General features: G+C 43.9%; 1 protein-coding gene across 4 annotated transcripts; it reads right to left on the reverse strand.

Moving 5' to 3' along the window:
* Window positions 1-10,820: 10,820 nt before the first annotated feature.
* Window positions 10,821-117,755, reverse strand: ZNF532 (zinc finger protein 532). 4 transcript variants are annotated; one of them, XM_047767038.1, is made up of 11 exons: window positions 117,590-117,749; window positions 115,897-115,978; window positions 115,703-115,812; window positions 70,113-72,475; window positions 58,017-58,198; window positions 53,786-53,962; window positions 47,726-47,888; window positions 43,072-43,353; window positions 17,839-17,951; window positions 14,789-14,936; window positions 10,821-12,875 (listed from the first exon to the last, which is right to left on the reverse strand). In XM_047767038.1, exons 4-11 carry the CDS (start codon window positions 72,456-72,458, stop codon window positions 12,381-12,383), a joined length of 3,906 nt encoding a protein of 1,301 aa, XP_047622994.1. In that variant the 5' UTR covers window positions 72,459-72,475; window positions 115,703-115,812; window positions 115,897-115,978; window positions 117,590-117,749; the 3' UTR covers window positions 10,821-12,380. The 4 variants fall into 4 exon arrangements, with proteins under 4 accessions (XP_047622994.1, XP_047622995.1, XP_047622993.1 ...); XM_047767039.1 differs by having other exon boundaries at window positions 17,857-17,951; window positions 117,526-117,749; XM_047767037.1 differs by having other exon boundaries at window positions 117,526-117,749.
* Between the last annotated feature and the right edge of the window lie 26,424 nt (window positions 117,756-144,179).

A 144,179-nucleotide genomic window follows, 5' to 3' on the forward strand; every position in this document is an offset into this window, starting at 1 on the left:
TCAGCTGGTTCAACTTCCCCAACTGCAAATTCTTTAAAGCATGTAAACAGCCTGCCTCACACAGTTGTTTCCTTGTATTACATCAGAGCCCTTAAATAATAAACAAATGATAGTTCGAATTAGAGGTCTCAATTCCACACATATCTCCTTTTCTCAACTCTCTCAATGTTAAAAAAAAAAAAAAAAAAGGAAGAAGGGGGGTTGAAAATACTTGAGGTTTGGGTAATTTAAATATTTAAGAATGATTAAACAGAAAAATCTCTGAAACCTGAATTTTCATATTTCCAAGTCAACTGTTCATATTGTGTAGTCATTGAAAATATGGATTGGGAGGACTTTGTGTTTGGCTCCACAGCCCCAAAGATTAGGGCCTTTTGTCCACCCTCTCCTTCAAATTTGATGAGGGCCTGTGAGCAGGATGGGAGAAATTATACCAATGAGGAGGAAAGAGTGTCTTCAGCAGGTAGCAGTGACCAGGGACAAGGATGCTATAAGGGCTGACAATCTGCAGCAAGGAATGGGGGTATAACCTTACACCTGTTTACCCAAGGAAAATAAATCCTATGATTACATCTCTAAATTTATTGTCAAGAGAGGATTAAGATGGCAGAATAGAAGGACTGGAGCTCAACTTCTCTTGTACAAACAACAAAATTCACAACTAAAGACTGATCATTCTTCACCCAAATGGACCGGAAACCTTAAAAAAGATATTCTACCCCAGAAGAAAAAGAGGAGGACACATCAAGAGGTAGGAGGGGCGATTTCATGATATAAACAACCCCATACCTCCTAGGTGGGAAGCCCCACAGACTGGAAACTAACTGGTTCACAGAGACTCACCTACAGGAGTGAGAGTTCTGAGGCCCACATCAAACTCTCATGTGTGGGGATCTGGCACAGGGAGAAAGAGCCCCTGGGGCATCTGGCATTGAAGGCAAGTGGGGCTTGTGCACAGGAGCTCCACAGGACTGAGGGAAACAGAGACCCCATTCTTAAAAGGCGCACACAGACTTTCACGTGCACTGGGTCCCAGGGCAAAGCAAAGTCTCCATAGGAATCTGAGTCAAACCTGACTGCAGTTCCTGGAGGATATCCTGGGAAAACAGGGGTGAACGTGGCTTGTCATGAGGGAAGGACATTGTAAGAAAAGCTCTCAGGAATATTCAGCAGAGTGCCTCTCTCTGGAGGTGGCCATTTTGGGAAAATCTGGCCCCACCTATCAGTCAGCTGCTGAGAAGCCCCAGGACAAACAACAACCCAGGTGGGATCACAGCCCCACCCATCAGTAAACAGGCTGCCTAAAGACCCCTCAGGCACACAGCTGCCTCTAATCCCATCCAGAGACTAAGCCCCACCCACCAGAGGGATTAGAATCTGCTTCACCTACCAGGGGGCAGGCATCAGCCCCTCCCATCAGGAAGCCTACAGCAAGCCCCATACCAACTTCAGCCACAGGGGGGAAGCCATCAGAAGTAAGAGAGGCTACAACTCTATTATCTGTAAAAAGGTCACCACACCAAAAACCTATAAAAATGAAAAGACAGAGAACTATAACTCAGATGAGGGAGAAAGGAAAAACCTCAGAAAAACAGCTAAGTGATGAGGAGATTCTCAGCCTCCAGGAAAAAGACTTTAGACTGTTGATGTGGAAGATGATGCAAGACATTGGAAATAAACTAGAGGCAAAGATGGACAACTTACAGGAAACACTGAGCAAAGAGATACAAGATACAAAACTTAAACAAGAAGAGATGCAAAATACAATAACTGAAATAAAAAATTCGCTAGAAGCAGCTAACAGCAGAATACAGGAGGCAGAAGAACGAATAAGCGAGATGGAGGACAGATTAGTGGAAATTACAGATGCAGAACCAGAAAAGAGAAAAAAAAAACTGAAAATAAATGAAGAGAGTCCCAGAGAACACTGGGACAATACACCAACATCCATATTAGAGGGGTGCCAGAAGGAGAAGAGAGAGAGAAGGAGACAGAAAAAATATTCCAAGAGATAATAGCTGAAAACTTCCCTAACATGGGGAAGGAATCACTCACTCAAATCCAGGAAGAACAACAAGTACCATATAAAATAAACCCAATGAAGAATACAATGAGACACATATTAATCAAATTGACCAAAATTAAAGACAAAGAGGAAATCTTGAAAGCAGCTAGGGAGAAGAAATAACATACAAGGGAACTCCAATAAGGTTATCGGCAGATTTCTCAGCATAAACTCTGCAGGCCAGAAGGGAGTGAAAGTGGCATGGTATACTTAACGTGATGAAAGAAAAAAACCTCCAACCAAGATTACTCTACTCAGCAAGGCTCTCATTCAGATTTGAAGGAGAAATCAAAACCTTCACAGATAAGCAAAAACTGAGAGAATTCAGAAACACTAAACCAAGCTTACAACAAATACTAAAGGAACTTCTATAGGCAGAAAAGAACAAGAGAAGAAGGAAAGAAAAAAGAGCAGCAAAAACAAATCCAAAGCAATTAATAAAATGGCAATAAGAACATACATATCAATAATTACCTTAAATGTTAATGGACTAAATGCCCCAACCAAAAGATATAGACTGGCTGAATGGATACAAAAACAAGACCCATATATATGCTGTCTTCAAGAGACCCACTTCACTTCTAGGGACACATACAAATTGAAAGGGAGAGGATGGAAGAAAATATTTCACACAAACAGGGATCAAAAGAAAGCTGGAGTAGCAATACCCATATCAGACAAAGTAGACTTTAAAATGAAGAATATTTTAAGAGACAAGGAAGGAAATTACATAATGATCAAAGGATCAATTCAAGAAGAAGATATAACAATTTTAAATATCTACGCACCCAACATAGGTTCACCACAATATATAAGGCAACTGCTAACGACCTTAAAAGGAGAAATCGATAATAACACAATAATGGTGAGGGACTTTAACACCCCATTTACAGCAATGGACAGATCAACCAGACAGAAAATCAATAAGGAAACACAGGCCCTGAATGATGCATTAAACCAGATGGACTTAATAGATATTTATAGGACATTCCATCCAAAAGCAACAGAATACACATTCTTCTCAAGCACATGGAACATTCTCCAAGACTGATCACATCCTGGGCTACAAATCCAACCTCAGTAACTTTAAGAAAATTGAAATTATATCAAGCATCTTTTCTGACCACAACACTATACGACTGGAAATCAACAAGAAAAAAACTGCAAAAACCACAAACACATGGAGACTAAACATGGTAATAAACAACCAATGGATCACTGAAGAAATCAAAGAGGAAATTAAAAAATACCTAGCAGCAAATGACAACGAAGAGACAACACTCCAAAACCTATGGGATGCAGCAAAAGCCATTCTAAGAGGAAAGTTTATAGCAATACAAGCCCACCTCAGGAAACAAGAAAAAGCTCAAATCAACAAGCTAACTTTATATCTAAAGCAGCTTGAGAGAGAACGGACAAGACCGAAAGTTAGTAAAAGGAAAGAAATCATAAAGATCAGAGCAGAAATCAATGAAATAGAAACAAAGAAAACCATAGAAAAGATCAATGAAACCAAAAGCTAGTTCTTTGAAAAGATCAACAAAATTGATAAACCCCAGCCAGACTTATCAAGCAAAAAGAAAGAGGACTCAAATCAATAAAATTAGAAATGAAAAAGGAGAAGTAACAACAGACATCACAGAAAATATGAAATTGCTTTCAGAATCCTTTTGTCAATAAGGGGGAAAATATAATGAGCAGAACTCACAACCACATTTTTATCATTAGTAATAAAAACCACCAAAGTGATTTTTTAGATTCCACCTAAATAAAAAGAAAAAAAAAGAATCCTACCTTTTAAGATCCTTGTAATGTTTCTCCCAACTCTTTTTTTGTGGGGGAGGGGGTTGCTTTTTAGGGCCACACCCACAGCATATGGAAGTTCCCAGGCTAGGGTTTGAATCAGAGTGGCAGCTGCCAGCCACAGCCACAGCAACAGCAACACAGGATCCAAGACACATCTTCGACCTAAACTGTTACTCACGGCAATGCCCGATACTTAACCCACCAATCGAGGCCAGGGTTTAAACCCAAGTCATCTTGGGTACTAGTCAGATTCATTACCATTGAGCCACAATAGGAACTCCCTGTTTATCCCAACTCTTAAAGAATAAAATTATGACTAATCTTAGTTCATGGAGACTCAGCTGTTTTATAAAGACATTTTAAGTACCTGGGTTTTTGTTTGTTTGTTTTGTTTTGGTCTTTTTGGCATTCCTTGGGCCGCTCCCGTGGCATATGGAGCTTCCCAGGCTAGGGGTTGAATTGGAGATACAGCTGCCGGCCTACACCACAGCCACAGCAACGTGGGATCCGAGACGCGTCTGCAACCTACACCACAGCTCACGGCAACGCCAGATCCTTAGCCCACTGAGCAAGGCCAAGGATTGAACCCACAACCTCATGGTTCCTAGTTGGATTCATTAACCACTGAGCCATGACGGGAACTCCTTAAGCACCTGTTTTATGCATGACACTGTGGTGCATAAAAAGAGGATATGAAAATAAATAATGCCTTCCTTTCCTGAAGGCAAGCCTTTATCATTTCCTGGGGCAGCAGCCATCACTAGCTAATGCTATTATTAATGCCACAGTCATTTTATTCAAGTAACTAGTTCTGCATAAAAGGAAAGAGCATTCGGCCTCTCATCATTTGACAATGGACTTGAGAAAACAAAGGTTTGTCTTTGTTGACAAGAATAAGGATTAACCTGACCAGAGAATGTAACTGATATCTTCTGCTCTTCGGCTGCAAAATGAAAAACCCCTCTATCGATGAGCGAAAATGATGAAAGCAGATCAGAAAGCAGGCTGAGGAGTTCCCGTCGTGGTTCACTGGTTAACGAATCCAACTAGGATCCATGAGGATGTGGGTTTGATCCCTGGCCTTGCTCAGTGGGTTAAGGATCCAGCATTGCCGTGAGCTGTGGTGTAGGTTGCAGATGTGGCTTGGATCCCGAGTTGCTGTGACTGTGATGTAGGCCGGCAGCTGTATCTTCAATTCAACCCCTAGCCCGGGAACCTCCATATGCCGCAGGTAAGGTCTTAAAAAAAAAGCAAAAAAAGAAAAAGAAAAAGAAAGCGGGCAGAGTTCATGGAACAGCTTGGAATGTTTTATCCAGAAGGTGGCAGAGAGTTAACAAATAAGCATAGAGTGTCAGGAGGGATAAGTGCTGGGAAGGAAAATCCTGCAGGGTGAAGAAATGGAGAGTGGTGAAGCAGGTGTGTGCTGAAAGTGGGCTCGGGCACATCGACGTAACCTGGAAATCCCTCCAAGCAGGTGGCTATGCCCTATGCCCGAGGTTAGGCTGCTGAGGGTCAGAGAGAGCAAACTTCGGGTTTCCAAATAGGAGGCAAGGTCTCTCTCTCTGAGATTCATACAATGGCAGATGCCTCAGATCGAAAAGAGGGTCAGATGCTGAACTGACAAAAATCAGCATAAACATCTGTCACCCTTAAAAATAAGTCTTCTACGCTTTCCAAGATAGAGTCGTTCCCTTTGACACATGCAACTCTGCTTTCTCCTGATTCCTGTCAACCTCTTACCGTCCTCTCCAATCAGCAGATTTATGGCTTCCCTGATCTTTTCCAAAAAAGAGATGTTTATTCTCCAGAAATAACCAATCCAATTAAACTTGACCGGCAATTACTCTTGGGCTAAACCACTGGAACTGAGTTGGAGGTGTGATAGGGTGGACTGTAATTACAGAGCTCCCCTAGATAAAAATATCATCTTGCAAAGGGCTGTGCTTAGAAAGAGACTTGTGGTGGTAGTGTAGTTTACAATTAAAAGAAAGGCTCAAGGAGAGCAGCTTACAATAAAACAGCAAAGCAAATGAAATAATCAGTGCCTTTAAATACTGAGCAACATTATAAATAGGGTTGCTTTATGAGTCAAAACTATCCTCATAAGTTTAATTTGGAAACTAGTAAAGAATGTCTTCTGGGAAATGCTATTCTGTTTCCTTAAGTAAAAATAACCACTAGGGCAAGGGTGTAATTCCAGCATAAACCCGGTGAGGAAATTAGAACGAAAAAGTAAATGTGGCTGTCAGAGTAACCTGTTTCAGTGGACAATTTACCTATAGGGGATAAAATGCGCATGGACAATAAAACAGGTGTGGAGCCTGGGCTTCTGAAAGCACATGCTGGGTGTCTGTGATGGTGATAATGTCTCCCATCCCCCAGCCCTGATCTGTCAAGGGCCCTGTCCTGCTCTGTGCCCGCACACAGACATTATAGACTAGGACTGGGTTTCCTTGTTGTCTAGCTCTTATTTGCTTTTGGCCAGTGGGAGGTGCAGGCAGGAAATCATTGCGTGTTAAGCAGCAGCTTCCCTGTAATTTCCCTCCCACCCTCTTTGTTTCTATGTGGCTCTGGCTCCCAGCTCTCCCCAGAGGTCCCTGCTTCCCAACTCCAGCCCCACATCTCCAGCCCACCTCTGCTGGGCTCCCTGCCCTTGTTAAGTCCCTGTGACCCTCAACATCTTTTGTTCCAGCCCACAGCTGGGTTCATAGCCTCTTCCTTAATGTTTTGTTTTGTTTTGTTTTGTTTTAGGGCCACATCCATGGCATATGGAGGTTCCCAGGCTAGGGGTCCAATCCGAGCTACAGCTTGCAGCAACACTGTATTCTTTAACCCACTGAGTGAGGCTAGGGATGGAACCAGCAGCCTCATGGTTACTAGTCAGGATTCATTTCCGCTGCACCACGATGAACTCCAAGATTGCACTGTTTTATAGGGAAGACCAGTAGGAGCCATGTATCAAATTCAGCCTTACACCCAAACCATGAACACAGAGACTGGGCTGTTGAGAATCAGTGGTTTGGGAGCAATGGTGAAAACAGAACTACAACTGTTTAGTCCAGAAGTTTCTAGCAGCAGGGAAGAGAGGCTCTTTGCAGAGACATAAGTTCACATTGTCATATCCCAAAGGTTTATGATGAACTCTGTAGGGATGTGAGGTTCCTCACTGCAAAAAGAAACTCAAACAGGAAGATTCACTGCAAAAAGAAACTCAAACAGGAAGATTCAAGGACCCATTTAAGCAAAGACTAAATTGTGCACAAGTAGAAGCCAGGTTTTGTAGGTAACTAACTCTAGGTTTCTTACCTAGAAGATGTATGCTTGAAAGTAGGAGCTACCATCTGGGATCCTCACAGCATCTGATTTGCAGTGTGTGTGTGTGTGTGTGTGTGTGTGTGTGTGTGTGTGTGTGTGTGTGAGAGAGAGGAGATTAAATGGCATGAATAGCCTCCTGCATACCTCTTTTAATTTTCAGACCATTCTTTGGTTTAGATGAATGGTTTCTTTAAGTCATATTTTATTTTACGAAATTCTTTAAATATATATTTCTTTCTCCCCTTCCAGATAGGCATTAAAAACATTAAATAGATCTCATACTGAGTGAAATGAACCAGAAAGACAAAAACAAATACCATATGATATCACTCATAACTGGAATCTAATATCCAGCACAAATGAACATCTCCTCAGAAAAGAAAATCATGGACTTGGAGAAGAGACTTGTGGCTGCCTGATGGGAGGGGGAGGGAGTGGGAGGGATCGGGAGCTTGGGCTTATCAGACACAACTTAGAATAGATTTACAAGGAGATCCTGCTGAATAGCATTGAGAACTTTGTCTAGATACTCATGTTGCAACAGAAGAAAGGGTGGGGGAAAAATGTAATTGTAATGTATACATGTAAGGATAACCTGACCCCCTTGCTGTACAGTGGGAAAAAAACAAAAAACAAAAAAAACCATTAAATAGCAGTGCTCACAGCATGATGAATATATTGTGAAATAATATATTAACCTTGGCAAAAGTTTTCACCAGGAAATTTCCAATGGTCAAAGATTCTGGGTTGGGAGTTCTCTTCATGGCTCAGCAGTTAACGAATCTGACTAGGATCCATGAGGATGTGGGTTTGATCCCTGGCCTTGCTCAGTGGGTTAAGGATCTGGCACTGCTATGAGCTGTGGTGTAGGTTGCAGACATGGCTTGTTGGATCCTGCATTGCTGTGGCTGCGGCTGCAGATGGCAGCTGTAGCTTCAATTTGACGCCTAGCCTGGGAACTTCCATATGCTGTGGATAGGGCCCTAAAAAGCAAAAAAAAAAAAAGGATTCTGGGTTGGAACTCATTCGCTCACTGACCCTGAAGAGAAGCATCCATAGGAGCTTTGGGGTGGAACAGTTGTTCTTTGGAATATATACTGGATTAGGAGTCAGGAATTTGCAGAAAATGTGTTTGGGTGGGAGCAGTGGTCTATGCTATAGATTCTAAGCTTACATTTCCCTTTTCCTCATTTTACATTCTACCCCCTAGTTGGGATTCTTCTTTATGCATTACTGTTACTCAGTTATTGGTAAAACTAAATCACCCAACTATGCACATTCTAAAACTAATCTTGAAGTTATAGCTAAAGTTCAAGTTCCTCTTTCCCATTAACAGCTCTTATTTTGACTCTCATATTTCTATTTAAGAAAACTAAACTTTAAAAAAAAAAAATCTGTTCAAGAGATTGTCTAGGATTGAACTTTCAGACCAGACTTCTCTGTATCCCACAGCACACAATATCCCTTGATACTCCTTTTGAAGCACCACCTACAACTGCAGCCTCTAAGTCTTCTTCCTCTACTCTAAGCAGAGTCCTCATGCCATAGGTGCAGGCACCATAGCTACATAGATTTAAACTTTATTCCTGTGATGGCCATTTATGTTGTTAAAATATACTCAGCCTTCTGCCTTATGGGCACATGGTAGGATCACGTTTCCCAGGCTCTTTGTGATTAGGTGGGTCCACGTGACTGGTTTTGGCCTGTGAGTTGTGAAAAGTGACATCTGTCACTTCTGGGCCAAAGCATTTAATTGCACTTTCTCTCTGCCACAATAACCGGCAACTTTTGTTGAGACTGGTGTAAGGGGACAAGAAGATTTGGAGCAATGTTCCCAGTTCAAACAAGAAAGAAGTCTATTCTTATAGGCCATTAACATGTAGGGTTATGTTACTATACAGCTGAAACTAACACAACATTGTAAGTCACCTATATTCCAGGAAAATTTATTTAAAAAAAAAAATTTAGGGTTGTAACCATCGCATAACCTTATGCTGATTGATATTCTCTTCCACCATCCACCCTAAGCACAGTCACCTATTAATCTAGTTGTTACTGCCCTGTCCAAATAACTCATCTCTATCAGAGTACAAATCCCTTAGATGTCTTTCAAAGCTTTTGTAAAAAGTTGTAAACTCGGGGCATTCCTGCTGTGGTGCAGCGAGTTAAGATCTGGCATTGCCATGGCTGTGGCTCGCATTGACTCCCTGACCCATGAAGCACCATATACCTCAGGAGTGGCAGAAAAAAAAAAAATGTGCGAACTTGGACCCAGCCTACTCTGGCAGCTTTAGCATATCCTTCCCCACCAATAGAAAAAATGGGATTCCTAGGAACCCATGGAACGTGCTCCAGTTTTCTGCCTTTGTTTGATGTCTCACATGCCCACATTGACAACCACACCGAGCATCTACAACCAATGAAAAGTGGGTAGAATTCATGAGTCCTAATGTGGATTTTTGCTCAGCATTCATGTTAACTCAAGTGTTCATGTCTTCTGCTAATAGCTGAGAATTTTCCACACTGGCTCTTCTCAATTTTCTCTTTTCCCTCTGTGGAACTCCTATTAAACTTGTTAGAGCTGTTTATTTTGTCCTTCTGGCCTCCTAACCTTGTTCATGTATTATTTCATCTCCTTATCTCAGTGCTGCATTCTAGGGAATTTCTTCACAATCCATCTTCCAGTTGATCAATTCTCTCTTCAGCTGAACCATTCATGTTTCCTCCCAGGAAGACAGCATCAGGTGCTGTTTCACTACACTGGGTTTCAGTTTCTTCCTCATTTTGGACCTCTGGGCATTTTAAAAAACTTTCCTGGATACTCAACTAGGCATTTAAAAGATGTTAATTTCAGGGGTTCTCCTGTCAGACAGTGGGTTAAGGATCTGGTATTGTCACTGTAGTGGCTTGGGTTACTGCCATGGCTCAGATTTGATCCTTGGCTTGGGAACAACTTGCATATGCTGAGGGCGTGTCCTCCCCCCTCCCACCACACAAGAAATGAAAGATGCCAATTTCATATTACCAAGCATGTCTAGGTATTTATGAATAGAGAGACTCCTAGGTTATCTTATAAAAGCCATAGTGCCACAAACAAAAATTCTAGTATTGTGTTTTGCACATACTTTTTATTTGTTGAATGAGTATTTGTCAATATGTACATAAACACAGAGAGCGAGCACTAGATTGAGAGCAAGAATATCTGGATTCTAATACGCGAAGCCACTTACCAGCTATGAGGGCTTAGGCCAAGAACTTAATCTGAGTTCAGCTTCCTCAACTGTAAAACTAGGCTATTAGGACCTGTGTAGCCCACCACACAGGTTTATTGCAAGGTTCAAATGCAAAAACACAAAAAGTGCTATGAATACAACTTAAGAGCAATACAAGTATAAATATAACAAGTAACAGCAATTGAATTTCAAGTTGAGGAGTATTTAATCACGCCCTTGGGTTATACCAATGGAGTCAACACAAAAGTGACAAAGTAGCTGATTTGCTAACAAGAGTGAATATATGGCTCTTCTGAGTGAGAAGAAATCTGCAATATCCCATAGCCCATCCCTGCAATGAATCACTCCCTAAACTTCACGAAGATGTCAGAGACCCACCATCAATAACTCTCTCACAGAAGCACAAGGGCCAAATGTCCCACTTTTATTTACATATGAAATGTGTTTAATACAGTTATGATGGATGTGGTTAGTGCATGACACCTGACAGCAGCAAGACCTTTGGAGGAACCGAACATCGACTACAGTATATCATGCAAGTATATCTATATATACACAAAAAGATTTCTTTTCTTTAAAAAAAAAAAAAGTACAAAACATGTTTAGGGATAAATACAAGATATAAAATGCAAAAGAAAACACGAAACAAAAACCAAAAAATAGAACTCTCCCGGACAACTATAAACGTTTGGAAGGGACAGAAGAAGTACCTTGGCTGCACTAAGAAAGCAGAACTACCGGTATTACAGATACTTATTGAAATGACTGAACTAAACCCAGGTGGCTCAGTGTGGAATCGAACAGCCAATTGCGCCACACCAGCTGCTGCATTGGTAAGTGGGTGGCAGAAGTTGTGCATCCCAACTCTAAGTACCAGGACGTTTGGCAGTAGCACCCAGAACAGGAAACGCCAACTCTTTATAGACAGCAAAGGGTTAAGTCAACTGTGATTTTTTTCTTTTTTTTTTTCCTGTCAAGAGCCAGAGAAATACTTCATACTTTTAGTTGTGTCTTTGTAATAGTTAATAAATTACATGACAAAAACGTGACTATATAAATCTATTGGTCTAACTACGTATTTGTAACTTTTACAGTAGTCCAGCCCTTTCTTCACTTTATCTCCTTGTGCTCTTTTAGAAGCCAGCCTTGCAAATCTGCCCAGAAAACCACTGGCCCCTGCTTTTTTCCCTTTAAGATACCCTTCTTCCCCGGTCTGAGATGGAATGAAGGAAATCCGTGTGCCTTACTGGATTTCTGACCCAAGTTTTCATCCCCCACTGGGAAAGAAGCGATCTGCAAGGCTGCTGTCAACACCGTTTGGCATGGCCTGGAGAAAACGCCACACGCCGGGAATGCGTTCCTGGCGGGGCCGGGCATCCCTGGCGGAGCAGGCACGTTGAGGATAGTGCTAAGACACTTAAAAGTCCCTAGTGTTTTTGAGACCTACAGTCACCTACAGTTTATGTAGTGAACTCTAAAAATTAAAAACACTAAAAAAGGCATTATTGTAGCCTGTAATTAGTTAACCCATTCAAATCTGTGACATACAAAATGGTTTATTTGATTCAGTAACTGCCCCTGTTACTAAGAACTCTGATTTAAAGAAACAGTACAAAAAGAAAAAAACCTAACCCAAATTAAAAAAAAAAAAAAACCTAAAAAGAAAAAAAAAACAGAAACACTTCAAAACATTTTCCACTAAATACTGATACAAACATGTAACAAAGAGTATAAAAAGTTATTCATTTAAATATATACAAACTCTTTTAAACTCAAATACTGTTTTAATACTTATCGAGGAGGAGGATATACAGGAGGAGGTGGAGAAGGGACTTGGAGAGAGGATATATTGCAACAGCCTAGACAGTACTGTTAACTCTATGATACTGCAAACTTTCTGTAACAAAAATGTCTTTTTTCTTCCAATGTGGAGAGGGATTCTCCTTGTGGAGGGTGCCTGGCTATTTCTCAGCCGAGCTCACTCTTTTGGATTTGATGAAGGCCATGCCGTGGGTCCGCATGTGAGCGTTTAAGGCAGCGTCCGTCTCGAACGTCTTTGCACACACTTTGCATGTTCGGTCTGACGCAGGGCCGTCGGCTGGCTCATCCTCAGGGCCCGGTTTGTTCTCCTGCTGGTTCTCCTCGCCGGCCCCGTTCTGCTTGGCCGCCGGCTGCGGCTCCTTCAGTTTGTGGACGATGAAGAGATGCCGGGACAGGGAGACGTGCGACGTGTAGCAGAGGCCACACTCGCGGCACTGGTGGGACGAGCCGTCCGACTTGTGCTGCGGGATGTGCTCGTGGAACTGCAGCAGGTTCTCGGTGGTGAAGCCGCACACGGCGCATTTGTGCACCTTGAAGACATTGATCTTGAGCTTCTTCAGGGGCTGAGTGATGGCTCCTCGGGGAGGCCTGAACTCTAAAACAGGCTCTTCCAACTTCCGCTTGGGGCTGGGAACCTTGGAGAGGAAAACAGAACAAATGATGCACTGAAAACCACTCTCTGCGGGTGACAAACGGTCAGTTCTCTCAGACTCCAGGGCTACGGGGAGTGTGGCCCAGGGGGCTGCAGGACCTGGGTTTTCTTACAGCTGCGTGATTCCGTCCTCCTTAGGGGGTCACTCCTTCCACATGGACTCAGCTGGGCAGCCCTTGTCAGTGGGCTCGGCGGCGGGGCGGGGGGGCAAACAGCAATGAAGGAACCAACATGCAGTGTCACAGGAACGGCCTGGGCCTCAAGGCCGCACAGGGAAACAGCCCAGCTGGGAGCTAGCTTGGGTGCTTAGGGGACAGGATGAAGGCCAGGGGGACTACAGCAGCATAACCTGGTGAGTGTAAAGCTGGGACCAGGGAGAAGCGGGGGGCGGGCAGACTGCAAAGTACCCCGTGGGAGAGACAATGCCGGCACCAGTGCTCTTCCTGAGATGACAGCCACTGAACACTAGTGAGTGCCCTTTCCTGCCCTCACTGCCCCCCGCCATTCTCCTTTCCCCGCTGGCTATGTCAAATCCCCTCCCTTCCAGCTCTCCAAAAGTCTAAGCCAAAGAGGCACCCTTTCCTCCCAGCTCCATGGCCATCCAGCTTCTCTGTCCTTAACCTGAGGCTGCCCCATGTACACACATTCTTTTTGTTTTTTGCTTCTTTAGGGCTGCACCTGAGGGATATGGAGGTTCCCAGGCTAGGGGTCTAATTGAAGCTGTAGCTGCCGGCCTATGTCACAGCCGCAGCAACGCCAGAACTGAGCCGCGTCTTCGACCTACACCACAGCTCAGGGCAACCCCAGATCCTTAACCCACTGAGCGAGGCCAGGGATCGAACCCGCAACCTCATGGTTCCTAAGCGGATTTGTTTTCACTGTGCCACGATGGGAACTCCCCACATACATCCTTTAATTCCACCCCCACCTCCCCATCACTTGAGGGAAAGAATTACAATTTAATGCGACACTAGTCTGACTTATCTTCTGATTTCAATGATTAACTCCTTGAAAGTACAAACAGGCTTTCACCCAAGAACATTCCAGACACAGCACGGTGCCAAAGACGGCTGGGTCTCTGAAATGTCTGCTGAACTATTGCTTCACTCCAATGGCACTTGGTACCCACACACCTTGTACACAGGTTAATATATGTGTATGTGCGTCCAATTCAAGTTCACTATGCACTGATAAGGTATGATTTTTTATCTTAATCTTTTAACATTACAAAGAGAAACTAAATAGAATTAATTTTATTGAGTACCTCTCACAACCAACATACTGTCAATGAAAAAGAGTCTAGGAGTTCCTGTCGTGGCTCAGTGGCTAGCGAATCCGACTAGAAACCATGAGGTTGCGGGTTCGATCCCTGGCCTCACTCAGTGGGTTAAGGATCCAGTGTTGCCCTGGTGGTGGTGTAGGCTGCAGACACGGCTTGGATCTGGCATTGCTGTGGCTCTGGTGTAGGCCGGCGGCTACAGCTCCGATTCAACCCCTAGCCTGGGAGCCTTCATATGCCGCAAGTGTGGCCACCAGTGCAGCCAGCCCTGGAAAAGACACACACACACAAAAAAAAGAAAAGGAGTCTACCTTTATACAAATTTCTGGCTAAGAGACAACTTCTTTGAGTAGACATAAAATTTTAAAAATTTTATATGTAAGCATATCACTCCCTAAAGCTGTGTCCGGAAGTATATAACTTCATAAAGGACTTAATAAAGGTTACCTTTTAGGAGCAAGATGAAAGGTCAGAATGAGTACAGTGGGAGAGTCCCTATTATTTTATAGCTTTATGCATAGTCTGAATTTTAAAAACTGTGTTACCACAGAAAAACTTAAGTGCAAAAAGCAAGTCAACACCACTTTACTGTAAAGAGAACACATGTAATGTCTGACCTTGGTGTCTTCTTTTATTTCTGCTTCCTCCTCATTGGTGGCTTCTGTCATTTCTTTCAAGTCAGGATCCTTAATTCCGTGCATGAGCTGGATATGTTTCTCCAGCATCAACCGTTTTGTGAAGGTGCGCCTGGAGTCTGGGCAGTGCCTGTGGGGCGAAAGACAAGGAAATAACCTACTTGCTTTAAAGTAGCTCACTGAAGAACACACTGCTGAAAGCCCTCAACTGGCTAACAGCTCACCCAGAGGGGCCGGGGGGTCTGTGTGAACATCAACGGTCCAAAGCAAAAGAGCAATGTTGCTATGAATCGTATTTCCCAATTTGTGAAAAAAACTGTTGCAGCCTTTTTTTTTTTTTTTTTAAGATTTACAATGTTGTACCAATTTCTGCTGTACAGGAAAGTGACCAAGTCATACATATACTACATTCTTTTTCTCATACTATCTTCCATTATGTTCTATCCCAAGAGATTGGATATAGTTCCCAGTGCTGTACAGCAGCTTTTGTTAAAAGTTTTCTATCAGTTTTTGTGTCCTTATAGGACAGGCCTAATTTGGTTCACTGGAGTATTTATTTTCTGACTTTGGTTAAAGTATTACTTAATTTCTAATTCTGGACGGCCATAATTTTAACACAGAGGACATTACATTTCGAGAGTTTTCTTTCCAGTGACTCAGAGTGTTCCCTCAAAATTTACATCATGAGACACCTTAATAGAAAGAAAAGTCTCTGCCTGAATCCTTCACATTGGTGTTAAGGATTCCTGTCCACTCTGCCATAACAGTGACAAGACCCAGTGTCTACCCTGTCAAATTCCTCATCGGGGCACCAATGCAACATCATCACGGAACCCAATACATGTGTTTCGTCAGCTGATTAAAATGTAGAAAACTGTGAACAGACGTCCAAAACACGTCAATTATTTAAGTTTCTGTTTCAGCTTGTGCAACACCCCCACCACTCCCAGAAATTATGATTACAGTTTTTCTTTAGAATATATGAATGAATCATTTTCTTAATCAAACAAGCCAAAAACAGGTAAGTAGAAGTTAATGATCCTGATTATGGATGCTCTAAGCCAGATGTCAAGAATACCCCTGCAGGAGTCCCCATGGTGGCACAGTGGAAACGAATCCGCCTAGTATCCGTGAGGATGAAGATTTGATCCCTGGCCTTGCTCAGTGGGTTGGGCATCCAGCGTTGCTGTGGCTGTGGTGTATACTGGCAGCAGTAGCTCCGATTCAACCCCTAGCCTGGGAACTTCCATACGCCGTGTGTGCGGTCCTAAAAATCAAAACAAAACAAAACAAAACAAAAAACCCTGCAGCCAATGCAGATGGAAAGTTCCTCATGGTTTATACAGCACCAAATTTGTTGTCTTCTGCGAGGCCCCAAACTCTGATGATTTGAGGTCAGAGACCCTCTACAGGTTAGGGTGGAAGCCCACACCAGAAGCCAGCACCCACAGAGAGGAACAAATCAACTGGACGATCCAGGCATTTTACTGCCTTACAGAGACTTCATGGGGAAATGAACAAACCTGTCAGAGGAAAGACTGCGCCATCCCTGCCAGCCCTCCACTTTCTCAGCCCCAGGGCTTCCTCCTAAGTCCACTGATTCTTCCAAAGCAGTCTCAACATACAGACTTATTTACAAAATGTTCTCATCTCACCAAAATCCCTCCCAGCTTCATTCCCCAGAAGGAGGGTCTAGGTCCCTGTTTCCCTACCCAAGAAACTTTCCCTAACTAACCAAGACATGGCAAAGCCCCCTGGATTGGGTAGCCAACCCTGCCAAGTCCCCCAGCTACACAGTACACTGAGCCCTGCTGTCATCATAGCCATGCGCCACACACTGGCTGCGTGGCTTCTCTTTTATGAGAAGTGCCTTGAAGGAACCGGGGAGTTCCCAATGTGGCTCAGGGGTAAGAACCAACTAGAATCCATGAGGACTCAGGTTTGATCCCTGGTCTCTCTCAGGGGGTTAAGGGCCCAGTGTTACCGTGAGCCATGGTGTAGGTCATTAATGCAGCTCAGATCTGGAGTGGCTATGGCATCATAGGTCTGTAGCTGCAGCTCCTAATTCAACCCCTAGCCTAGGAACTTACATAGGCTGTGGGTGTGGCACCAAGAAGACAAAAATAAATAAGTAAAAATAAAGTAAATAAACTTGTTATATCACCTCACTCAGGCATGTTCTGGTTGAGTGGGTGATCAAGCATTCTCACTAATAACAATCTAACAGTTTCCAACTTCATATACTAAGAAGTGGCTCGTGACCATCCCCTCAGTTCCTTGAATTTGGTGTCTTACCAACAGTGTGGGCTGAGAAACTGCCCTGAGGACAGCGTGCACTGCAGCTGAGGGGCACACGGTCCAGCCTAGGACTGACTCTGGGCCCGCTCTGCACCATGGAGTACATCAACCAGCACAACCCACTTGCCAATACTGGCAACTTACTGCAGGAAGGAGGCCGAAAAGCTTTTCCTTCAACCATGTGCCCACTTCTCCTCAGTAATAAAATACACATCTCTGCACAACAGCTAAGGACACAGGTAATGGATAAGAATATACAAAGGGTGAGCAAGGACTGGTTCTTTTTTTCTTTTTTCTTTTTTCCTTTTTAGGGCCTCACCTGTGGCATGTGGAGGTTCCCAGGCTAAGGGTCTAACACGGAGCTACAGCTGCTGGCCTGTACCACAGCCACAGCAACGCCAGATCCGAGCTATGTCTGTGACCTACACTACAGCTCACGGCAATGCCTGATCCTTAACCCACTGAGCGAGGCCAGGGATCAAACCTGCAACCTCATGGTTCTTAGATTTGCTTCCACTGCGCCATGACGGGAACTCCTATTTTAAGATATTTTACGTGTTACAAACCAAGCAAGAATGGTCTGTAAAAACAAAATATAATTAAGAAATGAAATCCATACACTGTAGAGCAGATGGTTGGGGAAATGGGAAGTTAACGGTGAAAAACGAAAAACCTTTGAGCGGCTCCAGCCTAATCCTTTCACTGTGCTTCCTACGTTAGAAATTACGACTTACGAGCAGGTATAAACTTTCCTGATGCCTTTGTGCTTGATCCGGTTGTGACGGCACAGGCTGTGGGATGAGCTGAAAGATTTGTCACACTGGCGGCAGGGGTGTTTTTTCATTTGCTTCATCAGGAGAAAAGAGAAAGACAGTCACTCAAGAGAACAAAAACAGAAACACTTTACACATTAAGAACTCTTTTGTACTAATCTAAAAAATCGCTATTGTTTAGCAATACGGTAACAAAACTAGAAGCTTCTTTCAAAGATGTAACAAAGAGGAGCAGCAGGGCTGCAGTAATCATGAAGAGGCTCATTTCTAGAGAATGTGATACTCTTTTGCCTAAGAGTAAAAAGTTGTATATTTTTCTCAAAACATTTGTTTTTGATTCAACACAAACACCCAGATATCTGAAAAGAAAACATTACATAATTTTTTGTGTAAGAGATGTTATTTTTTAAAACCAGCTAACCTAAAAAAACATAATTCTTCAGTAAATACCAAATAAAGCCATTAGTCATTTTGTAATATCCAGAAAGAACATGTTTCTTTCGCCAATGTGCCATTTTACCTCTCTGGCTAATTTTAAGCATTTTAGCTTTTTCCCCCAATAACTAACGATTCCTTACATTAAGGAGCTTTCCAAGAAGTCCTTTTGTTTTAAATGATACTATTTAGTCATCTGAAGAACAGAAGTTTGAGAAAACCTACTGTACAGCACAGGAAAATCTACTCAATAGTTTGTAATAACCTACATGGGAAAAAAGAATGGATATATTTATACGTATGGCTGAGTCACTTTGCTGTACACCTGAAACTAATACAACATTATAAAAAAGAGAGAGAACACCAAGTTTGAAACCACTCTGCAGAGGTTGCCTGTTGGTATATGCAGAATGGGTGTGTGTGTGTGTGTGTGTGTGTGTGTGTGTGTGTGTGCGCTGAGGGGGGACAGATAAGAGAGCAAAAGAGCTATCAAGAGATATATAAAAATCAAAGTGAAAAGTTTCCCACTCTGGCTAAGACATAATTATGTTAATTCAGATTCCCATGTGGAAGCTTTGAAGTAAAATTAGTGGCTTAACTTGCTTGATATGCACCCATTACAGTCTAGAATTAATGTCATATCGCAAGGAAATGAAATCAAGAAAGAAGGGTCAGCCTCATGAATGAAACAAAATTTGGCTCAGCACTCATTAAAAATAAGGATGAAGTAGGATAAATACCCACGTGGAATGATGTTACTATCTTTGGCAATAAGAAGAGAGAAGCAAACAACTGCAAGCTAAATGGTAAAGAAGTGGTAAGTTCTCTTCTTAAAATTATTTTTACATTAATCACTTGACAAATATGGAAAGCTAATCCATTTAGGCAGCTGAGAGGCTGGCTCTGGAGTCCCAGAGATGGACTGGTACCTTTTCTCTAGCACACACCGCGAGGGATGTGATGAGGGAAAGTGTCCCAACCTCCATGGACTCCCCTTCCCCAGGGTCAGGAGGGAGTCACAGCAGTGCCGTCCTCAGAGAGGGTGTGGGAGGAAGGGTTAACACAGGGCTTGGGACATGGAAAACTCAATACGTGGTCTTTTATTAGTATAGTTGAGGGATATATTTAAGTGTCATTTTAAAAAGAGTAGAAAATACTATATTTCTTTATTATTAATTTTTTTGTCTTTTTGCCTTTTCTAGGGCCGCTCCCGCAGCATATGGAGGTTCCCAGGCTAGGGGTCCAATCTGTAGCTGCCAGCCTGCACCACAGCCACAGCAACTCAGGATCCGAGCTGCGTCTGCGACCTACACCACAGCTCACGGCAACGCCAGATCCTTAACCCACTGAGCAAAGCCAGGGATCGAACCCGCAACCTCATGGTTCCTAGTTGGATTAGTTAACCACTGCACCATGACAGGAACTCCTAGAAAGTACTATCTTTTAAATAAAGCAAATCAGTCCGGCAGATGGTGGGAAAAAAAAGAGAACAAAGTAACCAACCAGTGCGGGAGACATCCTGTCCCTTCTCCCCACCGTGCCCCTTCAGAAAAATTTCTGATCACATTTCAGAGATCATACCTAGACCATATGCAGCCAGAGAATGGATAAGAGGTTTCTTTTAGAATAAAACTTTAAGTCAAGAACAGTCAGTCATGAACGGTTCTATGATGTTTTAATACAGGTTTTGAACATCTACTAATATCTAACTCCTGCTGAATCTTGTACATATAAGATGGACAACATTGAGATCACTTGGGAGAGTCAAAACACAAGACATCTTTCCTTCTTTTCTTAGAGCTGCATCCACGGCATATGGATGTTCCCAGGCTAGGTGTCCAATTGGAGCTATAGCCGCTGGCCACAGCCACAGCAACGCCAGATCCTTAACCCACTCAGCGAGGCCAGGGATCAAACCTGCGTCCTCATGATGCTAGTCAGAATCATTTCTGCTAAGCCCAACGGGAACTCCAAGACAGCTTTCTAAAGGCAAGAAAATTATAGCAAATAATCATAAAGGAGGGAGGCATCTCAAGTATATTGTTCCAAACATGCAACAGGGTAGAGGCCTCGGAGAAATGCAAACTGGATATTCTATTATGGTGAAGATTTTAATATTCTACTTCTTGTTATGCTGGAGTTATAGTAACATATCAAATCAAAATTGTAGTAGAGAAAAATATTGATAAAGAGATCCTCAGACGATAATAAATGAAGAGCAGCTCAGCTGAATCAATAACTACTATTTTCAAAAAGAGTTGACAGTGTGTGAGATATTCTTCTTTTTCAACACCTTTATGAAAAGAAATACAGAAATGAACAGAGCAATCCCAAAACAAATAGGGTAAGGCTTCAAGAATCACTGGTAACAAAAAATAAATAAATTTTAAAAAAAAATCACTGGTGACAAGAAAAATTACAGGTTTGAACTCCAGTTTTCAGCTCAAACCTGCCATGTGCACATTACCAAACAATACAAATGACTTTCTTCTTTGTTAATTTTAAATCCTAACTTATTTAAAGGTGCTTTGCCAAAGTTATTTTCGTAACTTGTATCGTCAATATTGTAATTGTTTATACTGCTACTTTATGACACAGAAAGTAATTTTTAAATCAAGGTGGGAAAAAAACACACACTCCAATAAAGTGTAAGAGTCTATCATCATTCGGGTTTAAAACTTTTTTTTTCTTTTTATGGCCACACCTGTGGCATATGGAAGATCCCGGACTAGGGGTTCAATCAGGGCTACATCTGAAGCCTATAGCCCTGGCAACGCTGAATCCGGATTCAGACACTATGTCGTGTTCTTTACCTGCTGATTCACAATAGGAACTCCTGTTTTCAAGACTTTTAAGGTCATTTACTTTTTCCTGCCTCCAGTTTGAATAAGCGGATACTGACAGAACCAGGGCCTGAAATAGGCTTTTTATAGTTAACTAAAATCAGAAAAGAAATTACGAATTATAAAGTATTTTGTTTTCGAATAGAGCTCTTCAAAAAAAAATAGTGAACTAATAAGCTGTCAGGGTCTGAAAATTTTGGTAAAACTTTATAGAGTAAAACATCAAATAAAACAAATACTTGGGTACACTTCTTAAACTTTCTCGCTTATCTCCAATTTCTGACTCTTTTGTCCTCATGTCCTTTAGGAAAGAAAGCGTTATCATTCTCCCCTCTTACTACATCCCTGTGCTCTGAAAGCCCTGGCCTTGGGCTCAAGGTCTAAGCTCTAGAATTTCAGGTGCCCTCTGAAAGCCACTCGTTTCGATTGAGGGTACTCTCGCAATCAGACATTTCCCATCCTGAATAACCAGCCCCTTCTCTCTCTTGGCTTAAAGGCCTCTTTCTCTTTCAGATGACTTTGAAGAAGTCAGGGGGAGAAAAGAAACAACTTCGCACATCCATCTGGCCAGACATCAACTTTTCTCTGCCTCTTCCTGAGATTCCTACCTCCATGAGAAATCTGCCTCACACCAACATGCAAAGAGACCATCACACAGGCACAAACAGCCATAAAATTTTGGTTAAAGGGGAGCAGAATTATTCCCAAAGCATGCTGGTGACATACACCTTTCAGCTCTATCCTCTTTGTTTTTTTTGTTTTTGGCTGCACTGTGGCATATGGGGTTCGCAGGCCAAGGGTCCGATCTGAGCCACAGTTGCAACTTACACTCACAGTTGTGACATTGCGGGATCCTTAACACACTGTGCCGGGCCAGGGACTGAACCTGCATTCCAGCACTCCAGAGATGCAGCCAATCTTGTTGCACCAGGAAAAGGAAAAACCAAACCAACTGTATAACGTAAGCATATCACAGCAGCAATCCCTCAGAATTTTTAACTCCTAAAACTCTGGATCCTTCTGCTTGGGAATCTATTCTATAAATATATCTGCACACAGGACAGTCAGTCCTATTATTAACACAACATACACATAACACATGTTTTAAATCACTGAACCATGCAAATTAAAAAAAAATAGGACTCCCAGCAACAATGAAATTAGGGGCATAACACTCAAAAACTGCCAGTGACTCATTTAATAAAAACAGTAGCATGGTTTCACACGTTAAATGGTTAAGAAATCTAAGGATACCGCAAAAAAAAAAAAAAATATATGGCAGTTTACTTAGAAAAAGACAGGCAGTTTGCTTGTGGAAAGGAGCATCAGCGGGCTTGTTAGTTTTTGCGAAGTAAGGGAAGGAGGGTTATCTGAAATCGGAGGGAAGCTGGAACACCAGGTGTGGACCTTTGCGATTCAACCGTCGGGGAGACAAGGTTGCTGGTGGAGGTCTGACTGTGCTCGAGCGTGTCGGGTGCGTTCCTACACAACTCCATCCCAGTTTTCTATGCTCACCTAATGCTTCTCAGGGATGGAATCACACATGAGCAAACTCGGAATTCACCTTATGCTTCAATTGTTCCCTGACATCTCAGCTTCACTAGAACAAATGTTTTCAGCACAAGCATTATAGCAGAACTGATTGTATGTGCAAGGTTATTCCCTGCAGCACTGTGTATAACTGGGAAAGATGGGGGAAAAAGCTGGGTCTATCAAAGCAGGACTGGCTAAATGATATGCACCCATATGACAACATTCTTGTCGTGCAGCTATAGAAATGAACGGAAGATCTCCACACATGGTTACGAAAAGAACTGTAACATAAGTTATGCAAAGATGGAACTGATGCAGAAAATCCTATTAATAAGCTGTTTTCTGTGTTAGAAAGAGGTAAAAATGAGAACACAGATGCATATAGGATGATATTCGCATAGAGAAACTTCAAGATACGTAAGAAACATTATAGGAAGCAAGGGAAGAATGAGGCTTTTAACTGTATTCCTTCATATTTTTGGATTTTTGGACCATGTAAATTATAGCTCATGTACAAAAAAATTTTTTTCCTGTTGCCTTAAAAAAAATTTTTAGGGAGTTCCCGTCATGGCACAGTGGTTAACGAATCCGACTAGGAACCATGAGGTTGCGGGTTCGGTCCCTGCCCTTGCTCAGTGGGTTAATGATCCGGCGTTGCCCTGAGCTGTGGTGTAGGTTGCAGACGCGGCTTGGATCCGCGTTGCTGTGGCTCTGGCGTAGGCCAGTGGCTGCGGCTCCGATTGGACCCCTAGCCTGGGAACCTCCATGTGCCGTAGGAGCGGCCCAGAGAAATAGCAAAAAGACCAAAAAAAAAAAAAATTTAGGTCAGGTTCATTGAGGTATTAATTTACAAAATGTAAAACTCTTTTAAATGAGTTTTTAAAAATGGATTCAGTTAGGGAGTTCCCTGGTGGTCTAGTGGTTAAGATTTGGCCCTCTCACTGCTATAGCCCAGCTTCAATCCTGGTCTGGGAATTGAGATCCCACATCAAGCCGCTCACACCACAACCAGAGGGGTGGGGGAGGGAGGGAGGAAGGATTCAGCTGAGTAACTACCACTACAATCAAAATATAGAAGTACTCCATCACCCTCCAAATTCCTCTATGTCTCTTTAGAGTCGACCCCTTCTTCCTACATCCAGATGTTAAAAACCACTGATCTGTTTTCCATCCTATACTTTTGCTTTCTCTGTTTGTCACGGAAATGAAACCACATGGTATAACGTGTGGTTTTGCGAAGCTGGCATCATACACCAGCAGTTCTAATAGTGTGCCTGCAGTACTGTGGAGTATCCCACGGTACAGATATACCCGTTTGTTTATCCATTTACCAGGCGAAAGACTTCTAGGTTATTTCCAGTTTGGGGAAATTATATTTTTGGCGGGGCTTTTTTTAGGGCCGCACCTGTGGCACACGGAAGTTCCCAGGCCAGGGGTCGAATCGGAGGTACAGCTGCCAGCCTACACCACAGTCACAGCAACACCAGATCCTTAACCCACTGAGTGAGGCCAAGGATCAAATCTGCATCCTCATGGAACCTAGTCAGGTTTGTTAGCCACCGAACCGTGAAGGGAACTCCCAAGTTCGGGGAAATACTTACTAATTAAGATATAAAGTATAAATCAAACAATGAACATTCATGGACAGGTTTTGTTGTAATCATATGATCTTATTTCTCTTAGGTAGATATCAGGAAGAGGATTATTGGGTCATATGGTAAATTACATTGAGAAACTATCAAGCTGTTTTCCAGATGGCTGTGCTTTCCCACAAGCAATGGATGAGAGGACTCCAGTGGGTCTGCAGCCTTTCCAGCATTTGATGTTGCCATTTTATTTCACTGCAGCCATTATAAAGAGTGGCTAGTAGTATTTCCTTGTGTTGTTTTTTTGGGGGTTTGTCTTTTGGCCTTTCAGGGCCACACCTACGGCATATGGAGGTTCGCTAGGGGTCTAATTGGAGCTGTTGCTGCCGGCCTAACACCAGAGCCATAGCAACGTGGGATCCGAGCCACGTCTGCGACCTACACCACAGTTCACGGAAATGCCAGATCCTTTAACCCACTAAGCGAGGCCGGGGATCGAACCCACAACCTCATGGTTCCTAGTCGGATTCGTTTCCGCTGCGCCACTACGGGAATTCCTCCTTGTGGTTTTAATTTGCAGTTCTCTCAGTAATGACTGAGAGTATTAAGATAAAAATTTTCAATTAACAAATAAAACCATCTACTTATATGGTGTATCTCTTCCTCCCAAGAAAAGCCCCAAACTCTATAAGTTCTTGGCTTTTTCTTTTTATTTCAGGAGGAGTTTCACTCTTCCGTAAGCTCCTTGAAAACAGAAGCTATGGATCATTCATCTCTATAACTCTGGCATTCAGCATATAGAAAATACTCAGTAAATATTCACTGTGTGAATGAATAAAGGGAAAAATAACTGAATATACAATTATCTCCTAGAAAAATGTGAGCATGTTCTACAAAGTAATCCCAGAGTAACAAATTTAGGATCAAGTACTGGACAGAGAGCAAGCATTGCTTGTTTCTAGAAGAGGACTGAGACACGGGGATGCTTAAATCCTGATGAAAGCCTCTAAAAATAGAGACACTGAGGACCGAGGTGATGGTGGGGAAATTCACAGGAAAGGAAGAACACATCTTCCTGTGTGACTGCTGATAAGGCTCCATCTGTGAACAGCTGCAATGCAGTCACAGTGAGTGGTGGGAGAGTGAGGCAGGGACTGGGGAATCAAGGGAACTCCAGCTTGGCGGCTTCCATATCACAGTGAAGTACATACACCTAGATGCTGCAGATTTCATGTTCTTTCTCTTATTGTTTCTGATTATAAAAATAACAAATGCTTGGAGCTCCCGTCGTGGCACAGTGGTTAATGAATCCGACTAGGAACCATGAGCTATGGGTTCAATCCCTGGCCTTGCTCAGTGGGTTAAGGATCCGGCATTGCCGTGAGCTGTGGTGTAGGTTGCAGATGCGGCTCAGATCCCGTGTTGCTGTGGCTCTGGCGTAGGCCGGTGGCTACAGCTCCCTGATTGGACCCCTAGCCTGGGAACCTCCATGTGCCGCAGGAAGCAGCCCTAGAATAGGAAAAAAAACAAACAAACAAACAAACAAAACAAATGCTTATTGCAAAATCAAAGAGAAATTGCTTTTAATCTCACCAATCAAGGTAACCATGATCAATTTCTAGCCGTATGTCCTTCCCATTTCTTTTCTGGATGCACTTGTTCATGTGTATTTATAAGAATGTGTCTGTGTTATAATACTGATTTGTAACCCTTTTTTTTTTTTTTTTTGTCTTTTTGCTATTTCTTTGGGCCGCTCCCGTGGCATATGGAGGTTCCCAGGCTAGGGGTCGAATTGGAGCTGTAGCCATTGGCCAGAGCCACAGCAACACGGGATCCAAGCCGCGTCTGCAACCTACACCACAGCTCACGGCAACGCTGGATTGTTAACCCACTGAGCAGGGGCAGGGACTGAACCCTCAACCTCATGGTTCCTAGTCGGATTCGTTAACCACTGCACCATGACGGGAACTCCTGTAACCCATTTTTTTTCACTTGTAAAGCATATACAACTACACACATTTTGATGATTTTACTTTTTTTTTTTCTTCTTTTCTAGGGCCGCTTCCGCAGCATACGGAGGTTCCCAGGCTAGAGGTACAATTGGAGCTGTAGCCGCTGGCCTACACCAGAGCCACAGCAACGCAGGATCTGAGCCGCATGTGCAAACTACACCACAGCTCACGGCAACGCCGGATCCTTAACCCACTGAGCAAGGGCAGGGACTGAACCCGAAACCTCATGGTTCCTAGTCGGATTCGCCTACCACTGTGCCACGACGGGAACTCCAATGATTTTACGTTCTTAATCCAGCATAGTATTCTATTGTATAAATGGACTGTAATTCATTTATCCATCTTCTATTAATGATTTAGGTTGTCTCAACTTTTCAGTAATTACAGATAAAAATTTCTATAGTCAATCAATTACTTCCTTTAGATAATTTTTTTTCTTACTCATTTTAAGGCCACACCTACAGCATAAGGCCACACCTGCCGTGTACGGAAATTACAGAGTAGGGGTCAAATCAGCACTACAGCTGCTGGCCTACACCACAGCCACAGCAACACTGGATCCCAGCTGCATCTGCAACCTACACTGCAGCTTGTGGAAACACTGGATCTCCAACCCACTGACTGAGGCCAGGGACCGAATTTGTGTCCTTATGGGTGCTAGTCAGGTTCGTTAACTGCTGAGCCACAACAGGAACCCCTCAAATCCACATCTTCATGGATACTAGCTGGGTTTTTAGCCTGCTGAGCCACAATGGGAACTCTCCTTTAGATAAATTTCTGAAAACAGACTTCCAAGTTTAGAAGATGTAAAAAATGTTATGGCTCTTCTTGCTGAACTGTCCTTGAAAAGGACCCCATCAATGTTAATCAGTGACCATTCATCAAGAGTCTTTAACACCAGGTCACATTCTTCAGCTCTGCCAAAGCAATGGGGAGAAATCTCACTGCACTTTACTTTGTTTCTCCTCAATGCCTGGTGCTGTTGGGTATCTAGGCACACACTCCTGGGCCATTTGAACATTCCTTGGGGAGCTAAGAGCACAGACTGCAGGGCCTTGTGTGCCACGGCGAGGACTCTGGATTGTCCACTAGTGTGATGAGAGGACATGGAAGGGTCTGAGCAGACGACTAACACGATCGACACAGTTTAGATGCGTCACTACAGCTGCCATGTGTGGAAGCAGGGAGCTAGAGCAGAGGCTTCAGGGAGAGCTTACCTGGGCTTGGAAAGACAGGTGATGATAAGCAGTTGGATTTGGTATATTCCTCAAGGGTGGATTTGATTTGTGGATGGGCTGAATGTGGGTGACAAAGGAGAGAAAAAGAGGGGTGAAGTATCGCTCCAAATTCTTCGACCAGAGCACAGTAGAACAGAGTTACCAGTTTCTAGTTGGGAAAAGAGGGGTTTAGGGAAGGAGAGAAATTAAGAGTTATGTTTTGGATCCATTAAGTGTGAGAGGCCCACTGGAGAGCTAAGCAGAGATATTAAATGGTGGTTAGAGTCAAGTCTGGAACTCGAGGGAGAGGTCCGGCCAGAGACACAGACCTATGAGTCATGAGGACATAGATGCCATTCAAGATCATGGGCCTGGATGAGAACTGTTTGAGAGTCAAAGGACACATCAACATTCACAGATGAAAGAGACTGAGAAGAGCTATAAAAAGGCAGGTTGAGAACCTAGAGAAGACAGTGTTCTAGAGGCCTGACAAAGAAAGCATCTCAAGGAGGACGGAGCAGATAAGTACCTCAGGCAGGTCAACAGAGATGCCGATAGAGAAAGCCAAGCCCCTGTGCTTGGTGACAAAGAAGCCCTGTAGAGCTCAACAAGAGTGGGTTGGGCGGCGCAGTGGGACAAAAATCTAAATGGAGAAGTGGTGAGCAGAAGGGCAGAAAACAATTTCAGGGAGACCAGCTGTAAAGAAAAGCAGAGAAGAAATGGCAGACAGTAGGGTAGAGGGGTGGGGAAGGCTACTGTGTTGGATTAGGGCTACCAGAGCAGGTTTGATGATGCTCAGAAAGATGCAGGAGAGTGTGGCTGAGATACCCTGGAGTGGTCAACAGGGGTCTGGGCAGATGGATCACCCTTTGTGATGGGAGAGGAGAGAGTATTCATGATCAGATGCAGGAGGGCTTTCGCTATACCACCTTCTCCTTGTGTGTAAGGCCAAATCCAAACTTCTTGGCTTTTGACACGGTCCACAACCTAATCCTCAACCCATCACATCTCCCAGGGCTTGATAAACCTTTCAAAGCCTCTGAGGTTCACATCTTCTGAAGACTGTGACGCATTCCGCCCTTGCCCTTCTGTGACAGCCATCCCGCTCCTAATGCCCATTCAAACCCCTCTGCCTCCAGCCAACTCAGCTCTCAGCTCCGTGGTGGGCCTTCCAATCTCTCCAGCCTCCTGCTTCCCCTTCTCTCGCCCACATGCCACACAGCTACGAGCGAACCATTGGAAACACACCACAATATGTCCCTTCTCCCCCTGAAACCCATCTGGTGTTCTCTCCGGGAGTGAGGCGGAGGGACTTGCCTACCTCACCCATCCCAGCCTCCTGTCACCCCTTCCTAGAACATCATGCTCCAAAACTACTTGCTGGCAGTCCCTTAGCATGCCACACTGGTTTATACCACATCCACCCCCTTCCTACTCCTCTGTACACAGGGAAGATTCCTCTTGGGCATCCTTCAAACCCCTCTTTGAATAGTATTTCTTCTGTGAAGCCTCCCCTGGCATTTCCAACCCCTGCTGATTCCCCAGGAAACAGCGATGCTTTTCCTGTACAAATCTGCTTCCTTGTACCTTAGATTTAAGTCCAATTCTTCCCCTCCATGTATCACACCCCATTTTAATTTTTAGGTTCGCTCTATTCTCCTCTGAATATACTTTATTGCTCACTCTATTCACAGAGCCTCAATAGGTACTGAGTTGAAATCTGAACTGAAAGAAACTTGCACTTAGCACTTACTTATGTACCACCTTGTGAGGCTTCTAAGACTCTTGTTTTAGACTCAACTCATACTAGCGTTAGCTTTAAAAATATTTATGCTTTTATTTTCTACCCAAATGTAAGCATCTCCAGGGCAAGAATTATATTTCACACTTTGTGCTCCCTCGTAATAAAAGATACCTATGGAAGTACAAACATAGTTCAAAGCTAAACATTCCCAAAATATCAATGAATGGCCTGTTCTAAATAGTTCCAGAATTGTACATTATTCCTATAATATGCAAGTACTCAGATGAACTACAGACTTAAAAAAAGGAACAGGAGTTCCCGTCGTGGCTCAGTGGTTAATGAATCCGACTAGGAACCATGAGGTTGCAGGTTCAATCCCTGGCCTTGCTCAGTGGGTTAAGGATCTGGCGTTGCCGTGAGCTGTGGTGTGAGTCACAAACGCGGCTCCTAACTGGCGTTGCTGTGGCTGTGGTATAGGCTGACAGCTACAGCTCCGATTTGACCCCTGGCCTGGGAACCTCCATATGCCGCGGGTGCAGCCCTAGAAAAACAAAATAAAACACAAAGGAACAGAATAGACTGATATCCTGAACAAGCTAAAAATCTATAAATGCCTCCTTTAAAATAAATTAGCTTTTCTACAGAGTAGAAATGTATTAAGATTATACATAAATAACTCAACAAAGTAGATTATTAAAAAAAAATTTACTAAAGAAATACCTAGGAGTTCCCTTCATGGCTCAGCAGTTAACGGAACACAACTAGGATCCACGAGGATTTGGGTTTGATTCCTGGCCTCAGTGGGTTAAGGATCCAGAGTTGCCGTGAGCTGTGGTGTAGGTCTCAGATGTTGCTGTGGCTGTGGTGTAGGCTGGGAGCCATAGCTCCAATTCCACCCCTAGTCTGGGAACCTCCATGTGATGCGGATACAGCCCTAAAACAGCTTAAAAAAAAAAAGAAAGAAAGAAAGAAAGAAAAGAAAAAAAGAAAGAAATACATAACATTATTGGCATATGTATTAAATAAATAAGAGGTCTAATTTTCACTGTGAGAATTCTTGAAACTTTTCACCAGGATAAAATAAAAATTAATGGTTCGTAGGTATTTAATCCATTGATTCATATTAGATCCATATATAGTCACTATGTGCCCCTAAAACAGAAAGCTTTCATTCCCTTTATATAAACATTACCTACAGTTATGGACGGTAAAACATGAGGAATAATCCTGCTTCCCCAAATCGCCCTGCTCTCTTAGAAAACATCCTTGCACACAGGCAAGGAGCCTTCCCCTGAAATCTGGAATACTGTGGATCATAAATTCTAAAGTCCTTACTGAGAGAATTTAGTATCTAGGATACTAGTGAGATATCCAAGAATAGACAAATAAATAGGTATTTAGATGAACACAGGACAGGAAACCCACATGTGGGAAAGCATTAAGGAAAGTAATTTTTGAGTATTAAACCATCCAAGTTTCTGCAAATTCTAACTGAGTGACCTAGGGGAAATATTTACATAGAGAGAATAAATTTAGACCAGAAGTTAGCAGACATTTTCTGTAAAGGGCCAGAGGATAAATATTTTAGGCTTTGCAGGCCATAAAGTCTCTGTTGCAACTACTCAACTCTGCCTTGTCGTTCAAAAGCAGCCACAAACAATGACAAATAAATGACTGGGTGTGGCTGTGTTTCAATAAATTATCTACAAAAACAGATGGCTGGGCTGTGAACTAGAGTTCGCTAATCCCTACTCGTATTCCATAGAAAACAGAGACAAGTCTCAATTGTTCAGAACCAAATCTATTTAACAAAGTAAGTAGTCAGTCTAGGTTAAAAGAGAAAAAAAGTCACAACCATAAAGTGAGGAGAATGGTTTCCTCCTCACAGGACATGCTTGGGACATGTCCTGAGTACCACCAGGATCTAGATAATTGAGGTGGCAACTCTGAAATGAACAGTGTTCATGCTTGCTGTTCCACTTGTTTAAAACAACACACAGGGAGTACCCTTGTGGCTCAGAGGTTAATGAACCCAACTAGGATCCATGAGGATGTGGGTTCAATCCTTGTCCTCACTCAGTGGTTAAGGATCTGGTGTTGCCACGAGTCGAGGTGTAGGTTGCAGATGGGGCTCAGATCCCAAGTTGCTGTGGCTGTAGTGTAGGCCAGGGGCTACAGCTCTGATTCAACCCCTAGCCTGGGAACTTCCACATGCCACAGGTGTGGCCCTAAAAATAAATAAATAAAAACAAAACAACACACAAAATGAGTCTCCTATCTGGTTATAAGACTCTCTGGTTTGCTGATGACACTGAGTAACTGAAAAAGTCAGACAGAGAACTGGACTAGATGCGGAATAACGCAAGGCCAAGCCCAAAGCAAATGGTAAAGTAACATGTTCCACCACTGTTTCTGTGCTCAGAACATTAGACACACAGGCGATAGAAAAACAAAAGTGCTAAACGAAAGACAGATGTTCCAACAAAGGTGCCAGAATTATGGCAAGGAAACTCAGAAATGCCTGCCAGGGCATCACAGGGCTCACCCTGTACACAGGTCTTCCTGTGGCCACATGTACCCTGCTGACCAGCAGGGACACACATCACAGCTTCAGGGGTTATAGACCCTAACAGGCCTGGGCCACCATTCTTCTGACCCAGCTTCATCAGGGGCCCTTAACCAGTAAACCTCACTCATCATCATTCTCTCTTCCTTACATTTCACAATGAGAATTAAAGGAACTGACAGGTGCCCTGGGCTGTGGGCTGCTGTTTCACTGACTCTAAGACATTCAGGAATAGAAGACCATAAAAGTACAAAAAAAAAAAAAAAGAAGAAGAAGAAATCTGTGCTGCCCACTTCTTCCAGCTCTGGATCAGCTTCACTCCCCTTCTACTTATAAGGGCCTGCCCTATCTTCTGAGCTGCTTTGGTTCCTAAAATGCAGGCCTCTTGATGGGAGACACGTTCTCCCTGGATTACCTCTGTTCTTCAAGAATCTGGTCCTCAAGGGGGGACCACTGGAAGGAACCTACACAGAATGTTCTCCTTCTAATGCAATTTCAATTCAATCTTTTTGCTCTTTTTAATTAAAAAGCAGACTGAACAGAAGAGTTCCCTGGTGGCCTAGCAGCTAAGGATTCAGCATTGTCACTGCTGTGGCATGGGTTCGATCCCTGGCCCAGGAACTTTCACATGCCTCAAGCATGGCCAAAACAAAACAAAATAACCCCCCTCAATAGAAAAAGCAATCTAAATAGAAAAAAGGTCATTGTGATTTTTTTCCCCCTACAATCACTGTTTATAAAAGAAACAAATATTACTATAGAATAAAAAACTAAAATGGTCTCTGAAGGCCCAAGTACAATCTAAAATTATTTCTACAAATCAAAAGACAAAAAAAACCTAGTCATTGGTTGTTTCTTTTAAAGATAATCACTGTTTTTATCAGATGATCTGTAAGAAATGTATAACTTTAAAAAGTAAACAAGGGAGTTCCTTGGTGGCACAGCTTGCTGGGGATCTAGCATTGTCACTGCAGTGGCTCAGATTCAATCTCTGGCCTAAGAATCTTTACATGTTCTGGCGCACTCAAAAAAAAAGTAAATAAGCCCAAATATCAAAACCACTGACATTCAAACTGGCTAATGATGGTGGCTTTCTTCTCATTCCCAGTCCTTCATCATGAATTAATTTTTCCAGCCATCTTACCAGCCATATTAAGGAAGTACACTGACAGATGCACTCAGCTCTCAAATCTGAAAGCGTGAGAGCGCCCATGACCCCTTGGAGAGGCCCCAGGAAGATGCATCGTGTGTGACATTGCATGGTGTGGGGACAAACTATCAGCTGTCACAAGCCCTCTTGTGTTTGTCTTGTTGGTGTTGGTTCCAGTTTTCCAATTACTCAAGTTTACGCGGATATGAAACCATGACTCCTTCCTTCCTCCAACGTCCCTTCCAATTCTACCTACAGCTCGTGGGGAGCTCACACTGGGCCACCCCGGGCCCCAGGTTCCCTCCCTGCCCCAGGAGTGCGTTCTCACTCACAACTTGGGGTGATACTTCAAACCCACACCCTGACCTTGAAGCAAAGGGGAGGACTCCTAGGTTCTGAAGCAGCCCTTGGCACAAAGGTTAAATTCTGAAAAATGTCCTGCATCCTTCTGGGCCTGAAGTTTTCCCATCTTTAAACTAAACGGAGTGGGAATCCGTGACCTCTGAGTCCCCTTCTAGAGCCGTCTATTTTACATTCTTACCAAGTCAACTATGGCCTGGATGGCCTCGTATTTGCTTTGATGCCCCTACCTTGCGGTGTAAAATTATTTTCTGGTTGTTTTGCATTTCAAGGTAGTATCCGCTTACAGAATCAGGTGCTAAATTTTTAAAATGTAAAAATCTGGTCTGCCAGTTGGACTTAAGAGCATATTTTCCTAAAGAAATTACAAACGGATGGGGCATTCCTGGGTAAGCACATAAAAGCCTTGTCACACCACACCACAGTGATGAACCAATACTCTAAGGCCTCACTACCATTTTCAGCTCTGGTTCAGTGAAGACAGCTGATCCCAGAGCACACCGGGGCACTTGAGGTCATAAAGGAAACCAGTCTCCTCCCTCTCCACCCAGGCCCCCTGGATCCACAGCTACATCTGCCTGCCAGGAATGCCAGAGGCAGGGAGGGAACCTGGGCGCAGCGAGGGGCAGAGGTTTGACAGAGAATGGGGAGGGGCTTTGGGGACATCAGTCTGGGGCTTGGCCATGAGGAAGAAGGCTGCTCAGGTGGCAGCGAGGAAAGTCAGTCCCTGGCTACAGGTGCTTTTTCTTTTTAGGGCTACACATGTGGCATATGGAAGTTCCCAGGATAGGGGTCGAATCAGAGCTATAGTCGCTGGCCTATGCCACAGCCACAGCAACGCCAGATCCGAGACTTGTCTGGAACCTACACCACAGCTCACAGCGACGCTAGGTCCTTAACCCACTGAGGAAGGCCGAGGACCAAACCCGAGTCCTCATGGTACTAGTCAGATTTGTTTCTGCTGAGCCATGACAGAAACTCCCCAAGCAATGTTTTTAATACGAAATGTTCCTAAGCCAGCAAGTCTCAATACATTCCCCAGAGAGAGACAAAATTGTCCCAGGTCTCAGATCTCTCCTGTCTGGTAATAGCACCAGTCCAGTGTCCAGGGAGCCTCCACCTCCTGAACCTCAAGAGATAAACAGGAAACTGGAATCTAATATCCAGCACAAATGAACATCTCCTCAGAAAAGAAAATCATGGACTTGGAGAAGAGACTTGTGGCTGCCTGATGGGAGGGGGAGGGAGTGGGAGGGATCGGAGGCTTGGGCTTATCAGACACAACTTAGAATAGATGTACAAGGAGATCCTGCTGAATAGCATTGAGAACTTTGTCTAGATACTCATGTTGCAACAGAAGAAAGGGTGGGGGAAAAATGTAATTGTAATGTATACATGTAAGGATAACCTGACCCCCTTGCTGTACAGTGGGAAAATTAAAAAAAATTATTAAAAAAAAAAAGAGAGATAAACAGGAATGGCTCTGGAAGGAAGAGTCTTCCTCAGCCTCTAAAATCCCAGCAGCCAGGGCGGGCTGTCTACGAATGGGTACCTCAGCCCCTCACGGTGGGAGGCAGCCTGCTTTTGCCAGGTGCCTTGGGCATTTTTGTGGGAAGAGAACCACACTCCCTGTACCTTCAGCTGCAAAGATACAGCTTGGTGTCCGCAGTACGAATGCTTTAAGTGACTTCTAACACCTGTTCATGGAGCCCACAAGGACCCACCCCCTTTTGGCCAGTAATTCTGGCCAAAGGCTTGCATCTGCCAGGTACCATCTATGCTTACAAAAAGGAGTGAAAGTAACCAGCCACAGCCTGAGCCCGGCCACACTGAAGGCCCTGCAGCCTGGCTTCCCAGCACAGCATGGGGACTCAGGGCATGCTGATTTATCCCACAATGTTAACTGAGTCCCACTTTCAATCAGAGAGATCTGTCTGTTCTCCGTGCCCTATAGTGGGACGATGGCAGTTTGCTGAAGAAGATGGGAAAAATAGAGAGGATGCCTGCACGATGGGTGTTATGACTGTGGTGATCACGGGCACATGAAAGAACACAGGAGGTCCAGCAGTGAGAGGGCACTGCTCTGGCCACGACCAGCTGAATCTACATGGGAGTGAACCAGGCAATGAGGCAAAGGAAGGGGTTTCCAGGCAAAGGGAACTCATGTGGCAAAGACAAGGAATAACACGGTGTACGTGAAGGGATGATAGGTAAATCTTTTTGCTGGAATCACAGGAAAAGGCCTGGAGGAGTGGGTGTAGGAAGACCCGGACAAGCCAGCTGAGGGCTCTGGGACTCCACTGTAAACACACCCATGAGGGTCGAGACAGACAGACAGCTTTCCCAAGAGATGCTCTGGCAGCTGCGGGGGGCTCTCCCACAAAGCCGTGTTATCTGCTGCTGGGTCTGATCTTCTGAGTTCTGATCACAGGGCTACTGGCTCTGTCAGGGACCCTCTACGGGGACCACCAGCAGCTCTCACTCTGGCCCCACCAGCCCCTAAATCCTACAAGACTTTCCGAGGCAGTCTACCCACCTACGGACTGGGCTGTAACACGTTTGCCTACTACTCTGTGTTATTACACACATTGTGCATCCTTCAATTTGGGGCTTTATACTTACTATCCAGTGGAATGTGCAGGAACACACCCTGTCCTACAGTGAATCAGAAAACGTGCACTAAAGGAGCTCAGAGAGAAAGTCGTGTCTTTTCCTTTAGACCATATATCTGGGGATATACAAACATATATTTAAAGTTCTTCAACTTTGTTTGCAGAGACCTGTGGTGAGCTTACAGAAAAATGTCTTCTAGAATAGCTGCAACGGACATCTGAGCAGATATAAATATTTTATATCTAAGAACAAATCTTCCAAAGAATCTTTAAAAAAAATCTCTTCTGGCTATAAACAAAATTTGGAATAATATTTTATAGTCTTATTTGAGTCACGTTTTCAAAAGAATCTTATTAATCTTTCTTGAAGGTTTTAGTTTTCTTCATTTTCTGTCCCTCATGAGACAGTCGGTAAATTTCAAGAGTGAAAATAGGTCACTCAACTTGCCCTTTGGTCTTCTTTGAATTCAGTGCCAAATCTCACAGCTCCTTCTCTGCATTTGTAACTGTATTTGGGTTCAGTGAAACAAGGTAGAATTGGCTTATACTGGGAAGGCCAGGGCTTGCCAAGTTCTTGGGTAGGGTTCAAAGAAAAACAGGTCTGCTAAAATAGTTTAACTGAAATAAATTATAAACCAACATCAAAGAAGTAATTATTAAACTTTTTAAATGCAAGGTGATGCCCAAGATAAAAGACCTGCTTTCTACTATTTACAAAAACATATTAACTCCTAAACTGAAGTTATTCTCCAGGCTCATCTTTCTGTTAGGCAGCTCTCACAAACTCTCAGCAGTAAGAGCTAAACACCCTAAACAACTCATCTCGCAGCAGTCAACTAATTTAATTCCTTTAGAGCAGAACTTCAAGGGAAAAATCAAGGGGAGGAGCGTGAGCAAGTGCAATGGTGTCAATTATGCCATTTCCCCTTGTCAGTGGTACAGTGTGGCAGGTTTAAGCACAGCCTCCATCCCAGCTAGGTCCTACCCACCCCCCCACAACAATGCTTGTTTGTTTGTTTTGCTTTTTAGGGTCACACTCATGGCATATGGAAGTTCCCAGGCTAGGGGTTGAATCGGAGCTATAGAAACACAGGATCCGAGCCTCATCTTCGACCTACACCACAGCTCATAGCAACGCCAGATCCCTGACTCACTGAGCGAGGTTAGGGAATTGAACCCCACTCCTCAGTACTAGTTGGATTCGTTCCTGCTGCGCCGCAATAAGAACTCCCAATCATGCTCATTTAATGATGGCAAAACCAACTTTAACCAAGATTAAACACCTCAATAAAAAGTAATGATGGATGGAAAGTCACATATTTGCTGACTTTTCCATACTGATACTTAAGGATACAATGAAACTAAAATTAAGCACTTCTTGAAATATCAAGCTTTTCTGCTCTGCACAGAGTAGCTGCTTGGTATTGCACTGAGGAGTCCAGACTGGAATCCTGCCTCTGCTGCTTCAAAGAAGCTATGATCTTAAAAAAAATACCTAAAGCCTGTCCATCACAAAAAAGTAATACAACTTTAGAAAGTGATCAATTTTTACTGGTTTCTCTGTATGAAATTTCTGCAACAATTGCTAGTTTATAAGTATGGCTACTTTAACTACTTTTCTTTTTTAAATGGCTAAAGTTATGATTCCACAAATTGTTTTTAAATGATTATAACTTTAATCAATTTTTCTTGACTCTCTGCCCATAATTTTTTTAACTATTTGACTTAGTATCAGATTACAATAAATTACTGAAAAGAATTACAACCACTGAAAGTGAATACTGGAATCGTATTAGTGAAAAAAAATATGGGTTAGACAGATATTTACTGAGTAACTTGCATTGCTGGAACAGTTTTTGAATCTTGAAGAATACCTACTGAATATCTCCAACATGGAACTCTACACAAAATATTTCTTTTAGTAAAGACTTTTTTTGGATGGGAACTAAGGCAGAATAAGTTCAGAAACAATTATTAAAAGCAAAAAAGGCCACCTAAGAGAAGTAGCAGGAATTATCTTGACATGATGGGGTTTTTTTGGCCACACTCACAGCATGTAGAAGTTCCTGGGCCAGGGATCCAACTTCAACTATGACAGCAACTCAAGCCGCTGCAGTGACAATGCCAGATCCTTAACCCACTGCACCACAAAAGAACTCCTATCTTGAAATAATTTTTTTTTTTTTTTGGTCTTTTTGCCTTTTCTAGGGCCACTCCTACAGCATATGGAGGTTCCCAGGCTAGGGGTCTAATCAGAGCTGTAGCCACCGGGCCTACACCAGAGCCACAGCAATGCAGGATCTGAGATGCGACTGTGACCTACATCACAGCTCACAGCATCGCCAGATCCTTAACCCACTGAGCAAGGACAGGGATCAAACCTGCAACCTCATGGTTCCTAGTCAGATTCGTTAACCACTGAGCCATGACGGGAACTCCAGACATAAATTTTTAATTTATGCCAATTGGGTTTACTCCTACCTTAAAATCTTCTCTCCAAAATAATAATCATACTAACAGCAATAACACTAAAGTAATTGCTATAATGTGGTTGGCAGTTCTGCATTTAAATTATTCTAAAATTATTCTATACACGTTTTTATTTTTAAAGGCATGATTATGGCACTGAAATTAAGTATACCTTCACAGTTCAGTGCTTCAGAATATTTACATACATCATAATGCACAGTGATATCTCACTGGGTAATCTAGTAAAATCAGATCTTTCCAGTAACTTCTAGCCTGGTGGCAATTAAAAAAAAAATTATGCTCTCCTGAAACATTTGGCCAAATAAACTCTTCAAATCCCTTTTATGTATTTAATAAGCACCTTTCGTGTTTATATCTCATCATAAACCCAAAAGGACTGAAGGCTGATCACCATTTCACATACAGGTCACTCCAGGTATTTACAACACAGGACACTAAATCTATATTATTCCTGTTTAAAGACAGCTGTATATTTATTGAAATTTTTGGTGCACATTTGTATTGCCCCCCCCCTTTTTTTTTGTCTTTTTTGCTATTTCTTGGGCCGCTCCCTCGGCATATGGAGGTTCCCAGGCTAGGGGTCGAATCGGAGCTATAGTCGCTGGCTTATACCAGAGCCACAGCAACGCGGGATCCGAGCCGCGTCTGCAAACTACACCACAGCTCACGGCAACGCCGGATCGTTAATCCACTGAGCAAGAGCAGGGATCGAACCCTCAACCTCATGGTTCCTAGTTGGATTCGTTAACCACTGAGCCACGACGGGAACTCCTGCCCCCATTTTTAAAGAAGAGGAAGTTAAGTCTAAGAGGGGTTAGACATCTTCCAAACCAGCACTCATTCTTGATCCATTAATTCAAGCAATATTTATGGATTTACTATGAGCTAGAGAGAGAAGCCCCCAAAGACTCTATGGATAAGAATTAAAGACAGGAAGAAGGCATAAGGTGTCCAACGGGAGGAAAAAACGTAAAAGGTAGCCTTTATGTGGTGTTGAGTTAGGATGAAGGAAAGTACATGCTGTCACGGAAACATGCAGGAAGAGCACCAGAAGGGCTTTCTGGAGGAGGTGATGTCTAAGCTGAGATGTAAAACACTAGGTTACAGTGGACACCAGAAGGTGTCGCCTCTCAGGTTAATGGAACATCACCTGAAGAGCCGCAGGTGTGATGAGCACTTTGGGTGGCAGAGTTTGTCTGGAGCGCACCAGAGGTGAGCTGGCTAGAGAAAGGGGTAGCTCAGAGGAGATTCATAAGTTGCTGGACCACTGAGGCCAACGGAGCTATAACACTGGGCACAATCATAGCTGCATTTCAGGAATCTCCCTCTGGCTTCACTGAGAAGAACAATTCAGGCAAGAACTGAGAGTTGCCTGAAGGAAGATAAAGGGTAAATAAAAGCTATTAAGTGGATGCCTGAGGGAAGGGCTGGGCAGAAGGATGGAATCACCAAGTCAAGGTGGACAAGGCTTTTGCATGCAGAGGCTGGGGAGGGGATAGTTTAGGTTGAACAGGCTTACAGCTTCAGGAAATTCTCCCAGAAACTGAAACACTCGCTAAGTGGCTGGGTTTTGGGGATTGGGATGCAGGTAAGAAACCGCTCAACTGTAGACAGAGAGTTGGAAGTTATCTGAACGTATATATACAGGAGAAGTGATGCTGAGAGAGTAACTGAAATTTCCCAGAGAGAGAGTTCAGTGTTTCCAGGACAGAAACCTGATGGGTGCTCCAGCAACCTTGAGAAAATACAGGAGGGAGTGTATTGCCTCACACTTAAGAATAGAAAATGCTCTTACGAAGAACTGCTAATCAGGTGAAAGACTGCAGTGGGGTCAGGGAGGTAAAGATGGAAGGTATGACCATCTGCCTCAACAAGGAGTAAGGCGGGTCGGCTGTGAAGCAGAGCGGGTGGAAAACTGTGTGGTGGGGGAGCCTGCTGGGCTGTCTGAAGTGGGGAGAGAGGAGAGTCAAGGTTCAACGACAGGAGCGAAGAAGGAAAGAGCGGGAACATATACAAAGACTCTGTAGGTTGGATGTAGTCCAGTTTGACTCAGCACGAAGGACTCACGCTTTGGTTTCTGACTCAAGTTTTTCCTTTCAGCAGCTTATAAAGACATGTCTCTCCTTCCCTCCCCCATCTCCCTTGAGTTCTTTCAGGAGGCCCGAGTGAACAGAATTGAAACTGTAATCTAATCTGATGTGCCTCATTCCAAAAGGCAGAGTCTCAACTTCTTCAAAGCTAATCCTAAAATCCTGCTAAGCCAAACATCTCCTCTGTGATGAATGGCGGAACCTGAGAGCACATGCTGGGTGCAGCACGCATGTGCCAAGGCCTCACGGACAGAGGGGCTCTGTGGTCCCAAAGCAAATGGTTTAAGTTACATCCCACCAACTCTTCCTCGGAGCCAGCTCTTCATCTTATGTTCTAGATCCAATAATTGTCAGATGTGCACAATAAAAACAATTTTTAAAAATAAGAGTAATTCTGAAATGTTCCCAGTTGGTCTGAGAAATCTCAAATGTCCAAGAAACGAAGTGTTTGGACTACCAGATAATTACTGAGGTCTGCTCTTGTTTTAACATTTGTGAAATCCAGTTTGGGTCCCAGGAAAAGATGACTTTTCCTAGAAACATTACATCGGGCTCTGATGTAGGATAGTGCAGTGTAGCAGTTATATCAAGTATTGCTCCTTAAGAAACCACCCAGTGTTTACCACAGACGTTCTAAAATTCTGTGGCCCATTAGGGAAGCCTAAGGTTGAGACAATTAAATAGATAATGTGCCACTAAAGCCATTTATATTCTATAAGTTTTATATGAGGAGATACTGATTGTGTAGTTAGGCCAAATATAATAAGAACATCTTTTTGCCATTGGTGATCACTGTGATCAATACTCAAAGGCAAGTTTACACTGTTGGATGGCAGTAAGGTCAAACAGGCTAGCTTCATGAGTACCTCAAATAAAGAGCATAAATGAGGAGTTCCCGTTGTAGCGCAGTGGTTAACGAATCCGACTAGGAACCATGAGGTTGAGGGTTCGATCCCTGCCCTTGCTCAGTGGGTTAAGGATTCGGTGTTGCCATGGGCTGTGGTATAGGTGGCAGACGTAGCTCAGATCCGCATTGCTATGGCTCTGGTGTAGGCCTGGTAGCTACAGCTCCGATTAGACCCTTAGCCTGGGAATGTCCATATGCCTCGGGAGCAGCCCTAGGGAAGACAAAGAAAGAAAGAAAGAAAGAACATAAATGAGACTACAAGGTAATGCTTTGAATTAATTTGTAAATGCTATAGAAACAAACTTTTCAAGGATCTAGTATACTAATTACAAACCACTTCTTAGGCACTTCTTACACAGGTTCCCAAAGAATAACTATTTGGTTTTATTGGCTTAAATTAAAGCAGTAAGATGTTTCTTTAAAAGCATAGTGTTTGAACTAAAAGTGGGACAAGCTGGTATTAGGTGGCTTGGGATATGAAACAAAAATACAGCACCTGTGACGTAGTTTCATCTAAAAATTCAACCTGAATCCAATCCAATTTCTAGGAATTATGGGATAAGGGAAACAAATTAAACAATGTCAAAAGGAAGCAATTACCCAAATCCAGAAATGCAGGGGACAATCTACAGGATACACAACCCAATTTTTCCAACAAATCAATAGCATATTAAAAAATTAAATAAAATGGAAGGAGGGCTGCTGGAAAATAAGAGATTTAAGTTTTATGACAACCAAATGCAAAGCAGACTTTTTTTTTTAGGGTCACACCTGTGGTGTATGGAAGTCCCCAAGGTAGGGGTCAAATGGGAACTGCAGCTGCCAGCCTATGCCACAGCCACAGCCCGATCTGAGCCACGACTCATCTGTGACCTATACCTCAGCTCACAGTAACCCATTGAGTGGGGTCCTTAACCCACTGAATAGGGTCAGGGATTGAATCCACATCCTCATAGATATTAGTTGGGTTCTTAAAGCCTCTGAGCCACAATGAAAACTCCCAAAGCAGACTCTTTGGATCCCAAATGGAACAAGTCTACTTTGAGACAACCAGAATGATGTTTAAAAACATTTTTGCTAGTTTTATTAAGTCTAATAATGGGCATTTAAAAATTCCTTATCAGTTAGATATGTACTTATTATTTTAAAAAGATATGCACACTCAGGTTTTTTAGAGATTTTGAGCTACAGAACTTCTCCCGCAGAGTTTGAGGATGAGGTCCCTCTCCCACCAAACTCAGGAAAGAATCACCAAAGTCATGCAATTGTTCCTAATGGTTTTCAAAACACCCACTTCTTTCTCTCCTCCTTTCTCCTTTATTTGTCATAAAGCTAACTGGTAGATTCGAAGGTTCTTAACTTTGGTCCACCATGGTCCTCTGTTTCTGCAGCTATAAACATGGAGTGGTGGGTAACTCACTGCTGGTCTTGGGGGGCAGAGGTGAAGGTGGTTATGAGCAAAATCAGAGCAAGACTGAAAAGACTTGGAAAGTCCATTTCACAGATCAAGAAACTGAGGCTCAGAGACAACAAGTGATTTTTCTAGGTCACCCTACTCATTACCAGCAGAGCCAAGAACCCACATCTTGGAGGCCTGTCAGTCCAGGGTCCTCCTGGCACTGACAGGCAGTCTTTCCCTTGTCACTTACCTTCCCGTGCTCCTTCCTCACGTGGGAAATGTAAACATCTCTCTGCGTGAACAGGCGGTCACACTCCCAACACGTCCATCCAGGACTGGCCACTTTCTTGGGTTCCACTGACTTTTTCACAGGTGATGGGGATTTCTTTTCCAATTTCTCTTTCCCGTTCATGGATCTGGTGTCCTCTTTGTTTTGATTTGCTGCATTTTGAGTTGTAGGCTTAATGCTCAGAGGCAAGTTTATACCCAAGTTTGGAGGCCCTTCAATACTTTTCAATGTTCCATGCATAGACTATGTTATAAAAAGAAAAGAAAAATCTTTCACAAGTCACACCACTAAAAGAATGCACACGTGGACTAGTTTCCTACATTATGTACATTCCAATACAATTTTATATTCATCCAGAAATATTTCTTAATATACCAAGAAGAAAACCTAAGTAAAATACACTTAAAAAGAAACGCAGGGATATTAACTTTTACGGTTGCTATAAGTTATGTGTTTCTAGTTTCAAATAATTTTAAAAGTTTCTTTGGGCCATTTTAAAATTCTGTAAGAAAGACTTCTGTATGGAGTCCAAATCATTCCTGCCATTTTACCCTCCCCCCGTGTACCACTAAGTTCTCTGCACAACAGGCCATTTCTGGGGAAGAACATCTTCCTTTCACATTTACCCAGAAATGTTTAAACAGGCTAGAATACAATAAGGGTAGGTGTTCAAGACCCTTAGTTAAGCCACTTTCACAAATACCTGAAACCCATCTGACAATAGCAAACCTTTCCCCCTCCCCAAATGCCTTCCACATTCTTGGAATATTTCTAACAGTTTGCAGTTTTGCTGAGGGGAATTTTGGTACTTTAAATCTCTCCACACCCTATCCCAATCCATCCCTTCTTACGATAGCACCCAGATGGGTGGACTATACATAGTAGCTGCTCAAAAAGCCTTCTTAGATTGCCTGTGTATGATCATAGCAGGAGTTCCGTCGTGGCGCAGTGGTTAACGAATCCAACTAGGAACCATGAGGTTGCGGGTTCGGTCCCTGCCCCTGCTCAGTGGGTTAACGATCCGGCGTTGCCGTGAGCTGTGGTGTAGGTTGCAGACACGGCTCGGATCCTGCATTGCTGTGGTTCTGGCGTAGGCCGGTGGCTACAGCTCCGATTCGACCCCTAGCCTGGGAACCTCCATATGCCGCGGGATCGGCCCAAAGAAATAGCAAAAAGACAAAAAAAAAAAAAAGATCATAGCAGCCTCAGAGTTCCCCATGGGGCTCATCAGTTGACAAACGAAACTAGCATCCATGAGGACGAGGGTTCAATCCCTGGCCTCGCTCAGTGGGTTAAGGATACGGCGTTGCTGTGAGCTGTGGTGTAGGCCGGTGGCTACAGCTCCAATTGGGCCCCTACCCTGGGACCTCCATATGCCATGGGTTCGGCCCTAAAAAGACAAAAAAACAAAAAAAAATAGTAGCCTCAAGAGTCTCAACTTAAACTCACAGGAGTTCAAATTCTACTGGAGTAAAACCAGTGTAATTTGATTCTGAAAACCAGCTAACTTTGGTTTTTATTTTCTTTGCATTCTAGAAGCCCAGAGTCCAAAAAAAGAAAAGGAGCAAAAAAAAAAAAATGTCTGTGCCTCAATGTACAGTTTATCTTTAGGTAGGGCCTTCTCTTATCAGTAGCCTCTGAGCTCCTCAATTTCCTAACTTGTGTTAGTTCAGCTAGTCCCCTGGGTCACAAAGCCTCAGCTCCCTACTCTTCTGAGTGTTCAGGTAAGAAGCCTTCCTTCAGCAAACTCACCAGCAACCTTCTCCCAAGGCAGGCTCTCCTCTAAACAGTACCAAGAATTAGTCAACCTTCTTCAATGCTGTCTTACCCCAGAGGGCATAAAGGGGGTTCTATAATTTCCTCCTGAGCAGAGGTTACAGTTCTCCTCAGATAATCATTTAACTGGCCTATAAAAAGGGTTTGAGTGGAATGTCTAATGTGCCTTTGCAAAGAGAAAATCTGGCCTAAGATGTGACCTCTCGATGGCCAAAAACTGTCCATGTGCTTCTTTTCCACCATGCAGGGTAAAGGCCTCTCTGTTTACATGGCCTTTTTCCAAACAGAAGCCAAGTTTCTACATTCTTAACCATTTAAAGCCCAAAGAAAATAAACTCTCCAAAGTTCCTAGGCAAATGCATTTTTTCTAACTAAAAAGTTGAAAACAGAGTAAAGTATCAAAGTATCCTAAGATGACCTTACTGTGCTACAGAAACTCCAAAAAACCAGCAAAAAGTTCTGCTGTGACAACAGAGCGATGGAACATGTGTGCAAAAACGACAATTTCTAATTTACTCATTGTGTTTTTACACTGTAAGTAAAAATAAGATCATTTATCACAGATGAATGTCTTTTTTTAATAAGAGAAATACAGCTTAATTCTTCTGGAATAGGTGTTTCCTTAGCTTCTGTAATACTAAATAATCTGAATGACTGCAACCTGAAAGTTTACTTTAAATACAGATGACAACATGGAGCCCAGGGGTCCTTTTGGTGGAACAATGATACAGATTGTATTAAACTATCTACCTCTAAATAAAATAAAAATAAAAATCTACCTCTAAATAAATACACATGTGGAGACACACTGTTTATGGACTCCCTTCTCTTAATTTTTTCCTCATGAAAAGGTGACTAGCACAGGTATTAGTCAATGTAAGTAAATTCACAAGTTGGATACATAACTTAAAAAGTAAAAACAAAACCACAGTGCCCCTAAAACTGTCATTATTCTTACCTATTCCCAAACACAAAAAGGCAGGATAATATTTTAGAACATATAGAACATACTTGAAATAAGAACACAAGTGAGCATTGCCACTGTTTTCGTATCGTGTAGTCTCTTAAAGGTTCAGATGAATAAAAACAATTCTTTCCTCGTGACCACAGGATTTTATCATTCCTCTTCAGTCTCTATTTCTTGGAACCTTGTATTCCTCCAAATTCACTATTAACACAAGAAGACCCTAACCACAAAGTCGGATGACCCCACTTCCGGAGGTAAAGATGAGTTCCAGACAGCAAATACCTTAAAAGCCTCTGAAGAAGCAACTTTTCTTTCTTTTCCTTGTGCCCCACCAGCCGCACATAGAGTACACTTACAATATTTGGGTCTGATACCAATGTCTTTATGGTTTTATTAGCAATTTTCAGTTTTTCCAGGTCATTTATTAAGTATTTGTCAAGACAGTTTTATAATTTTAGTAAAAACCTTTAAAACATCTTAAGAGGATTTTACTGTACTTGAAGTGAGAAGGATGAAGCATTTCTCCCATGCATTTTATTCAACCCAGTAATGCTGCACTGTCACTGCCTTCACCTGGCTTCTGATGTGCAGCCTCTCCCAGAGGTTTCAAGTCCTTTCCAGTTATGCTTCATGTTCGACAGAGGGAATTTCAAGGAATTTCAAGGATTAACAGTCCATTCATTTAACTAACATGAGATCAGAATAATCTAGAGACTTGATCTGCTCTTTAAACTGACCTTTTCTGTAGAGTATATTTAAAAAAAGAAAAACTAAGAGAAAGAAAGGCTGAGATGGTGGTAATAATGGATCTGCTGTTTCTCTTTTTTAAAAAGCAAGTCACTTTAATCTCTGAGAGCTGATGCATATTATCTAATGACACAGCAATGAAATTGCTTAACCTCTCACAGTGAACAGTTAAGAGGCTAGGACTAAGCCCTGCCCTTACTGAGCTCAAAAGGCTGTAAAGAGATTTGGGGTGGGGGTTGGAGAGTGGGTCCTTCAAATTGGATATTTACTCATTTCATTAACTGAACACCCAACAGGTGCCAGATACAGTGCTAGACATTCTGGATATATAATTGACTGTTGATTTACATGCAACATTGACAGCAAAGAAAAAAAAAAGGGTAAAAGATCCAGGGGCACCAATTTTGGGGTTTTTTTTTTTCGTCCTTTTAGGGCCGCACCCGAGGCATATGGAGGTTCCCAGGCTAGAGGTCTAATCGGAACTGTGGCTGCCAGCCGGCGCCAGAGCCATAGCAACACCAGATCCCATCCTCGTCTTCAACCTACACCACAGCTCACGGCAACGCCGGATCCTTAACCCATTGAGCGAGCCAGGGATCAAACCTGCAACTTCATGGTTTCTAGTCGGATTCGTTTCTGTTGTACCACAACGGGAACTCCAGGGGCATCAATTAACTGCTTAAGCAATTTCAAAGGAACACCTTCATTTGTCTAAACATTTAATTCATATTTATATGAATTAACATAACTCATGAGAGTACCTGTCTATTTCTAAATCCTAGAAACATAACACCAAGTTCTTAAAAAAGTAAACTTCACAGTCATCATTTCACTTATGGGGGGACCCCTAAAACTTTATTATCCTTTTATAGTCAGGGCATGCATTTTTTAGTTTGCACTGATTCTTCACATGGTATGCAGATCAGACTCAGGAATAAAAAGCATCCCTCAGTCAAGTGAACTTATGATGACAGCACATTATAAACCGCTCGTTACCAACAACCAGCATCCATCCCTTCCCTCAACAGCGCAAATGCTTTATCACCATCTGCAGCTCAGCCTTGATTTAATGAACAATGAATGGATCTGCAATCAATTTAAAGGACATGAGAGATGCGCACACACCTTGATATGGTCCATCATGAGTTGCTTCTGTGCATATAAAAGAGAGCAGTCTGGACACTTGAAAACAGACACCTTCTGGTTTTCGATGTGTTGATCAAAGTGGCGATACAGCAGAGTTTGTAGGGTAAATACAGTGTCGCACATGGAACACTTATATATAATTCTAAAACAGAAGAGGTGTAGGGAAATGTCAATCAGGCCTCATCTCTCAAGCCCATGGAACGACTACTTCACATCCAAGGATTCAGAAGGCAGAAGCACAGCAAGAACACACAAAGGCAATAAAAAGAACAAAACGGTTTAGCTTTGAAACAAACTTTCTTTTTTTTTTAAGGACCGCACTCGTGGCATATGGAAGTTCCCAGGCTAAGGGCTGAAGTGGAGCTGTAGCTGCTGGCCTACACCACAGCCACAGCCACGCAAGATCCAGGCCGCATCTTCGACTACACCGCGGCAAAGCTGGATCCTTAGCCCACTGAGCTAGGCCAGGGATAAAACCTGTGTCCTCATGGATATTAGCCAGGTTTGTTAGCACTGAGCCAGGAAGGGAACTCCCTGAAACAAACTTTCAAAGGTAGTTGGCATCAAGTAGCTCAATCTTAACATTTTGGGCCAAGGTGCACTCAACCACATTTGTTTAGAAGTCATCTTACTACTGGTACAGCTGTAACATCTTTACAAGGTCTTTGCTTTTGGGTTACTTTAACACAGAGCAAAAGCATCCTTGATTTTGGGGGGAGGGGGCAGCATAGTCTTAAAGATCAGACAAGGAACACAGCCCGATGGTGGCACCCTGACTTGAAAGAGAATTTGATTGATGAACCAAGCAGGCCCACACGACTCTACTGCCTGAGCACGCTATTACCTGTTGCTGAGTTTTCTTTCAGAGGCAGTAGCAGTTTTACACTTGAATGTCAACATCTCTGTACCTGTTCTTAACACTGAAAGCCCTGTGCCAGGAAGCGATTATACATGAAAATAAAGAAGCATAAAAGAAATTCCACAAATCAAATGTTGCTTCAACACTTGAATGTCTATTGTGCTCTAAATGGTTTCAATGCTGTCCGCTGCAAACCATTTCCGTACCTAATATGTTATTACCAAGCAGCCTCCTTCAGTGCATTCGGCAGCTCTGAACCTTCTGGGCATAGTTCCTTTACCATCAACACTTCCCGCTGGCCGCCAGGTGGGAGCTGCCTGGGAGAGTGAAAGGACCTGGCCTCCCGGCTCCCGACCTCTGCCTCTGGGAATTCGATGGGTCACTGCCCCAGGGACCCCTGTGTCTCCTCTGAAGAACCAGGCGCACAGGCACAAAGAATCCTAAAGAGCAATTTAGGAAAATGGCACAGAAACACAGACGGAAGGTATGAGCCAGATGAGAAAGGAAAAGCTGAGTTTCCGTTTGATGTTTTGGCAGCAAAGCTAAATAGGAAAGTGGCCTTTCCTCTTGAAGCCGCTTATCCTTCCTCACATGGTCTTAAAAGCACATACCACCTTCAGACCTCACTATGAACTTCTCTGTCAGAAAGTTACACATTTAACTCTGCTCTCTTTTTCCACATGAGATTTATAAATTTAATGGGCATGAGTGACACATGTTTTTAGAAGGTCTTGACATGCCAGTTACCCTGACACAGGGGACAAGCAGACTTGATTGTGGAATAGGGTATTTTTTAAGATCAGACAAGGCTTTGCCTGACTTCCTCATTCAGCCTAAAAGTGGTGCTTTAACAACCTGTCCTTGGTAACGATACCAGGTGTGACAAAGGCATGCATTTCCTCACTGCCTGAAATAGCTTAGGGCTGGAGACAGCCCAGACGTCCAGGAATAGACGTAGTTAAATAAGAGCAATACTGTATGAATTTTTTAAAGTTATGGTGCAGACATACACTAATGACATGAAATGATCTTCATGCAAATTAAAAAAACAGGTAATAAGTACGTAGGATAGGATCACATTTTTTACAAGCACAGAAAAGAAACAGTAGACATAAATCTCTGCTGAATGGCAATACCCTTATTCTTTTTTATTGTTTTTGCTCGCTTATATTTCCTGATTTTTCTGTAATTAGCACATAGCAATAAGAGAAAAAAAATAACAGCCTCAAGAAAAGAACTAAGATTTGCTAGCTGGGCTAAGAATTTTCTCAGGACTCTATGCTTACATTTTCATAAATAACTATTTCAAGACAAACGGCTTGTTTCACTCATGCTACATTCCTTCCAGGCTTTGTTTTGCTCTGTTGCCTTCTACCAAACAGCAAAGAAAATCTAAAACAGGGTAATCCATGTACTCCAGCATTTTCCTGGGAAAACCTGAGGAACAGGTTGTTGGTATAATGCTGAAATATGCCCCACAAACCACTAACAAACACCCAGGGGTAAATGCTGACCTCACAGTGCAGAAATCTGGCAGATACCACTTGACTAGATGATGGGGGGGATAACCTCCCTGGAAGGACAAGTAGGCACTAGTTGTTTCCCCTGGGATCTGAGGAGAAGATTCATGCCCTAAGTTGAGCTATGAGAAATCAGGGACCAGGAAGGAGGCCTATTCTCAGAATGCAGGGCCAATATCCTCTGGTGGATGAGGGGTGGGGTAAGGGTGGTGTGGGGGTACTGAGGGGCTCTTCCAGATGGAAGCACACTGATGAAGCAGGACAATTAAATGCAAAATGTGCCCCTGGACTGGATTTTGTACCAGAAAAGAAAAAAAGGAAGGAAGGAAGGAAGGAAGGAAGGAAGGAAGGAAGGAAGGAAGGAAGGAAGAAAGAAAAGACAACGCCTCAACAATTTGTGAAACATTAACAGGATCTACAAATTGGAGTAATATTAATAATCCACACTGGCTCCTAGCTGGGAGGCTAGATGGAGATAATAACATACATGTGTCCTTTTGGGGAGGAGAGGAGAACACACTCAAATATTTGTTATGATGCCCCATTATCCCTAAATAGGAGAACGAGAGAGCAATACATGGAGAAAAAATAAAAGGATGAAGCAATTCTCAGAAATGCTAACAATTGGGGGATTCAGGTGAAGGGGATGCAAAGGTACCATGAACCTCAGAGACAGTGAGAGACCATGAACACAGAGCAGACTCTCCAACTTCACTGCAGCAAAGAACCACAGGAGACTGGCAGGTGGAGAGGAGGGAAGGCATTCAACACAGTGAGAACAGTTCATACAAAGGCAGAGTTCACGTGGGCATAGCACGACGGGGACATGAGAGGTTCAGTGTGACCAGATGCCTGGGGGATGGGACTGGCCCGGGAGTTACTGTGAAAACTGAACCTAAGAATATGACTTGATCCCAACATGAGACTGAGCGGCGACTGGCCGGTTAATGGGGCTATAACAAAGGAGGGGGCAATGCCTAGAAAGGAAAGGGGTGGGGAGATGGAGGGAGGGGAGGGAAAATGGAAGGTGGGTGGGAAAAAAGAATTTAAAAGCTAAACCCAAATACTCAGTCGGTTGGGACAGGGTGCTACACTTGAAATGAATATAAAAACCAATGAATAAAGGATTCTAAGCTTGAAACCGCTGCCAACCACCCCCATCACCACTGAGTCCAGCCAGGTACAAAGCACCATCAGGGCACACTCCCACACCTCATGAGGTGGGTCTGCACCATGGACCCTTGCAGATGGGACACAGACTCAGAGATCAGAGAATCTGCTTGATGCCCTGTGTATCCCAGGGCCGTGCTTCAAGCTCAGCTTCATCTGAATCAGAGTCCTCTGCCATGCTGCTCTTACAGCTCTGCACTCTTTTATTTCTTAGGGACTTGTTCCAAATCTCCATCTCTGACACCACTCTTTACTTCGAAATCCTCATTTCTCTACTTATATACATTCAGAAGAGGCAAAGAGAAGGAAGGACAAAGCAGCCAAAGAAATTGCAGGTTCATCAGAAATCAAGGAAGGTACAGGAAACACTACATACATAAACGTTTGGGAAATGAAAATCTTAGGTTGCGCTTTACAGGTTGAGGTACTGAGACTGCAGGTCTTCAGGGGTAGATTTTCAGACTTGCATATATTCTCTAAGAAGATGGGGGTGAGGGTATTTTTATACTGATCTTTAAAAATTCATATAAATCATTTGAACAATTTTAAGTCATTTGCATAACCCCCCCCCCCCCTGTTAACCAAATGCTGCCAGGAGATTTTGAGCCTGAGGTTCTACTAGAATGGGGACTACTTTATTTTGGGGGCTATCTTCAATAGAATGGAGATTTGATGTCAAAAGAAGCTTCTGGGTTGAATGCAGGCCAACTGGCCTCTGGCACCACACAAGGCTTTACAGGAATCTGCATAAGGAAAGGCAGCAGGGGAAGCATGACCCCAAGGCAGCTGCAGAACTGGGTGACAGACCACCAGGCCCAAGGAGCGGCACCTGCTGCTGCTGCTGCTGCTGCAGTGCAGACTTGACTCATCTAAGCACTGGCCCTCACCCTGAATTAGTGCTATTAACTCAGTTCACTGGTCTGGTAGTTTTGCTGTATTTCACAGGTAAATCGGTTTTGGTTTCATAGTTTAAAACACAGTTGTTAATGCCTGTCTTTGGGCTTGCACTTGTTAAAGAACCATCATAGTAGAAAAAAAATTTTAAGAAAATACTGGGATAATTTTTTCCTGTCCATTACTCAAATTTGAGGAATATTGTTTTAGTTTACTTTAATCACTTGCTGCACTGTATTCCCAAATAACAGCTACTGTTCCGGATTTCATACACAATCCAGGGAATAAAGTTTTATTTATTTGAATAAAAAAACAAGTCAAAAACTATAATCACAGGGTGGGGAGTGGAGACTATGCTAGTGTCCAGAAGCCTCACAACCAGGAACACTGAAGGCTGTTTAACTAAAATTCACTGATGTCTGCCTTCAGCATCAAGACACCAGGGTGCATGTGGACCCCTAATTTAATGTGTTTCATTCTGAAGATCTACAAAGATGAGAGTTAAGGGCCTATTAGAGTAACATTTCACTGAGATTTTTTAGTAAACGGTCACTTCTACCATGTTTAACCAATAGCATTTCCCTCAAACTAAATGTTACATTAAAGCCAGACATACCTAACATGGCATACCTGCCTGTTTTCCCCCTCATACTCCCCTATTTATACAGTTAGACAAAAACACACCAAGAGGTTTCAGGCAGCAAGTCGAGCCTCACATAATCATCAAATTCCACATTGCCGTAAATAACACAGAAGAAAATGGACATCAGCCTGGGCATCTAATCCGGGGCTCGGTGCACAAGGAGCCAAGGAAGCAGGGAGAAGGCCAAGGCCACGGGCCCTCCAGATGTCACAGGTCCTCCAGGGGGTCAGGTGCTGTGCATTTTAATGTAATCCCACTCTGTCCCCACACAAACCCTGGGACGTAAGCAAGATCCTCATTTTACAGGGGCTGGTGCAGCCTAAGGTCACGCAGCTGGGCGGGTGGGAGGGGTGGCAGGATTCTGCTTTCAGTGCCCTCTCCCCTCCCCTTGGCTAGGCTCTTCCACTCAAGGTGGGGAACCCACAACTGTCTGTTGAAACACCACATTAGGACTGAAGACTCAACAAGGCAAACACTGACAAAATTAAGAGCGAGATTAAGACAAACATGAAATTTATGTTTACTAATCAAGGACTCAGATTGGCTATGAATTTAAATTCAGAAATCGTGTCGTAAGTTGACTTCTTATAAACGTTACTATGAAAAACGTATCCTTATAGAAAGAAACTATGGAAAAACTGAAAGGTGACAGTTTTTTAGTCTTCCAAGAACCTATTAAAATCATCTTAGAACAAAATTGATAAAGATTCACTTGTTTAGCAAAAAGTGACAATAAATGCATAAAAAGTAAGTGACATTTTTGGACAAAGACTTCACCTAGATGGAACTGAAAAGTGTAGGGAGTTAGGAGATATGAGCTGTACTTCACAAAGCATCAGAATCTGCACAGTGGCATCATTCCTCATATTTGAAACTTTATCCCGCAGAACTATCACTTCCTCTACATCACTAATAAAGGAGCAGAGTAAAAGTTGAAAGGCGGCATGACTTACTTTGGTTCTCCTATCTTGATGCCAGGATGCTGTGTGTAGGCATGAGAATGTGTACTTGGGGCAGATTTAAATGCCATTGGACAAATAGGACACTTGTAGAAGACTTCACAGTGAGAACCTTGAATGTGAGACTTCAGTGCGGCCACATCAGAGTACACAACATTGCAATGTACACATCTGTTAGAAAATAAACACACGGTCGTTAGCACGAGACCATTAGACATGTGCAACTTAACTGTGTACAACTGGGTAAAATGAACATGTTTTAAATAGCCTTTCTAGATTTTTTTTATGGTTTTTTGAAAGTGTTTGGCTTTTTTCTATTTATAACAGATCAAATTATTTTTATACATTTGAGAAGGAATATCATGAAGAAGAAAAATGAAACTCCAATGGACTATTTTTGAGCATCTTTCTAATTTCGAGGAATGAATGTCCAGACCCCAGACTGTGGTGAGACCAGTGGACGGTGAGGCCTTGGCGAGGCTGGAGCACAGAAGACCCTGTGACTCCTGGCTCTGAGAAGACTCCCACATGAGGCTCCTTCCTCTTCCCTGCACCCAATGGCATTCCAGCAGAAGAAATCTATGCTGTCTAATCCTATAGGCCATTGACCAAGGGGCACAAAGCAACCTATGAGTACTGGCTCCAAAGCCATGGCCACTGTGCCTGTACACACTGAGGCTATGAAGGTACCTGGAGGCTTCAGAGGTCAAGCACCTAGTGGGTGTGTTGCCTGGAAATTCAATTCAAGTACACTTGTATTTAAGAAATGACATGAATGATAAACTTCTGAAAAACCAAGCTTTCTGGCGAACCTCTCCTCGAATTTCTAATAATACAATGATGAACTCACCCCTCACTCAACTAGTCTTCCAGAAGCAAACCTGAAAACTTAAGAGACATTTCTCCCCAACCTCATCGTTTTCACACAGGGACTCCCACCACCTTTACATTCCATCCATTTAGTCGCCTTGTCGTCCTTCTGTGCTCACACCTGAAAATTATTTGAGAGTGGTCTCTCTTGACCTTTGCACACACCTGGCAGACAACACATGTTCCTGCATGTGACTGTGAGAACTGACCTGGAGAAGAAGAACGCAGACAGGGCTGCCTTCCAGGGCAGCGCTCAAGGTCGTCTAGTCAACCTAGGCTACCTCTGTTCTTAGAATCTCCCCCAGAATGCATGGAGCTGTTTCCAAAGTTGCACAAGAGTAGCACGCTCTGAATTGCACGTGTTCTATAAAGCATGTTGTGTTAAGCTTTGAGAGCATTTTATAAAAATCATGATTAACACCTTAGCATTTTAAATGACTTACGGCATAATGTTCGATAGCATATACATTAAAAGAACTAAATCACAATAGAGAATAAATAAGGAAAGCTCCTCTGTCCTATCTACTTGACCTACTATTTTAGGCAATAAAACCACCCAAGCACACAAACTATTTTGAGTTAACTTGAACTTGGGTTGTCTTGAATAGGGTACTGATCCTCTCTGGGCCAGTTTCTCATTGGTAAAATGAGAAAAGTTGGACTACGTGACGTGTTAGCCCTTCCCAACCCCGGAAGCCAATGATTACTATGAAGGAGGAAGCTACATAAAACAAAACTAGATGGGTTAATAACTATTAGTCAAAGGAAAGGATCTGCTACATCATGAATCATAAACAAAATATTTTTCCAATCAAAAGTAGAAAGGTGCTAAAAAAAAAAAAAGTAGAAAGGTGGAACTCAAAAGGGCAAAACATCAAAGAAGGGCTAATTCTCTGAAGTTGCCTGGAATGAGAAGATTTAATCCTTAAGAAAATAAACATGAGGCTAGAGAATCAACAGCTGATTAAGGAGGTGGCTAAGGCTTGGTCCAAAGAGCAGCATGGAGGCCAAAGGAAAGCCCTCTTTAATGTGAGGGAGGAAGGTACAAAATTTCAAAAGACCTTAACGAGAAAGACTGCCTACAAGTAGAAGAAAAGCCTCATGGGTAACCAACACCAATACAGAATATAAGTAAGAAAGACAAATAGATGCAGAATTTGAAGGGTTCATACAGCATCCTAATGCTATTAAAAAATCCAGTCTATGAATAAATATTTAATATAGCTGAAGTCCTTGGTGTTCTGGGAACCAATTAGGTTTCTCTTCATTTTTTTTTTTTATTAAAAAAAAAAACAAAAAAACTTCATAGGTGTTCTCACTGTGGCGCAATGTTATCTGCAGCAGTTCGGATCCAATCCCTAGCCCAGGAGCTCCACATGCCATGGGGGAGCCAAAAATGGAAGAAAAAAATATTTACAGTATACAATTATAATTCCCCCTTCCAGATACAGATCCAGTGGGTCAAGAAGCAGGAAAATTCAGAGAAAAACTTGACTTTCACCAAATCGACCAACCAGAAGCTAAAAGTGATCGATCCCCTCAATCCTTGGGAGATGCAATATGATCAAGAAGACAGTGAACAAGGCAAAGGCACACTGAACTAGGAGATGACCATGTCAGCATGGGAGCTGGGTCAGAGACACTCCTATGGTTTAAAAAAAAAAAAAAAATGGGGGGAAAACTAAAAAGCCAAAAAGGAGGATCTAGGGGCTGCTAAACCCCAGCTGCTGGAGATGGAGGCAAACATCACACCAGTTTTATCGGCAGGGCACCATGCCACAGACAACACATGAGTTACCACACAATGAGTGGTAGAACTGGTACAAAAAACCCTGGTTCCAGGAGTTCCCGTCGTGGCACAGCGGAAATGAATCCAACTAGGAACCATGAAGTTGCAGGTTCGATCCCTGGCCTTGCTCAGTGGGTTAAGGATCTGGCGTTACTGTGAACTGTGGTGTCAGTTGCAGACATGGCTCCAATCTGGCATTGCTGTGGCTGTGGCGCAGGCTGGCAGCAACAGCTCCAATTAGACCCCTAGCCTGGGAACCTCCATATGCCTTGGGTGTGGCCCTAAAAGAACAAAAGACCAAAAAAAAAAAAAGCCCTGGTTCCTAAATCTCCTAACCAAAAGTTTTCTACTAGGGTAGATCCCAATCCATTAAACACCTGTTAAATCATACCATATGGACTTCACTTTTGTAAAATATTTTAACTGTATTAGAACAAAAAAATACACTGTATATTAACAGTCTCACATTAATAATACCGGGCAACCAAACACTGAAGTTTAACATAAACACACAATACAGTAATACCTCTATTAACAAAGACAATGTGTATCAATGATGTGTTTTCTTGGTAGGACCTGCATCAGGTCAAAAATATAAAAGGTACAGGAGAGCATTTCAGAAGGTCACCAAGTGGAGGTTCAAGTTCAAATACAAATCACTCAATACTAGCTAAACTAACATTAGGTTTGTAGAGGTTGTAAAAGACACATCTGAGGGGGTTCCCGCTGTGACTCAGCAGTTAAGGAACCCAATTAGTATCCATGAGGATGCAGGTTCGATCCCTGGCCTCACTCAGTGCGTTAAGAATCTGGTGTTACTGTGAGCTGTGGTGTAGGTCACGGTAATCAGATCCAGTATTGCTGTGGTTGTGGTGTAGGCCAGCAGCTCTAGCTCCGATTCAACCCCTAGCCTGGGAACCTCCATATGCCATAGGTGTGGCCCTTAAAAAAAAAAAAAAAAGACATCTGAGAATCTTAAGAGAGGCAGTGAAAGGGGTCACAGATGTGCATAGATGAGGGGAGAAGCTTGGACTCAGGAAACACAGAAGAAGAAGTAAAGGAAGGTGATCTGGAGTAGCAGGCTCTTCCACAACGAGCGAGGGTAGGAAAGGACATACACCTGATCCTTCAACATCCTAAAATAAAAGTAAGAGACCATCAGTCCCTTTCCATTTTGATGAGAAGAGAGGAAGTATTCAGAGGTATAGAAATACGTGGTATTCTTGCAGGGGTTAATGCGTAGAGAGCATGATAACGAAGTATGCTAGAAAGGGTGCAGAAAGTAAAGGCTCTGACAGGCAATCAGAGCCAAGCCTTGCCACATGCACACTTCTGCCTGGAAGGACGGGCCCCATTTACCCTCAGCTTTGTGTGGACCAGAGGGTCAATACCACCTTAAAGGATTCAAACGGATCGACTCTACTACGGGTGAGCTAGGCTCCCAAAGGATCTGTTAATCGAGGTATCACTGTATGACCCTGAAAACGATGTGCAAAGACCACTCATAATGCTGTGACCTTAGACTCAAATGAGCTTTACTTGCACGGAAGTGAATGATATACTGACCGAAAACCAACTCTCCGCGTGTAGTGCAGACAGTTCTTGGTGACGTGGGTCTGGAAATGCACCGACCTGCAGATGGCCCCACACTCGGGGCAGGTGTAGGGAGATTTGTGCTGATGGATTCTCTGGTGAGATGCGTAACTGCACTGGTTAGGAAGCAGCATCTGGCAGACAGTGCAAGTCTTCTAAATAAACCAGAGGGGGAAACAGGGTTGGTCCTAAGAAGTATTTTCTAATATGCAAAGAAGCTTGGTTAAACCTCAAAATAAGTATACATCCATCATCTCGAATACTATGATAACTGACTCTAAACCCAAGGAAAAAGCAAACCTGAAAGTTAAATGATCACTGTAAAATGCTTTACCCTGCAAAATAAAAATAATATGTACTTTGTAGTCAGGCTCATCCTAAAGTATGATGTAAAGAGAATGTTAGCTTTAGGTAGAGCTCCAATTTCGTTACTTTTACATTTTTTTAGTGGGAGGGAGAGGTATTCTTAAATTATGTTAGCAAATCTACTTTAAAATATATTTATCCTTAACGTACAAGTTTATGGGCATCTATCTTGACAATAGTCAGAGTTCCAACAACTCAAAAATATTTCTTCAAAATAAGAAAAATTAATTAGCAGCTAATCCTGTTTCTTTCTTTCCTTCTTTTTTTCTTTTTTGTCACTTCAGTTATTTGAGATGTGAAGTACAGGAATGCAAAAAAAATGGCCACAGCAATTAATTGTTCTTTTTGGCACATGACTTGATCTTTAAATGGATGAACTGGCCATTATATGATTAATGATTAAAACCAAAGAACCAAGTTCAGATACATAAATTTAAATATTAAATTGAAGATTCATAGAGCTTAAAATCTAATAGCATATAAAATAAAACGGAGACTGAAATCCTCTTTGGCAAAGGCTCTACATCATTAACCAACCAGGAAAATCTGAAATACATATTTTTTATCCCCTGAGATGTAAGCACTAAACAGGGCATATTTTTAAAACACAAAAAACTCAAAGTAAATAAAAATGGAGGACTTAATTACTTCCCTTCCAAAAATAAACTTAACATAGCACAAGGTAAAATGTGTCTGAATACTATTTGGACATTCATGCAACAAGCATTTACTATCTTCTAAAATGAGTAACTTTTACTAAAGTCAGTAAAAGCCTCGAAATACAGACTCCAGCTAAAACTGAAATATTCTTTTACACTGACAACAGAGTTATGACATTTCAAAAAGACCTTTTCTTCTTCTACCTTTTGAATCAAGCAAGTAGGTTTAAATTTCTCAGGCACTTAAAACTAAGAAAATCAGAAACTCACTTGAAAATTCTTTCTTGGTTCTCTCCTGAAAGGACTAAAATACAAATTTTATCCCATAAAATGTTTATTGCAGTCACAAAACAGAACATTACAGGCACCTTTGATGGTGTTAAGCATCATTGAAAAATGGCATTCCTTTTCTGATAATACATTTTCCAGAGGTTAAAACAAGCCACAGCAAGGAAAACCAATCAGAGGATGCATTAATTATAAGATCCTGGTGACATCTACATTATCAGAGATAATCATCTGTTTCTTTGAACTAAGGTCTTCTACTCACTTTTACTACACAGTCATTAATCCCAGGCAGTGAATTATAATGTCTGAATTTCCACAGGCATCTTAGAATATCTTGCACTTATTAAGGAATAAAACCAATGTTTTCTACACTAAAGTCAAAACATTTTATTTATTTGTATCAAATGCATTGAGCCCATTCCACTATGAACCAAGTGGGGAACTAGGTCCTTTAAATAGATAAATTTAGATACATCATCTCATAGAATTCTCATAATAATCTATAAAGTAGATAATATTATCTCCATTTTACAGATGAGCAAATGAGATTTTGAGATTTGAACAGGGCTCTGAATAATTCCAAGGCTTGTGATGGAGAGGGCGAGGGAGGGGTGGGATAGAGGTTACAGGAATAAACAAAAACACGGGCCGGGGAGTATTGGCAAATGCACCTGAATGCCACAGGTGACCACTGTTAGGATTACAGGTGATTCCCTCTACCTCTTTCATGGAGAGGAATGTGGTTATACCACTTCTATCATAGGGAAACACAGTAACAAAAAGAAAAAAGGAAACCTAAAAACAAAGTATGTGTTCCCTAAAAATTTTCACAATATCCCTCATCAAGATACGTTAACAAAACCCTTCACAATACATACAAAATTCTCAACGAATTTCTTAAACACACTTCCCTATTGGATGCTCGGATGCTTATAGTACACATAACTACATAAACAGTTGATGGGTGAAAGGGCTTTCTTATTAGCAATCTTGTTTTTGTTTTTTTTTTTCTTTTTTTTGACTGCACCTGCCAACACATGGAAGTTCTTGGGCCAGAGATTGAATCCAAGCAGCAGCTGTGACCTACATCACAGCTGTGGCAATGCAGGATCCCTAATGCATAGTGGGAAACTCCAGGCTTTCTTACTAACTGGTTAACTAAAATAAGTATTAAAATTATTCAATTAGGAGTTCCCATTGTGGCGCAGTGGAAAGGATCTGGCATTGTCTCTGTGGCAGGGCCTGTTGGATCCCTGGCCCCACGCAGCAGGTTAAGGAACCAGCACTGCTGCAGTTGCAACATAGGTTGCAGCTGCAGCTTGGATTCAATCCCAGGCCTGGGAACTTCCATATGCGGCAGGTGTGGCCAAAAAAGAAAAAAAAATTATTCAATTAATTTAAGAAGAGGTTTTATTAATTAAAGCATTCTTTACAATAGACATCGCTGACTGCAAAGACTATGAAAAACACAGGAGAGTCACAGGGTCACATAAGTACCAACATTTCAACATCAACAGCGGTTCTTGGAGAAGGCACACGTTCCCCTCACACTGCACTGCAGTAGGGTGGTTCTCTGTGGCCCCAGGGCTCTGTGAGAGCATCTAGCAGTCCTTCCCCTCCTCTCCCATTTCAACAACCACTGACTGGCTATAGGAATTTGCACTCGTCCATTTCCATTGGCTGAGGCTCCTTACCCACCTTAGGTCCAGAAGTACAAACACAAATTGGGAGCCGGTAGGGATATAGCCCCAAATCAAAATGCTTTCATATTGTGCAATTACTAAAATGGGATAATTCAATCACTGGGAAATCATATTAGATAAAGTTCTTATCTTTAGTTTGTACAGAGATGCATATATATTTGTGCATATAGTCTATGCAGACACTCTCATTTTTTGTTTACCTGCACCCTCTCCACTACACTTTGAGAACAAGCATTCTCTTCCATGATACTTGTGTGACAGCAACAGTTTAAACTCATGTGACACCCTTTACCTAACTGTACTTCCTCCAGTTTAATCCACTGCACCTGTTTCAGACACTGTGTTCTTTCTGTTTCCCGAGACGGTGGTGATGAATTTTCAGAAAGGAGCAGATCACATTAGCTTCTCTGGGATGCTGTGAATTTACAGCAATGACACAAGTTCTCTGGATTTGGGGGATGTGTTTGAACACAGGGATAGGCTGGGATTCTTTGTGGTCTGAAAGAACCTGTCTTTCTTTTTTTGTTTTAAATCAAAGAAACAAAAATGTATTTTTTTCTTTTTTGGCCACACCCACGACATGCAGAAATTCCCAGGCCAGAAGTTCCTGTTGTGGCTCAGCGGTAATGAACCCAACTAGTACGTGGATTCAATCCCTGACCTCATTCAGTGGGTCACAGATCTAGTGTTGCCATGAGCTGTGGTGTAGGTCACAGACCCAGCTCAGATCCCAAGTTGTTGTCGCTGTGGTGTAGGCCGGCAGCTACAGCTACGACTGGACCCCTAGCCTGGAAACTTCCATGTGCTGTGGGTGCGGTCCTAAAAAGACAAAAAAAAAAAAAAAAACAAGTTCTCAGGCCAGGGAACCAACCCATCCCATAGCACAAGGAGCCAGTGCAGTGACAATGCCAGATCCTTAACTGGTTGGGCCACTAGGAACTCCAAAGAAACAAAAATCTATCTTAAAATTCTATTACACAAGTTGAGGCTACTTACTAGAAGATAAAGCAGTGTGATGGGGTAGCACCTGCCTTTTGAATAGAAAAAAGTATAATACACTTTTGACAGTTTACTTCTGTGGAAAATGTGTTCAGTGCTTAGGTAACAAGCAGCTAATTTCTAGTCTGGAACAGACTCATCCGCTCAGAGAACTGCTACTTTTTAAAGGAAAATACTACTTTGCAATAGTCAGGTAACAATAGAAAGCTGAAAACAAACCTGAAAAGATAATCACATTCATACTGGACAACTACCTATACTGTGTCTTTTCCCCCAACCCTAGCACTGAAATTGATGGCTGGGCTTTGAGGAGAGTAAGGGGACACACATGGACCCAGGAAAGGATTCAGAAAGCCTTAGGACCCGGCATCCTCTCTGTGTGCATGAGGAATTATCTGAGTAACAAGGAAAGCAATTCTTTGTGTTACAACTCATATTTTACGGAGAAAAATAGCCTGGGGAGTTCCCGTCGTGACGCAGTGGTTAACGAATCCGACTAGGAACCATGAGGTTGCGGGTTCGGTCCCTGCCCTTGCTCAGTGGGTTAACGATCCGGCGTTGCCGTGAGCTGTGGTGTAGGTCGCAGACGAGGCTCGGATCCCACGTTGCTGTGGCTCTGGCGTAAACCAGTGGCTACAGCTCCGATTGGACCCCTAGTCTGGGAACCTCCATATGCCACAGGAGCGGCCCAAGAAATAGCAAAAAGACAAAAAAAAAAAGAAAAATAGCCTGGGAAATGTACAAGGGAAATGTGAGTAAATACAGCGTCTACTTATGCTTAAATTTCAAACAGACCAAAAGCCTGCAACAACATCAAACACACTCATCCAGAGGTCAAAACACTTGTCAACTTAACAGTCAGCTCAGATGTTAAGTAAATTGTTTCTGCCTCATTAACAGCAGTTTCATAATCTTCTGTCTACAGTATAATCTCCAAAAAAAAAAAAAGATAATAATAATAAAGTATACCAGTTTGTTTTCTGGCTCTCACTCTCACCCAATTTCACAATGAGAACACAGACAAAGCATTTCATTTCAGCCCTTGCCTAAATGGAAGTAACACAAAGCAAGCATTATGGCAGAAATGACTGCATACACCATTGTTTCCAGCGCTAGCTGGCTTTGATGGTTTTGTCCTCAAATCATTCTGCCACACTAAAAATCCCTAATAAGAGTTGACAGGTAAATGAGCAAATCTGCTGAAAGCAGTATGGTCAACACTTATCATCTACTCAGATAATAATCGCTCAGTGGTAACAAATCTGACTAGTATCCATTAGGAGGCAGGTTCAAACACTGGCCTCGCTCAGTGGGTTAAGGATCCGGTGTTGCTGTGAGCTGTGGTGTAGGTCACAGACCCGGCTCGGATCCAGCAGTGATGTGGCTGTGGTGTAGGCGGCTACAGCTCTGATTCAACCCCTAGCTTGGGAACGTCCATATGCCGCAGGTGTGGCTCTAAAAAGATTTAAACACACACACACACACACACACACACACACACACACACAATTAAACAAGAACAGGACCAAAAACCAAGTTAATGATGGTATTTTGGTGGTAGAGGGAATGGAGATGGGCTCCATGGTTTCCAGAAGCAGCAGCTTGAGCAGAGTATGTCTAGAAATGAAACCTGGCTGAGGCTGCTTAAGATAATTTAATATACTTGGAATGCTGTGTTAACAATGCCCATTAAATCCCTAAAACTAAACTGAATCAGTAACCCCTAGAAATAAGGACCTCAACAGGTAAGTCACCTTTATCTGCACCCCTGAAGCTAATATGGTTCATTCTCATGACTCTGTGGTCTCTACCACTGTCAAGTACTATGCTTCTGTATCAGCATGAAAAACTGGAAAGAATAATAAGCAATAAAGAAATCTTGTCTTGAGTTCTGAGTCGGCCACTAATTAATTGGGCATTTGTTTCTTCAACTGCAAAATAAAAGGGTTGAGCAGAGGACTGTAACATTCTGATTCAATAGCTGATGTAGTCCCTGCAGGAAAAAAACAGATTCTACCAATTCAGAGATTACAGCAGGCACTGCCAGTCTGTACTTGGCCAGAAGTAGTTGTGGTTTTCCTGAGAGGTGAAGCAGTGACATTCCTGTACATTTAATTATCAATTATTAAAATCACAGTTGTCAGCTCTTAACCACTTCATGCAGAGGAGGGAAGCTTCTCTAGCCCCTCCACCCACTCCTTTTCTCAGTGCCCCCAACGCAGGGATCACCAATTAGAGGGGGGGCAGTACAAGCCACAAACCAGGGCAGGTGCACCGGTGTTTGAAGCCAATGCCGTGAGCTACATTTTAACTACACCTCGGGGTTCCATGAGGCTGGAAAGGGAAGGATCTACCCAGGATGCTCCATTGACGCTCCATCTCAATCCCTCTCCTCGGCAGCTTGCCCCTGCACAGAGTAAGCAGACTAACCTGGACCTGAGCGTGCCCGGGGTCCTGTTCCATCTCATGGACTGGACTGTGACAGAATTCCAAGGCTCAGATTCAGGCTCAGGGGATGCAGGGCAAAGCCTTGAGCTAAACCACAGATGCCAGCAGCTCTTATCAGAGCCTTGCAAAGGTTTTTGCTGAGTACTTGCCGGTGAACAACAAGGGGCCCTCTGAGTCTCTAAGGCAGTCATTATTTTGTATAAACTGTTCATAGAACGTTCACAAGAGAGGGAGTTCACAAAAGCAGGGCAGAATTCAGCAAATGCCACAAAACCGTACTTTATCTCCTTACATGCTGGCAAAGTCTTCAAAGCCGGAACATGTATGTACAGGGAGATGCAGAGAGATGTCACATGACAGCCACGGCCAGTGCCACAGAAAAGAGATCCTTTCCTGGGTTCAACAAGCACCCTTGGAACAACCAGGAAAAGGATCCATTCAAACCATAAACAGAGCTCAGAACATAAGAGGGGAGAAGGTAAGAGAGAAAAAGAAAAGGGCAATGGTAACTGCACTGAAAACGAGAAAGGCTGAGGTCTTACAGATCCAGACTCAATACCCATGAAAGGGAGAAGAGCTGCTGGCCCCTGACGGCTGCAACAGACGGGCCCGGAGAGAGATGCCTGCTCTGTGCCAGGGACATCCCAGAAATCCGAGAGAAGAGGAATCCAGGATCTAGTGGAATTCTGTCCTCCCAGGAAGCCTGACTCCAGAAAGCAGAGGAGAACCACAGGCTGGACGCCTAAGGCAGAGCCCAATCACATAACTAAAGAATCCCTCCTGAAGACAGAACAGACGTTTAAACAAATGGAGGAAAGCGGAATGGAAGCACTTCTCTCTCTATTCCTTCCCCTAAGTACAACTACCCCTCCTGGGCAATACATATACAACAAATGTAAAGAAACTCTGGAAGGCACAGAGAAGGCAGGCTGGCCAGGGACCTTGGGACCCAAGCAATGACAGTGATGAGTTCTCCGAGGTTCTTTTTGCCTCACAGATCCCAGGTTGTTGTTGTGGTTGTTGTTTTTCCTTTTCTTTTCTTATTTCTAGGGCTGCACCTGTGGCACATGGAAGTTCCTGGGCTAGGGGTCAAATTGGAGCTGCAGCTGCCAGCTTGTACCACAGCCACAGCAACATGGGATCTGAGCCACATCTGTGACCTACATAGCAGCTTGCAGCAACACCAGAACCTTAACCCACAAAACAAAGCCAGGGATCTAATCTGCATCCTCACGGACACATTGTCAGGTTCTTAAAATGTGAAGCCACAACGGGAATTCCTGATTCCAGGTTTAGAGCTGAAAAAACTGGAAACCCAGAAACACCAATGGGTACTGACAAAACATCTCTAGTGAAAGCCTGCCATCTCCAGCCAAAGGACTAGGAAAAGGGCAGCCTAACAAAGGAGAAAATGTAGACAATTACTTCTCTACTCCAGCCAAACAACACAGGAAACACTGTGGCCCCACCTGCAACACGTCAAGTCCGGGTGGAGCCCAGAATTCTGCTCTTGAGACTGTAGGAAGGTGCCCTAATACCCTAGCCCAGAAGGCATCAAAGAGGGCCAGCAGGGAGGTGGGATTTGCATCCCTCCACCAGCCCAGTGGGTGTTTAAAAAGATCCCAAAAAAGAAATCTCCAGGCTCAGGTGGTTTCACTGGGGAATTCTATCAAATATTTAAAATCTAACACCAATTATACAGTTCCTTCCTATACGAATATAGACGCAAAATATTAACAATACTGGCAAATATAATTCACAATATATTAAAAAATACCATGCACACTGATCAAGTGAGATTCATTCCAGAGATGCAAGGCTGGTTCAACATCTGAAAAAAACCAATGTAACTACCCCCCACCACATAAATACCCTAAATCTAATAAATTAGTTTAACATCTAAAGGGATATATGATAAAAATGAATTGTATTTCCATATATTAGCAATAAACATATGAATACTGAAAAATACAATACCATTTACAACTGAGAGGGGAAGAAAAAAAGCTAACAAAACATGCAAAGAAAGAAGGAAAGGAAGTTCCCATCGTGGCTCAGCAGTTAGTGAACCTGACTAGCATCCATGAGGATGCAGGTTCGATTACTGGCCTCGCTCAGTGAGTTAGGGATATGGCATCATCATGAGCTATGGTGTAGGTCGCAGACGCAGCTCAGACCCCAAGTTGCTGTGGCTTTGGCGTAGGCCGACGGCTGTAGCTCCGACTAGACAGACCCCTAGCCTGGGAACCTCCATATGCCACGGGTGCGGCCCTAAAAGACAAAAAGTGGGAGAAAAAGAAGAAAAAGGAAAGGAGTTCCTGTAGTGGCTCAGCAGGTTAAGAACCCAACTAGTAACCTTGAGAATGAGGGTTTGATCCCTGGCCTCACTCAGTGGGTTAAGGATCCGGCATTTCCGTGAGCTGTGGTGCAGGTCGAAGATGTGGCTCAGAATCCCACATTGTTGTGGCTGTGGCATAGGCTGGCAGCTACAGCTCTGATTAGACTCCCAGCCTGGGAACCTCCATATGCTTGGGTGCGGCCCTAAAAAGACAAAAAAGAAGAAGAATGAAGTGGAAGAATTAGAATCCCAGAAATGGCCCCACGCATATGCTCAGCTGACATCTGACTGCAAAGGCAATTCAATGGAGGAAAGACAGTCTTTGGACAAATGGTATTGGAGGAAAAGGACATGTATGGGGGAAAAAAATCTCAAGCATTATACAAAATGTCTCACCAACGTAAACATAAATCATAAAACCAAAAACTTTTAGAAGAAACCATAAGAGAAGATTCTCAGGATATAGCAAGAGTTCTTAGATCTGACACCAAAAGCAAGAGAAAACTGATAAACGGGACTTCATCAAAATTAAAAACACTTACTCTGCCAAAGACCTAATAAGAAGATGAAAAGACAAGCCACAGACTGGGAGAAACGACTTGGAACCACATACCAACAAAGGACTAGTATCTAAAAACATATCAAGAACGCTTAACAGTAAAAAAATAAACAAAAAAAAAATTAGAAAATGGATGAAAGAAGAGATACTTCACCAAAAGTGGTATGAAGATGGCAAATAACACTTAAAAAGACGTACAACATCATTAGCTATTGAGGAAACAAACTGAAACCACAAGATATCACTACACACCTAGCAGGATGGTTAAAATGAAAAAGGATACCACCACCAAATGCTGGTGAGGATGTGGAGAAAATAGATCATCCATACACTGTTCTTGAAATTTTAAATTGCACAGCCACTGTGGAAAGGAATTTAAGTATATAAATATGCAACTACCATATGACTCAGCACACAAAGGGATTTATTCCTAAGAAATGAAAATGTAACATTCACACAAAAACCTATAAACAAATGAATAAACAGCTTTATTCATAATAGCCCCAAACTGGGAATAATGCAGAAATCCTTCAGTGACTGGATGGGATTAAGCACCCTGTGGTATCAGCACATGATAGGGTAACTCTCAGCAACAAAAAGGAATAAGATATTGATATATCTGACAAACTGAAGGACACAACTGAACAAATCTCCAGGGAATTATCCTTAGTGAAAAAAGCCAACCTCAAAGGTCACATACGGTATGACTCCTAGCACACCGGTAACATTCCTAAAATGATAAATTACAGAACTGAGAAACAGCTTTTTCTTTTCTTCTTTTTACTGCATCCTTTTAAGATGGAAAGAAAGACTACCTGCCCCTGTGATGAAGTGATGATAAGCAGAACCCAGACAGAACCCAAGCCCTGTCACCAAGAGAGGCTGCAAGGGCCGCATCAGGCTGCCTTCTCAAACCAGTTCAGCCACCTGAGTGTTTTACTGTCAGAGCCAGTGAAATATATAACATCCAATGCTTTGAGAATGTTCTTGAAACTCGTTATCATTTCTATTCTCACTCAACTGAATGTCCAGAGGAACAAAAAAAAAACATTGAGGTATTCTTGATCTTTTTTTCCCTCAAACTCAAAATCCTACAAAGAACTTAATTCAGCAGCCGCCCTTGGGGTCCTGACCAAGGTGATGGTGGAGGTGACAGTATCAGATGCATAAACCTCAGCATAAACCTCTTAGACAACAAGATATTGGAGGCAAATAAAGGAGAGGCCCGTTTACCACTGGGTCATGATAAGAGAAATTTGAGGAGCGTATACCAGCTCACAGTAGCACCCCTCCCAATTTCATGAGCTTCCTGGTTTGGGCAATAAATCACATGGTCTCTATAGCTCAAATTAGTTTCATTCAACATGACCAGTGATTTTCAAATGAGAGGGATCATATATTGTAAAACACATTTATTTACTGCCCAGAAGTTGCCTCATGGAGAGAAGCAAATGCGAGGGAGAAAACTGCTGACGCCCACTGTGAAATGCATCTCACCCACACCAACCTACACTTCACCACAAAAAAAAATGTTACCAACAAATGCAAAAGTATTCTATTTAAACGAAGATGGGTTTTCCATTTGCAGCTTAAATTCACTGCACTAAAGACTGCTACTGAATATACTTCTAGACCAACATCTTAAGCAGGCACGCCTCACAAGTGGATACTGATTGGGTGTGCTCAACTATAAAAGATGGTAATTACAATAAACAACAACAGGAATTTTTTTTTTTTTTTTGTCTTTTGCCATTTCTAGGACCACTCCCTCGGCATATGGAGGTTCCCAGGATAGGGGTTGAATCAGAGCTGTAACCACTGGCCTACGCCACAGCCACAGCAATGCAGGATGTCAGCTACCATCTGCGACCTACACCACAGCTCACAGCAATGCCAGATCCTTAACCCACTGAGCAAGGCCAGGGATCGAACCCGCAGCCTCAGGGTTCCCAGTCAGATTCATTAACCACTGAGCCACAACAGGAACTCCCAACAACAGGAATTTTTAAAATTCCAAAATAGTCGCTAATAAATGACTCAAGAACACTGGTAATGTAGCCTGACTTCAACACTCAATGCAATGGGGTGATACTATCAACTGCTAAATCTCAGACTCAGACATTAAATTTCAATGATCCAACAATCCCAAGCTCTTTTACTTACCCTAAATCTAAGGTGCCATAACCCACCTGGTACAGAGCTCCTATTTGTCTAAAAGTATCATCTTCCCCAAAAAACTGGGTTTTTTTTTCTTTTTATGGCCACACCTGTGGCACATAGAAGTTTCTGGGCTAAGGGTCAAATCAGAGCTGCAGCTGCCAGTCTACACTACAGCCACAGTAACACCAGAGCAGAGCTTCACCTGTGACGTACACTGAAGCCTGCAGGAACACCAGATCCTTAACCCACCGAGCAAGGCCAAGGATCTAACCTGCATCCTCACAGAGACTACGTCGGGTCCTTAACCCTCTGAGCCACAATGGAAACTCCCAAAATTGATTTTTAAATAAGATTCACATCTCAACATTGTTCTAAGTCTATGAAAACGATCCTCTCTCATATGCTTGAGTACGGATTCATACACAGACACACGCACACACACGTCCCCCTCTTTAACTGAGCTCCCACCCCTAAAATCAATGGCATCGTATAAAGCACTTGTGTCTACAGATTCAGCACTGAAACACCAAAATGTAAATGATACTCTACTTGTCCACTGGTATCTGCGGCCTGCTGGAAATGGGTAGCCAGTGACGTCTCATCCTGGAAAACTTCATTACACTCCAAACATTTCAGACTATGCCTACAGAGCTTGGATGGATCTTCATCCAGAGGCATAGCTGGAATGATGGGTGTGCTTGAAGGGGCTGATATGACTGTCCCAGTTATGCCAGACTGAATTTTTGTTACAGTGTGCGTGCCGGCCCCCCCGGAGCTCGGCAGAGTGGAAGATGAAGCAGGAGTATTGCTTGACGGAGAAACGATCATCTGGTCTGCCGGGACTGGCTTCAAAATCAAGTGGGAGCACTGCATCACCACCCCCTTCTCCTTGTGCCCACGGGCATGGGACAGGAGACTGCACTTGTTGTAAAACACCAGGTTCTTGGTACAGTGGTTGCAGGTCACTTCGATGCGCACGCTGCGTCTGTCGTAGTGCTGGGTCAGGCTCTTTTCAAGGGCAAAGGAGTCCCCACACTCCAAGCACTTGTAGCCGCGGGTTGGGAGCGTGATGCCCGCGTTGGCAGGGGGACTGAGGTTGGGGATGTAAACTGGGACTGGGTTGACGCTGCTCAGCACCTTGTTGAAAGCTTCCACCACAGAACTCTGCAGGGAGGACACCACCTGGACCCGCGACACCTTTTTGGGTGGCTGCGAGGCCGCGGCATTGATTATTGCCTGCTTTATTTGCTGCTGAGGTTTGGTGAGCACTTGGCGGAGCTCGGAAGTGGCCTGGGCGCCCTGAGGCAGAAGGTTGAGGTTGGCGAGGTGCACAGTCTTTGGCACGAGTTTGGCGTTGGCCAGGCTGGAGGCCGGCACCACGACAGTCTGCTGCTGGATGGCGTTGGCAGCTTTAATGATGGCACTGCTGGCACTCTGAACCGAGGCAGCAGATATGACCGTGGCTTTGACCGTCGTGTTGTTGGCGAGCTTCAAATTGATGACTTGAGATCCGGCTGTCTTCACAGCTGACACTGGGAGGAAGGCGGTTGCCACAGGCTTGATGGTAACCTGTTTGGGGGTCAGCTCAGCAGGGGCCACTGCGTTGGTGACGACCGCTGACTGCAGAGGTGCCCTGGGTGGGGAGGAAAGAACGGCGGCCGAGGTCGGAGATGACAGAAGTGATGTCACGGATGCCACCATGGACCCCGTCTGCTCAGAAGGCTTTTTACCAGCATCGAGATCGACTTCAGGCAACACCCTCGTCACGGTTCTCTTAATTTCCCCAGAAGACGTTTTGATGGTTTTGATGCGGACTTTGGGAATTGCTGGTGTTGACCCTGCAGGAGAGGAGGGCGATCCCTTGCTACTGTTTTCACTGGAAATGCTCCTGGGACTATCCGGCTGCTTGAGGGACACTTTTTTTGTCCCATCAATGAGACTCTGGGATTCAGGAGACTTTTCGATGGCTCTTGGGCTGTCATTTACTTCTTTTGGTAATGGTGAGGACTCCCGGGAATTGGTCACTGGTTCTTTAGAGGAGTCGGAAGCAGCCTTTTTAGCGCTAAGCGCTGCAATTGCAGCAATGCAGGAAGAAAGCTTGGAGGATGGCTTGGTCCTTGACGGCGCCACACCGCCTAAGGAGGCATCATTCTTCTCAGAGCTCAGCTTCCCCTCATGGACCCTGTTTTCAAGCACCTTTTCCGAGTTTTCCTTCAACTTATCCTCCACTTTTCTGACTTTAAAAGATTCATAAACACTCAGATTTATAGAATTTGTTTCCGTTTCTCTCTTAACAACTTTGTTTTTATCTAGATTGCCTGACGTAGAGATTCCAGTTTTGCTTAGGCCTTCTCCCCCGAGTGCCTTTAGTTTATCATAGTCCTGCTGGGGAACCGATCCAGCCAACACATTTGATCGAAAGCCTGAACGCATGTCCTCTTTGTCAGGGGGGTCATCCACCTCTATCTTCTCATCGTCGTCAAACTCTTCAGCACTTGAGATGGGACTAAACTGGCTAAAAGTGGAGTCTTTCAAAGTCACCTCTGAGGTAGGCACGTCTCCTTTCAAGGACTTCGACCCATCTTTACTGTAAGTGTCAAGAGAGGACGCCGTGAGAAACCCGTTGTGCAAGCCGTTGCCGGTGGCACTGTGGCCATCCTTCTCGGCACCCTCTGAGGAGTCAATGTTCCGAACGTTCTTAACAATAACGCTGACACCGACGTCGGAGGAGGACGGCGTGTGGGAGTCATCATCCACGTGGGCGTTCTGCTTGATGTGGCTTTCCTGGTCGTCGTGTCCAGACTCTATAGCTGCTTTGGGATCGACCATATCTGGGATGTCAAATGCTGCCAAGAGGTCATCAAAGTCTGGGGTCTTCATATCCCCCATGGTCATGAATTTGATCAGATGTTCTGTTAAGCAAACAAAAAATAACTCCATCAGCAACTGACACTCTGATAAACATCCCTACAGGATTTACCCAGACATAGTGATGGTTACCATGAAAGAGCAAGTCGATAACCAAACTAATTATGATGTTGGGACTCTTGAGTTGAAGTGAACAAACATCCAGAGAACAGGTACAAAGCCTTGACGATTACGGCTTTGAAGTGCTTCCTCCGAAACACTGTGAGCACAACCAGCATGGAGCCTCCCCAATAAGCTGATCAAAACTGTGACAGCAATAAGAGCGGGTTCTGGTGTAATGTCTAGAAGACGAAGTTTATCACTGCATTCATCTCACTGTTTTCACAAAAAGCTATTTCCAGACATATTTTGATCTTGACAGCATTTAATTCAACTGGTAAAATGATTATTAATACAGTCACTCTCAGATTTGCAATATCACATTAAAAGAAATATATTGCAGTCAAAAAACCAATTGGAGATTTCAATTCATCCACAAAGAAGTGAGCATCCCAACCCATTACAGACTGTCTACTACTAATAAAGTTTCACCTGAGATTTTTAAAAATCCCCAAGGAGCTCATCCCATCAGGTTTTATTTAATCCTAATTTGCTCCATTATGTTAGGGGAAAAAAATACTCTCTTGGCAGAAAAGCACAGCATGCCTTCCTCTCCCTCCCAAGCTCAATGGCTTCACTGGTTAAGGTTAAGCTGTTTCCTAACTACCACTCGGCCAACAAAGCTGTGCAAGTGGTCGTGGCAGCTGAGAAAAGTCCTTCCTTGAAGTTACACTGAGCATGTGACAACGTGGACCCAAGGATGCACAGAGCCCAGGCAGAAGGAAGGCCCTCTGCTCTGTACCCAGGATAGATCAGTGTGGACAACTATCTATGAAGAAGCCCCTCCATTCAGGTCCACAAAGCGTTGGACAGCAGGAGGAGGGAAAGTGTTAGGACATGGACCAACGTATCACTAAAGATAAATGGTATATAAATACATGAAATACTTGAGGTCTTTACAAAGGGCCCTTCACCCCACCTGAAGAGGACAGGTGACTAGGGATCATATAAACCCTCCGCTGGAGGGGAGCTCTACCCCCGAGCCCCCGGAGCTCTTCATCTTACGATTCCAGTATTGCCTGGCTGTGCTAGTATGTACTTGTCTCTTCTTGCCTACTGGCTGAAGACGAGCAACATCTCACTTGCCTTTGCACCATAAATGCCAAATAACTAACATGACACAAGTCAGGGATTTAGAGCAAAACACAGGATTTCTAACAAAAACAGGCCTAGTCCCGGCTCTCCTGATAACTCACTCACTCTCAGACCCTCAGGAAGTCAGTGCATCTCTCTGGGCCTGTTCCTTCCTCCTGAGGTGGAGGCCAGCAGCCAGGCGGAGAAGGCAAGAAGGAAAGGGAAGAGGAGGAATGAAAAATAGGAAAGTGAAGGAGAGGGCGAGAAAGAAAGAAAAAAAAAAAAAGGAATATGAGAGAAGAATCGAGCAACAATGTCTGAAGAAAAGGGGGTCACAGCTGATCGTAGGCAACTTTCAGGGGGAAAAATCAGCCTAAATATAGATACCTAGACTCTTTCCTTGTTAATATTTACTATGTTATTCCTCCTCTAAATCTGCTTTAAAACACTTAGAAGTTGGGAGTTCCCGTCGTGGCACAGTGGTTAACGAATCCGACTAGGAACCATGAGGTTGCGGGTTCGGTCCCTGCCCTTGCTCAGTGGGTTAACAATCCGGCGTTGCCATGAGCTGTGGTGTAGGTTGCAGACGCGGCTCGGATCTGGCGTTGCTGTGGCTCTGGCGTAGGCCAGTGGCTACAGCTCTGATTCGACCCCTAGCCTGGGAATCTCCATATGCCACGAGAGCAGCCCAAGAAATGGCAAAAAGACAAAAAATAAATCAATAAATAAAAAGACAAAAAATAAATCAATAAATAAAAAGACAAAAAATAAAAATAAAAATAAATTTAAAAATAAATAAAAAATAAATAAAACACTTAGAAGTTGCCTTTCAGGAGTTCCCATTGTGGCACAGCGGAAATGAATCTGACTAATATCCCATGAGGATGCGGGTTTGATCCCTGGCCTCGCTCAGTGGGTCAGGGATCTTGCGTTGCTGTGGCTGTGGCGTAGGCTGGTGGCTACAGCTCTGATTCGACCCCTGGGAACCTCCATATGCCGTGGGAACAGCCCTATATTTAAAAAAAAAAAAAAAAGCTGCCTTTCATATTTTACTGAAGTATTTTAATGATCTTTTTTTCTTGTACGATCTGTAAAAAAAATCACACATTGCTAATAAAAACAACTATCAAGGTCACAGCAGAATTTCTACCCAGGTGACAACAAACATACCCATGAAAGCTCACATTAACCACAAATACATCATCAGCTGCTAAGACACCCTCAGCATATTCACTCACTCTGGGACACATCCCAACACTGAAGAATTTTGTTAGGAAAAACGACTATTGAAGATGAAACAAACACTAATGGTTCAATATGAGCTAAGAAGTCACACGTTCTTTGCTCTAGACTGTTTGCTTAGCCCAGGGAGAATATGCTGGGCTACATTTCCTGCACTCACAGTATCAAAGTATAGATGTGACAAAGGTACCAGGAAACAAAACATCAACACTTCTAGGCTGATAATGACATGAAAACATCTATAAGAAGTCCTATCTAGCAAGAAAGTTTGATATGAATTTTCCTCTTTCTTTTTTTTTTTTTGTCTTTTTGTCATTTCTTGGGCTGCTCCCATGGCATATGGAGATTCCCAGGCTAGGAATCTAATCAGAGCTGTAGCAGCCGGCCTACACCAGAGCCACAGCAATGTGGAATACGAGCCTCATTTGCAACCTATACCACAGCTCATGACAGTGCCGGATCCTTAACCCACTGAGCAAAGGCAGGGACCGAACCCACAACCTCATGGTTCCTAGTCAGATTCATTAACCACTGATCCATGATGGGAACTCCATGATTTTCCTTTTTAAATGAACTTGAACTATAAAACAGGGAATGAAAAATCCAACTGTCAGAACTCTCCATTTGAGAGTCCACCCACTTAGGAATAATCCCTGAATGTCACCAACATTTATTTTTAAGCATCATGTTGCTTTTATACATTGAATACTCACAACAAAACCACCATTAGCAAAACATCACTGAGATCCGTCTTTACCAGCCATGTTGATCTAAGTTTGCAGATCACTGTTTTTAGAAAACTCAAGACACAGACTCATCAACGATCCTCCGACTCTCCACTGGAACCGAATGGGCCTGAGAGGTGGGGTTTTTTTGTTCTGTCTTTTTTTTAGGGCCCCATCTGTGACATACAGAAGTTCCCAGGCTATAGCTGCCAGCCTATACCACAGCCACAGCAATACAGGATCTCTGACCCACTAAGCAAGGTCAGGGATCAAACCCCATCCTCATGGATACTAGTCAGGTTCATTACCGCTGAGCCACAAGGGGAACTCCAAGGTGGCATTAAGCCACCACTTATCCAAAGCTGGGACCCAGGCTCTGGATGCCCCCAGTGGTAGCTGGGCTCCTCCCAAGTCCCTCCATTCTTTCTTTACAGCTACATGAGATTTATAACATTTGCCTTCTCACCATTTTGGTGAGCAAAAGACATCATCCAGTTTCACATCGTTCATCCCAGAAGGCCGTCAGTTCAGGAACAAAAAGAACATAAGCGAAAATTCAAATACTCAGTGGGTGGTAGGTCCAGAACACATAACCACAGGAAATGATAAAAAGGTCACCACATGAAACAAAACTTGCTGAGTGATTGGCAGTTCACATCAGCAGTGGCTTGAAGGCAGAATACCTGAAAGAGTAATACATGATTCACACTATCTCCCTCTTGTTTACACACAGCAGAGACCTGCCAGGTTTATTAACACACAGATGCTCACAACGTGACAGGAGAGGCAGGCATTAAATCTTACAGTCAGTGGTAGGATGTCACTCACCTCACAGCCCGTATCTTTTCCTATCTGCCCAACTAAAGCAAAGTTAAGGCTTAGAAAACCCCCGAAAGGAGCCACCAGGTCTGCAAATCCCCTCAGGGTCCAGAGACATTCCTGACGCAGGAGCAACTTTCTCCATAGGGATCAAGCCACACCTGCCCTCCATTCCTCTAAACGCCTAAAACACGTACACTTCCTTTCTTACAGAAGAAGATGAATGCAGGGGAGAAGCTATGACACACTGCAGAGAAGAGGGAATTGGTGTCGGTTTAAAAAAACATGAGTCAGCTCTCCTTGTTCACTGAAAGAATCCCGACTGTCAGGTGAAAATGCACAGCAGGCACACCCGCTGCTGAAAGCACGTGGCCTTGCCTGAAACCTGATCCCAGTGGCGGCGAGCTCACCTCTGGGTTTGTATAATCAGGGTAACAAACACCACTCTCTGTAACTTCACACTTCTTTTTTGGTTTATAGAAATGTTTCTCATGGCCACAATCACACCATCCTATTACCGTCACCCCTGCCATATTCTAGAAGGCAATAGCGAATTTCCCACTTTGGGGAAAGCAATACTTAACTCCCGCTTCATTCTTCAGTTCTATCGAATACAAAAAGAAATATTTATATTTGAAAAATGTTCTTCATCTTTCACCCCAATTCTTAAGTGCTGTTTTTAAAATAGACCCATTTGCTTAAAAACATTTCCAAAACCAATTTGTCGTGTTTGAAAAGATTAAAATTTTTAAAAAAAAACAAAAAAAGATCTCATTTTAGCTTCCCTTTCCCTCAATAGCTTGATTTTCAAATAGAATTCATTTTAGTTACTATAATAATGTCTGTCATTTCATTTATGCCCTGTAAAATATAGCTTCCTTCAAAGGCACGAACAGGCTTTTAATTTAAAACTAAACCCCATATAAATAAAGTATAATTCACTAACAGCATTTATGCTTAATGTAAAATGTTGTTTCACCTTGAAAATGTCTGAGAGAGGAGTTCCCGTGGTGGCTCAGCAGGTTAGGAACCCAACATAATGTCCATGAGGATGTGTGTTCAATCCCTGGCCTCACTCAGTGGGTTAAAGATCCAGCACTGTCATGAGCTATGGTGTAGTTAACAGATGTGGCTCGTATCCCGCGTTGCTGTGACTGTGGCGTAGACCACCAGCTGCAGCTTCAATTGGACCCCTAGCCTGGAAACTTCCATATGCTTCAGGTATGGCCGTAAAAAGAAGAAGAAAAAAAAAAGTCTGAGGGAAAAATGCTAAGCCTGTTTATAAAAAAGGAAACTGAAAGAGCTCCAGTCTGTCATGTGGTCACTCTATTCCTTCCTATGACACAGACAAAACACTTCCTTTCTTACCGAAGTCTCTTAAAATTATAGCAAGCTATTTCATCTTTGTTGGCGAAAGTCAAAAGTTATCAAATCAAAGGAAAATTTTAAGGAAAATCAATTCACCCTTTAATCCTACTTCTTATACTTTGCAATAAGAACCTTTCTTCATGGAACTATCTGCCAATCTCCAACTAGAGGAATACGGCAGAGAAGGCTCAGGAGAAGGCTCAGGCACAGCGTAGCTACTGAACCGAACCTCAAATCATCACCAGAGAGAAAGCCGCTTGCTAAGATCAATCTGACCAGTGACAACACATTCTGTTTCCCACATAAATGGAGAAACTAACACTTTCTTGAATGAAAATCAATAAATGCTAACTCATAATAATCCTAAAGAAAAACAAATCAAAGTCTATGGACCGCCTCGACAGTATTACATAAACTTTCCAAAGAACAACTATAATAATACAAGGTTTGTTATCCTCTTGTGGGGATTATGTTTGTCACTATTTTCTAGCACTTATCTGGCCATTAATGCCCTTTTAAAGAAATAATTCAACACACTAATGGATCTAACTCACATTTCTAACCTTCTGTGTGCGTATAGCTTTGAGGGCGGGAAAAGCAATAATAAATGGCGCTATGGAATCTCTTAAGAAAAACATACCATTGGAAGGCCCCACACAAGTGCCAAAATGTCAAAGAAAAGTGTTCATTTACCTTCATCCTCCACAATAATCAGGCCCTGGGCAGATCTGGACAATAAGGGTACCGTGTAGGTGTAAGCTCCTCTCCAGCCACTGGGAAGCAGTATGACACAGGACCACTGAGTGCCCGGCCCTCTCACCTTCCAGAGCTGGCACCCACCCCCCACCCTCTACCCAGCAAGCCTGCTGAGGCCAGAAGAACTTCATTTTCTAAACAGCCTCCTCCAGGGTAACTTCCCATGTGCAAAAAACCCAGTTCATACATAAGGTGAAAAAACAAAATACAAGGAGTTCTCTGTGGTGCAGTGAGTTAAGGATCTAGTGCTGTCACTACAGCAGCTCAGGTTGCTGCCATGGCACGGGTCTGATCCCTGGCCTGGAAACTTCCACAGGCCGTGAGCTTGCCAAAAAAAAAAAAAAAAAAGAAGAAAGAAAGAAAGAAGGAAGGAAAGAATATGTTTTAATTCTGTATGACTTAATAAGACATTAGTTAATACAGTCACGATTATCCAAAAATACATATCCTCTTGTTGCACTGAATCCTGAAAGTATCAACATAGATATAGACACTCTGGCCAAGACAGGGTTTTCTTCTTCAGTTAAAACCTAATGGTCCTAGGAGTTCCCGTCGAGGCACAGTGGTTAACGAATCCGACTAGGAACCATGAAGTTGCGGGTTCGGTCCCTGCCCTTGCTCAGTGGGTTAACGATCCGGCGTTGCCGTGAGCTGTGGTGTAGGTTGCAGACGCGGCTCGGATCCCGAGTTGCTGAGGCTCTGATGTAGGCTGGTGGCTACAGCTCTGATTCGACCCCTAGCCAGGGAACCTCCATATGCCGAGGGAGCGGCCCAAGAAATAGCAAAAAGACAAAAAAAAAAAACAAACCTAATGGTCCTAATTTGAAATACAAGTGATGTGCAAGTTCAAACTGCTTCTGAAAGTATAAACACAAAGTCAATCAGGGCACTGCCTTGGGAAAGAGGAGAATAAACCCTGCCCCGCCCTTCCCCGCAGTTATCCTTTACTGTCCCCTGCAGGCTATACCAACAAGCGCCTCCCCTGCCCTCCACCCACCCTTCCTCCCCCAGCCCCTCAGGAGAAGCCAAGGAAAAGAAGCAAATGATCCCTACGAATCTCTGCCTTTTCCAGAAGCTCAGCTCACAATTCATGGCCTACTTCTTGAGTCAGCCCAACTCCAAGCACTCACAGGTCCCACGAAAGGTCTGCAGTAAAGAGCTCCTTTGTGTTTTGCACTCAGGTTCAGCAGCTGACGGCACCTCCAGAGATGGTGGCAAACCCCCAAACCCCAGCTCCTCACCCCCCAGCAGCTCGTCGGGGTCACTCTGCTCCACAACCCTCTCTTCTCCTTAGTAACTGCCCCCCCTCCAGAGGACAGGGGCTGATCCTAACCTTCCCGTGGTACTGACTCCATGCGTCCCTTTCCCACAATCAGCTTTAAAGACCACAGGCAGGATCCCTCCCTCGGCCTGCCTGCCCCTCCACAGCTGGCCTTTCTAAGCTGGTCCTTACCAAGAGCGTGCTCCCTGCTCCTGGGCTTTGCCACATCCCTATTCCCTCTACCTAATGGCTAAAGGGACCTCCTCCACTCGCACCCTGGTGCCCCATTCTTGGGCTCACACCTTCACGGTCAGATTCTCCATCATCCCCGGGCAGATCCTGTACCCGCCCCACTCCTTCTGGCCCCTTTGCCACCAATGCCTGAAACCACTGTTAAAACCCAGGCTGTGGGAGGAAATCTGAGTTTGACGGAACTGTTTTGTATCACAACTCTGGGGGTGGATATATACATCTATGCATTTGTCAATACCCAGAGGATTTGACTGCATGTAAATAAAAAATAAAAGCAACCAGGAATGAGGAAAGGCCCAAAATAAGAGACTAAGTATCACGAAGAACCTAACTACATTACAAGCCATAATACCCATGCTGAAGAGGGCAGGGAGGCAAAGAACCCACCCCGGTACCTGGAAAACAAAACCGTGATTGTAAGCTTAAGACCACAGAGAAAGGGAACCATACACAAATACTGTTTGAAAAACTGCTGAAATCTGCATCAAGTCTGTAGTCTAGTTAGCACTATACCAATGATAATTGTTTAGTTTTGATTAGTGTGTTATAATTACACAAGGTGGCTAAAGAAAACTAGGTAGAGGGTACTGGAAACGCTTGTTATTATTGCAATTTTTCTAGAAACTAAAATCATTCCAAAATAAAAAGTTAAATGAAGATGAATGCTTTCATTTAATAGTGTATAGCTACTCAATGAAATAAAGTGAGTGCCTCACAGTTAGAAAATGCTCCCCAAATAGTCCAGTCCCATTCTTTGTTCCCTTGTGCTTTGTGCTCACTGCCTGTGTCCTTTCTGACTGCCACTGCCTTTCAGCAGAATTTCACTTTCAGCTGTCCTTTCCTCTCGTGGACCCTACAGTAAGCACTTCCTGGGGGCAGGGGCTGACTTTCCCTAACTCCCTGGCTCTTCCCCTCCTTCAGTCTCTGTCATCTCTCTTTGTTCAAAGATAACCTCAGCCACCCTGTGATCACTGCAAACCCACATATTCACAGAACTCACACATTTCTACCTGCAAAGCCACCTTTCCAATGGTCAGTTTTATATACCACTTGACTTGCCCTGAAGCAGGTCAAACTTAGACTAAAGCCCTCATGTTCCCTTCCTCTAAGTCCTATCTGTGTTGTCCAGGACTCTCCCCTCCTCCAGAATGCCCTTCACACACTGCAATTCACAGGCTATGACACACAGACACCAGTTTGGAAGGATATAAGGCTCTTCACAAACACAACACTGAAATACATATGGTAAATGGCTGGATTTTTCTACATTGAACAGATTTCTTTCAGCAGGACAGCCTCTGCTACATTTAATAAACATTATAAATCTCCAAAAAGAGGGATGCGGTAGTTCCCACATTTTGATCTAACCACAGGTTATTCTTTCTGATTCGTGAACACAAATGCCAAAGTGATTTCCCAAGTGGCTGCACCAATTTTGTTGCTGCCATTATGCATTAGAGTTACTTTAAGTGCACCCTGCCCCCCCACTTTATAAATATTTATTACCTAATGTCTAAGGTGACAAAAAGATGACTTCTTACACAATTTCTAGAAAGTTTAAACTTTTCCTCATATGGTTTGCTCACTCGGTTATAAAAGAATATTTGTTCCGTGAGTGATGACTGAAAGCGTGGAGGGGGATGATGAATTTCCTATTTACTTCTCTCTGCAGCTCCATGAAACCACATATTGACCTACATTCTGGTCATTTAACTTAATAAGCAAGAGCCTACAAAACCCACCCATAGAGTTCCCCCAAATAAATTAGCTTCTATGGACTAACCTTGCTGAAGAGAATGAGCTTTTAACGTCCCAGCCACACAACACGAAGGCATGGCTACGCGGTGCAGGGCCCCTCCCCACGCCAGCATTCCCTCTGCCCTCAGACAGCCACCCCCAGAGCTGGTCAGATGTCACGAGGGAGCCTTGTCATGATCAAACACACTGAACAGAAAGCAGAAAACTTGAACAAGGAGGGCAGGTAGACAGAGATTTTCAAGGAATGTTCTTACACTTTCCATCCCACAACCACAGCCAGAAGGCCCGTGTGGCTAAGCAGTTTGTGATTATAACCTTCCTCATCACAGACTGTCTGGATCTGAGCAAAAAAAGGAAGCTGTGTGGGCAGCACTCTTGGGCAGGGGGACTGGTACCGAGAGTCAGGGACTCACCTTGTCCAGCACAGAACCCATGGGCTGAAGCAAAGACGACTCAGCAGGTCAGAAGCAGGGAGGTTGAGGAGGAGATGCTCAGAGCAGAGGCGCAAGGCATTGTCCGCACCTGAGCTCCGGCCCCCAAACCACAGCAGACTTATGGACCAACACCTCAGGGCTGGCCAAGCTTCTCGAAAGCACAGCAGCAAGCTGGGCACTCACATATGAAGGATCCTGCTCTCTCCTCTGCAGTGGGGCAGAAGGTCAGGGTTGACACCCGCCTTCGGCAAAGTCCCAGGACCCTCTCAAGTAAGTTTTCCTCAGGGGAGATGCAAGAATGTTATCACACTCTTAAGTTTTGACTCTAGGTTAATAAAATAAAAGATCAATTAACTATGTGGAGTTCCCATCATGGTGGGGCAGAAACGAATCCAACTAGGAACCATGAGGTTGCAGGTTTGATCCCTGGTCTCACTCAGTGGGTTAAGGATCTGGAGTTGCCATGAACTGTGGTGTAGGTCACAGATGTGGCTTGGATCTGGCATTGCTGTGGCTGTGGAGTAGGCCGGCACCTACAGCTCAGACCGGACCCCAAGCCTGGGAACCTCCATATGCTATGGGTGTGGCCTTAAAAAGACAAAAAAAAAAAAAAAGTGATGGTAGGAACAGAAAAAAAATAATGTATATTCCTGTTTTGAAACAATGAGTAAAAAGAAGTATTCATTTCAATATAGTTCACTCACACTTATTAGGAAGACGTGTTCAGCTAGGTTCTCAGGGTTTCCCCATAAAAGACAAATTTAGAGAAGAAATTACTTCCTGAAGATGTGAATTTTATATTCCTCCAATTGCCTACACTTTAATTAATCTCCTTCATTTAACTATCCGGCTACCCTTAGCTTTCTCTACGAATCTAAGCTGTACTTTAAATTGGGAAAGATAAAATGTAAACCTCTAACTCCCAGGTCCATTTTCTTTCATCTGCTTATTTTGCCTTGATAAAACCAAATGCTCAAAATTTAATTTTAATAGGTTTTTCACTATCTCCCTAAGGGTCAGGAATCTGTAAAATTCTTATAAAAACTGTAAGAAAAGATACAAATCTCAGACCAAAAATATCACTGACCCAAATTTAATCTAAATTTGCAGCCAGATCCCTATGTAGTGTCAATACCAGAACTCCAAACACATTAAAAATAAATTAAGTAAAAGCAGCTTAATCACCCATCCAAGGAATAATTTTGTACGGGTCTAGCCTTCTAAAAATCTGACAGCTATAAAAACCTAATCTGGGCAACCTGATGAAAAGACTCGATAGGAAAAAGAAGAAATGAGTCATGTGAGAAGGTGAACCAGCACAGGGGCGGATTCCTGGCACAGACCCAGCATGACGATAGCCAGGGTCTGGGTTCCAACGCCGCTCTCCACTAAAAGGGACCAGTGCTCCTGGGAGAAAAGGCCAATTCCACCATTAGGCAGGAAATGCACAAAATGAGCCTGGAGCATTCTGTCGTGCCAGAAACTAAGGAAGTGCTCCAAAACAAAACAAAAAGAAAGGAAACAAACTGCACTGAGAAGGGCACGTCAAATGGACAATGAGGTCAGCCCAAAGAGCTCCCAAGGGCCAAAGCTGGTACAATCTGAGCAACAGATGAGGCAATACTGGATTATAACCCAAATTGTAAAATAGATACCCATGAGTCCATACTGACAAAAATTACTGCAATGACTGAATAGATAGGAAACAGCAAAACTCACGTGCACAAAAATTCCAATTAATTTATGCCGATGTCCCACCCTGACAGAGGAATAATCCCATTCTTTAAATGACTTGCTTCCTAAGAAGACAATATGGAAAAGGGAGAGGAAAGAGTACCTCCACAGAGGAAATGCCTCACAAACACTATCTGAGTGAGGTGACCAAGGTCAACCTCAACAGTGCTGAGTCCTCTTGCTATCACAGGGCAGCAGGTTACCCAGCCTCACCATGGGGAAAAGCCTCAGCCACATCCCAACTGAGGGCATTCTACAACCAACACTTAACCAGTCCTCAAAACTGTCAAGGGCATAAAAAACTAGGGAGGCCTGAGGAACTGTCACAGCCAAGAGGAGACCAAGAAGACATGATGACCTAATGCAATGTGATCTCCTGGATGGGATCCCGGGACAGAAAAAGGACATTGGGTAAAAACTGAGGAAATCTAAATAAAGCATGAGCCTTAGGTTTTTTTTAAGTAAGGCAGAGATAACGAACAGTTAAGAGAGCGGGGGAATATTAAATGCAAAGAGGGGAGCTGGGATGAGCAAAAGATGAGCATTATAAACAAGAAATAATTCCTAAAATGTTTAAATAACAGCTCTGCGTATGTGGAGATTAACTTTCCATTTTATCCTCTTACCCATAAGCTGCCTCAAGGTCAGCCACTGACTAATCAAAATGGCTTAGCAATTTTTAAACCAAAGTTTACTAGAAATAGAATTTTTCAAAGTTTGTACTCTCCGTGCTTTCTGCACACAAAATGATGGAGGTTACCTTCTGCTACTACAGCCAGACCCAGTCTGTGACCACAGACGATAAATAATTTGTTTCTCTTTACACCCCATGCTGGGCAGCAAGATTACTGGATCACTCAGAGTTCACATATAAAACAAGTCCCGCCTGGTGATTGGTTGTATGGGTCACATGGAGAGAAATGAAGCATTTACCCACCTTGTCATCCTTCAGAGGTCTTCTAACAAGGCTGCCCTTACCTTTTTTCAACAATAACAATGTTACTGGGGTTTGCCATTCCAAAAGTGAACAGCTAAGATGGGAACTACTATATTCCTTTTTTTTTTTTGCTTTATACAGCCACACCTGCATATGGAAGTTTCCAGGCTAGAGGTCGAATAGGAGCTACATCTGCCTATACCAGAGCCACAGCAACATGGGATCCAAGCCCCATCTATAACCTACACCACAGCTCATGCCACCACCAGATCCCCAACCAGCTGAGTGAGGCCAGGGATCAAACCCACATTCTCATGGATACTAGTCGGATTCATTTCCACTGCACCACAACAGGAACTCCCAATATTTCCCTTTAAATAAATTATATTCAGTATAATTTCCCAAACAAATAATAAAATCCATACCTGTGACAAATCAGTGTAATTAATGGCCCACATACAGGACAACTGAGTAAGGTATACATTTCATTTTTTAAAATTATAATAAAAATACACATATAAAATTTACCTTCTCAGGAGTTCCCATCATGGCTCAGCAGAAACAAATCTGACTAGTATAATGAGGATGCGGGTTTGATCCCTGGCCTCACTTGGTGGGTTAATGATCTGTCATTGCCATGAGCTGTGCTGTAGGTCACAGATGTAGCTCAGATGTAGCTTGGATCCCACGTTGCTGTAGCTGTGGTACAGGCTAGCGGCTACAGCTCAGACTCAACCCCTAGCCTGGAACCCTCCATATGCCGAGGGTACAGCCCTAAAAAAACCAAAAAAAAAAAAATTTACCTTCTCAGAGTTTCCACTGTGGCTCATCCGGTTAAGAACCCGATTAGTAACCATGAGGATGTAGGTTCGATCCCTGGCCTCACTCAGTGGGTTAAGGATCCAATGTTGCTGCAATTTGCAGTGCACGTCACAGAAGGGGCTCGGATCTGGCGTTGTTGTGGCTGTGGTGTAGGCCAGCAGCTACAGTTCTGATTCAACCCCTAGCCTGGAACCTTCCATATGCCACAGGCACAGCCCTAAAAAGCCAAAAAAAGAAAATTTTACCTTCTCAAAGATACACACTTAATTTTTATATGAAATTCTTCCTCACCAATCCTGCCCCTTTTCCTTGGCAATGTTACATCCATGCTCTTTATAATCCCTGGCACTCCTTTTGGACCATCTCATCTTACACCTAGAAAAACACAATACCCTGTTCTCCAACCTCTCCTTCAGAACTGCCAGGTGAATCTTTCTCAAACTCCATTTTAATCATTTCTATCACTCCTCTCTATTAACAATCCTCAAATCACCTTCACATTAAGTCCCATTTCCTTGTTCTGACACCAAAGACCCCATCCAATCGGAGCCCGACCATCGTTCTGCAGGAGTTCTGCAAGTACGTGGGCGGGGGGGGGGAGGGGGGGGGCGTACACATTGTTTCTCTTGGGCCAGGCTATTTCTTAACCTAGAATCTCACACACACACCCCTCCGTTAGCTAGGTACAAAGAACTTATTCCTCAGGTTTTGCTGAAGGAAGAACCTCAGGTTCCTCATCTTTCAAGTGAGAAATGATAATAGCTGTATCACAGGACTGTAGTATAAATGAAAACAAATTATATAGAACGCATCAAATAGCATGTTAGTAGGCATTAACATGCTATTTTCTTCCTCTCATTGTCTATTTGTTAGAATAGTAAAACAAAATAGGAAAAATGAAAGATTTGTTTTTGGGTTTTTTTGTTTGTTTGTTTTGTCTTTTTAGGGCCGAGGCATATGGAGGTTCCCAGGCTAGGGGTCAAATGGGAGCTATAGCTGCCGGCCTACACCACAGCCACAGCAATGCAGGATTCGAGCCATGTCTGCAACCTACACCACAGCTCACAGCAACACTGGATCCTTAACCCACTGAGTGAGGCCAGGGATCAAACCCACACCCTCATGGATACTAGTCGGGTTCATTGATCACTGAGCCATGACAGAAAACTCCCCGAAGGACTGTTTTTAGGACAAGAAAGTGAAGTGGTTTTTGAGGGGATGATGGTTTGACTGGAGGAAAAGCGGGAAGAGGAGCACTCCTGGGTACTTTCAGCACGATGGCCCTGGGTCCTTATTATATCTCATTTCATTTCAAAATGCTGACCTCTTTCCTGGTGCAGATTCACCTCCAGTCCTGCTCTAGGGATCAGCCATTGGTGGGTCACCTGGAGCTCATACAAAGAAAGAATGCACAGTTTTCTCTTAAAGGGCAGCAAAATTTCAACTCATAAAGCAAAATACTTCAGTATGTCTTCTGTTTTATGACCTTTTCTCTTAATTTTGAAACTGTGTCTTCCTAGTCAAGAATAACCAAGGGCCAGCTGCCATCTGACCTGTCCCTGCCTAACCCTGCCTCGACCACACCTCTGAACCATGTTTCCACGTTGACTGACAGGTCACAGGGCCCCAGCTCAAACCAGACTCCCCAGAGGGCTGAGCACCAGCATGATTCAATCACAACACAACGTGGTGGATGAAAGCCAGGCCGGGAGTCTCCAACATCACCCACCCCAGCCGGGAGTCCCCATCCAGAGGAGCAATGTCTGAGTCCTAAACCAATACCAACAAGCCACTGCACCAAGAGAAGCTAGAGAAAAACAGGAATGGAGACTGAGCTGGGAAAAAGTCAAAGCAATAGTGTGCTGTGCCCCCATCAAACTGTAGAGGCATCTACCTTGTAGCCACCTAGTTCTCTGGAAGCTGACTTTCAGTTCTTCAGGGAAAGAGGAAGGCAGGCAGTCCTGGAAGTGGGAAAGCCTGGCAGGCTGTGAATGCACAAGGGGTGGGTGCAGACCCTTCAGAGAAATCTGAAGACATGGGGACAGGGCTCTCTGGCAGCAGCCCCAAGGAGAGCTTATGTCGACTCAACCCCAAAGGACCTTAGAACTCATGACCTTGTATTTGCCACCATTTATAACAAGTGATGTTGTCTATCTTCTCTAATTATCCAGTTCAGTCAGAGTCCAAAAGTCTATTTTCTAAAACTGCCCAAGAACAGGTGCTGACTATCTGGCAAATGCATGGGAGTATCCTGTTAAGTAACTGAAAGTGATACCCATTGTCACAAGTTCAGAGCCCCCACTCCCTCAACCTAGAAGACACTTGGGGGCCTGGATTCAAAGGATGACCTTCCAGCTCCAAGTCAACTACCCCATATGACCACTCTTCAGACATGTGAAAACCGCTAAAAAGCCAAGGACATAAAGGCCATTCATCTGAGCCTGGCAACTCTCAGCTCCAAAGATCAATGTTCAGGTCAAGCAAGGGCATTAAACAAGGGATTTTTTTTTTTAAGGGTAGGAAAGTGGGGAGAGAGAAATAGAGAACAAAGGAAAATTCACATGTCTGTCAAAGGGTACTTGAGTCAATCCTCAGAATGCAGTAGAAAAACAGAATGTTTTTAATATTTTAGTATTTTACACATGGCAAGGACTTCCCATAAAAGAATGTTGACTGAACTCATGAGTTTCTTTCCCTTCCCTCCTGAAATTCTACAAAAATGACATTAAAAGTATTTTTTTTGTTTTGTGTTTTTGTTTTAATTTTAGGGCTGCACCTGCAACATATGGAAGTTCCCGGACTAGGGGTCGGATCAGAGCTACAGCTGCCAGCCTACGCTACAGCCACAGCAACACAGGATCCAAGCTGCGTCTGTGACCTACACCACAAGTCACGAAAACGTGGGATCCTTAACCCACTGAGCGAGGCCAGGTATCGAACCACCTGGGTTTATTACCGCTGAGCCACAATGAGAACTCCTAAAAGTATTTTTTAAAAGATTAAAAAAAGCAGAGTTCCCGTCGTGGCGCAGTGGTTAAGGAATCCGACTAGGAATCATGAGGTTGAGGTTGCAGGTTCTGTCCCTGCCCTTGCTCAGTGGGTTAACGATCCGGCGTTGCCGTGAGCTGTGGTGTAGGTTGCAGACGCGGCTCGGATCCCGCGTTGCTGTGGCTCTGGCGTAGGCCAAGAGCTACAGCTCCGATTCGACCCCTAGCCTGGGAACCTCCATATGCCGCAGGAGCGGCCCAAAGAAATAGCAAAAAGACAAAAATAAATAAATAAATAAATAAAAGCTAAAAAAAGCAATTATATAGAAACAGAAAGTAGATCTGTGGTTCCTTATGGCTGGGAAGTTGGGAGAACTGGAGTAATAGCTAAAAAGCACAGGGGCTTTTTTTTCCATTCCATTTTATTCTATTTATTTTTAATTGAAGTAGAGTTGATTTACAAGGTTGTGTTAAGTTTCTGGTATAGAGCAAAGTGATGCAGTTTTATGTATATACAAAACTGTGCTATACATTAGGTCCTGTGCTATACATTAGGACCTTATTTTTTTATTGTTTATCTAGTTTATATATAGTAGTTTGTATCTTCTAATCCCAAACTCCTAATTTATCCCTCCCTCACCCCCCTTTCCCCTTTGGTGACCATAAGTTTGTTTTCTACATCTGTGAATCTGTTCCTGTTTTGTAAATAAGTTCACTTGTATCACATTTTAGATTCCACATATAAGTGATATCATATATTTGTCTTTCTCTGATTTACTTCACTTAGTATGATAATCTTTAGTTCCACCCATGCTGCTGCAAATGGCATTTCATTCTTTCTGTGGCCAAGTAATATTCCACTGAATATATGTACATCTTATCAATTCTTCTGTCGATGGACATTTAGGTTCCTTCTGTGTCTTGGCTACTGTGAATAGTACTGCAACCAACACTGGGGTGCATTTATCTTTCTGAATTAAGAGTTTTTGCCTTTTCCAGATATATGCCCAGGAGTGGGACTGCTGGATCATATGATAACTCTATTTTCAGTTTTAGGAACCTCCATAATGTCTTCCATAGTGACTGCATCAATGTACATTCCCACCAATAGTCAAGGTTTCTTTTTGAGGTGATGGAAAGGTCCTACAACTGACTGTGGAGATGGTTACATAACACTGTGAAGAGACCAAAAACCACTGAACTGTATGTTATAAATGTGTGAACTGCATAGTATGAGAACTGTAACTCAATAAAATTATTACCAAAAATATATATTATATACCCACAGGATAGGGCCATGAGCATGGAACCAAAGCCAATAAAGTTCTGGGGAAAGGAAGAAGACAGAGGGCAAGATGTTATAGCCCAAGGCCTTGCAGGAGAGGGATGAGGAGATGCAGGACAGTCCTAGGCAACTTCAAAGACGCTCGGGCCTGGGAATCAGCAACAGAGACACCAGATATGGAAAGAGTGGGGCTGAAAACACAGAGCCCTTTTATGATGCCCTGACCCTCTGCCACCTGAGGCAGCTGGAGAAGGGAAAGAGACAAATTCTCTGGGTTATCCAAAGCCATGGAGGCTCAAAGTGCAGAGCTCCCATGGTGAGATAGGAGATGGAAAAGCCTGGCCTTCCCTTTCCTCCATGTCTAAGGCCAAGAGCCAAGTTTATTCCCCAGGCAGGAGAACAGACCCTAAGAAACAAAAGCTCCAGTGAGAAGGTTCCTGGTGCTGCTGCTGGGGGTTTTTCAGGGGAGAGGCTCCACAAATGACCCTAGAGAGGCCTCCAGAGAACGGGTCTGTGGGAGCAGACCGTCCATCAGCCTGTCACAGTCTCGTCCTTAAAGATCACCAGACCTGTGGGAAAGCCTCCCACTCGAAAGAGACCAAAGTAAACAAATAAGAGAGCAAGATGAGGACAGAAATGCCTCAGAGTAAAAGAACATATCTATGCACACAAATAAAATCCTCGGAGGAAAAAAGACAGGAAGTCACGGAAAAGCAGCAGCCAAAGAACAAGAAAGAACGTTTAGAAAGAATAAATATTCATCACTGAAATAAAAGATAAAACAGGTGACAAAAAAAAAAAAACTCAAGGAAATCAGGAAATCTCCCAGAAAGTGGAACTCGAAAAGAAATCTGGACAACAGGAGGGAAAAGGTTTGAAAATTGTAAGTTAAATCCAGTTGATTCAACATCTGACTAATAAGAGTGTTTCACAAAGAGAAAACAAAGAGACGGTATTATCAAAGAAAAACTACGGGAATACCTCCCAAGACTAAAGGAGCCAAGTCTCAGACTGAAAGGGTTCTTCAAGGCTGCCAGCTACATTTGAATTTCACAGAAATGACCATTAATCTTTTCCTAGAAATACGGTCCATTGTTTATCTGGGCATCTTCTGTTTTGGCTAAGTTCGGCAAGCCTCTACCTCTGATGGCTTAGCTAGCATCTCAAAGGAAAAATGTCCCCACCATAGCCAAATTATAGAACACCAAAAATTTAAGAAACACAACAAACGACAGAACAGGACTTACTGTGCCCCAGGCACTGTTGGGAGAGTTTTGTGTGAATCCCCACACAGCCAATGGGGCACTCAGTACCTTTGCTTTCAGACAAAAGGAGCCTCTGCCCTGGGCCTGTGCTTTACACAAGCCATTTATCTAAACATAGAGATTTTTTTTTTCTTCTCATTCTCATAGGAAAGTTTTGTTTCTGTTTTTTTTAGATTTGGAAACTGGCTGAGTGATGGGAATTATGGGAGAGAGACAGATGGGGTGGGGGAGGGGCATGATCCCAGCCTCAGCCCTGGGTGGCAGAGCCCCCACTACTTCCCTACACAGAAGGGGCAGGTCTGGGGGGCGCTTACAGCTGCCTGGAGAGCCTCAGTCAGAAAAGGCTCAAGACAATTATCCCGTTAGGAGAATCCACCCACGTCCAGGCTCCCTGGGAGCTTGAGCTGCTCAGTCTACAACTAGTTCATCAGGTCCAGGGCCAGTGTCCGGCAGAGCTGCCCGTGCAGATTCCTGCTGTCACCCGAGGCCAGTCCAAAGATCAGGGCGTCTTCAGACTTTGGGTCTTGGGGGACACACCAGAGGAGTAGGCTTCCAGGCCCTGGGTGAAAACAGGGGCCAAGCCATAGCCACAGCTTGATTTAAACCTTTTAAATATTTAGGCATATGGTATATATCTTTTAAATATTTAAATATATCTCTTCAATATTTCATGATGCCTTTTAAATATTTAGCTATCTGGCCTCCATTTGGGCTCTTACCCCAGGCCCTGCATCCTTAAGGGCAGGCCTGGAGACCATTATTATTATTACTATTCCTCATTCTACATTAGGCAGAGAAAGTTTAAGTATGCTGCTCAAGGACAAAATGGCCAGGAAAGGGTAGGGGATGGACGCACACCCAGACCTTCTGCCGCCACAGCCCAGGCTTATAACCCCACGAGAAGAGAAGAGAAAGCCAGGAGGTAATTTCTAAAATGAAGAAGTCCAAACTTAGCAGTGTAAGTATATTATTTAGCAGTAAGAGAAGAACAGACCAAGGAGTTGGAATTAACTGCCTATAGGGATGAGAACTGGAAAATATTGTTTGACCTTTTTTTTAAAAATCTATGTGTCCCAAGTATTACTTCAACAAAAAATTTAAACTGTTAAACACTGTTAACCACCTGAACATCTCAACTCCTTCCTCCATGTAAACTCAAAAATTGCTCTGCTCCTCAAGCCTCTTTTCTCCAAAAATGCGTCAGATATGCCCAAGGCTTTTCCTAAACAGAAATGCAAATCTGTCACAATACGAAAACAGTTTACTGACTATACCCCTTAGGATGTTACTGCATTCAGTGTGGTCTCAAAATTGTTTATAATACAGCAAATTCTATGTTTTGTCCCAAAACGCTATATAACTGTAAACCCCAAAACAACCCCACTTGGTTGCAAAATCAGGTGTCGTGACTACTCAGAAAGAATTTTTTAAATGTATTTTCCTTTTTTAGGTCTCTTTCCCCAAGCTCAATGCAATTAAAAGACCCTTACTCAGTGAGAGTTAAAAATAAAGGGAAGGGAAAAAGGGGAGAAAAGAAAAGCCTTTGACATTTAGCTACTTTTAGATGATCTATATTCTGAAAAAAAAAAAAAAAAAACCTACTTATAAAGTTGCTTAATTCAGAAACAGCTGAGCTTTTCCAGCAAACTTACCAAATCTAAGAGCACACATAATGAAATGTGAGTAACAACTCCCCCTTAGACCAGGACCAATATCAAAGAGAAATTCCAACCCAGAGAATTTTTTGGGTTTCTGTCCAAGTCCTGGGGGGAGAAACAGAAAGAAAAAAAAAAAGCTTACAACCTGAAACTTGACCCCAGAACATAACTGTGGCCCTTTGAAGAATATAATCTGTGTCGCCTTTAATGTCTCTAGCTAACCACGCTGCCCATTTTAAAATAGGAGGTCCCACCAGGCTGAGATGGGCTCTCCCAACCTGGTCTTCTGGTCTTCATAGGCGCTAGTCCTCAGCAGACTCCATCTTCTCCCCATTCAAAAATAGCCCTCTGAAGACACCTCTCTCTAACTGATTACTCCCAAGCTGCTCCAACTGTCTAATATATTGGTCTTTTCAACATTTATGCACATCCTATCTTGTTTATATAATAGCTCTAAAGAAGAATCTGAGGTGTGGTTTACAGTTAGAGATTCACCAAAAACTGTGCAGGGGGAGGAATATAAAGATGCGTATCGGAGCTCCCATTGTCGCTTAGTGGTTAGCGAATCTGACTAGCAACCATGAGGACGCAGGTTCCATCTCTGGCCTCACTTAGTGGATTAAGGATCCCAAGTTGCTGTGGCTGTGGTGTAGGCCAGCAGCTACAGCTCCGACTGGATCCCTAGCCTGGGACCTCCCTATGCTGCAGGTGCGGCCCTAAAAAGCAAAAAAAAAAAAGAAAGAAAGAAATGTATTCTAATGTCTAGCTCCCTTTGTAACATCCCTGGGGAAATGGGCTGATGTCAGCAGAGTGCTTGTAACCTCTAAGGTCCAGAAGTCTGAGGGGTGGAAGCCTGATTTTTAGCATTTATTCATTTCTGTGATTTAAATGTTGCCACCGTGATACATTTCTAGCAGCTGATATGACGTCCCTGGGGGGCTGAGAAGGGGCTCACACAACAGGCCAGTGAGCCGGTGAGAGGCAGCCCCACACATTCACAATCTCTACATCATTGTTTCCCAAATTGTATTTATAGATATTTGGAGGGAAGAAAGATTCTAGGGTCCAAGGGTGAAACAAAATTTAAACTGGCTTCTTTACCACAAAAGATCCCCAAATCCTTATTCTCACCGCCCTTTTGAGATCTTTGATATAGCAATATGCATTTTGAATCACAAAGCAGGGTTGGCATGTGACAAGTTTACCAAATCTATTTGACCTCTGCACCCTTCTGTCCTTGAAGAGTATCTCAGAGGTGATCCACGCCCTTTGGGAAACACAGCCTTAAAGAAATGAGTCTATTAGCTTGCAGCCAACAAGCAGACACTCCACACAAAGCAGAGACAGCCAGGCACCCAGATGTCCAATCCTCTACAGAGCGCCACCAATACTGGCTGTGGTTGGCGCACCCTGTCAGACAATCCTAGTGCGTCTAAACTTAGTGACAATTTACACAGAACAGCCCAATTTACAGCCTCTGCTCATTGGCTCAGTGCCTCAGGGATACTAGATAAAGGGAAAGCTCAGGAACAGTTTCTTCTGGCCTTTCCTGTGGGATATGAACTTTTCTCCAGGTTCCACAATGCACCTCTTACAACTCCAACAGCCACCCCCCACCCAAATCTTAAAGTACATTAAGGTCTAAAACAGCCCAGGTAGGGCACAATATTAACCTACGTAAAACTGCAAAAACATTTAGAAAAAACTGATAGGCTAGTTGTTGTTGTTGTTGTTTTGTTTGTTTTTGGGGGGTCTTTTAGGGCCACACCCACAGCCTAAGGAAGTTCCCAGGCTAGGAGTCAAATCAGAGCTGCAACTGCCGGCCTACACCAGAGCCAAGTCTGCAACCTACACCACAGCTCATGGCAACAGCGGATTCTAACCCACTGAGAGAGGCCAGGGATCGGACCTGCATCCTCATGGGTACTAGTTGGGTTCATTACCACTGACTCACAAGGGGAACTTGATAGGTTAGTTCTGATCATAAACTGCCAAGCAGTGCTGACAATGAAGTGAGTAATAGGAGGCTCAAAACTGAAGAAAAGGCAAATGATTAATTAATTCCTTTGGGAAGAGTAAGGAGGTCGATAGTCTTAAAAACCTTGTAAATTAGTAACAGAGCAGGTCATGGTTTATTGGGTTTGATTAATGAGAATATTATTTTATTTTATTATTTAAACCCTTCCTAAACAGATGAAAGGCTTTCTCTGATGAAAACCACATATTTATTGATTTTTTGGCTGCACCCATGGCACATGGAAGTTCCCTGCCCAGGGACTGAAATCTGAGCCACAGCTGCAGCAATGCCAGATCCTTCACCTGCTATGCCACAGTGGGAACTCCAAAAACCACATCTTTATGCTCTTTTGCAAAAGTGCTGATAATCAGAAGACAAATGATGGACTAAGAACAAGAGGTCAACAGGGATCTGTTACACAGGTACCGGGAGGTCAGAGATGGACCATGGAGCATTCCTCCCTCCTCTAAGCGGTCTCGGTCTAGAACCAGGGGAAATGGTTCTTCCATCTCACTACCAAAGGCGGTAAATACAGGACAAGGAAAAAGCCACAATAAACCCAGTGAGCATTCTGAGGGCTTTTCTGAAAGATTAGGATATTCTGGAGCTGATCCATACTTACATTAAAACGTGCCACCATTCTATCCCACACAATCACTGCCCTCTCTGGCTCCCACACCTGAGATGCAAGGGCCAAAGGTTTTAAAGAAAAACGAAACAGTAAAGCCAACCATTTCACAGGTCGGTCTTGTCTTCAAGCAGTTCTGATATATTAAGTAATAAGGACCTAGGTCCAAAAATGTATACAGCTTCCCAATTCCCTCATTTCTGCAAGTTAACCACTAATTTACTCCACAATGGGAAAAGTCATCAATGTCTAAAGTAATGAGAAACTTCTAATTATTCTTTTTTTTTTCTTTAGAGTACAAATTAGAAATTGCTGATCTGATAGCCTGGAATAACCAACTTGCTCTCAGTTTACTGACAAGCATTCCTTAAGACTGCCTGTGTAATGGATACTACAGAAATGATAGGTCAAGGACCCCATCATTTCATCCATCAGCAGCGAACCCTGAGGACCTTTATATGTGCTTTGCTGCAATAACAGCATCCCACCTCCTCCATCTCTTTCATATCCCACTCAGGGATCTTCTAGCCAATCTCTAGTAAGCATTGCTACATCATCAGAATCACTGTTTTTTGTTTTTTGTCTTTTTGCCTTTTCTAGAGCTGCTCCCACGGTATGTGGAGGTTCCCAGGCTAGGAGTCTAATAGGAGCTGTAGCCACCAGCCTATGCCACAGCCACAGCAATGCAGGATCCAAGCCATGTCTGCGACCTACACCACAGCTCATGGCAACGCCAGATCCTTAACCCACTGAGCAAGGCCAGGGATCGAACCCGAAACCTCATGGTTCCTAGTCAGATTCGTTAACCACTGAGCCACGACGGGAACTCCCTAGAATCACTCTTAACTCAAGTGCCCAAGTAGTACCTTTTTATTTACAGGCTGCCATTTATTCAAAATACCTCTTTTTCATTCCTGGATTTTAAAAAAACATTTTTATTATATAAGAGTAGTGTATATTCTTTGCAAGTACTCTAAATCCCAGAAGTACAAGCAACAGAAAGTAAAAGGCCCACTCAAATCATTGAAAACACCTGGGATACAGACTTCTAAATGCATATATAAGCATAAATATAAATACACCTATATGATTTTAACATTTTTTTTACATTCGGCAACACATCAGACATCTTTTCATGTCTACGCATGTTTCCATCACATCACAGACCTATGCCCATGTTAATTCAATACATACATCTGTTCAGGAATACCCTTTTAAATTTAGGCTTTGATATTTTCCAAAATGATTTTGCCAAAGCAAGGAACTGCAGAAGAAACCTTTCTTCAAGAAGTCTTGCCAAAATCAGAACACTTCAGAAAATAACCTTTAAAATATACAGTGCTGAGCTTCAACCGTTTGCTTTAAAATTCTGAAGATACATTTTTAACTCATGTGATAAAGTGAAAGATGAGGGGAACAGAGGCATTAAAACCATTTACTCATGCTCTTAAATCACCACTCTTACGTTAATCATGTCTCAAAGCATATATTGTGTCATCCTATCCATTAAGAAACTTTACAGTAAACTACATTTGCCTATGGATAAATCTCTATCCATATGCCTGGTATTTCAGTACTTTTACTTTCATTTTCCTAAAGGATCTTAATCTGAAGGAAATCTAAGCAATAAATTCCTCTTCAAACTCAAGGAGAGTCTGAACCCAGGACTTCATCAAAACTCAGGAGAGAGAGCCAACTGCTTCAGGCCGGCACCTGATATCCTGTTAAGCCAGGATAAGACACAAAATGGTGGTCAACAGTACAAAGGGTTGGTCAGAAAGGACGAGATACCTAGTCAACTTTCGAAGGTACCTTTAGTCAGACTTGATAAATTCTTCTTTTAAGTAAACAGTCTGAACACATATGCAAAACATAGACCAAAGCCGAGTATAAGAAAACTTCTAGACCCCATTTACAAAACACAATCTCTTTTACCTGGTCATCGTCTAAATATCCATAAGTCTAAATATCCGTAAGTACGAGGGTCCCAGGTCCCTCTAAAAGGAAGGAAGGAGCCATTCACCTACTAGGAGGGGCAGGTCCCAGGAAAGAGGAGGAGGAGGGAAGGAAAAAAGAGGGATGAGCAGAGACAGGGAGGGAGAACAGAACACATGAACAAAGAAATTCACACAACAGTGGCTGGTAGGGATATAGGGGATACTTGATATATAACTCATACTTTTTAATTTTCAATTGAAGCACATTTTAATCTAATTTTAAATTTAGAATTTTTTTTTTTTTTTTGGCTTTTCCGGGCCACACCTGCAGCATACAGAGGTTCCCAGGCTAGGGGTCGAATCGGAGCTACAGCTGCTGGTGTACACTACAGCCACATCTGTGCCCTACACCACAGCTCATGACAACACCAGATCCTTAACCCACTAGGTGAGGCCAGGAATCGAACACACATCCTCATGGACAGCAGTTAGGTTTGTTACCCTCTGAGTCATGACAGGAACTCCCAATTTTAAATTTAAAGTACAAAGTATGTTTTAAACTTCTCAAAAAAGAGAGAAGGGGAGAGAGAAAAGAATGCCTTTAATGGAGCAATTCAAAGTCATGGAGATATCCAGTACAGTTAAAAGTCAAAAAAACAACTAGAAGTCATTCAAGAGGTAATAGCTAACCTTCTGGTGAAAAAGAGCAAGGAAGAATCTGGAAGCCCGAGGCACAGTAACAGCCCTCTGGGTGGAAGGAAAGCAAATGGGCGGATAAGCCCAGGTTATAACAGTGAAGTACTGACAAAGGTACTTAATTTTACTTAGGAGTTTCTATTTCTTAAGCACCTGCTCCAGTCTGGGGAAAATGTCCTTTAAATGTTCTTTAATGTGATACTGTTTTCTTAATAACTCCAATTTATACAAAAAGCCAAAAATATATATGGAGAGGCAAGTAAAAGTAATATTTAGAAAAAGTAAAAGAAAGACACTGGATGTAAGGTACACCATGAAAAGGTATTTAAATCAAATATTCCACAAAGATTGTGTTTTATTATTCGTGACTAAATGCACTGAGTTTTCATAACTTAGATCAGAACATAATCCCAGAAAACCCTTTACGGAAGACAAGTCCTACTTTTTCCATGTTCTGGTTTACCGGAGGAAAGACAACTAGAATAGGAAATCAGTAACAAATCATTTCTGAAAGCAAAGCACAGAAAGATCAAACAAAACTAACAAAAAGATCGACTGTGGAGGGCTCCTTTAATTTCAAAGCCCCTGCTCAAAGGACAATCAATTTGCATGTGATATCTGCTCCCCAGGGCCCTATGGGACCCCTGGATAAAGCGGCTTTCACAAAGCTCACCCTCGGTCACTTCTTCAGGAAGTGGGACTAACCACTGCTCACCCTGGCTCAGCGCAGTCCTAGGATTTGGAAAAGGACTAGCAATCTTGGCGCTCTCAGGCCTGGGGTTCTGCTTGGCTTTGCAGTTTTTGTTGAGTCCCTGGTGGGAGGCGAAAGGCCCTGCACTGTTGCCGTTGGAGCAAACGGTTTCTTTATGTCCCTCTTCTGCCACCAGACCACCTCCCCGACACAAAGCACGGGAGACACGGGGTGCTGGATCACCCTGAGACTGAACCTGCATCCAACATACCCAAATTAAGCAACTCCAGTCAATCCACATGACCGACGTTTTCTTTTTCTTGCTCAAGAGTCAAAAATAGAATTGTGCTGACTTGCCGTGAGTGCTAAGGTTCTTCAACAGTGGAATATCTACTTACTGAATACACAAAGCCTCCAAAAAGGCCTGTCCTGTGTTTCTCTTTAGAAAGCAGAATGTAATTTAAAGGGCAGAGCTGCCCTCAGGTTAGCATTTCAAAATGACAATGAAGGCTCTGCTTAGAAACACTTGGAGGCAGAAGTCAGAGTTGACCAGATACCAAACCACTGCACATGAAGAGCTGGCTCACTTCTGCCCAGGCAGCCGTGTGAAAGAGTAAGCCGCCTACCGGGTTATCAGAACTAGCTAGCCAAACCGGGTTATCAGAACTCAGTCATCAGGCTGTGAGTTCTCCCGAGGGCTCCTTCATTTCACCTCCAGAAATGCCTCTGGGAACCAGGTAATCTACCTGGGCTGACCATCTCTGCAGATCTGGTGTGAGTTAGTAAACAGGTGTTCAGGGCAAGGGCTTATCCAAACCCCCCCCCCAACCCCCTGTTTTTTTTGTTTGTTTGTTTTGGGATTTTTTTTTTTGTTGTTGTTGTCTTTTCAGGGCGCACCTGCGACATATGGAGGTTCCCAGGCTAGGGGTCTAACTGGAGCTGTAGCCACCGGCCTACGCCAGAGCCACAGTAACGTGGGATCCGGACCGCATCTGCGACCTACACCACAGCTCACATCAACACCGGATCCTTAACCCACTGAGGGAGGCCAGGGATCAAACCCGAAACCTCATGGTTCCTACTGGGATTCGTTTCTGCTGAGCCACGGTGGGAATTCCACCCCCCCCAACCAACCCCTCCATTTTAATGAAAGAAAACCTTCAGCTGAGAAAACTAGCAACTAGTGGGATTTTTCTCTCCAACAGCACACTCACAACCAAGAAATTCCTAAAGTCCGGAAGGGAAAACCTGCTCTTTCCTTAGTTTATTTCCAAAGGAAAAAGGAGCAAGGATCCTAGCTGCTGTCTCTGGAAGACATGTCACTGATTTTAGGGCATAGGGGCAATGTTTTAAACCAAAGAAATAAAATTTTCCAACATGAAGGGCATCTGTATAAAAATGGTGCAGAATTATCTGTAATACAGCAGGACACTGGAAAACGTGTAAATGTCCATCAGCAAGGAAATAATTTTATCAATTACGGTACATCTTTTTTTCTTTCATCTTTGGCCGCACCTGCTGCATGCAGAAGTTCCCAGGCCAGCGATTAAACCTGCACCACAGCAGTGACCAGAGCCATTGCATTAACAATGCCAGATCCTTAAGTTGCTGTACCACAAGAACTCCTGGTGTGTCTTTCTTTTTTTTTTAATTGTGGTAAAATACACATAAAACTTACTACCTTAAACATTTTTAAGTGTACAGTTCAATATTGTTAAGTACATTCACACTGTTTATGGTACATCCTTTTTAATAGAGTATCATGCACTTATTAAAAGCAAGGTACAGGGGAGTTCCCATGGTTGCTCAGCAGAAATGAATCTGACTAGGAACCATGAGGACGCAAGTTTGATCCCTGGCCTCGATCAGTGGGTTAAGGATCCGGCGTTGCCATGAGCTGTGTTGCAGGTCGAAGACGTGGCTTGGATCTAGTGTTGCTGTTGTTGTGTATAGGCCTGCAGCTACAGCTCTGATTTGACCTCCATATGCCCTGGGCAGGGCCCTAAAAAATTAAACACTGACTGACATGAAAAAGATACACCATTTAGTGGGGGTGAGGGGAGACATCCTAAAACAATACATAAGCTACACATACCTCCATATGTCGCAGGTGCACTCTGAAGCTACACTAAAATTTAGAATAAAAAATAAGCATATTGAATTTCACATGTTTATGCAGGTAGATAAGTAAAATAAGTATACTGCATTTTTATACATTTATACACACAGATATGTAAAATTTGTAGATATGTGAAATTCAGAGAAAGCCTTAGGAGGCATACTAAACATCTGACACTTGAATCCAAGAAGGGCAGGTGATGGAATGTAGGGGCAGAATGTTTTTCAAAGTTCATCCACCTAAGCATTTTCAAAATCTCACATCTACAGGCAAGTAGATGAAAGTTTAACCTCCCTATGAACTCAGGGACAGTTAAAATCATCAACCTAGGCAATTCTGTCAAAGGTACTTTTGCAAAAACTTTTTCCCCACTGGATAGAGTACATCCTTTTAACTAAAAGATCCCCTGTGATGGCAATTCACTAATTTGTCAATGAGTTTATAGAAATACTGAAAGAGTCTGGGCTAAATCTGTCACCATTAATACACTTCAGGAAAATTCATTACAGCCTCTTCTTCAAGTGGGTTAGTCAAATAGTTCCAAGGATGAGAAAGCAAGAAAAAAATTTCTAAATTTCTTCACTATGAGTTGGATAGAAAATGCTTCATTTTTGGTGAATTCCAATATTTCAAAACTAAGAAATCACTTACACATCCATTTAAGTATTAAAAACAAAGGATCCCGGGTTAAGAGAAAAACCCATAAAGGCTTTAGAAGCATTCCTCTCACATTCTGTAAATGCCACACTTTTTAGTAGCATCTCTACAATTCTAGCTTGAAGCAAAAATACAGATTTTCTAAATTAGAGGTGATATTTTGAGAACAGAAAGGGGAACTTCAAAATAATTTCCCTTTGTCACCTGAATAAGCCTTCGAGATTTTTGCAAAAAATCCTGAATCCTGCACAGATGCCTTTGTCCTTGAAATGCCCCAATCAAACCAGTGGCTGAGTTTTTGCTGTTTCATATTCGTTTTACCAGCAATTTTGTAACTTTAAATATTAAACTATTTGCAAGCATTTTTGAGACTCCCAGCCCTAGAAAACACAGAGGAGAGCACACATAGCTGAAGGTATCCTACTCTCCTCCTCCACACGCTTGCTGGCTTCCCTCAGAGGGCTTTCTCTTGGAATTTTTACCATCCAAGGGTTTTTTTTCCCTCTTTTTTTGGGTCACACCCAGGGCATGTGGAACTTCCTGAGCAGGGACGGTTACAGCAGTGACAGTGTTGGATCTTTTACCTGCTGCACCACAGGAGACCTCCTACCACCCAAGTTTTGAATACTAACTTTCCTCACTAGGCTCTGAGTCAGTCCTCAAGCGGGGTGATTCTGCCCCTCCTCCGGCACCACCACAGACATTCTGCAACATCCAGAGACATCTTTGGGTGGCACAACTCGGAGGGAGGCAAGGGTGCTACTGGCACCCAGGAGGGTACTGAGGAGAGGCCAGGGAGGCTGACACCCTGCACTACACAGGACAGTCCCCACCAAGACTAGCCAGCGTCACCAGTTCTCAGGTTGAAAGGCCCTGCGCTATAAGACCGGACATCCCCCTGACCTCCTATTCTCCTCCTAACATCACTACAAACCTGCTCCCCTTGGGCATCCACTCCAGAGCCTCCTCCCAGCCTAGAGAGGGTGGCATCACTGCCACCAACCGAGGACAGGTGTGGACAGAGGGGCTCCCCACAGGGTTATCAGTTATTCCAAAATGAAGCCATTGTCTAGCCTTTCTAGACACCAAATTCACTGAAGGCCTTTTGGATGTATGAAATGTAGTACTTTCATCTGTAAGATGTGGCTGAGAGCACCCCCCACAGAGTTGGCATTCACGGCATGCCTATTGGCTGTTGACTTCAAATACACTCAATGTTCTCTTCCTGTGGCAGACGGAAAACAGAGCCCAAGAAATAATTATATCACACTGTTCAATGCTATCTTACAAGGAGAGGAGGGAAACTCTCTGTATTTCTCTTATTTTTCATGAATTTCATCAAAGACAACCAATAGCTTGGAACAATGGTCACATAGGAATACTCATGTTACTCAATTTTCCACCAAAAAGGGGAAAGAAGGGAATCTGGGAATTCTAGGAATTTGGCAAATGCTGCGTTAAACACACACACAACACACACACACAGCTTTCTCTTCTCAAGGCTTCTTTGAACCTGCAAGTGCCGAGGTGAACTTGCATGAAATTTCATCATGGGGCTCCAATACCCAGGCTGGGAACATGGCCCAAGCGTCTTTGCAGCTGGAACCTTTCAGGGTGAGACATCTTTGGGATATACTTTTTTTTTTGTCTTTTTGTCTTTTTAGGGCCGCACCCTCAGCATATGAAGGTTCCCAGGCTACGGGTCTAATCGGAGCTGTAGTCACCCGCCTACGCCACAGCTGTGTCTGCAAGCTACAACCACAGCTCATGGCAACACCGGATCCTTAACCCATTGAGCAAGGGCAGGGATCGAACCCGCAACCTCATGGTTCCTAGTCGGATTCGTTAACCACTGAGCCATGACGGGAACTCCGACATATTTGAAAAGAGGTTTAATCCATTCTTCTCCTTGGGAGATGGTACTAGGAAGCAGGAGTGCATTCTGGAGCTGAGTCTGAGGGGAATGCTTCCTGCTTATTTTTCTCATCAACTCTAACACCATGTTTTTCTTGGTAGTTTCTCTCCAGGGGCACCTCTACGTTAACCCAAGACAACTTAAGAACAAGAGAACAAATCTCCAAATATGGAGGAAGAACAAGAAGGTGGTGTTTTTAAGGGACTCTGGCTTACCGTTAATGCCACAGAAATGATCATGGAAACTGGCCGGTTCTCTAAGTACTGCCAGGAGGAGGCTATTTGTGTTGCCAAATGCACATGCACACAGGCAGGCACACATACTTACAGTAAAGGCAGAAAAACCAGGGGGACCAAGATATCTCTTCATGTTTACCTACTCTCAGTAGCCACAGCCATATCAGAGTCAGGCAGCAAACAACACATACCTCCTGGATCTCCAGGAGAAATACTGGTTGACCCAGAAGCCATGGCTTTGAACCTCAAAGATATTTGAGCCTCCCCACTGATCAGCTGGAGAAACAACACCTATAAACCACAGTGCATTGTAGTGGTTAAAAGCACAGTCTGTGGAATAAGACAACTTGGCGTGAGTCCTGGCTCTGCTCTTTAATAAAAGTTGCAAGACTGAGCAAGTTACTTCTTTAAGCTTCTATTTTCTAGGGTAGAAAATGGAGACAGAAGTTCCCGTCGTGGCTCAGTGGTTAGTGAACCCAAGTAGTATCCACGAGGACATGGGTTCTATCCCTGGCCTCGATCAGTGGGTTGGGGATCCAGCACTGCTTTGAGCTGTGCTACAGGTCACAGACGTGGCTTGGATCCAGCATTAGTGGCTGTGGTGTAAGCTGGTGGCTACAGCTCCAAATTGACCCTGGGCCTGGGAACGAAACTCCATATACCACGGGTATGGCCCTAAAAAAAAAAAAAAAAAAGAAGAAGAAGAAGAAAAGAAAAGAAAACAGTAAGGTCTACTTAATAGCGTTATTATGAGAATTAAATAAAATAATCCAGGTAGGTGCCATCTACAGTACCTGGAATATATTGAGTAGCTATTAATATGAGCAATTAAAACATCAAAACAAGGTCAGTGATAGTATTCCAGGACAGAGAAAGCCCTAAAAGGAGTTCAGTCTCAACTCTGAGGCCTCAAATGAAGGGAGGATAAGGACACAGATGGCACCAGAATTTCCAACAACTACATGGACTTAATGATGACCATCCTTCACTTAAATACCTCTTGCAGAGAGGCAGGCCAGTAAGGTCTTCTAAGAAGCACAACAGATGCAGAACAAAATTTTCCTATCCTCAACAACCTGAATCCAAAGAAGTAATAGCTAAATTTGAAACTCCAACAGAGGTCAAGACTAGAGGAACAGAAAATTTTTCAAAATCTGAGTCACCCAAATCAAACCCAGCAAAGCCCAATTATTACTATTCAAGTGCTAAGATTATGTTTAATCTTTCCCAAAATAGGCACTGGGCAGATAAACCAGACTTGAATTTTTCCAAATGACCTATACCTATGAGGGGCCCCAAACATACATACACTCACATCACACACACACAGAGACACAGACACACACACACTCCTATGAGAGGCCTCCTACACATCTATGCACCCATGAGAGACCCTGGCCATTAGACTAAACAATTCCCCCAGCATCTGGCCTGTTTTCCTATCATCCAGTGTATTAATCAGACAGCAGCACATGCTATACATTTATGGAGCACATACTAAAAGCTAAACATACTGTTCTTGTGATTTTGAGTAAACAGAAAACGCTTCCTTTCTATATTCAAAAGAGCTCACATACCTTGGCTACAATTCTAAAGAATGTAAAGGGTAGAGGCTTCAGGTCTGAAAGACCCAGGTACGAACACTGACTGGCCACTCAGCTTTGCATGTCTATTCATCCTCAGAGTTAAGCCCACCCACTTGTCAGGGTTGCTGTGAGGCCTAAGCACTCAGAAATCGGAAGTGGCTCCAAATAGACACAGCTTCCTTTGCTGCACTTTCCCAAAGCAACCAAGTCACCCTTTAGCTATCTTCCTGGCAACTCTCATTTTTTCATCATTTCCTGTCTCAAAATCTCTGTCTCATTCTGAAAACCCTGCTCAGTGTCCTCTGCACACGTTTTTGTCTCATGCCAAGAGCTAAGCATTCCCGTAACTTGCCTCCTTTGGTCTTCTTTCCCTTTCTGTAAGACTCAATCCCTCTGCTTTTTCATAACTGCACCCAAAATTTATCTCTACTGGAACCTCTACTTTGATCCAAGGTCTCCTTCTTTGTATATCTCCTCCCGCCTCTACCCTTAGAAGCCAAGTAAGCATGTCAGAAAACGGTGTTAAAACACAAATTCAGGAGTTCCCGTTGTGGCACAGCAGAAACGAATGCAACTAGTGTCCATGAGGCTGTGGGTTCGATCCCTGGCCTAACTCAGTGGGTCAGGAATCTGGCATTGCCAGAGCTGTGGTGTGGGTCGCAGACGCAGCTAGGATCTGGCATTGCTGTGGCTGTGGTATAGGCTGGCAACAACAGCTCCGATTAGACCCCTAGCCTTGGAACCTCCATTTGCTGCGGCACTTTAAAAAAAAAAAAAAAAAAAAAGAATACAAATTCAATTCACTTATGGGCAAGTTATTTTCTGACAATAATGAATTAAGGCCAAGCTACAGACCGCCCTCCTGAAACAATATTGTCACAAAGCAACCCTGTGCTCTAGCTACTAGTAAGGAGGACAGGTGAAAGATGGGATGAATCCAGGAAAATCCATTCCAACTGGAAAAACCAATAGGTGATCCACAGAGTCCTCTTCGTATACAAACAAGAGCACATTCTATAAACGGCAGCCCCTTTTCGTTGCCTCCTTTTTGCCTATGGCTTGTTGAACTTTCCTAATAACCATGAGAGGCTGGTATTCTCATTCTCTTTACTCATTCACTTAATGGTTTGCCAATGTGCAAACAAAGGCAGCCACCAGATTCTGCTCTTATGACAGCACCGTCTAGAAAGCACGGCGTTGTAAAATGCGCACTGCCTGGACTAGACACGCTAAAGATAGCTGACGCTGTACCCATCTGCCTTTATGATCCCTTCTGCAGGTGTGTCACGAGCCCACTGGCCACCTCCTCTGAAAATACTGTCCCTCATTTAGGGTCAGTAGTACCCAATCCTGCCCTCCAAGCCACAGCTCATTAGACCAGGACCAGTTAAGTTTCAAGTCATGAGAACTAGAAGTGATCCTGAGGAATACAGGTGATGGTCACAGTGGCTTTGATGAGGACGTACAGGGAAATACAGGGGCTGTGGGACAGCCACATGCTCAGGAAGGAGAATGCAGCTGTGCCAAGGGGGAGGCACAAAGAGACGACAGGACACATGGCTCAAAAAGAGCACAGAACAAGCTTGGAGCAAGAGGACCTCCGTGATCATGATGTCTGGTTCTCCTAGAACCTAAGAAGAATAGCTCCCTTCTTAGGTGTTAGTGTGAAGAGCCATGTCCTGATCATGGGTCCCATAAAGTCATGCAAACTCCAAACAATCTAGTAGTGTGACACCTTCCCCCTTTCCTGAATCTCGCCTGAAGGAAACTACTCTTCTCCCAATTCATCTCCTTGCCTTGGCCACCCAAGTTGTCCTTGGCCATCACATCCCAAGTGAAGGACACCTCGTAAGTGGCCTATGGATTCATGTATCTGGATCACTAGCACTGCCCTCACTCATCCACCTGTTCACTCTCCCACTCAGCAATCATCCCATGGGGCTCCCGCATGAGCACAGAGAGCGCGCACATCTCCTGACTCCTGTACTTAGAAACCCATGGTTCTGCACACCGTGCTTTTCTGGTTCCCGCCTAGCTCATTGACAGGTGACCATCCATCTTTGCTTTGCCTTCTGACATTCTCTGTGTGTCTATCCAACTCTGGGCATGCTTCTGACTCACTTCTCCACTATGATCTGAACTCATCCTCAACTCAGATTAACATCCACGGTCCCACCTTTTTTCTCCAGGGCGGTCTCTACAGTCTCACCCCTCCTCCCCCCACAGCAGGCACACTCACAGGCCCAGGACAATACTCCCACCACCCCAGATGTGGGATCCTACACGAAACAGAGGGCTGATGGATTTAGCCAACAATTAATGCATCGTATTCAACATACCACATTCATAGGTAATAGAACTCTCAGTGTCCAAATGTCCAATAACATCTAAAACTCAATTGGGATTTCTGCGAAATGGGAGGCTTTCCCGGAGAGAGATGGGGTGGCAGATGATCTCATGTAACAGACACCATTTTCTCCTTACAAGTAGTCAATGTCCCTCCCCCAAATTAAAAACACACCAACTAAAGTTTCATAGTCTCTAACAGTTCAAACACATCAATACACTGAACTCCTCCCTGGAACTTGACATCTCCTTTGGCCCAGGCCCCAGAGTGCCCCTCCCCAAGACACCTGGATCCAAGGACCCCAGGGCAGTTGCCTTCATGTACTGCACAAGTGGGTGGGACTGATGAGCCATGCTTCAACACTGCTCCATGAGGAGGCTTGTTCTGACTCCCAGTCTAAGGAAAAGTCACAAGTCACTTGATCCCTTGACAGGCATGGAGGCAGAAATAGTGGCCAGAAATAGTTGCCAGAAATAGAAGAGCTCTGAGTCCTCACCTCCCATCAGACTGAGTCCCTGAACCACACATGGTGTCGTCACTTCTATGTGTTGTGTTGACTTAAGGCCTGACAGTCTTCATTACCACGATTTAACAAGGTACCCCTGCTACGTAAGCCTGGATCTCATCTTGGTATTAAAATTATCTCCTGTCTTATCAGACTACAGGTGCCAAGGGGCTAAGGTAATAAAGCTGGAGTAATGCAGAAATGCAGGAACAAGAATAAACTGAGCATCCAGTCAGATCCTGCATACCCGGAAATCAGTGTTCGTGCCAGGGTGGGCGTCCACAGCCAAAAACCAGGGCTGACCCCCATGTGCACTCTCTGGCCTCACATGCAAAGTGAGGGGAGTTCCCACAGGCAAGCAAGGCTGGAGAATCAGATCACTCTGGAAGCAGAGGCAGCAGGTCTGAAACCAAGGGAGAGTGGAGGCCCTTGCTACTCCGTGTGGTCCGTGGACCAGCAGATCACCATCACCTCTGAGACTTGTCAGAAATGCAGAATCTAGGAGTTCCCTTCGTGGCTCGGAGGTTATCGAACATGACGAGGATCCATGAGGATTCGGGTTTGATCCTTGGCCTCACTCAGTGGGTTAAGGATCTGGCGTTGCCATGAGCTGTGGTGTAGGTCACAAGTGCAACTTGGATCCTGTGCTGCTGTGGCTGTGGTGTAGACTGGCAGCTGTAGCTCCAACTGGACCCTTAGCCTGGGAACCTCCATATGCCTCGAGTGTGGCCCTAAAAATAAAAATTAAAAAAAAAATTCTTACTGTTCAAATACCTAGAAAGAATTTGTTCCTCACAGAAAAAAATCATCAAAATCAATACCCATTATTGGACCCATGAGTCAGCAGGAGTTGTGTCCCTGAAAGAAAAGGCTGACTCGGGATGACGTCAAGAACTACATACACTACCCTGACTTTACCTTTAGGTCTCTATGAATTCTCCAAGACGCTTGGAGTCTCTAATTATGCGAAGTTGTAGTAATATCTGACTGAAAACTTGCATTTTGGGGCCCCAACGACCATCGCCTTACTTAGTAGGGAATACTTGGGACAGCCAAGAAAGCCACTCTGAGTTCATCTAAAAATTACTTATTTCAGTCTCCGGATTTAGATTCAGCGGAATTTGCTCTCCACCCTCATTCTAAAACAAGCAGACTTTAGAACTTCCTGTCTGTAGAAGATGATTCAAAGAATTCTTTAAATTGTGTTTATTTGTTAGAACGAAAGACTTCTCAACACCGCTTTCAGTTTACTTTGATTTTCTTATCCTTTTCAAAGAATAAATAAAACAAAAACATCAATTTGTTCCTCCTCCCAATTTGTACCTCACCCCAGCACCCAGTAAAATATGTTTAAATTTTCCCGACACCCTATTTCTGGCACCATCTCTGGTGCAGGTTATAGATTCTCCTCTCTCCATGACGACTGAGGTCAAGCAAACCTGGCTAATTATGACGGTCCTTCACCGTGTCTCAAATGTCCCCATGACACCTGCTCACCTCAGGGGCCACGTCCAACCTGCGCATCCTCAGTGCCTTTGCTGTTTAGTCCCTACTTGAGCCTCTCCAGGCTCCTCCCCCGAAAGCACTTTCCGTGGTTTCCCCTTGTTCACGTGTGTGCCTCCTCCGGCCCCCAAGGCAGAACAGCCTGGTAATGAGGAGCAGCCTTCACATTCTGCCTCTGCTACTGTTTCTGAGTCGGCAAACCTTGGCCAGAATCTTTCCCTCAGTTTCCTGACCTGCACCAGGGGGATAAGAGTATGCAGCTCACCTCATGGTTTCAGAATCAAATTACATGAAGGCCACAAGAGACTGTGCTGTGTGCAGGTACCAATATCATGCTACCAATATCATGCTCTGTCTTTCTGGAAATGCTGTGCCCTCCAACTTTCTGAAGCATGCACCTGATGTTCCTCAGCCCCACCTCCCCTTATTTATGCTTTTAACCACATAAACCTCTGTCTCATGAGACTCCAAACCCAACCCTTTTTACACCTTTCTTCTGTCATCTGTTCTATGCTAATTGCTCCCAGTGCAGACCTCCAGTTCGAACAAACATGGGAGGCAAAGGATACCCCTTGGACAATAGAACCAGAACTTGAACTGACTGTATCTACACCTCCACATCCACCATCCACATTTATCCTGCCTCCTGAATCCAGTATCTCAGAGACAGAAGCAACCAGAGGCAAGTAACCCTGGAGAGCAAGCAGAGGCATGCCCTCCACCATGCCCCCTCATCTAGTCGGGAACCACCACACACACACCTGCCCCCAGACACAGTCACCACCAACCTCTCCATTCCCTGGGACCCCCTTTACCCTCCTGCCTCAGGCCTGAAGAGCCCCCACTCCATCCTTACCAGGACCTCTGCCACTAAAAGCCTTTCTGCCTCTGCGCCTACACAGGGAAGTCCACACCACAATGGACCGTATCAGATGACCTTCAGAAGTCTGGTTCTCGTCTGCCTCAGTCTCAGCTCCTGCTCTCTCACGCCTGCTCCACTCTCCCATCCCCACCTGTGGCACCAAGCCCTCCCTGCCTTTCCACTCACTGCCCCAGTGAGCTCTCATGCTCTCCCCGCCCCCAAGTCTGTGCTGCCCTATATATTCTTACTGGTTTTCCTTTTTTTTTTTTTTTTGTCTTTTTGCTATTTCTTAGGCCGCTCCTGCGGCATATGGCGGTTCCCAGGCTAGGGGTCGAATCAGAGCTGTAGCCACCGGCCTACGCCAGAGCCACAGCAATGCGGGATCCAAGCCGCGTCTGCAACCTACACCACAGCTCACGGCAACGCCGGATCGTTAACCCACTGAGCAAGGGCAGGCACCGAACCCGCAACCTCATGGTTCCTAGTCGGATTCGTTATCCACTGCGCCATGACGGGAACTCCTGGTTTTTCACAGTTAGACTCAGAAGCCACCTCTTCCAGGGCTCCTCCCTCCACATTTGGCACGAGGTGGCCCATTCACATTCCTATCATAGCATCTGCAGGCTACTTCCCACTAGATTTTTCTCTCCGGATTCCTTTTCCCTTGGAACTCCCAGTGCCTAGCACAATGTCCGATCCTTAGTAAACACTCAATATCTGCTAAATAGATGAAATAATCCCCCAATTAACACCGATTCCCCACATCCTGGGCTCTCCTCCTTCTCTTTACAAAATCATAACCTTGGTCTATATGTCCTTCCTGATCCTGAACACTGCTCTATCCTCCAAGAAAAAAAATAATCTGCTTCCAAAATCTCCCCACTTCATTGCTTTGAGACTGCTTAAATGTTTTCACTTCTTTAAAAGACGCGAAAGCTGAGTAGTAACTTCAAATATTAAAATAACACCAATATTCTGACAATCAATACATCAGACAAACTATAATTAATGATAAGTTCTTTACACAGTTAAGATTTCAACAGAGGTCTCTGGGACCCCCTTTCCGAAATTTCACGTCTACTATTATTTGGTGTTTTATGGAACATGAAGACAAATGTACAAGTTAAACTGCCAAATGCTTCCGAAGAGATTAGGAATAACTGCTGAAGGAAATAAAGGATATTTTACCACTTACAGGTTCTTGTTTCCACTTTTGGCTAATTCCAATTAGTTCTGGGTTATAAAGCCTGTCATCCTGTTAGTGAGGGGTCTATTATCATGAACACCTCTCATGTGTCTTCAGATAACGTCTGCCACCAAAAATTTACTTAGGAAGTCTTAACTGCAGCTGACAAGCCTAGATCGTTTTGTGCCCCGCTGAATTTACTTTCATTCTAACTTCTAATTCTTATCTACTTAACCGTATGACCCAGCCATCCCACTCCTAAGTCCTTACCAAAGACACATTAAAAACTTACGTTCAGACAAAAACCCACAGGCAAATGTTCATAGCAGCTTTATTCACAATCACCAAAACCTGAAACAAGCCTAAAGTCTTTCAACCAGAGAACAGAGAGACAAGCCATGGTACTACAGCTGGGCAAGAATGGATACACACAACAATATTGAAACCCCTCTCAAATGCACTTTCTTAAGTGAAAGAAGCCATTTGCGTGGCATTCTTAAAAAGACCAAACATAGGAACAGAACAAATCCGTGGCTGCTACTGAGGGAAGGGAGGTGGGGTTTTGGAGCAAAGAGTCTGACTACACAGGGACAGCAGGAGGAAACTTTTTCAAGTGACAGACCTAGACTCTATCGATAGTGGCAGCACATACACACTTGTCAAAACCCATAGAACTATACACCACAGAGTAAATTTTACTGTATGTAAATTTAAAAGTTTTCAAAAAGTTATTTTGCCATGACATAGTTAAAGATCACACCTCAAATACAGGCATATGTCCTCTTATTGCACTTTGCTTTATTGTGCTTCTCAAGATACTGTGCTTTTTCACAAAGGGAAGGTTTGCGGCAGCTGCGCATGGTCAGATGGTTAGCATTTTTTTTTAAACCACAAAGTATTTTTTAATCTTTATTAAAAAATTTTAAAAAGTACATTGTTTTTCTAGACATAGTGCTATTATTACACACTTAACAGACAGCAGTGTAAACTTTCACATGTACTAAGAAAAAAAAATTCGAGTGATTTGCTTTAATGGGAAAACCATATGGTGGGCGTCTAGAACCCGGACTGAGGTATGCCTTTATAATTAACCAAAGGTATGAATTTCTTAATGTTTACTGTGGCTGTTGTTATTATCTTGTTGCTATTGTATTGCACTGATTAGGAAGAGATGTTAGAGTAATGGCGGGGGGCAAACCCAAACCCAAATCCTTTCCAGACCCTTCCTGGTGGCCCTGTGGGGCCACCTTTGTGAGGTTCCACAGGAAGGCAACCTCTGCTCCAGCTGTGAAGAGCTAAGTGGAGTTCCACCAAGGATGTGGGAAAGGTTATTCAAAAGCAATGGGAGACAGGCGGTTCTCCAGAGCAAAGTCCAAGAAAGCATTTCCAGGGAAAAAGTAAAAGGGGAAGGGAGACTACAAATCCTAAAGTTCTAGTTCATCCTCGTCAAAAGTATTAGAGAAAACTCCACCCAAGTGTGGGCTGCAGCCTTCCCAGACCTTCCCTTTAAAAAGGAGTCAAGGTGGGTGGGGGTGGGGAACCTCCCTGTGAGAAAAGAGTGTCCATCTGAACCAAGAGGCTAAGAGTTCTAAAAACCCTGCATGCAATGTTCTTCAACATGGAAAAAGCAATCCTAAGTAGGCAAATGATAAAAACAAGCAAAGGTTCACCACCTAGTGACACTCTCTTTCCAGTGGCCCCTCCTCAGCCAAAGACCCACATTCTTCCTCCAGAGGGGAAGGGTGTCCTCTGAGACCACTGCAGGCAAGCCCCACCCGCAGGCGCTGGGCTCCGGGCTCCAGGTGTGGCTGCCCGCAAGGCAACAGTGACAGCAAACGCAGGCCCGGGCCCAAGTATGGGTGGCACGCTGCTCCCGCCTGGCTCATCTGCAAAAGAGAAGGCTGTGGCTTCTCCACACTCACATTTCCAAGCCCAGAAAACTCTGTTCGTTCCTCTGGCGGGAGACCTGGGCCTGCTACCTCCTTAAACCTCAGCGAGAGCCGTCTGAGACAAACCTCAGGCCAAGATGAGCTCCTGATTGTGGCCCTGGAGAACCAGCTCTCCAACCTGAAACAACCCCTTATAGCTGGAAAGACTGGCCTGCCTGCAAAACAAATACTATTTTCCAGGAGCCTTGGGGTGGGGGGGGAGACAAAGCTAAAAACCACAGAGAGTAAACCAGAACATTCTGGGACACACAACACCTTACAAGAAAGGGCTTTTTAAACATACTCTCAAGACATATTCACTGCAAGGGGTTAGCTGTCAAAGTTAAATAAAAAATCACTGACTTGCTGAAGGCAGGAATGAAGGACTAAATTATACAACAGCTTAGTGTATTAAGCTAATTAAGGTTTATCATATTAGCCATCTGAGTTTTGAGTCGGCACCAGAAAAGCAGGAACGGCATATCTCGCAACATGGATTGGGATCTGCTCTGCAAGCAGATTTCTGCCACATTCACAGAACCTCTGGCTGTCAAAAACACTGTCGAACTGAAAGCCAATTTTAGCACGGTGACTGAAAAGAATTTTGTTGCATCACATAAGCTATTTACTGGTGTATCAGTCCAAGATTACATTTATCTCCACTACACAAAGTATTCTGAGCTAACCATGCACTGTTGTTTCTCTTTTGCCAGTTTTATCACACAGTGGATGCTCTGAAGTCATATGAAAAAAAAATTAACGACAAAAAGCCTTGCATACTTGACACCCTTCGCTGCAGATATCCTGCCTACCAACTGCTAGCCCGCAACCAATCCTAAGACCCTCGGCATTTCTGAAGACTTTCCTGCTGAATGCAAAGAGGAACAAAATACCCTCTTCAAAGTACGGGGAGAAATTTATTTTCCATCATGTCTCCTACAGGCTCCTCTTGATTGCACTTTTCCCAAACCAGAAGACAGACCTAGCTCTAGCCGCTGTTGAGATCATCTTGGATTTGATTCTGGAGCTGCTGGTTTCCTGTTTGGGGAAGTTGCAGTTCTTTTCCCAAGGAACCCCAAGGCGAAATGTTTCATGTTCCCCTGTAAGTTCTCTCTGCCTTTGTTCTTCTCTTTTGCTACCACTCATTACTGCTGTTCCTCTCTTTTCCTCTAAAACCTCTTTTGGTTTTGGAGGATGCATAAAAATGCCAGCTCAAATCGAGCTGTAATCCTTTAAGGCACTGGACCTTTATTCTACCATCCACTGCTCTAAAGCTTTGAGTGAACAGGCATCTTTCGCACAGAGGAAGCCAGACTACCCGGGCTCCTCCTGGCATTGCGTTAAGTATTCCACATTAAAATGTATGCCACAAATAATTCAATGGCAAACTCACCATCAACAGCCCCCAAAATCAATAAAAGCCACTCTACCACTTGACTTGAAGTGAAAAACCTCTCAAGTTAACACAGCAAGGTAAAAGAAAGGTGATGAATGAACAAAAGGCAAATCTACCGTCAGGCACCTCAAATTCCAGAAAGGTGACTAGGCTGTCTGGAGTTGGCAAAGCCCCTTCCTTTTTCTGTAATCACCAGGAAAATGCTACATACGTACTGCTTTAGTCTTATGCAAAGCAGTGCATTCTCCACAAGGCCCTGACGCCTACCATTCTCTTAAACTTGCTTCTTTTCAGGCCTGCCTCTTCAAAATGACCAGCCACATGCGATTTAGTGAAGTCATTTGAATTCGCCTTGATAGCAATACCATCATAAAGTCACTCTAATCCCATTAAACTTGAATAACAGTAAGAGTATTTCTTTTCCACTTTCAACCCAGTATTATCTCCAGGGTACCAATCCACTGACAGTCTGTGAGTGGATCTTCAAATAAATACTTAAATTCATGCTCAAAATATCATATCTCACCTTGTGAACCTTGACCCTTTGGAAAGACTTTGGACCAATGTTCAGTTACTGTCACACGGTTGCATTCTCTGCAAATATGAAAGGGTTAAAAGCAGCCCCAGTCAACAGGCCTACAAGGAAAAAAAAGACAGCATGTATGCCTTACAGCATCACTGGAATGCATTTATGCTCATTTCCTAGAACAATATTGTTACCTTTTGGCCTTCATAATAGTCAGAAGTATCCCCAACACCCTTTAGTAGCTTCTAAAAGGAAAAGCACAAAACAGAACATACCCTGCAAGAGAAAAAAAAAGCATGCAAAGTAGCATTCTCCAGCAACAAACAAACTACCATTACAAATCCATCACTTCATTTTGGTTTGGTTTTGTTAAAAACGCAGAGAAAGAGAGAGACTGCAGAAACCAAGTGTCCCCACCCTACCAAGGCACATTTTTTTCTTTAATAAGGGTCATAAATCTCAGCTCCTTGTCCATCCCTTAAGCAAAAGAAAAAGGCAGGAAAAGCCCAAGTAATCTCAGACCTTGCAAACCTGCACATTTTCCCCCATCTTCTCTACACAGGATCTTTTAGGGCTCCATCAGTCACGTACCAGTGCTGTGTGGTGTCTAAGTGTGCATTCACATACTGTGTTGGGATGGTCCCTTCCTGCAAGCTCCTCTGCTTTTGGCTGCCATGAAGGGAGGAAGCTGCTATCCCACTGTAGTAGCTCAGTGACTGCATTGTGTTCAGGAGCTGATCTGCCTCAAACCAGTTTCAGCCGGTTCTGGTCACCCTACATAAAAAAGCTATGGCAACCCTCGCTGAGTTGCCAACAAGTCCCTGAAAATCATCAGCACAGGGGGGATCTCGCTGGGGGTGGCTTCTCCCTTTTAGGTCTGGGTGAGGAGGGGAAGGTCACCGTGTGTCCCCCACCACCGCCACACAAGCACACAGCCCTGGGAAGGCTCACCTCACCAGCACCCCAGAGGCCCATCCCCCCTCCCCTCCACCCCAAAAGCCCACCGCAGACACTGTTGCCCCCTCCTTTTCCTTCCCCCACTTACCTCCCACAACCTGGCTCAGATCTTTGTGTACGTGTGTGTCAGTGTGTGTTCCCTGGGTTGGTGGCTGACAAAGAGCCCCAAGAAAGCAATCTACGTGTGTCTCCTCACCCTGGATGCGTCGGCGGCAGGAGCCGGCCTCGGCCTCCTAGCAGAGTGGTGCTGGCTTGTTGACCAGGCTCCTCTCTGCCTGTCACCCCCACCCCACCCAGCCCCCTCCTCCCGTCCCTCTCCTCTCTCTCCCAGCCCTGTCACCACCACCACCACCAGCAACAGCCCCCCCAGTCTCCTCCTCCGACCTTCTCTTCTTTCAAGCACCTGGGGGGAGTAGTCCAAATCCCTTCACCTCGGGCAAGAAAACTAGGGCTGTCTGGGGTGGGGGTGGGGGGGGCAGGTTCAGGGCCAGTGGGACAGAGGGGCACAGAGGCCTTTTAAAAAATCCGCTGTGCACCGCCAGCGCTGGAGGGGAGGAGGCGAGCCGCGGCGCTCACGTGGCCCCCCTCTCGGAACCTGCGGGGCCTAGCAAAACCAGCTGGTCCTCGGCCCCCCCCAAGGAGGCCGGCGGGGCGCGAAGGCCGGCTGTCCCCAAGGCCAGGGTGGGACAGACCACGGCGCTCAGGCCCAGGGGCCTGAGCCTCACGCACCGGCCCCGACCGCAGGGCCGGGCACGAGGGGCCGGGGCGTCCGTCTCTCCCCGGAGCCCACCCGCGCCCCTTACCCTGCGCCCCTCGCTCGGCCCGGCCGCCCCTCGCCGCCCCCCGCGCCCCGGGCGCACACCCACCCCCTGCCCGGGGTTGGCCTTCGCAGCGGTCAAGCCCGGGCGTCTGGGCCGCAGCTCGGATGACCTTTGTTCAGCGCGGCGCCGCCGGCGGCTGCTGCTGCTGTAGCTGCTGCTGCTGTCGTCGTAGCGGCGGCGGCGGCAGCGGCGGCTTCCATGTTACGGGCGTGTCATCTGCATTCCCGCGGCCGGGGTCGGGGTGTGCGTGAGCGGTGGAGCGGCCTCGCCGCCGGTGCCGCCGCCGGTGCCGCGGGTGCCGCCGCCGCCGCCGCCGCCGCTGCCCCGGCCGCCCAGCCGCCGCTGCCGCCGCCGCCGCCGCCGCGGCCTCGCCGTGCGCCCGGCCCGGGCCCCGCGCCTCCCCGGGCGCCGCGCTCTAGGCCGCGCGGCGGCGGCGGCGGCGGCGGCGGCGGCCCGCCACGCCGGGGCCTACGATGGGGGTGCGGGCCCGGGCGGCGGCGGCGGCTCGGCCCGAGCGGCGAGCGAACAAAAGGGAGCGCGGGAGAGGGGGAGGGGGCGGCCGGTGGGGGAAGGGAGGATCGGGGAGAAGGAGGCGAGAGCGCGAAGCCCCGCAGCCCGCGGGCGCGGACGCCCGGCCGGTGCCGACTCGGCGGAGGGGAGCCGAGCCCCGCGGACCTGCCAAGTCTCGCCCATCTGGGGCCGCTGCGTCGCGGCTTCGCCCGGGAGAGCGGGCTGGTGGTGGTGAGGGGCTGCAGGGAGGGCTGCTGTTCTTTCCAACGACATTACAGGCTGTCACCCAGTCCTTTCCATGGCCCCAAGCCGCAACTTACTCGAGTGGAAGGAAGCAAGGCCTCGCCAAAGATGGTTGCAAAAGACCGTGAGCCTCTACCCAGGATCTTGAAGTCAAGGTGGTGTTTTGTTATCCTCGTTATGGTGGCAAATAAGTCAGAAGAGAGCACGCTATCTTCAGATGCATTAAATCTGAAATTCTCCCTGGAGGTGGAAGAAGGGGCTCTCTTCTGGGTAGTTAGTGGTTTGGAGCCCTTTTCGCCTTAAACTGAGCCACAAAAGAATGGAAGACACCCCCTGGGGTGGGGAGAAAGCCCTGGTGTAAAAGACACACGTTTTGCTTTCAGAGAAAAAGCCACTGGGGCCAGATTGAAACATGGCATGTTCAGTTCATGTAGGTTTTTTTTTTTTTTTAATGGGGGAATGATACTGAGTAAACAAGATGTAATAGCTAGGTCTTTAAATTCAAGAAAGGAGATGTGTACAAATGTAACCAGCATATTGTACATACAGCGGTGGTCACAGCCTCCAGAACACAAAAAAAGATACATACCTAAGCCCCTTAAAGACCACAAAGGTGTATAATCATTAACACGTCCGAGAGGGAGACGGTATATTACCACCAGATCAGGTATGCTGTTTATCCAGTGCTGGGTCATGGTTCCTACATGGTTCACAGACGTGCACTCATTTGCAATGTTTTTTAAAACGCGAGAACAACCCCCCCATCAAGCTAATTGTGCTTACCCTGGAAATAGGACAAAATGGAAGGATCTGAAAACAGTGTCACCATAACCTCTTCACAAGGCTCATTCCTGTTTGATTGGACTCTGAAGATACTGATATTACCTGAGGAGACCCGTGAAGACTCCCAGCCCAGGAAGCATTTCCGGGTTTTACTTTAAATTAGATTAATTGGTTAATATTTGCAAAGTGTGCTGAAAAGTTTTTTTTTTTGTTGTTTTTTTAATATCAGTGTGCCTCTCCTTTGCATTAACTTCCATTGAGGAAGCCATTGTTCTCTGTTGTGGGGACACTGTATGATGTAAATTGGAAGCAACATTTTTGCTATTTAAGACTTTTCATGTAAATGAACCAAATGATTGTCTCACAGAAGAGTTGTTGGTCTTTAATTTCACAGGGCAAATTGTTCGAAGTTGCACATAAATTGGGAGACATATTTGCACGTGTTTAGGAGGCGCTATGTATGTGTAATCTGCAAATTTTGCCAGCCACCTTATCATATTTATCAATGTTACAGGATGGTAAAATTGAAACTCCTCTTTTATACTGAAAACAGTGCCAGGACTCTGTAGTTGAGTTTCAACTTTACCTGGGCTTGATTTCATTTGAAAGGAGGCCTTTTTTCTTCTCCCAAAGGTGGGCCTTTATTAATATGCATGTAAAAACATTACGTGCATTGGAAAGTGTACAAGGCCCTGCTTATCTGAAATCTCAACACGCTACACATATTACAATGTATGGAATTTCATAATGTCCAGACCAAGCTAAATCCTAGCTTTCCTAGATTTAAAAATCTTTATTTAAAATCTCTCTTGCCCCTCCCCCAATACCCTTCTGAGAGTTGAAAGCACAGCATAAAGTGTTTGAATGTTTTCAAGAATTGTACCACCAAAACTAAAGCCTAGATTGCTTATCGTAAAGAGCCTTCGGTTGTAGAACCGCCTCACATGGCTTCATCATGTCATATACTTTTTGAGCAGAGCGTTTTGCAAAGCCCAGTGTTTTGGTCAAGCCTCGGGTGGAGGAAATTAGTTTGAAAGCACAATTCATCATTTGCACAATCGGCAACAGACAACATTGCATCTGCTTTTTAAAAAAGCATAATAATTTCTTGCAAATTATCTCAGTTCCATTTTTAGAAAGAGGATTTCAGAGAAATCCCTTCCAGGTAGACTAATAGTGAAAAGCAGAGCACCCATCTTTAGTCTATGAAATCATTGAATTTCACAGCAGAAAAAAAAACTGTTTTTAGTGGAAGTTTAAAAAAAAAAATAACACTACCTCTCTTCTGGAAAATTAATACAAAGGTTCATTCTACTATTGTGCCTATGTAAGGCTATCTTGGGCACCACTCTGCTTCAGGCAACAATGGAAGTAAAGAATGAAATAAAACTATTATTTGACTGCTGTAGATAAGAAAGAGCAGAACAAAGAAATCATACTATTCTTCTGCCAAATAGAAACTAAAGGAATTCCAAATCCTTTGGGATTTTGTTGTTGCTGTTTTTATTGCTAACTCTTAATGTCTTAGTTTTTCCTCCAATCAGTATATTGCAAAATCTCACTTTTTTTTTTTTAAACATTTTGCGGTTTGAAGCTGCCTTTGCAGGCACATAAAGACAGCAGTCTACACAATCATACTTTCCCTCCAAATTCCACTATGAAATTGGGAAATTCCTTTGTTAGGCAGAGCATACAAAAGGTGTGTTCCTTGAGGGAAAGAAGAAAAGGAAAGAAAGAAAAGCCTTTTCTTCATCTCACCATCAAAAGGTCTGACAAACCACTCCTTAAACAGACAGACCTGGACCTGAGCTACACAGTTTTTAGCTCAAAACTAAGCTAGGCCTAGGCATTTGTAGAGTTTCATATGTTAAATTTGTTGTCTTTTTGTAAAGGAATTATTACACTATTTGACACTAGTGTTAAAATTTAAAAATCTATAGCTAAGTGGCTAGGAAAGAAAAGGGAAGAAAATCCGTCTTTTATTTTCAATAAAATATCGATAGAATCAGATTTTTTTTTGTATTTTCTTAACATATGCCCTTGAAAGAAATTATAACCAGATTTGTATTATAATTAACCTGCCAGAAATAGACTGAGGAGAGGTCTAGGAAAGGATTCCCCTTATTATTTGTTAGTGACTTCATAAACTGATTTTTTGAGCAAAGCCACTTCCCCTTTCTCAAACCTCAGAAGTGCCTACCAAGGCCTTCACTAGAGTCCTGAAGGGGGTGGGATATGTGTCCTATTAAAAGATAAACTGGGAGTTCCCGCTGTGCCTGAGCAGGTTAAAACCTGACATCATCTCAGTGAGGATGTGGTTTGGATCCCTGGCCTCGATCAGTGGGTTAAGGATCCGGCATTGCCATGAGCTGTGGTGTAGGTTACAGATGCATCTCGGATCTGGCGTTGCTGTGGCTCTGGTGTAGGCCAGCAGCTGTTGCTCCAAATAGATCCCTAGCCTGGGAAGTTCCATATGCCAAGGGTACAGCCCTAAAAAGAAAAAACAAATCAAAAAAATTTTTTGAGATTGAGGTACCAGCAAATAGTCATCTTCGGGAACTATGGGCCAATGGACAAGGCCTGTTGAGAACTTTTCTAACCTTTTGTAACATTTTAATTATATCTGGACTTCTCTGAAAGCAACCCGTGGAGTTCTCTTGTGGCTCAGCCGGTAGAGAATACTGCATTGTCACTGCTCAGGTTCAGTCCCTGGCCTGGGAACTTCTGCATGCCACAGATGCAGTCAAAAAAGAAAAGAAAACAAAACAAAACAGAACAGAAAGCAACTGTTGTTTGGGCTTGTTTCCTACTAAGTAATGTGACATTTGTAGTTATTGGCTCTCTTCCTGTGAGACAAGAAACCTGGGAGGTCAGGGACAATGATACTTTGGCTCCCTGAGGTTTCCCCAGTGCCATCATTACATACAGAAAGACATTTAAAAAATGTGTTCAGGGAGTTCCTGTTATGGCTCAGTGGGTTAAGAACCCAACTGGTATCCATGAGGATGAGGGTTCAATCCCTAGCCTCCCTCAGTGAGTTAAGGATCCTGCATTGCTGTGGCTGTGGTGTAGGCCGGCAGCTGCAGCTCTGATTCAACCCCTAGCCTAGGAACTTCCATATGCTGAGGGTGTGGCCAAAAAAGCAAGGAAAAAAAAAAAAAAAGTGTTCAGAACATCAAGATTGATTAAACAGGAGTTCCCGTCGTGGCGCAGTGGTTAACGAATCCGACTAGGAACCATGAGGTTGCGGGTTCGGTCCCTGCCCTTGCTCAGTGGGTTAACGATCCGGCGTTGCCGTGAGCTGTGGTGTAGGTTGCAGACGCGGCTCGGATCCCGCATTGCTGTGGCTCTGGCGTAGGCCGGTGGCTACAGCTCCGATTGGACCCCTAGCCTGGGAACCTCCATATGCCGCGGGAGCGGCCCAAGAAATAGCAACAACAACAACAACAACAACAACAAAAAGACAAAAGACAAAAAAAAAGATTGATTAAACACCAGTAGGGATGTTTTTCTGATGATATGTAGAAATAAGACATGATCAGAGTTCCCTCGTGGTGCAGCAGGTCAAGGATCCAGCATTGTCACTGCAGTGGAATCAGGTCGCTGCTGAGGCACGGGTTGGATCCCTGGCCTGGGATTTTCAATCTTTGACCCTGGAACTATGGTGTGGCCAAAATAATAATAATAATGATAGGAAATGATCAAATATTTTACAGGAGTTCCCCATCGTGGCTCAGAGGTAATGAACCCAACTCGTATCCATGAGGACAAGGGATCAATCCCTGGCCTCGCTCAGTGAGTTAAGGATCCAGGGTTGCCTTGAGCTGTGGTGTAGGTCACAGACACAGTTCGGATCTGGTGTTGGTGTGACTGTGGTATAGGCCAGCAGCTACAGCTCTGATTTGACCCCTAGCTTGGGAACTTCTACATGCTGCAGGTGTTGCCCTAAAATGATGAAAAAAACGCCCAAAGCCAAATATCACTGGGAAAATATTAGGTACTTCTGGAAAGGTAGAAAACACAAATATAAACAAATGCTAAAATACAAAAACTATAAGCAGAAAATATGACTGCAAAATAAAATACACTCATTTGTCAGCAAACAGTTGGAAGATGCTTTAAAAATATTGCTGTGTAGATTTGAACAAACATGTATTAGAATAAATTACACGGTGTGGGAAGATTGTTCTACTGCTGAAAGAGAAGTACAGCTATTTCTAACATGTCCCTGCTAAGGGTATATGCCTGATCCTGTTCCAATGATGCCATAGCTATAAAAAGTGATTTTTGTATGAACCACTAACTAACCTCTTCTTTAGCAGAGAAGGTATAGTCAGTAATAAACAATTGCTTTAATCAAAACAATACATGATTTAAAAAAAAAAAACTGTGTGAAGAAACAGCCTCTATCCAGGAATTTTTAATTCTGGGATTAAGTTACAAAAATTCCAACAAACATAATTCATCACTGAATCCTTCACAGATAAGCTACTGCAGCCAAGAAACTGAAGCCAAAAGTTCAGAGATTGCTACAGGATATCATCAGTGAGGTGTTTTTTGTTTCCTTTTTTTGGTTGCACCCAAAAAAAGACCAGGGATCCAGACCAGGGATCCAACTCACACCACAGCAGTGACAACACTTGATCCTTAACTGATCGGCCACCAGGGAACTCCCAAGGTTAATGTTATTTTTAAATTGGAGACAGGTATAAGAAGGACTTTCCTGCAAGAGGGACTCAGTACTGCCCTTTGAAAAATGAGGCTTGACTATTGAAATCTTTCTACTCCACAGTGGTTTGCTGGATACTTTACAGCAAAGAACTTAAAGATAAGATATTCACTGTCCTCTTAAAATGAGTAGTTTCAGGGAGTTCCCATCATGGCTCAGTGGAAACGAATCTGACTAGTATCCATGAGGATCCGGGTTTGATCCCTGGAGTCACTCAATGGGTTGGGGACCCAGCATTTCCATGAGCTGTGGTATAGGTCAAAGATGTGGCTCAGATCCCACATTGCTGTGGCTGTGGTGTAGGCTGACAGTTGTAGCTCTGATTCGACCCCTAGCCTGAGAACTTCCACATGCCGCACGTGTGGCCCTAAAAAGCAAAAAAATAAAAATAAAAAATTTTTTTAAATGAGTAGTTTCAAATTTGCTGACTTCTTCTTTGATAAATGCTGTCCATAACATGCTACCTGGCAGATATTTTCTTAGAACAAAAACTGTTTAATTTCTCCCTTTAAAATAAACAAAATATATATTTTAACCACAAAAAAGAAAGTTCGCTTTTAAAAAAGAAGCTCATGTTCTGGAGAGGGCGTTTTAGAAATCAATGTTTGTCAATCGCTTGTGATTTGGTGCTAAAAATTATGAATGAATATTACCTTTTGATAACTATCAGATATGTACACTGGTCGCATTGTGGCTCAGTGGTACCAAACCCCACTAGTATCCATAAGGACAGGGGTTCAATACCTAGCCTCACTCAGTGAGTTCAAGATCCAGCGTTGCTGTGAGCTGTGGTGTAGGTCACAGACTTGGCTGGGATCCTGAATTGCTGCGGTTGTGGCTTAGGCCTTTGGCTGCACACCTGATTCGACCCCTAGCCTGGGATATATGCTGCGGGTGTGGACCTAAAACAAATAAAATAAAACATTGGGGTTCCCATCGTGGCTTAGTGGTTAATGAATCTGACTAGGAACCATGAGGTTGCGGGTTCGATCCCTGGCCTCACTCAGTGGGTTAAGGACCCGCGTTGCTGTGAGCTGTTGTGTAGGTCACAGACACAGCTGGGATCCCGTGTTGCTGTGGCTCTGGCATCTGCCGGTGGCTACAGCTCTGATTAGACCCCTAGCCTGGGAACCTCCATATGCCGCAGGTGAGGCCCTAAAAAAGACAAAAAAAAAAAAGGAGTAAAAGCGACTGGATTTGAAATTTTCCTTAAGTGGAGAAGCTCACCTTTGGCTGGATACAGTGAAAGCCTCTATTCCTTAATGTCACTACATTGACAGTCTGGATTGGGGGAAATAAATCATCATTGTTATCTCACCCCTTCTTGAGTTTCCACCTCAGCCTCCTACCAAACATAAAAGCAGTCTACCACATCACTTCCAGAGAGCTCCTGGATCCTCCCTTTCTATCAGTGCCTCTCTACATTTCTCTCATCTTGTCCATTTCAGTTCATCACACAGTGTCAAGTCAGCTCAGCTGTAGCACAAGGAAAACTCAGAGCATAAACCACAACCGGTTAAACTACCTCAGCACGAAGCATCACAAACACTACTCAGCAAAGTAATCAGGAAGTTCCCAGGCTAGGGGTTGAATGGGGGCTGCAGCTGCTGGCCTACACCACAGCCACAGCAACACCAGATCCAAGCAGCATCTGTGGCCTACACCACAGCTCACGGCAACGCCAGATCCTTAACCCACTGAACGAGGTCAGGGATTGTACCCATGTCCTCATAGATCCTAGTCGGGTTCGTTACTGCTGAACCACAACAGGAACTCTGGGCCATCCTACACTTACCCTCTAAGCACAAATTAAATCAAGAGGAATAAAGACCCTTTTCTCTTGGGGCAGAAAATAAAACCACTACCCCCTTTCTGGCTGCCTCCCCTAATGAAACTATAGTCTGAAAGATTTTCCCTACTTTGAGAATTCTGAATGAAACTCCTCACACTAGCTCCTTCTTGAAATCTTTCCTTTAACTTCCATGGCACCTTCCCCTTTCTGTAAATACCATGCTTTCTCAGGCTTTCTTCTTAGCTGAGTAGGTGTGGCCAAAAAAATGTTAATTAAGACAACAGAACAGCAAAGTCAGGTTAACTTGTTAGAGTCCAGACTGGGGTGGGAAGAGGCAGTTTTGGTTCTTGCTGATTTTGCCCCTTCCTGATTTGACTCCAGCCTCAACCTCCGTCTCAGCAATCTTGCCTGAGGTTGTAGTGCCAGGTGACCAGAGGAAAGAGAAAGCATGCACAGAAATCTCCCCAAACCCTTTTTTCTGGAACCTACCAGAAAATAAAACATTTGGGTAAGCAGAAATTAACACAACACTGTAAATCAACTATATTCGAATTTTTTAAAAGGGGAAAAAAAACATTTGGGTAAATAAGGACAATCTCAATAAAATTAAAAAAAAAAAAAAAGGTCTGATTCATTTATCCTTAGCAAATACAAAGAATCTTGCCACAAGAGAGGGGGAAATTCTTGCCATTTGTAAAACCAAGACCACAGCATGGCTCCTGGGTGATCAGGTGAGTAGGTCTAAGGGACACATAGGGCGGATCTGGGAAAAGAATTGTGTTTTGATTTTCCTTCTTTTAACCTTGTTTTGTGTTAAAATATTTATAATATTTCTGCCAGGAAGCTTGTCACAGAGAAACAAATTTCTTTCTTTCTTTTTTGCTTTTTTTTAGGGCTGCACCCATGGCATGTGGAGGTTCCCAGGCTATGGGTCGAATCGGGGCTGTAGCTGCCAGCCTACACCACAGTCACAGCAACACCACATCCAAGCTGAATCTTCGATCTACACCACAGTTCATGGCAACACCGGGTCCTTAACACACTGAGCAAGGCCAGGCATCAAACCCATGTCCTCATGGATGCTAGTCAGATTCGTTAACCACTGAGCAGCAACAGGAACTCCCACAACTTTCCTTTTTTGTTATTGTTCTAGCTAAGATGTGAACAAGCACTTAGTAAAGAGAAAGACAAGGAAGACTTCCCTTTGCCTTATAAGCTCTGGATCTTTAGGTAGCATTTGGAAAACCATTCTTTATCTGTTATCCTGGGCACTCTCTGATAGCAGATGCTGCAGTTGTGAAGTATACATGCGAGCATAGTAATGATAGGGTTGCTGGCAGTCATTGCAAACTATTCTGCCTGCAGGATGGGATTTAAAGCAGCCTTTCCTTCCGACAGACTTGCCTGTCTTTAGAGACAGCAGTAGTGCTCTCTAGCACAGAGCAATGTTAGTAGCTTAAGGTCCCAAAGATGTGGAACTTTGAGGCTGAATTCCATTCCCAGTGCTAGACACAACTATTCCCCATACTACCCTGCTTCCTTCCCATTCTTTGTCCTTTTCCACCTTCCCCCCACCCTGCAACAACTTAGACTTTAATTAAGAAGCATATTGTAGAATTAGCACATGATATGAGTGGCTAATAGAATCGTGGACTGACCCAGAGTGAGTTAACTTCAGTTATTAAATGCTTGCTGGTGCACTGCTCAATCCATGACCCTGGCATTGGTTCTCAGGCTCTGCAGTGCTGTTCCTGCTCTCTTGGATAGCTTTCCACAGATATTCACCAACCTGGCTCCCTCCCTTACTTCATTCATATGTCTGCTCCGTTGTTGTCACCTTGTTAGAGGGAGCTTTCCTAACCACACTAAAATTGCCTCCTTCTATCTCTAGCTAGCCCTTCACTCTGCTGTATTTGTCTCATAGCACTTAGCACTACCCAGCATTAAAATATAATAGATAGTATATAAGGTTGCCAGACAAAATACATGCCATCTTTGGAACCGACTTGCACTAAAAAATTATTCATTGTTTATCTGAAATTCAAATGTAACTGGATGTCTTGTATTTTTATTTGCTAAATCTGGCAACTGTAATTATATTGCATCTTTCATTCCTTTCCCTCCCAGTTGAGCAAACTCCAGGAAGCAAAGATGTGATCTGCTGGATTCACTGCTCTAAATCCCCAGCATTTAGTGTTTTGGCATCTCATTGGGCTGAGCACACAGTAGGCGCTCATAAGTGTTCAGGAATGAAAGAAGAAAGCACAAAGTAATACAGCACCAACTGAAGACTTAGCGCTAACAGGGCAATGCATGCTGCATTCCCATCTGGCTTCCACTGTCTCCTTGGAAAAATTTCAATTGTAACGGGGATTCCAAAGATGAAAAAGGTTGCTTTCTGGTCCAGATATTGGATTAAGACCACCAGTACATACCAAACTGCCGAACCCCAGTCAAAAGACAGCTTACAAATCCTACTGATACGAATCAAAATTAAGCCATAAATTTGGCAGTAAAAACAAAATCCCTTTTTTTTTTTTTAAACAACCCCTATCCATTCCTTGCCTGGGCAAGTGTTCCCCATCTACAATCACAGGATTTCCTTCCCCAACTGCATTCACTCTGTTACTCCTCCATGGCGTTCTTGTTCCCATAAGCTACAAAACAAAACTACACGTATCAAATATTGTCTTCATCAGCCAGTCTTTAAAATACTTGGCCATGTCTAGGGTGACGGTTTGGGCAGCTTCATTTGGTGTTCTGACAACAGAGTATTGTTAGTTTTGACTCGGTTACTTAGAGAAGACTTTGTAATGCTCCCCCAATCACTCATGTGTATTTACTCAGCTAAGTAATTCTTGTGACCCATGGCATTCCTCTTTTCCAGAGGCAGGAAGCCAGAAAGGTGGTTAAAGCTCAGAAACTACACCTTTTCCACCCAGCAGCAGAAAAACAGTGTTTCTTGCCATGGGTTGAATTTTAAAAGTGTTTTCACCCAGAAGGAAACCAAGTTTTCTTTTTTTTTTTGTCTTTTTGCTATTTCTTTGGGCCGCTCCCGCGGCATATGGAGGTTCCCAGGCTAGGGGTCCAATCGGAGCTGTAGCCACTGGCCTACGCCAGAGCCACAGCAACGCGGGATCCGAGCCGCATCTGCAACCTACACCACAGATCACGGCAACGCCGGATTGTTAACCCACTGAGCAGGGGCAGGGACTGAACCCACAACCTCATGGTTCCTAGTAGGATTCATTAACCACTGCGCCACGACGGGAACTCCCAAGTTTTCTATTTCTTCTGTCTGTCCCACATCTGACCCATTTGGAAGAGAAAAAGAAAAAAAGGAAAACATCTCCCTTTATACAAATAAATTGCCATGTATTTTTTTTCTCTCGCCAATTCCTTTAAGCTTTGCTCTGCCTTTACCGTACAGCATAATTACAAGCAATGCGCATTTCAGGATATCTAGAAGTAAATGGTCAAATACCAACAATACAGTGGTGGGATATAGGAAGAAAGTGAGGTTAACTGGGACAGATCGCTTCTGAAATCCTGCCAGGAAAATATCAAAGAGCCAAGAAACAACCCCATTAAAGAAAAAGTCGAAACAGGTGCAAGACCTAGATGGCCAGGCAGCTTGGAGCTGAGGTTTAAAGAAAGAGATACTGTACTCTGGGCTATTTAGCACTGGATCTCTTGTAAATCTACTATATTCTGTCCAAAATAATGTTATTTCTAAAGTTCATAAAACATAAACCAACTATAATGGAAAAAATAAAAATCATTAAAAAAAAAAGTAAAATATACCCCCGCCTTCATAGGTGAACCATATTCTTTTTTTTTTGTCTTTTTAGGGATGCACCCACAGCGTATGAAAGTTCCCAGGCTAGGGGCTGAATTGGAGCTGTAGCTGCTGGCCTATACCACAGCCACAGCAATGCCAGATCCGAGCCACGTCTGCAAACTACACCACAGCTCAGGGCATCACAAGATCCCTGACCCATTAAGCGAGGCCAGGGATCTAAGCCGCATCCTCATGGATACTAGTTGGATTTGTTTCTGCTGCGCCACAACAGGAACTCCCTATATTCTGAATAGAGACTTTATGTGTTCAACAATTGCACTAGAACACAGTGAAGATGTTTATGGGCTTTGAGTACATAGGACTTTCATCCTCTGCCCTATATGACCACAGTTTACCGGTCTGCTTTAATTCTTGTGGTTCTTTTGTTGTTGTTGTTTTGCTTTGTTTTTTTGCTTTTTAGGGCATATGGAGGTTCCCAGGCTAGGGGTCCAATTGGAGTTACAGCTACCGGCCAACGCCAGAGCCACAGCAAACGCCAGAACAGAGCCACACCTGCGAACTACACCACAGCTCATGGCAATGCCGGATCCTTAACCCACTGAGTGAGGCCAGGGATTAATTCTTGTGGTTCTTGCATCTGTTTCTCCTGGTACTTCCAGGATGTTCCTTGAGTTGCCACGAGTTACTTCTGCCTTTCCTAGGAAACCTACTTTGGCAGCTCCTCCTTTTCTTTTCTTTCTTTCTTTCTTTTTTTTTTTTTTTTTTGCTTTTTAGGGTTGCAACCGCAGCATATGGAGGTTCCCAAGCTAGGGGTCAAATTGGAGCTACAGCTGCTGGCACATGCCACAGCCACAGCACCAAAGGATCCCGGCCACAGCTCATGGCTCCTCCTTTTCTAATCAGCTCTTAAAACCAAGTAACTAAGTTTGTAAGAACCATGACTAAGAGGAGGTGCTCCAAGTTCCTGTAGTTTCCATCATCTGGAACTCCCCCCACCCCCACTGCATTCCTCAGATCCGGGCTTCTTGGGATGTGAGTTGTAGTAGCAAGGATAATACCCAGCACTTAACACAGCCCTGACTCTACGCCAGGTATTGTTCTGAGTATTTTGCTCTGTACCTATGATCTTATTTAACCCACACTCTTACACACACACCTATGAGTTGAACCCAGTGGTCATCTCAGTTTATACATGAGGCTGGGTAACTTTCTCCAACTTGCAGCCTTTCACAACGGAATCAGTATTCAATCCCAGGCACCATATTCCATTTGAAACTGCACCTCAAATGGGACCCACAATCTTCTAACTGCAACCACACAACTCATCTCAGTGTTGCAGGTAAAATGAGGCGTGAGAGTATGGCCACGGGAATGAATCCCTGGGACAGGCTGCCAAGTGAGTGTCCTTGGGTTCAAGTAGGAGAGAATTCAAGAGTGAGCCATAGTAAAGTGAAAGCAGGTTTATTTTTGTTTGTTTTTTGTCTTTTTGCCATTTCTAGGGCAGCTCCCACATCATATGGAGGTTCCCAGGCTAGGGATCTAATCAGAGCTGTAGCCAGTGGCCCACACCAGAGCCACCGCAATGCGGGATCCAAGCTGCATCAGTGACTTACACCACAGAGCATGGCAACGCCAGATCCTTAACCCACCAAGCAAGGCCAGGGATCGAACCCGCAATCTCATGGTTCTTAGATTCGTTAACCACTGTGCCATAATGGGAACCCCTGAAAGCAGGTTTAGAGAGACACTCCACAGACAATGTGGGCCCCCTCAGAAGGCGAGAGAGGTGGCTTGAAAGAGAGCAGTCCGAGGTGGGGGGGGCGCGAGGGAGGGAGTATGGGCTGGGTAATTTCCTATGCTAATGAGAGGGAGGAATATTCTATCTTGGAGAAGGGGAGGGTCCAAGAATTGTGGTACCACCCACTTTTGGCCTTTTGTGGTTGCTCTCGGACATGTCATGGCGGCTGTGGGCGTGTCATTTAGATGCTAATGTATTACAATGAGTGTATAATGAGGCGCAAGTTCTCCCGGATGTTGAGTGTTCTGCCATCTTGGGCCTCGTAGGTTCTGACCCGTTTTTGAGGTATTCTGTTTTCTTTACTGGTTGTGTCATCTTTTAATGGTTGTGCCCTGCCCCTCTTCCCTCCTGTCTCTTCAGGACTTAATGAAGCAGGAGCTTCATCATATCTCAATCCAGAAGTATATCTAGGAGAGGCGGAGGGATAGGTAAGAAGTAGATTTTTTTTTTTCTTTTTTGGCCGCACTCACAGCATTCCTCACACACCAGATGTATTATACTATATTTTCTAATTTTCTTTTTTTCTTTTGCTATTTAGGACTGCACCCAAGGCATATGGAAGTTGCCAGGCTAGGAGTCGAATAGGAACTACAGCTGCTGGCCTACGCCACAGCGATGCCAGATCCTTAACTCGCTGAGCCAGGCCAGGGAGCAAACCGCATCCTCATGGAGTCACAACAGGAACTCCCTAATTTAGAATTTTCTGTGTCCTTTTTTATTTGAGCCACACCCATGTCATGTGGAAGTTCCCAGGCCAGGGATTGAACCCGAGCCACAGCAGCAACACAGACTACTGCAGTAACAATATCGGGCCCTTAACCCTCTGAGCCACAGGAGAACTCCAAGAAGTAGATTTATTAATACAGGATGGTTGTGAAGAATACAAGCAGCCAGGTAATAGGGTTCTACCCAGAGAACTACGTGGGCTACATTTTTATAATCAAAGGAAAAGTGGGGAGGGGGAGAAAGCCACTTCTCCCAGGTCTTGGGTGAATCCCTTCGATGGACTGACAAATGAGGGTCCTTTGGCTTTGCACAGGAGAGAATTCAAGAGCAAGCCACAGTAAAGTGAATGCAGGGTTATTGAGAGGTAGACTCTCCATGGACAGAATGAGATCCGTCTCAGAAAGTGAGAGTGCTCCGAAATATGGGATGATGAGTTTTTATGGGCTGGGTAATTTCACAGGCTATGGAATGGGAAGATTTTTGCAACTATTTTGGGGAAGTAATGGGGATTTCCAGGAATTGGGCCACTGACCACTTTTTGGCTTTTTATTGTTGGCCTCAGAACTGTCAGGGTGCCTGTGGGTGTGTCATTTAGATGTTAATGTATTACAAAGAGTGTATAATGAGGCTCAAGAGCTCCTAGAAGTCAGACCTTCCACGATCTTGGTCCTAATCGGCTCTAACCAGCTTTTGGTATATCCAGTTTTTCTCAGTGGCTACATCTCAATGGCTGTGTCTTTCTCAACAATTGTGCCTTGCCCCCTTCCCTCCTGTCTCAAATGGACCACTATTCCACACACAGTCCAAGTTTGGAAGACCCGAGTCATTTTTATAGGGTCTGTGGACCCCTGTCTCCTAAAACACCCATGGCACTTAGGATAAAATCTAACTCCATTATGTGGTTTACATAGCCCTCCAAAATCTACGTGCTTGCTTATCTCTCCTGCCTTTTCTTTTTTGTCTTTTTTGTTGTTGTTGTTGTTGTTGCTATTTCTTGGGCCGCTCCCGCGGCATATGGAGGTTCCCAGGCTAGGGGTCCAATCGGAGCTGTAGCCACCGGCCTACGCCAGAGCCACAGCAACGCGGGATCCGAGCCACGTCTGCAACCTACACCACAGCTCACGGCAATGCCGGATCGTTAACCCACTGAGCAAGGGCAGGGACCAAACCCGCAACCTCATGGTTCCTAGTCGGATTCGTTAACCACTGCGCCACGACGGGAACTCCTCTTTTTTGTCTTTTTGTCTTTTCCAGGGCGGCACCCACGGCATATGGAGGTTCCCAGGCTAGGGATCTAATTTAATTGGAGCTGTAGCCGATGGCCTACGCCACAGCCACAGCAACGCAGATCCGAGCCTCGTCTGCAACCTACACCATAGCTCACGGCAACGCCTAATCCTTAGCCCACTGAGCAAGGCCAGGGATCGAACCCACAACTTCATGGTTCCTAGTCGGATTCGTTAACCACGGAGCCACGACGGGAACTCCCCTCCTGCCTTTTCTTAAAGCAGGAGATAGACGGGTCACAGGCTGAGCAACTGTAATCCATTCCCCGTGGACAGATCATTTCAAGATAAGGATTATGGCAGGAGCAAGGAGGAGCTGTGTCCTGCTTGGATAAAAGGTAGTGACCACCTGTTTCTCATTCTTGAGGTCAAGGAGACCTTGGGAACTAAACACTCACAGAAAGGTTCCTCAGGGGTCAGAGAAAGGAGGGGCACCAGACCATAGTACATCCTGTCAACTTCCCAGAAACCCTGGCGGTAGAATCCATCCTGGTTAAAAGATGCGATCGTACACAGGGGAGGGCCCCGGGTCAGGCTAAATATGGGCTCAAGGCCAGATGAAGCAAGATGATTGGCCACACGAAATCTGGAAGGATTTCCTCCATATATACGGCTTCATTTTCAGGCCCAAATCCTAACCATCTCCCCCGACAAGGTACCCTCCCATGGTTATTTGTGGTCTCATTCTCATTCTTTGGGAAATTTTCTTGCATTGAGGACCTTTGCACCAGGGCACTGTCATTCTCCACCATGGTAAATGGCTGCCTAATTTACCATTCATATCATAGCTCGGAGCCCACTGCTTTTGGGAAGACTTGGAGACCTGGTCACTGACATTGGTCAGGATTTCTCCAGTGGTTACTTATATTCCACAGCATTGGGGTCGCTTACCTGTCTATCCCTTTCATACTCTAGGCTCCAAGGGTGTAGGACCCCGAGTCCGGTTCCCTATTGTATCTCTAAATCTAGAGTAGCAAAGTGCCTGGCACATGGCAGGAGTACCAGTAATCAAAGGTAATTAATATTTATTCATTCACTCATTCAACACATTTATTGAGTGCCTGCTACCCACATACACCATACACTTTAGTACTCAAGGTTTTCTCATATAACCCTTTTCAGGGATGACTTCATTTATTCTTCCTATCAGCACACTGAACAACCTAGTTTATAGATAAGGAAAGTGAGATGTGGTTTCTTCTGTTTACATAAAAAAAAAGATAATAAATTTGTTCACTGTCCCAGTAGATACCAGGATGGAAGAATGAATGGGCCCTGGTTGGGGTTGGAGGTAACCAGACTAGGGTACCCTTAAAAGAACTCGGAAATAAGGTTAAAAGTCCTTCTTAGAGGTAAACTATTAAAAAAAATCTAATATGAAAGGCCAGAAATAGGCAAAGTCCTCTTAGGAGACAAAGCCTGCCAAGGCCAGACGAGACTGTAATCTAATTGAAGGTATTAGCATATCTAAAGAAAGAATGTGTCAATCACAGGAGGGGGGTTGGGTTGGTTAACTTAGAACGTGAGGGAAATAAACACCAGTCGGAATCCTGCTTAGACAGCGCCCAAACCAGAACATTCCCCAGCGGGAAATACCAGCGAATGTGGTAGGTGTGACCCGTGGCAGATGTAGCCCCTCGCGAGAGGATGCAAGGGGGCAGCTGAATCAGCCGCTTACCTCCCCCGCGCTTTCCCGGGAGCCCGAGCTCCACCTGCAATTCCGCTTCGCCTGCAGGGAGAAGGCTAATAATAGCCCGCATGTGTGGGTCTGCATCCTGTGCTAGACGCCTTGCTACCCTCCTTGTAGCATTTTGGGCCTCCCAAAGCCCTTTTGCACCCGAGGAGCCCAAGCTAGGGGACAAGCTCGAGGTCAAACTATGATAAAAGAAAAAGGTGGGATTTGGACCCAGGCTCTCCCAGCTCCAGGGCGAGAGATCATCTGCTTCTCCCTTGCACATACCACCCACACAAGCGTGCCCAGACCCGGGAGAGCTGTTTCTCCTGGTAGCAAATAACTGACCTGGCGTTCCGGTTTATGCCCCTGCCTTAGCCTGTGTGTCTTTCCCGAGAAAGAGTCCATCTCAATTTGTTGAGGTGGAACCTTCCACAGTTTGGCAGCCCTCCTCCACTCCCAGCTCCTCCCTGTCCAGGGAACCCTCAGGAGCACACAAACGCGCCCATCCCTCTGTGCCTTTCCTGCCTCCTGCCATCTGCCCTCGTACGATCTCTTCCTTCAAAACAACCACCATCATTTGTGGGCAGCTGGCATCCTCCTAGGGACTGAAGGTAAAAGAAAGAAATGGGTGCTTTCCTCAAATCGGTTAACAAAACAAACCACTTAACATTCCAGCTGTTATGTTTTTGTGAATGAAAAGAACAATCCATTAGCAATTATGGCAGGACAATGGCAATAACCCAGCACCTTCAGGGCAAAGGAGAGGCTTATTCACCCTACCTGCACTTGGGAGTGATTGAGTGGGGGAGGGGGGATCTGAAGCCTTGGTTCAGCCATTTTATTTATTTATTTTTGTCTTTTCAGGGCAGCATATAGAAGTTCCCAGGCTAGGGGTCCAACTGGAGCTGTAGCCGCCGGCCTATGCCATAGGCACCGAAACTCCGGGATTCAAGCCTTGTCTGAGATCTATACCACAGCTCTTGGCAACATCGGATCATTAACCCACTGAGTGAGACCAGGGATCGAACCTGAGTCCTCATGGATGCTAGTTGGGTTGGTTAACAACTGAGCTACCACAGGAACTCCGGTTCAGCCATTTTAAACCTGGGTGACTTGGAGTTCTCATTGTAGCATAGCAGAAACGAATCTGACTGGTATCCATGAGGATGCGTGCGGTTCGCATCCTTGGTCTTGATCAGTGGGTTAATGATCCGGTGTTGCCATGAGCTGTGGTGTAGGTCTCAGACAAAGCTTGAATCCCATAGTTGCTGTGGCTGTGGTGTAAGTCAGCAACTGCAGCTTCGATTTGACCCCTAGCCTGGGAACTTACATATGCTGTGGGTATGGCCCTTAAAAAAAAAAAAAAAAAAGCAAAGTTGTGTGACCTTGGAAAAGTCACTTAACCATCTTTTTTTTTTTTTTTGGTCTTTTGTCTTTTTAGGGCCACACCTGAAGCATGTAGAGGTTCCCTGGCTAGGGGTCCAATCAGCTCTGTAGCCACCGGCCTATGCCAGAGCCACAGCAACGTGGGATCCAAGCCGTGTCTGCAACCTACACCACAACTCAGGGCAACGCTGGATCCTTAACCCATTGAGTGAGCCAGGGATCGAACCCGCAACCTCATGGTTCCTGGTCAGATTTATTTCCACTGCACCACGACAGGAACTCTCCTTAACCATCTTAAATTCACTTTCACCATCTTCATCAGACATAGAGTCTACCCCCCCTTCAGCACTAAGCTGGTTTAGGAAAAAAAAAAAAAAAATCATTTTAGCCTCTGCATCGACAGGCACCTGGTGCATGATTTTAGACATTTTCCCCCTGGATCTATGTAGACAGGACTGCAGGGGGAAGAGAGCAGTGCAGTGAGAAAAATATGTACCGAAACCTTGTGACCTGTATTGTTCATTCCCTTTTCTCTGCTTCCACTCCTGTCTTCCAGGCTCTGCCAGCACGCGCCAAGGCCTCATTAAAGACTGAAAACCGTCCCATTAGGTCCAAATGCATGGAAACATATTCATGATTATTCAAATGATCTCAAAATATAATCAGGGGCGCCTTCATAAATATTCATTTCACTTTGCTAATCACGATGTAATCTCACAAGAGGGTGTGCCTCCATAATCCTCTTCCCTTTTGCCCTCTTCTCCCTTGCCTTTTGTCTGATACTCTTTTCTCTGTGCCTAAACCTCCTAAGGTCTTCCTGGGTCTTCACAATCTCATTCAAGATAAAGATATTTCTAGTTCTGATCTAAAGCGATCTTTATTTATCTCTACTGACAGTTATTCTACCAGAAGGTTATCCTTTTTCTGTAAAGTATGTCTGACCAAATCCCAGCAGCTCTAGATTCTCAGGCTTGGATACTTCCCTGAGACTCCCTATAATGGATGAGAGAGGGTCTGGTCACTTTTATAAACACGAGGTTAGCACAGCAGAGTGTGTTGGTGCTGGAAGACCACCCAGAAGAATAATCACTAACAGTCTGGTGCAGGATAAATACAAAGGAAACAATGCTCTATAATAACAGGCGGAATTAAATAGGCACAAGAGAGGTTGTCTTGGGAGCAGCAGGCACCCAGGAAGCCTAGAGATGAGAGGGGCAACACAGGGCTGAGTGTGACATTCAGAGACAGTATTCCTGTCACGTACCTGGATAGTGATACTCACCAAGTTTAATCCTTATCCCAGTTACCTGCCTCTTCCCTAACATGACCATCTGTGATTGATTGCAGCAACCACGGCCAAAATTAGGAAATCAGCATGAATTTCAGGAAGGTGAAGCATGAGCAAGATCCCTAGAAGAATGAGGAATTTGTGGAAGTTAATGCTTTAAATGAAGCCCCCAAGGAGCTTGTTTCCAATCACTAGGATTTGGCACAGTGGCAGACAAGAGCCTTAATTCACGCAAAGAAAGACATATGTGTACATAAGCCCACAGGGAGCAAAACCCAGGGTAAGTCCCATCATAGTCCTTTTGGGGTAGTATCCAGAATAGGGCCCAGTATAGTCTATTTGTGTATTTGATGGTAAGAAAGTGTCTAAGCTATTTATATCCTTGGATGGAAAAAGACACAAGATTGTTTTCATAGTTAGGGACTTTGGAAATTCTAAAATGGGAATGAAGTAACAAAATTAAAGGAGGGAAAAAAAAAAGGATAGTACCAGGAGTTCCCTTGTTTCGAGGTGGATTAACAATCTGGCATTGTGACTGCAGTGGCTTGGGCTGCTGCTGTGGCACAGTTTCAATCTCTGGCCCTGGAACTTTCACAAGCCTTGGGTATGGCCAAAAAAAAAGGGTAACACCAGATAGCATAACCACTAGGCCCAGAGGATGTAAAACATGTAAGTATTCTATATTGTATGCTACTCTGTAAATTATAGAGAAATCTCTGTTGTCTCTAGTTTTATTTGTTTGTTTGTTTGTTTTTTGCTTTTTAGGGCCCCACCTTCAGCATATTGAGATTCCTAGGCTAGGGTTCTAATCAAAGCCACAGCTTCCAGCCTACGCCAGAGCCACAGAAACGCCAGATCCAAGCCGAATCTGTGCCCTACACCACAGCTCACAGCAACGCTGGATCCTTAACCCACTGAGCAAGACCAGGGATCAAACCTGCAGCCTCACGGTTCCTAGTTGGATTCATTTCTGCTGCGCCACGATGGGAACGCCTGTCTCTAGTTTTATATGAGAACCATTTTACATTTCAAACCTTTTAGGGTATAAGGAATACCCACTATTGCTTATGCTTTGAATAAAAAACATTTTCCTTTTCAAATGAGAAGCAAATTGCTCCTAAGTACCAAAAATATATAGGATGAAAATGAATTGAAAATAGTTTCCAAAGCAATACTTTCAGTAATTTCATTTGTCTTCTTAAAGACTTGAAAATAAGATAGCTTGTGAAAGAAAGCCTCTTGTTTCTGGAAAGGGAAACACAACAAACACTGCCACAGGAGAAAAAGGATGCCGGGTGACAAAAACCATTATCAATTTTTCATGGTTGTTTGTTAGTGGTTTCAAGCAGATAAATAATATTACTTTCCAATCCAAAGAGGTCTCACACCTGAGATTTGCAACATTATTTCTAAAATCAACATAGCTTTCTCTTCCTAGGATTTGCCGCAAGAAAAAAAAAAAGAGAGTCCTTGGTTTGATTTAATGAGATTTACACAAAGGGAGTTGTCAGTAACCACAGAAACAGGGCAGGGTTTTCCTAATGATTGTGCTTGAATTGGATTCCAGTCTGAAAAGAGCCTTTTTAATTATAGGGTTTGGGGGGTGGGGGGAGCAGGGTATGGGAGAATGGAGAGGGAGGAATGGATGTAGTTTTTCATAGTGGCAGATTGAAATGTCTTTTATCTATTTAAAAGGAAAGCAGGTGGGCTCCACTAACAAGTCTTAACCCCAGGACTTGGCTTAACCCTGGAGAAAATGCTTTTCATTTTCAATCTTATGTGTTTACTACCGCCCCACTTTACGCTATTTTTTAAAATTGAAGTGTGGGTGATTTATAATACTGTGTTTGTTTCAGGTGTACAGCGAAGTGATTCAGATTTGTATTTCTTTTTATTCTTTTCCATTATAGGTTATTACAAGATATTGAATGTAGTTCCCTGTGCTATATAGTAAATCCCTGTTGTTTATCTGTTTAATACATGGTAGTGTGCATCTGTTAATCCCATACTCCTAATTTATCCCTCCCCACCTCTTCAAATAGAGCTTAGCAGACCTTGGGGAGTGGAGGAAGGTTTGGCCAAGAACAGTTGAGAAGATTTGAGATCGTCTGCATAACAGAGCTCCCAGAGGTCTTGACTTAGTTCTATAGGTGGCCAGGCCCAGAATCACCAGCTCCCAGGCATTGTGACTTGAGGGGATCTGAAGCCTGAGATCAGGCCCCCTGGTTTAACACAGGGGAGCTACAATTTTTGACAGTGTTAGGTCATTCATCCCATCCAAATTTCCATCATAGTTCAATTTCAAATCTCAAGCCTGAATTCATTCTAGCAAGTGGCACTCATTCTAGCAAGAAATACCACTTAGTTGGGAGTTCTCTTCATGGTTCAGCGGTTAATGAACCTGACTAGGATCCATGAGGGTGTGGGTTCGATCTCTGGCCTCTCTCAGTGGGTTAAGCATCTGGCTTTGCCATGAGCTGTGGTGTAGGTTGCAGATGCAGCTCGGATCTGGTGTTGCTGTGGCTGTGGTGTAGGCCGGCAGCTGTAGCTCTGATTCGACCCCTAGCCTGAGAACCTCCATGTGCCACGGGTGCAGCCCTGAAATAGCAAAAAAAGAAAAAAAAAAAAGAAATACCATTTAGTTAATAAAAGTGCTGCATAGGATTAAATCCCAACCCGAAAGGTCAGTGCCCAGAAGCCCTCTACACATGTGAGCCGTGCTCGGAGGTCCAGGGTCAGCTTAGCATACTTTTTGGTTTCATCTTGTCAGGATCCACCCCTCCTCCGCCATTCCTTTTATTTCCTTAATAAGGTTTATTGAGGTATGATTTATATACAGTTTAACTCTTAAGGCAAATGGAACAGAATTTCAGTGGATTAGCAAAATAGAATTTCTCTCTCATTCACATTTACAGCCTATGCTGGTCAGATGGTTCTTCAAGCAATGATTGGGATTCTGGCAGTCCCCATCTTCTTGTTCTGCCATTTTGACCAAAAAAGATACTCAAATGTCCAACAAACAATGAAAAAGTGCTCACCACTATGCGTCATCAGGGAAAATGCAAATTAAAATCACAAGGAGACCTAAAAAAGGAGAAACAAAAAAAACAAAACAAAACAACAACAACAAAAAAACAGAGGCATTCCCGTTGTAGCTCAGTGGAAAGGAACCTGACTAGCATCCATGGGGACATAGGTTTGATTCCTGGCCTCCCTAGTCTGGGAACCTCCATATGCTATGGGCGTGGACCTAAAAAGCAAAAAATAAAAAATAAAAATAAAAATAATAAAATAGGAGTTCCCGTCGTGGTGCATAGGATACAAATCTGACTAGGTACCATGAGGTTGCGGGTTTGATCCCTGGCCTCACTCAGTGGGTTAGGGATCCAGCATTACCGTGAGCCGTGGTGTAGGTCGCAGATGCAGCTCGGATCTGGCGTTGCTGTGGCTCTGGCGTTGGCCAGTAGCTGTAGCTCTGATTAGACCCCTAGCCTGGGAACCTCCATATGCTGCGGGTGCGGCCCTAAAAAAAGGACAAAAGACAAAACACATCAAATCAAATCAAATCAAATCAAATCAAATCAAAAGAAGAAGTTCCCACCATGGTGTAGTGGGTTAAGAATTCTCTTGTATCAGCTTGGGTTGCTGCCAAGATGCAAGTTCGATTCCCTGCCCAGTGTAGTGGGTTAAAGGATCTGCTGTTGCTGCAATTGCAGCATAGTTTGCGGCTGTGGCTCAGATTCAGTCCCTGGCCTGGGAACTTCCATATGCTTCGGGTATGGCCATAAAATTAAAAAATTTATTTATTTTTAAAAAATCACAAGGAGTTCCCTAGTGGCTCAGTGGATTAAGGATTCACTATTGTCACTGCTGTGGCACATGTTCAGTCCCTGGCCCAGGAACTTCCACATGCTGTGGTTGCAGCCAAAAAAAAAAAAAAAAAATCATATCAAGATACCACTGCCTTCCAGATAGCTAAACCTCAAAAGGCTTACAACATTAAATATTAGTGAGGATGTGAAGCAACTAGACTGCTCATACATTATTGAGAAACAAATCATATGCTTAATCTATGACCCAGAAATTTTGTTCCTAAGTATCTACCTAAAGAAAAGGAAAACATGAATCTATAAAGATTTGCACAATAATGTTTATAACAGCTTTATAAATAGTCAAAACCTAGACACAGCCCAAATGTGTTTCACAAGGAGAACGGATAAACTATGGTGTGTGTGTGTGTGTGTGCGCGCACGCGCGTGTATTTTTTTTTAGGGCCGCACCCATGGAATATGGAGGTTCCCAGGCTAGGGGTCCAGTCAGAGCTGCAGCTGCTGGTGTACACCACAGCCACAGCAATGCGGGACTCTTTGACCTATACCACAGCTCAAGGCAATGCTGGATCCTTAACCCACTGAGCAAGACCAGGGATCAAACCTGTGTCCTCATGGATGCTAGTCAGATTCATTTCCGCTGAGCCACTGCGGGAACTCCCACCATGGTATATTTGTAAAATGGAATATTACTGAGCAATAAAAAGGAACATATTACAAGAGGCACATTCAACAGTATGATTGAATCTAAGATGTTTTTGCTGAGTAAAAGAAACTTTACACAAAGGAGTACTTCCAGTTTAAGAACAGGCACAGCTAATCTATGATGGAACAAAAATCAGAACAGTGATTGCCCCTGAGTAGTATAATTGACTGGAAAGTGACATGAGGGGACTTTCCGGGATAATGGCAATATTTTATTTATTTATTTATTTATTTAGTCTTTTTGCCTTTTCTAGGGCTGCTTCCTGCGGCACATGGAGGTTCCCAGGCTAGGGGTCTAATCAGAACTGTAGCCACCAGCCTATGCCAGAGCCACAGCAATGCGGGATCTGAGCCACATCTGCAGCCTACACCACAGCTCACGGCAACACCAAATTCTTAACCTGCTGAGCGAGGCCAGGGATCAAACTCGCAACCTCATGCTTCCTAGTCGGATTCGTTAACCACTGAGCCACGACAGGAACTATTTTATATATTTATTTAAAAAACTTGGGGGGGGGGCCATGCCCAAGGTATGCAGATGTTCCAGGGCCAGGGATCAAACCTGTGACACAGCAGTGACAACACCAGATCCTTAACTGGCTGAGCCACCAGGCAACTCCAGTATTTTATCCTGATGGAGATTTGAGTTACCAAAGTGTGTTCATTTATTAAAAATCAGAATCATACCCTTAAGATTTGTGCACTTCATTGTATGAATTTTTAACATAAATTTGTAAGGTAAGGTAAATTACATCCCCAAACTGATTAGTTTCTTGATTATAGTGGTGGATACATGAACCGACAACTGGTATAAAATTGTACAAAACTTAATACACACACACACACACACACACACACACGAATGCGTACAGGTTAAATCGGGGAAGCTTGGGTAAAATCAGTGGATTGTCTCAGTGCCCATATCCTGATTGTGATATTATACTATAATTGCCCTGAGGAGGAACTGGACAGTGTATACAAGATCTCTCTGCATTATTTCCTACAACTGTATGTGAAACTATAGTTATCAATACATTTTTCAATTAAAAAAGAGTTATAGGAGTTCCCATGGTGGCACAGTGGGATAAGGATCTGGCTTTGTCTCTGAGGCAGTGTAGGTACGATCCCCAGCTTGGCATAGTGGGTTAAAGGATCCGGCATTGCCACAGCTGAGGCATGGGTTGCAGCTGTGGCTGGGATTCAATTCCTGGACTAGGAACTTTCATATGCTGCTGGTGTGGCCCTTAAAAGAAAAAAAAAAAGAATTATAAACAAATAGCCTACTTAAGGACATACATACTAAAATGTGTAGGTAATGTGTTCTTAGAAATGTATTTTATTTTATTATTATTTTTTGTTAGGGCTGCACATGCTGCATATGGAAGTTCCCAGGCTAGGGATAGAATTGGAGCTATAGCTGCCAGCCTATGCCAGAGCCAGAGCAATGCCAGATCCGAGCCACGTCTGTGACCTACACCACAGCTCATAGCAACACCAGATCATTAACCCACTGATAGAGTCCAGGGATCAAACCCGAGTTCTCATGGATGTTAGTTCGGTTCACTGACCCCCGAGCTGCAACGGGAACTCTAGAAATACATTTTTAAAAGATGGATTGGGGGATGGTTAGAGGGATGTTTAATAGACAGACATGTGATAAAGTATATTGTTAACAAAATGAAGATGGGGCAGGTGTTCACTGTACAATTCTTTTAGCTTCTTTGTATATTTAAAATTTTTTTCATAATATGACATTTGTGGCGGAAAGTGGACAATAGCCAGCTTTAGTACCACTGCTCATCAGTGTCAGCAGGGTCTCAGGTATTTCTAGTTTTTGCTCCATCAATCCTAGCAAGCTGGGGTATTTTTTTTGTTTGTTCGTTTTTTTTTTTTTTAGGGCAGTGCCCCAGGCATATGAAAGTGGCGCCCTAGGTGTATGAAAATTTCCAGGCTAGGCATCAATCTAAGCCTTGTCTGCAACCTACATCCAGCTCGCACCAACACTGTATCCTTAACCCACTGGTCCTGGACAGGGATTAAGCCTGCATTCTCATGGATACTAGTCAGGTTCTTTACTGCTGAGCCCCAATGGGTACTCTGCAAGTTTGTTTTTCACTCTCATACTTGTCCATCTCATACTGGTAAG

This window comes from Phacochoerus africanus, chromosome 2, assembly GCF_016906955.1.
Source record: "Phacochoerus africanus isolate WHEZ1 chromosome 2, ROS_Pafr_v1, whole genome shotgun sequence".
Classification (NCBI taxonomy): Eukaryota; Metazoa; Chordata; class Mammalia; order Artiodactyla; family Suidae; genus Phacochoerus; species Phacochoerus africanus.

What these genes read in the sequence shown, in the direction of transcription:
- ZNF532 (XM_047767038.1), bottom strand. Translation starts at nt 72,458, where the DNA reads ATGACCATGGGGGATATGAAGACCCCAGACTTTGATGACCTCTTGGCA. An exon ending in TGAGGAAGGAGCACGGGAAG is followed by an intron (nt 17,952 to 43,071) that starts GTAAGTGACAAG and finishes CTCCTGATGAAG; the next exon opens with CAAATGAAAAAACACCCCTG. An exon ending in AAATAAAAGAAGACACCAAG is followed by an intron (nt 12,876 to 14,788) that starts GTCAGACATTAC and finishes TTCCTCTCCAAG; the next exon opens with GTTCCCAGCCCCAAGCGGAA.